Consider the following 122,463-nt stretch of genomic DNA (forward strand, 5'->3'; position numbering starts at 1 on the left):
ACGTCATATTTTTTGCACCAATTTTTTTTTTATTTTAGGGGGGGGGGAGGTTTAAATTTTTTGGGGTGGTTTGGGTTGTCCCACCTCCCCAAGAAACTAGTTATAAACCTTCCCGGGACCTATGAGAAGCTACCCTGTAAAGGAGAACCCGATCGGTTCAGCTCTTAGCGAGATCCTTCGCTACAAACAAACAGACAGACAAACAGACAGATAGACATCGTTCTACTTTATATTATAGATGATTATATTTCTAATATTTCTAAAATGATATTGATGACTAATATAAAATATCTTTTTTACATTATTACATTATTGCATGTAAACGAAAATGAGAATTTTTGTCTCAGAACGTTTTAAGAAATGCGTTTTTTGCTACAAAAAATAATACAGAATATGTAATGAAAAATTAAAAATTCTTAAGGAGGGGGGAGAAGGGTTTTTTTAGTAACCCCCTCCATCCTCAAGAAGTTGCTTAAAGTGTCTACAAAAAATGACGTCATAGAATACTAATGACCAATGATAGGCCAGTATAATTCTACCATCAATCAATAAAATGTGTTTAATGGGATAAATAATTTATCTATAATTGTCCTTTCCCTTTCTTTTAGACTACAGGGATCTAAAGGGATAAGACAATGGTTTTTTATGTTCATCCCCTATGATGATACACAAACTTACTCCTTGTGTACAATTAGTGGTTGAAACGTTTGGACACTCAACCCAATGAACTATTCAATCAAAATACAATAAAAGTTCCCAAAGTTGTTAGGCCAACGAATAAGAAAAAGTTATTGTAAAACTTTGGGGACTAATGTAATAAACAGCCCAATATCCCCTCCCTCCATGGTTGTATAGACTGAGATAATTAAGATGATCTCTTAATCTTGTTTCATGATAGAAAAACTAATAGACCAGCTTAGACACAGATTATCAGATAACAAAACAACAGGCAAGCAGTACATTACTTACATTCAGGGAGAGGGGACATAGTCTGTTCATTACAATAGTCCCCAAAATTTTATAGTAAAGTTTTATTATTTATCGGCTGGACAACTCTGGGGACTTTTATTGAATTTGTTGGTTTACTTGTTCATTCAGTTGAGTGTCCAAACGTTTCAACCACTAATTGTAATCTACAGAACGGGTAGTTTTGTACATCATCATTGGGGATGTACTTCAATTTATTGGCCTTTGTCTTATCTCTTTAGATCCTGACTTACATTCGGTGTAGTTACTATTCAAAGTACTTGGATGATTGTCCGTCTGGTTGTCTTTCATTAAAAATGCAAATTGTCTTAGCAGTGCTACTATGATTCTCAGTGATCTAAAGGGATAAGACAATGGCTGATAAATTAATGTATATCCCCAATAATAAAAATTACAATTATCCCATCTGTAGATTACAATTAGCGGTTGAAACGTTTGGACACTCAACTTAATCAACAAACCAATCAAAATTCAATAAAAAATTACTAAGTTGTTAAGCCAACAATAAGAAAACGTTCTTATAAAACATTGGGGACTAGTGTAACAAACTGCCTAATGTCTCCTCTTTCTCTGCTTACATCGGTATAGTTACTATATAAGTACTAGGATGATTGTCCGTCTGTCTTTCCTTAAAGATGCAAAATGTCTTAGCTCTGCTGTTTTGATCTGAGAGAGAGGGGGTAATGGACTGTTTATCACATTAGTCCCCAAAGTTCTGTAGTAAAGTTTTCTTATTTATCGGCTGAACAACTTTGGGAACTTTTATTGAGTTTTTTGGTTGGTTCATCATAAAGTTGAGTGTCCAAACGATTCAACGACTAATTCTATTCCACAGAAGTGGTAATTTTGTGTATCATAATTCGGGATTCACCATTATTAATGTTGTCATCTTTGCTTAAATAACATTGAAAGTTGTTATTTAAAGATCGCATTTTTACTTATTTTTCGAAAAAATCATTTTGACATTAACCTCCACGAATAAATTGTTTATTAGATAAGAATACATCTGTGGTGAACTAGGGATCTAAAGGGAGATAAGACAATGGCGGATTAATTAATGCACATTCCAAATGCTGTCAGTTACAATTAGTGGCTGATACGTTTGGACACTCAACTTAATTAACCAACCAATCAAAATTCAATGAAAATTCTCAAAGTTGTTAAACCAAAAAATAAGAAAATGTTATTATAAAACTCTGGGTACTAATAAACAGCCCAATGTCCCCTCCCTCCCTGGTAGTGAACTAAAAATCAAGATCCTAACCGGTTACTTTCCCATTGTCTAATTTACAAGAAAATCAACAAAAAAAACTAATTTATAATTTATTAAAGACATACCATACAATTTCAAATTTATAAAGATTTCTTGATAAACTTCTTTATAATTCATTATTTCAATAATTAATTTAATTTAATGCCAACGTCATAATGTAGGAAAGAAACAGCAGCTTAAAGTGCCGTATAAAAATGACGTCATACAAAACAAATGACCAATAACAGGCCAGTATACATTGTAATTGACCTATGGTAAAATGTAAACTTGCCTACAATTGGTAATTTAAATTGTATGACGTAATTTTTTAATAGGCATCATAAGCTGATTCTGTAGAATCTAATTTAATGGGATTTTTGAAAATTTATGTGAATGATATTTATTATCTGGTAAAAACTCCTGATACAGGTCATATCTATTTCTAGTTTATTTACAATTTTGTATTTTGGTTGCTTATACTAAATAAAAAATATCATTAACACAACTAGAATTATGTCCATTTTAATGGTATAGTTCCTTTCGTGGCAATGCCTCTTAGGGGCGTTTCGTCGTAATTTCACATTAGCTTTTATAGGTTAGGTTAGGTTAAGTTGGGTTAGGTGATTGCCCAGCAGGGGTATAGCCCCACGCAAGGGCTAGAAATAGGGGAAAACCTACTGTGAAAATAGGACGAAACGCCCCTTAAAAGGCGTTGCCACGAATGGGACTATACCCCATTTTAATATTGAGGAATTATGTTTATAGTTTAAAAATATTTGATATATTTACACTGTACAAGATGTAGTTTTCTTACTATTGTTTTTTTACATGAATCATAGTAAAATATAGGAAATTTAAAATTACCTATTTTTATGTTTATAAAATGGTTAAAAGAGCTTTGATGGCTTTTGAAAGCTTAAATTGACGTTTAATACCTATATTCTTAGAAAATTTTAAATATGTTTAGGAAAAAATATATACTTAATCTTAGATAAATAAAACCAGTGTTGGCGATTTGGATTTTTAAAAATGCATCAAAAACCATCAAAACATTATGTAATATTTCTATATGGTTGCTATTATGAATGAATATGGAAGGAGGGATTAACATTATTTAATATATAATATTATAATATATTTAGATTATAAAAAAATAATATATGTATAAAAAATTGTAAGTTAATAATTTCAAACAATAAAATGAAAGAACTTAGAATTATGTTTTAAAGCAAATGAAAGATTGGGTTAAATAGAATAATTATATATTTTTTTATTAAAACTTTTCACTAAATTACATAGAATAAATATAAATTAGGAAAGTTAATTTTTTTATCAAAAAATGTCATTTTAAAATTTTTACTTTACTTAAAATTTTTTTGAAGATTTTTTTAAAGCTTGCACAAAAAATTAGGTCATAATATATAAATTTTAACTTTAATACTGTATGAGTCAGGTATTGAGAACATTAGGTATACACATTTTGTAGAAAATATATTATAAGAACACATTTCATAGACATCCTTGTCCTGTGGAACACTAAATGCAGACATTTCTGGTCAGACATTTTAATTTGGAACATATAATGCAGACATTTCTGGTCAACCATTTTAATTTGGAACATATAATACAGACATTTGCACTGTTATTTTGAAATAGTTCAATTTCAGTTGTCCATTTTTGAGCACATTGTCTTCTTTCTTGTACATATTCATATTAAACACACTAAAACCTGAAAAAAAGAATGAATTAATAAAATAAATATCTAAATTATTTATTTGTTAGAAATTAGGAAAATATTAACAATAAACAATTAAATATTAAGTAGGAAAATCAAAACATTTTCATGACGTTTGACCCAGGGAGGGAGGGGCAATGGGGTATTTATTACGCTAGTCTCCAAAGTTTTATAATATCGTTTTCGAATTCGTTGACTTAACAACTTTAGGGAATTTTAGGAAATTTTGATTGTTTGGTACATACAGTTGAGTGTCCAAACGTTTCAACCACTAATTATAATTTTGTGTATCATCATTGGGGATGTACATCAATTTATCGGCCATTGTCTTATCCTTTTAGATCCTGCACTTGATCCTTCTCTTTTTTTTCTCATAAAAAAAGATTAAGAATTTATGTTGACCTTAAGTAGAGTTTATGAAACCCAGGGATCTACAGGGATAAGACAATGGCCGTTTAAATGATATACATCCCCAATAATGAGACACAAAATTACCGCTTAAGTAGATTACATTTAGTAGTTAAAACGTTTGGACACGTAACTTTTTGAACCAATCAATAAGAAATAAATCCAGTTCCCAAAAAATATTAAGAAACCGTTATCATAAAATTTTTGGGACTAGTGTAATAAACAGCCAAATGTCCCCTCCCTCCATGACCATATTTAGAAATTTAGATGCACTTAGTTTGATGAGTTGGGACTTTATCTAAAATTGCATTTTTTTAAAGAAAGAACGAAAAAATGCTAAGTATCATGGCAAAAAAAAAATTTAAAAGAGCGTCATTTTTTAAGGTATTTCATAAAGCTTCCAGTCAAATGCACTTATTAGGTCAAACTGCTCTTAATTATACTATGCGTTTGGTCCAAATTAGGTACAGTTTGACCTTAAAAGCGCATTTGACTGGAGGCTTGCATCCAATATTACGGAAAAATGCTAAAAGATTACGCTCTTTTTTTTTTACAACTGTTTCAATTTAAACATGGGCTATAAAAAAGTATAAATAGGAATAGATTTGTATAGTGAGGTTAAAACAAGGGAAGCAAACACCTTTAGAAAAGCATCGACCAAAAAAAGTGAAAACTCTAAATTTCTCATATATCTGAAAGTTAGTAGGAAAAGTGCATCAAAATTAAATTGCTAGACTTACTTTTTCAACTTAATAAACTTTTTTTACAAATTAAAAATGCTTTTATCTTAAAATACATATTTGAAAATATATTATGTAAAAAAAAAGGAAGCAGCTTATAGTGCCTTATAAAAAAGGACGTCATACAATAAAAATGACCAATAATGAGACTGTATACATTGTTATTGACTACTGGTAAAATGTATACTGGCCCATCATTGGTTATTTTTGTTATGACGTCATCTTTTATTTGGCACTATAAGCTGCTTGAAAATAAGAAAATATTTACCTTTTCATGATTTGTTGAAAACTCCTGGTTTAATCTTGTCTTTCCTTTTTGAAGTTTCATATTAAAGCTGCTTTAACAATCTTGTTTTATTCACAGTTGATAATTTTCTTTCACTGATTTATTAAAATTAGTGATCACTGTAGATTATTGGCGTTTTTGTACACAACTTGGAAATAAACTATTTGCTATCTGTGCCCCGGCAGCCCATCTTCTCTCTGTGGACAGCCTGCTAGATCTGTTTATTGTCCAAGTGTCCGTTTTCTCCTCGTAATATTCCACTGTGCTCAGAGCTTTGCGCCCGTCCCAGCCACCAACAACTAAAATAGATGGTTTTAAAAATCAATTTTCAAGGATCGCTAGAATTTTGGCAAGTGTCATATGTGACGTCATAAAAATATGTCTAACAAAAGAGGGATGAGAGGAGAAGTGGGAGATGAAACACCTTACAAAGTGATGGATAATAGACGTATTTTTATGACGTCACATATAACACTTTCCGCTCCCCCCTTGACACATTTTTAAGTGATTTTAACTAAAAAGTTGAAAATTGTCCTTAACAGATTTTGAAACTACATTTAAAACTAATCTAATTATCCCTAATTACAGATGAATAGATTTCCAGGGAGGGGCGGGACATTGGGCTGTATATCAAATTAGTCCCCAAAGTATTATAATAACGTTTTCTTATTCGTTGCCTTAACAACTTTGGGGACTTTATTGAAATTTTATTGGTTAGTTCATTAGGTTGAGTGTTCAAACATTTCAACAACTAATTTTAAATAATTTACAAAAGGAGTAATTTTGTACATCGTCATAGAGGATTACATCAATTTATAGGCCATTGTCCTATCCCTTTAGATCCCTGATAGATTTCTCTTTTAATTAAAAATCTTCTTATTAATGATAATCAATAACTCTGATGTACCAATTAAGCTAATTAATGCCATTCATGGTTTACAATATTTTAAATACTAAAATCAAGTTTAGATAATTTCGGCTTATTTAATTCTCTAGGTTGCTATTTAAGATAGAGGAATAAACAAATTGTTAGTTCCTAAAGTTTTAAGTTGGCTTAACAGCTTTGGGGACTTTAGTGAATTTTGATTGGTTAGTTAATTAAGATGAGTATTCATCAAATGTTTCAACCACTAATTTTTATCTACAGAAGGCGTTATTTTGTGTATAATCATTGGGGATGTACATCAATTTGTCGGTCATTGTCTTATCCCTTTAGATTCCTGGATTCTACTAAATCTGGTTTAGAAAATATAATTTTGTAATTCAAGTTATTGTTTACAAATCCAATTTAAACTGATAATTGTGAATACAGGTATTGTTCTATTGTAAACAGATCAGGTCTTTGTTATCAATTATTTAAAATTAGCAGTTAATCCCCATAGAGGCCTCTAGAGAAATTTGAGGAGGGGGAAGTTGATTCCGATAACTAAATTTTTTTATTTAGATTTAAAAAGAAAAGGGAAAAAAATTAGGTTGTAAGGTAATTTTTCTAGGGGCGATTTCTCTTGGGAGGGTGGTATTACCTTCCCCCAAAAGAGTTCTTTTAAAGGTCTATGAGAAGCTACCCTGTTAAGGAGAACTATATCGGTTTAACGATTAGATAGATCCTTTAGTATAAACAGACTGACAAACAGACTGACAAACAGACTGACAAACAGACTGACAAACAGACTGACAAACAGACTGACAAACAGACTGACAAACAGACTGACAAACAGACTGACAAACAGACTGATAAACAGACTGACAAACAGACTGACAAACAGACTGACAAACAGACTGTCAAACAAACTGACAAACAGACTGACAAACAGACTGACAAACAGACTGACAAACAAACTGACAAACAGACTGACAAACAGACTGACAAACAGACTAACAAACAGACTGACAATCAGACTAAAAAACAGACTGACAAACAGACTGACAAACAGACTGACAAACAGACAGACAGATATCCTGTTATTATGATGATTATTGACCGCAAGCCTAGAAAGAGGTAAAGGGGTATGTGAAGTTGTCAACCAACCACCTTTATGTTTTAAAAATAAAAAGTATAAAAAATTAATATGAGAGGATCTTTAATAGTGCGATAGTAATAAAATGACGTAATAAAAATGAGAGATTATCCTTATCTTTTTTAGGGGTTTTCTTTCCCAGTTCTCCCCTCATCTACCTCATTTTTATGATGTCACAGGCAGATTTTTTAGACACTTTGAAAAGTTACTTTAAGAAAAAATATTTACTGCATTATTAAGGTTCATTTAAGTTAGATTTAACAAAGGATTTAATATCCTTGCTTCTAAAATCTTGGGTTACAATAAATTTTATAGGCGAATGAACTAATTGTTTTTAATTATTTCAAATATTAGATAAATTGAATAAACATCCAATAAAAGAGGTCAGGGTGAGTGAAAAAAGACCGATTTAGCTCTCCTTTCTAATAGTCCCCAGAAAGTTTCTTTTTTATCGCCCCTAGAAACATTTTATTAATTTATGTAAGCTTGATTGCAAAAAATCGTTTGACACAATTTGCTATTATATAAATCCTATCTCAAGGAGCTAAAATTCAATTGTTCTTTGTGTTTTTAACATAAAAAATATTAGCAAAATGCATTTTGGACGTAACACAAAATCCGCCTGTGAAAGGTTAATTTTTCTGTCGATTATCTTCAATGCTAACCAATATTTATCATATTCATCAAAAACATTTTAAGGTTTACTACTTTAGTATCATTACTCGATAAATTCACTTTATGTAGCTGTCCCTTCAGCGTTAATTTGTGTAATTTTGATTTAAACAAAGCAATTGATGAGCGTTTAAATAATTATTGATTTATATAAACTTTATTTTTATTATTTAGCTCAAAATATTTCATGTGAATTAATAGGTTATTTAACAATTATCGATAGATGACGGTAGTATGACAAAAGAACTCGTGATACCTCTTTAAGGCAGTTTATAGTGCTTGAAGTGTATATAAAAAAATGACGTCATGCAATACAAATGACCAATGATAGGCCAGTATACATTTTACCATTGATCAATTATAATGTATATTGGCCTCTCATTGGTCATTTGTATTGTATGAAGTTTTTTTGCTCCTGTAGTTAGCTATAAATAAACAATTAGATTCCTAATATGTTTCCTTTATACCTTATTACGATATTTTAACAGCTATCCACCCTCCTTTTATTAGACTACAAAAGAAAATAGTTAATAGGACAAGTAGACAATTATGACGAAGAGAGAGGGGACAATAGGCTGTTTATTATACTTGTCCCCAAAGTTTTATAAAAACATTTTTGTATTCGTTGGCTGAACAACTTTGGAGCCATTTACCGAATTATGACTGGTTGGTATATTAAGTACTTTAACATACAGAAGGGGTAATTTTGTATAACATCATTGGGAAGTTATCGGCTATTGTCGTATCCCTATAGACCCCTGCAATTCTGCTCTTTCCAACACTTGAATTAAACCAACCTGTAATTTTTCCACCAATGATACCAACACTGGGGCGGCCCCATCTGGCTGTATTGAGATCTGCTATCTTTAACCATTCAGCTGAAGGACCAAGTCCGAGGAACCTGAAAAAATAGATGATTAGCGAAAGAACATTATAGTTATTTATCGCATCGTATTATAGACAGTTTCCCACATATATTGAAATGAAAAATTATGTAAAAAATATAATATTGAATTTTATTATTTTTATTTTAATAAACGTGGGATATTGTCTGTAATACAATGCTAGAAATAATTGTTCAGTATGGATGAGAACCGGCTCTAATGAAGCGTATACTAACTGGATTCGAAGTCATACTGGAAATTATTTTCTCGTATTCATTCGAAACCGGTGGATTAGAACCGGTTCTTATCCATACGAAAAAGTATGTCTAGCATCGTATTATGTCGTATATTGTAGTTTTCTACGAATATAGAAATGTACAATAATAAGATTAAAACCAGTTTTTTAGTCCGTGCCTTCGGCGTCTCGGTTCTCAAAAATTCTTTTTATTATATTTTGAATATTTTCTTGGTGGGTGGGACAACCTTAACCCCCCCCCCCCAAAAAAAAAATCCCCCCTTAATTTAAAAAAAAGAATTTGTACGAATTTTGCGAATTTGCCATTTATTCCCTAAATAGGGGCGAAACCGTTAGTAAGAACTATAAAATAGATTAATACATATTCATTCAGTCTTGTTATTTTTGTTTTTGTTTTTGATTTGTTTTTTTCTTTTTTGATATTAGTATTCTTACAAGTTTTAAGAAAATTAATATAAAAAATTACATAGTCATGTTTTTATTAGCAGAATAACCTAATAATATTTATTAAGAGATTATAATTTTTTATTTTGCTTTTAAGGTTCTGCATTCACATGAATAAAAATTATCTAAAAGTCCCCAAAGTCTTACTATGACGATTTCTTATTCGTTTGTTTAACAAATTTGGGGACTTTTATTTAAATTTGGATTGGTTGGTTCATTTATTTGAGTATCCACCGTTTCGACCACTAATTGTAATCTATAGAAGGTTTAATTTTATATATCATCTTTGGGGATGTACATCAATTTATCGGCCATTGTCTTATCCCTTTAGACCCCTGATATTCCTACCTGACATCATTAAGCCTGGTTCCTCCTGAGTCTCCGCCCACAACCAGGACTCCTTGTTGACCCTTCAGCTCTACAAGCGCGCACCCGTGCTGCGCCCGCAGCGGGTTCAGTTTAGGCAGGTCAGTCCATATACCTGGAAACATAGAATCGTTATCATATAATTTGTTTGCATGGATGAAGCTATACAAATGACCAATGATAGGCCAATATATATTGTAATTGACCAATGGTAAAATGTATACTGGCCTATCACTGGTCATTTGTTGTTTGATAAAAAGATGTTTGATAATAAATTGGTAGATGTACAGTAATACTGAATATCTACAGTGTGTTTTTTTATGAGAACTTTTTTGAAAGCAATTTTACCCCACTTATAGTTATCAGAATTTAATGATTAATGGCTTATTTTCTTTGTTTTTTAAGGCAATTAATAGAACAAAAAGTACAGTAAAATCTAAATTTCAAAACTTAGGTGTTAACATATAAAAATGGTTTTAGCGCATTTTTCTTATGCTCAAATAATCAACCTTTTGCAAGAATGGCTGCTAAACACTTCAAAGTTGAGATATAGAGCTATGTATACAGATACTATTAGGGACATGTACTAGAACATATCAAAGTTTGAAGGTCATATATCAACCAGGGAGGGAGTACTGGCCCCCCAAAGTTGACTACAGAAAATCCATTTTTTTAAGAAAAATGCGCTAAAACCATTTTTATATGTTAACACCTAAGTTTTGAAATTTAGATTTTACTGTACTTTTTGTTCTATTAATTGCCTTAAAAAACAAAGAAAATAAGCCATTAATCATTAAATTCTGATAACTATAAGTGGGGTAAAGTTGCTTTCAAAAAAGTTCTCATAAAAAAAACACACTGTATTTGCATATTCTGCCATTTGAAACTGACAAACATTGATAAAATGAAAGGATTTTAGATTAACGAATTCTTCTTAATTCCAAAATTTTAATTTTCAAAATTTAATTTAAAAGATGATTAATTAAACATCAACATAAATAGACGGTTATAAAACTTTAAAACAAATAGAAAAAATTATAAAAATCAAAATATGTTTGAAGGAAAAAAACCTATATTGGAAAATATATATTGGACTGACAAGCAGACAAATTAGGTTAAGAAAATCTGGAAAATTTTAAGTACTAGAATTTTTACATTGAATACTAATTAGGGATTGTATAAGGGATAAGTTTTCAAACTTTGGACAAAATAATCCTTTTAAAAATTTTAAAATTATAACCTTTTATAGATTTTACGATTCTAACCATTGTAAAAACTCCAGGGCTTTCTACCTTTTAATCAAACCGTGTTACAGCAATCAAATAGAAGTAAATAATAGAGGGGGCAGTGGTTAAATAACTTTTGCCGTACCTCCTGTCTGAAGCATCTCATGAAAATGAAGTTCTTAGCTTAGTAAGTTGTGTATTTGTTACATCAATTTTGAAAATAAAAACATGTTGTAATAGTTGTTTATCGCATCGTATTATAGACAGATTTCCGTGGATATTAAAATGAGAAAAAAAATTAAGATTGACACAAGTTTTGTTAGCTCCGAGGGTCTAACAAAACTGGTATTAATCTTATGATTGTACATTTTTATATCAGTAGAAAACTGGATATGATACCATACGATACATGATTTTTCAGTATGGCTTAGAACCTGTTCTAGTCAAGCGGATAATAATCGGATTAGAAGCCATGCTGGAGACATAATTACCTGTGTCTATGTCAAATCTTTGTACATTGGAGAGGGCTCCATACCCTCCAGTTACTACTATAGATCCATTTCCAAGTCCCACGGCACAATGGGAGGATCTATCAGATGGCAGCGGATTGGCAACTGACCAACTAAAAAAAAATATTATGAAATATATTTTTATTTCTATTTCTTAAATAATGAAAACTATTGGGAAGGAATAAAGCATTTTTTTACCCAATATCAAACGGAAAATATTCTAGTATTTGTAAATAGTTAAGGGTCTTAGGGGTCTTAACCTCTACTGGCCATTGTAATATCTTTAGGGGTAGAAAATAGTATAAATATTCATGTTCTACTGATTTTTGGTAAAAAAGGTTTTTCAAAAAGTTATGTGAATTGATTTATGTGACAATCCTAAACATTCATCAACTAAACTTCCTTTATTTTTCATGTTAAATAAGGAGATACTTGTAAACCTGTCAAAGATGTTTAGAGTAACCATAAAAATGACGTCATAACTACCATTGATAGGACAAAACACAGACTAAATTACCAATGGCAGGCCAATATACATTTTAATGGTTGGCCAGTATGACGTCATTTTTATAGACACTATAAAAAGTGTCATACCTGTCAGAAACCGGATCATAGACCTCCATACTGGCCGTGTATCCAGACAAAGGTCCTAGGGAGCCGCCCATCACAAACAACTTCCCGCTTTCCGCGGCCCAGGCGGCCGCATCCCTGGGGACGGCCAGGCTTGCTATCCGCTCCCAGGTGGGGGAGGAGTTGGATTCAGGTTCTGGGAACACAAGCTTCCAACAGTCCGTCTTGGGGTCACCTTAACATAGAGATTGTTAATAATTTAGTCATAGGGTTAAAAAAATCAATAAAGAGTTAATAACATAGAAAAGTATTTATAATTACTAAAGAAACATAGCTGTTTTGTGTCTTTTTAGTGCCTATAAGAAATGACGTCACACAATACAAATTACAAATGATAGGCCAATACATAGACTAATTTACCAATGCAGGCCAGGCAATATTAAAAGCTTCATTTTTCATTACAAAAATACATCTTTTTTGTTGGTCTTAAATTATTTTGCTTTTGGATCATATTCTTGAGAGTGGACATATAAGGCAGGGATCATAAGGGATCAATGGTCGATAAATTGATGTACATCCCCAATGATAATACACATAATTACCCCTTCTGCGGATTAAAATAAGTGGTTGAAACGTTTAAACGCTCAATCATTAAATTCATTAAAAGTCACTAAAGTTGTTAAGCCAACAAATAAGAAGATGTTACTATTAAACTTTGTGGACTAGTTTAATAAACAGAACATTGTCTCCACTCCCCCTGCATATAAGGATATTCGCATACCTAGGAAGTTAATTCCACCGCAGACGACAACAGTATCTGTGTCCAGGGATGCGGCAACACTTTTCCATCTCATTCCAGGTAGAGCGGGCACTGCATTTCTACACAGTCCACCTAAATCAATCATTTGTTAGTTTAAATATTACAAGAGTCTTCTTGACGTGCTTTATATTTTATTTTAGTTTAAAAATAAAAAATAAAAAAATGGAGGTGGTCATTTCTTTTTGGGGGCGATTTCTTTTGATGGGGGGGAGCCATATCAGTTCAGCGGATAGCGAGATCCTTAGGTACACACAAATCGAGATCCTGTTACTTGAATATAAGGATGCATATCTTTTGTGAGGGAGGTATTTTTTTCATACGAGAGGGGTAGTTACCCTTCCCAAAACTAGTTCCATATCTTCCCCGAACATTTACTGCAAAGGAGAACCATATCTGTTTAACTTAGTTTTAGTGATATCTTAAGGTACAAACTCAAATCCTCCTACAGTTAATAAAACTGAAATGAACAAAACTAACCTGAAGTAATAAGTTCCACAGAGCTAAGAACCCCGTAGGTATCCGATCTTCCTCCCACAACGAGCATAGCGCCAGGCTTCACACAGATCAGCTTCTTTGACCACAGCCCGTTGGCGCACACGGTCTCCCGCGAGTCCAGTGACACGAATCCCTCGTTGCATTCTGAAATAATTTAAAATTTATATAACGGTCAGGGATCTAAAGGTATAAGACAACGGCCGATAAATGGATGTACATTCCATATGATGATACACAAAATTACTTCTTTACATTAAAAGTCCCCAAAGTTGTTAAGCCAACGAATAAGAAAATGTTACTATAAAACTGTGGAGACTGAGCCTATTGTCCACTCTCTCTCTGTATAACGGAAGTGTTGCCCTATCTGCTAAAGCAACAGGATGATTGACTGTTTGTCTCGCTGTAACAATAGATGCGACAAACGATAAAAGCTTCAACATAAATATCTTATTTTTAAGTAAAACAGGTCTTAAATCACTTTTTCTTTTAAGATTACACTTATTTAACAGACTGATGTGTACAACTGGTTAGATTGTTGAAATACTCTTTAAACCCTTAAAAAAAAATCTAAGATTAAAATCCATGACCTAAATTTTTCATATTGTGCATTTCTTAATGTTGTAAAGTTTATACATAAGCTAAGATGTTTTTTGAAAAGACAAAGATCAAAGTGTGTTAAAAATCACCCATGTGACGTCATAAAAATGAGGGAGATGAGAGAAGAAGTGGGAAAGGAAACCCCTAAAAAAGAAATGGATAATTCCTCATTTTTATGACGTCACATGGGTGATTTTTAACACATTTTGGTGTTTGTCTTTGAAAACACTAATAGTCATTTGACAAAACGATCAAAGATTATCTTTTTCATCCTCCTGACTGTAAAAAAGATTTATTATATTGAAAGGTTTTTTAAACAGGGAAAATGTTTATTAAAATAGTTTCTAAAGAATTCAAGCTTGAGATATATGTATCCTTATAATAAAATAACATGATGTCTGTCTGTCTGTTTGTACCAAACGATCTCGCTAATCGCTGAATCAAAGTGGTTCTCTTTTTACAGGGTAGCTTCTCAAAAGTCCTGGAAAGGTTTATAACTATTCTCAAGTGCCCCTAGAGGCCTCTAGAGGGCATAGCCACTGGTTTATAATAAAGGAGTCTAAGGAAATACTCACACCCCCCTCCAAATTTTAACCAGGAGTAAAATTTACACGATTTCTAAAATCTAAGAGCTTTAAAATATGTAAAAATATAAAATTCAATTCAAATATTCTTTCTAATCAATATACCTTTTCAGAGTTCTTTCCTTGTATATATATATATATATTTTATAGGTAAATGTCTGTAAGAAAAATCATGCATAAAGGGTTCAGGCTTTTCGGTTATGTTTAGATAATTCTTTTTAAAGTTAATGAAAACATAAAGGAATGTTTTTTTTTTTATATAACTAATTGAACTAATTGGGCGTTATCCAATTTAAAATATTGATCTCCTATGACGAGGGAGAGAGGGGAAATTGTCCCTAAAGTTTTATAATAACGTTTTCTTATTCGTTGGCTTATCAACTTTGGGGACTTTTGTGAATTTGATTGGTAGCTTCATTAAGTTGAGTGTTCAAACGTTTTAACCCCTCATTTTAACCTACAGAAGTGGTAATTTGATATTTAAATAAAAGAAAACATATTTTATTTATTACTTATCCTTAAACCTGAAAAAAAGTAAATTGCTCTAAAATTTCCTTCCTTCCTTCTCTTTCTATTATCAGAATACAATTTATTTCCAAGAGAAATCACATTCAAATGCTTTCATAGAATAAGAAACAAACATAAAAACATGATGACAGACAGAAAAATAAATGATCTGATTAAACGTTTTATCCTATGATTTTGTTTATAAGTTGATAAAGGGATAACCCAATCACCGATAAATTGATGTGAATTCCCAATGATAATACACAAAATTACCCCTGCTGATTGTAATATTTTGTTGAAACGTTGTAACTCAATCAACTAAATGAACCAACTAATCAAAATTCAATATTAGTCCTTAAAGTTGATAAGCAAACGAGTAAGAAAATGTTATTATAAAACTTTAGGGACTAGTGTAATAAACAGCCCAATGTACCCTCCCTCCCTGTCTCATAATAGATTCTAGGTATTACAGAAACCACTCTTAATAATTACTTTGTCTATATTTAGTTTAAATTTATTTTATGTTAAAACTTTATTTTTTATAGATTCAGAGTATCTTCTAATTTTTATATTTTTCCCAGACTATCAAAAGAATTTTGATAAATATGATATTAGCTTGCTTCCAATTTTCCAATAAACATTATACATTCTTTTAAATTTGAAATTTACTAAATGATTTTAAAAGATAAAGTCTACATTAAAAAGAACTAACAACAATAATCTATAAATTAAAACAATCTTAGACTTAATTTTATTTGCTTGAAATGCTTTATTCAAATTTCTAGTTTAATTCTTAAACATAAATTGTAAAGTAGAAATTTTTTTTTCATGGTACTTTTATCATAAAAGGGTCTACATAAATCCCCAAAAATGGATAAAAACTGTCCAAGATACAAGAGTAGGATTAAAATGAAATTTTTAACAACTATATTATTTTCTAATGACTAAATGAAGGATATGGATTTCCCAGGGAGGGAGGGGGCATTGGGCTTTTTATTACACTAGTTGAATGATAACGTTTTTTATTTGTTAGCTCAACAATTTTGGGAACTTTTATCAAATTTTGATTGGTTCGTTAATTAAGAGGAGTGCCCTAACGTTAATACCACTCATTGTAATGTAAAGAAGGAGTCATTTTATGTATTATCATTGGGGATGTACATCAAGTTATCGGCCATTGTCTTATCCCTTTAGATCCCTGGGACTACCAATAAATGTAATGCACTGAAAATCAAGGAAGTTGTGTTTTTGACACATTTATTAAGATAAATGGAGAGGCAAATATATTTATTTATACTCAGAAATCTAAAGGGCAATGGCCGATAAATTGATGCACGTCCCCAATGATGATACACAAATTACCTCATCTATATATTAAAAATGGTGGTTGAAACGTTTAAATACTCAACTTAATGAATCTTCCAATCAAAATTCACTAAAGTTCCCTAAAGTTGTTAAGCCAACGAATAAGATTATAAAACTTTGGGGACTAGTGTAATAAACAGCACATTTTCCTCTTTCTCTCTGATTTATACTAAAGTATGTATAAGAATTAATAAATGTAAGTTTATTAAGATCTTGCAAATGGATGGACAGATCATCGGTCAACCAATACATGAAAGCTTATTTAAGTAAAAGATATTTGGCTTGGGGTAGGTCATCATTCACCCCAAAAAGTAAAAACAAAAGAGAAACAAAAAGTTTTTACTAATTCTTTTAGAATTAGAAAATTTAAATACTTTTTATATTTTTTTTAAAGAGATTATAATACAGGCATATTTTTTGTAATAGTTAATAGCTATTTATCTCATCGTATTTAAGGCAGCTTTACGTGAATATTGAAGTAAAAAATTATAAGTTTAAGACCAGTTTTGCTATTGTTTTGGGCTAACAAAACTTAGGATTTTTATTTTAATATTCTTGGAAATAGTCTGTAATATAATGCTAAACATAATTTTTCAGTATGGCTGAGAACCAGTTCTAATCCATCAGATATTAATCGGCTTTGTAGCCAAACTGGAAGATAATATTATTCTTTTATTTCTGGACAAATGTATGTCTGTATGATAAAGTTAATTATGAAAAATAAATATTAATGTAAATGGGATAAAACTATTTTTTTCTCTTTACAATATACTTATTTCAGTTAAGATTATTTTCTCTTTAGATAAGTAAGGGGTTTTTATTAACTATTTCATATTTTGTACATCAAACTACAATAATTTGAACTACAAATCGTCATATTAAATCAAATATACTCTACTCTACTCAAATACCTTGCTAATATACTTGTATAGATCTGAAACTTAACAATACTCTACTCTTCACATATACCTCACTAATATACTTGTATAAGTATAATACTTAACAATACTCTACTCTACTCAAAAACCTCACTAATATACTTGTATAGATCTAACACTTAACAATACTCTACTCTACTTAAATACCTCACAAATAAACTTGTATAGATCTAACACTTAACAATAATTTACTCTACTCAAATATTTACTAATATACTTGTATAGATCTAACTCTTAACAATACTCTACTCTACTCAAATACCTCACTAATATACTTGTATAAATATAACACTTAACAATACTCTACTCTGCTCAAATACCTCACCAATATACTTGTACAGATCTAACACTTAACAAAACACTACTCTACTCAAATGACACACTAATATACTTGTATAGATCTAACACTTAACAATACTTTACTCTACTCAAATACCTTACTAATATACTTGTATAAATATAACACTTAACAATACTCTACTCTACTCAAACAACTCACTAATATACTTGTATAGATCTAACACTTAACAATAATTTACCCTACTCAAATATTTACTAATATACTTGTATAGATCTAACACTTAACAATACTCTACTCTACTCAAGTACCTGTATGTATGTATATTTAAATTCAATTATTATACATATGACAACGTTTATGTAAGTGGATTATAGAAGAAAAAACAATTACAATTAATCATAATGCAAAAAAGAACATAAAGTCAGTCATAAGTAAATAATTGCGACTTGACACCTCATTTATGACCATTAGTCAAGTTTGAGGGTTTACCCAAGCCGCGGTTTGTGTTTTCAGATAAGGGAGTAAAAAAACCCTTGGAGATATGATTAAATTAAATGTGACTTAACTGGTGTTTATTATGTGTTTCTATTGGAATTTGTTTGTATATAGAAATAATGAATGTCATTTAGAAGTTCAAAAATGTAAAAATATGCTGATTTGTATGTTTAGAAGAAAACTATGCTGATTGTATCATAAGAAAATAATTTTTAGTATGATATTTAGGAGGAAGCTACTCTTTTATTAGATGTCTACATTGTTTGCAGCTGTGATTTATTAGGATGGGGTGTTGTGGCCGTTTAGGATACAGTATTTGATTTGCAGAAGATGACATTGCTGACATTTGCTGTTAGAACAACTTACACACAACCACCTCTGAAAGTTTAAATTATTATATATAGTCTTAGGATACATTAGTTTAGGTTTGTAGTTGATATAGGTGACATTTGCTGTTAAATCAACTAAAAATAAACACCTGAAAGTTTAAATTATTATATGTAGTCTAATAGATACATGCCCCTCCCATTAAGCATAAATCAAAGGACTAATTTTTGGGAGACCTACATAATAGAAAAATGCTAACCCTCTGGACTTAGCTAGCAAAATTCTGATGATAGGCCAATTTTGATATTATGTTACACAAGTAAATATTGTAAGTATGATTTTATAACTAATGTCTGGCCGATTAAGTTGTATTAGACGATTAGATTGAAGATTATTTTTTGAAGATTAAGTTGTATAAATTAAAGGACTAATTTTTGGGAGACCTACATAATAGAAAAATCTAACCCCCATCATTAGCTAGCAAAATTCTGATGCTAGGCCAAAATTGTTATGTATGTTGCAGAAGTGAATATATATAAGTATAATTCTATAACTAATGTCTGGCAGATTAACTATTGACTATGAAATATTACTTATTTTCTTGGGAAGAAGTGGCCGTTTTAGGTAAAATATTTTAAATTTGAAGAATTTTGTTTTTATAAATGAAGGCAGAGATGACATAGTAGCGATTTGAATTTATGGCGATTATAAAACTTGAAGATGAAGGGTTGTAATTGGCTTTGAAACGTGGTTGACATTGAATTTGGGTTTGTAGATATCATCACTTAAATCCATTTTAGATGTAGATTCTAGAAGTTTTGTCTTGGAATAAATATTTTTATTTAACTAAAGTTGATGTTTATATGTTGGATTTTTGTGTGAGGTTACTCACTTAAGTCACAAGTGAGTTTACTGCAGCTTTCACATTGTGCATGCAACTGTATGCTCTGAGAGCTTACACTAAACTGACCTACCTACTGACCTAAATACCTTGCTAATATACTTGTATAGATCTAAAACTTAACAATACTCTACTCTTCACATATACCTCACTAATATACTTGTATAGATCTGAAACTTAACAATACTCTACTCTACACACATACCTCACTAATATACTTGTATAGATCTAACACTTAACAATAATTTACTCTACTCAAATATTTACTAATATACTTGTATAGATCTAACACTTAACAATACTCTACTCTACTTAAATACCTCACTAATATACTTGTATAGATCTAACACTTAACAATACTCTACTCTACTCAAATATTTACTAGTATACTTGTATAGATCTAACACTTAACAATACTCTACTCTACTCAAATACCTCACAAATAAACTTGTATAGATCTAACACTTAACAATAATTTACTCTACTCAAATATTTACTAATATACTTGTATAGATCTAACACTTAACAATACTCTACTCTACTCAAATACCTCACTAATATACTTGTATAGATCTAACACTTAACAATACTCTACTCTACTCAAATACCTCACTAATATACTTGTATAAAACTAACACTTAATAATACTCTACTCTACTCAAATACCTCACTAATATACTTGTATAGATCTAACACTTAACAATACTCTATTTTACTCAAATACCTCACTAATATACTTGTATAGATCTAACACTTAACAGGAGGAGAATCTAACACTTAACAATACTCTACTATACTCAAATACCTCACTAATATACTTGTATAAATATAACACTTAACAATACTCTACTCTACTCAAATACCTCACTAATATACTTGTATAGTGTATTGACACATCTATTATTTAACAATTCTCTTGATAATATTATTTAGAAAATAAATAATATTTTTTCCAAGACCGTTTTTCTTTTTGTTGTGAAGCATCATACAAATCAAATGATAGTAAACATTGTAATTGACCAATAGTAAAATGTATACTGGTCTTTCATTGATCATTTGTACAATATGGCGTCATTTTTAATAGGAACTATAAGATGTTTTTTTCTTTATATGTCTTTTATTATCAAAGTCTTTAAGATATAACCCTAAATATTGCTTTGTTTGAACGCAACATAGACATGTTACGTAGATGCTTGAACGCAACATAGACATTTAAAAAAAAACATTTAAGTGCCACTAGAGGCCTCTAGGAGCGTAGCCGCTAGTAACTAATATTATAAGCAAAGATTATTTTTTTTCTGTTGTCAAATTTCATAGTTTTATCTTTTTTTTTGGTACAAAATAGAAACGGAAATTTACAATTTTATGATATACGAAAAACAGGGATGGAAATATACATTTTGAATTAGTAATTCAAAGCAAATTATATTTGATATCGTTTTGATTCATCTATTTACTAAGTAATATTCTATGTTAATATACTAAAATATTACGTTAATAAACTGTCTTTTCCCCTGTTTCATTGCTAGTTACTAAGGGATCAGCCGCCAATATTTTATAAATGAAAAACGGACCCGTCCTTAGCTTCTTTAGGAAGTACGGGCATATAATGGCATAAAACCGTCTCATGTCTTAGATCTACAAAAAACCTTACTCTGTCCCTCTAAAATCAAGAACAAAATCTGAGTAGATCTTAATGGACAGACAAAAAAATACTGAACTATAGATAAATATCCATTCATAAAATAGCTATAAATACAAAAAAAAAGACGAATTGCTTGAGAACATCAGGGAAGAGACATTGGGATGTTTGTTTAATACACTAGTCCCCAAAGTTTTATAATAACAATTTCTAAATCGTTGGCTCAATAACTTTATTGCTTTTTGATTGGTCGGTTCATTAAATTGAATGTCTATACGTTTCAACCGCTAATTGTAATCTACAAATGGGGTAATTTTGGTGATGTACATCAATTTATGGGCCAGTGTCTTATCCCTTTAGATCCCTGGCTTTAAAATGAAAAAAAACTGTGTATAAAAAGAAAGTTGAATTGTCGAGAGGAAATTACATCTTTTGTACGACAATTCAACAGAATCCAACAGGATGACAGATATCTTTTTTTTGGAGTGTAGCTACTCAATATTCTAATCCAACAAGATCCAACAGGATGACAGATATCTTTTTTTCGGAGTGTAGCTACTCAATATTCTAATCCAACAGAATCCAACAGGATGACAGATATCTTTTTTTCGGAGTGTAGCTACTCAATATTCTAATCCAACAGAATCCAACAGGATGACAGATATCTTTTTTTCGGAGTGTAGCTACTCAATATTCTAATCCAACAGAATCCAACAGGATGACAGATATCTTTTTTTCGGAGTGTAGCTACTCAATATTCTAATCCAACAAGATCCAACAGGATGACAGATATCTTTTTTTCGTAGTGTAGCTACTCAATATTCTAATCCAACAGAATCCAACAGGATGACAGATATCTTTTTTTCGGAGTGTAGCTACTCAATATTCTAATCCAACAGAATCCAACAGGATGACAATATCTTTTTTTTCGGAGTGTAGCTACTCAATATTCTAATCCAACAGAATCCAACAGGATGACAGATATCTTTTTTTTTTTGGAGTTTAGCTACTTAATACTTACTATGTTTAGCTAACAGTAATTTATGAGCCATGGTAATTCATATTCGATTGTATATGATCGTGTCGTATGGGTGATTTGCCTCTGGACTGAACAATAACAGTCAACTTGTCAACTTGACTCTTGGGCCTTCACCTCATACCCGTAGTACAGTTAACATAAAGTGTTTTTTTTTTGTCTAAAGCTGAAGAAATCGAAAAAACTATTACAATTGATTAGTACTTTTCAGAGAAGCTTTATAATTGTCTATTGGTATTTTTAAGCTACTTTTCTGTAAAGGCTACGGGAGAAGTAATTAGTTAAGTAGAAAGTCAAAGCAGTAATATCTTTACCTTTTAATGGTTATCTAAGCATTTGAAATGTTTGAGGTTACGAATAAGATTTTTTGGGCCTCTATTTGCTAGCCTTTTAAACTATGTAGATCTTTTTAGTGAATGGCATAGTTAATTTTGAATTCTATAAACACATCTATTCTTGCTTACTAGGTATGTAGAAAAACAAGTTTTAGAATGTTATATATAGTGTGTATAAAAACGTATCTTTTACAGAAAAATAAATTAAAAATATTCAAAGGAAGCATCATGATTCCTATAACAGTAGGGTACAATTTAGAAACGTAGCTACTCTGTACTCGTTACCAGGAAGTCCGTACGTTCATTAAAAACATATCCTAAATCGTAATTAGCTGTTATTGGAATCAACATACAAAGATTGAAATCATTAGAACAATGCTAATTTATGTTACGGACGGACGTACAGACAGACCGAACCAAATTATATAAATGTTTCGCTTTAATATAGATTTTTAATTGAAAAAAAATTAAAGATTTACCTAAAAGGCATTTATCACCAGTCTTGACTATGAAGTTTCCTCTGGCTTTGACACCCGTAGGACAATCTATCTTTCCATCTGAGGGCCAGGGGTTCATCACACAATCTAAAGATTAAGGAAAAAATTGTAAATGTGCATTTTATTACAAGAATTACAAGAATAATAAAAGTTTAAGTTACAGTATATAAATTTAAAGTCACATTAGAAGTATGGAATATTGAAATATGACGTCATTCGGAATACTTCGGACAAAAAAAATAGTTTATCCCCATATAACATAGGCACTATAAAGAGCTTATAAAAACTTAAAATCATTTTTAAAATATTGAAACTACAAACAAAATTCTTGACGGGTTAAATTAATTAATGGGTCAATCAATTATATTTTGTTACAGATTTTTTTTACTACTTTTGATTTAGTAATTAAAAAATTCTCAAAACAATAAAGAAATATTTTTTTCTTCTTCAAATTTTGCCAAAATAAGAACAATAGAGATATTTGTAATTTTGTTATTAATAAATAAAAATGTTTATATTGTATTGTATTATTTATGCGTCAAAAGATTGAAAATTTAATAACACATATGCAAAATTTTGCATTAAAATAAGAAAATAATATAAATATTCAAATTATGGATGGTGCATTTATCATTTTTTAAACATAATATTATTTCTGTATTCAAAAAATAAAAGTAACATTTGTTGTTTGGGTATCCATATGTATGTATGTCTTACAAAAAAGATGGAACGATTGTTCAGCAATCTTCAAGGTTTTACGATTAAAAGCTATGCTAAAATCAAAGTGCATTAAATTGACGTGAATGAGATAATACTTTAGATTACGATTCCTGCCACTAGTTAGTTTCATAACACTGATTTGTTCATTAAAAGTAATTGTGTACAAACTTTTCTACCAACAATCTAATCTACGTAAGGGCTAAATTTGCATTACATTAATTTATTGTCTATTGACCTATCTTGAGATTTTGAAAAAATAAATCTTACTTCTTAATTCCGCCTTAGGCTTGGGTGAGGTTGTAGTGATGAGCTTGTTTGTGTTTGATAAATGCTCCTGAACATTGCAAGTCATATTATTTTCACATTTTGAAATACTAATATAATATTATTTAAATAATTTAGTTTTATACTTCTTACCTTTTTTTTTTAATTACTGAACCTAAAAAATCAATAATCCAAGATTTTTAATAAATACAGTGGCGTGCACAGCGATTAAAAAGGGGTGTGTTGAAATAAGGGGAGGGTTATAAGTTATTAACTACCTTCCTGCAAACTTTTAATCTTGCTTATAATAAAAAAGTGTATACACATATAACTTATTTATCGCATCGTATTATAGACAGCTTTAAGTGGATATTAAAACGAAAAATTATAAGATTAAAGCCAGTTTTGTAAGCGCCGAGTTGCCGATGCACGGGCTAAAAAAGCTGGTTTCGATATGATGATTGAAAATTTTTAAATTCGTATAGAACTGAATATAAAACGATACGATACATGATTTTTCAGTATGGCTAAGAACTGGTTCTCATCCAGCGGATATCAATCGGTTTGGACGCCATACTGGAAATTACTTGCCTGTCTCTGTTTCTCAAGTTGCTCCTGTTGAATTCTAAGTTCCTCTTGCTGTCTGGCAAGCTTTTCTTTCTCTCTTTCTATCTTCTCTCTTTCAGCCTAGATAGATAGAAAGTTAGATATATAGTCTAGCCAGCTTTTCTTTCTCTCTTTCTATCTTCTCTCTTTCAGCCTAGATAGATAGATAGTTAGATATATAGTATCTCTTGATGTTTTTGCTTTATATAGTTTTTTTCTATTTTCGGTTATATAGATAGATATGTAGTTAGATATAAGGGAGTGGATACAAAACCGCGACAAACAAAACCGCGACAGTTACAAAACCGCCCCATAACAAAACCGCGACAGTTACAAAACCGCCCCATAACAAAACCACGACAGTAACAAAACCGCGACATTATAAAAAAATCAATAATACTAAAAATCTGTAATAAAAACATCTTAATGCTAGAAGGTCAGGGCCGCAGAGCTCGGCCCCCTGGCCTGCCTAGCCGCGGGCGCTCGGCCCCCTTGCCTATAACCTAACCTAACCTATATGTTTGAATGTTTAATGTACATTAACTTATTTATAGTTTAGAATTTCGTTGAATTTTACAAAAAGTGGTTGGTAGATTTTTTTTTTTACAATATTTAGGTTAGGTTAGGTTATGGGCAAGGGGGCCGAGCGCCCGCGGCTAGGCAGGCCAGGGGGCCGAGCGCTGCGGCCATGTATTCCTACAAAAATTCCTACATATTTATATTTCTGTTATTGTCGCGGTTTTGTTAGCTCACAAACAAAATATGAATATTACATATTTATTCAGACATAACAAATTGTTGACACAACCCAATCTTTCCCGATTTTGTATAATTTTTGAGGAACACGATTCCAGTGACGTCATATTTTTATTTCCCGAAAAAGGGAAGGGGGGAAGAAAAAAAGAGATGGGAGAAAAGGGGGTTTTCCCCATCTCTTTTGAAGATATTTTCTTCCCCCCTTCCCTTTTTCGGGAAAGAAAAATATGACGTCACGGGAATCGTGTTCGTCAAAAATTATACAAAATCGGAAAAGATTGGGTTGTGTCCAAATTGTTTCGTTCATGTTTGCACTCTTCAGATGTCAATGTAAAACTAAAGTTTGGAAGGTTTTTGTGTACATAATAATTTTTAAAATAATTTTGTTGTAATAAATTTCTGACATATGTATCCTATCTTTCTATATATATACTAGCGGCTACGCCCCTAGAGGCCTCTAGTGGCACTTTAAATGTTGTTGTTTGTTAAAGTTAATTATTTATGTACGATACCACCTTATTTGACGTTGAAGTCTCCTCTAAATTTGAAATTTTTTTGATTTTTTTTGTCATTTCTCTTGGGAGGGTGGTGGTACCCTCCCCCAAAATAGTTATAAGCCTTCCCGGGACTTATGAGAAGCTACCCTGTTAAGGAGAACCCGATCGGTTCAGCGGTTAGCGAGATCCTTCGGTACAGACACACACACAGACACAGACATCCTGTTACTTTAGCATGAGGATTACTATCTAGATACTAAATAAACAAACAGATAGATAGATAGATAGATAGATTGTTTGTTAGTTATAATTTATTCCATTAAAGTCTAGCCATCTTCTTATCTATTCCAGCAATGAACAAAGGAGGTAGATCAGGGATCAAAAGGGATAAGACAATGGCCGATAAATTGATGCACATCCCCAATAGTGATACAAAAAACTATCACATATGTAGATTAGATACAATTAGTGGTTGAAACGTTTGGACACTCAACTTCATGAACCAACCCATCAAAATTTGATAAAAGTCCTCAAAGTTATTAAGCCAACGAATAAGAAAACGTTATAATAAATCTTAGGGGACTAATGTGATAATCAGCCCAATGTCCTCTCCCTCCCTGACAAAAGATCCTTAAAATTAGAGAGATTTAATACCTCTAAAACTTTGAAATAAAAATTGTAATCTTAAAACTTGGTTTCATTAAACTTTATTGAAAATATTATTTATTGTTAAATTTAATTAATTTATCCTTTTTATAAAAGGTAGAATGTTTAAATAAGACAAAGTATAAAAATTAATTCGGCGATTTTTCTTTGGAGGCTTACCCTCCCAAAAATTAAAGGACCTAGGGAGATATTCTCTGTAAAGTAGAACTATATCGGTTCAGCGGTTAGTGAGATCCCTGTTACTTTTATATAATGATAAATTCCTTTTTTTCTCTCGTTTTAATCTATGGTGTTAATATTTGCACATAGTGCTATGAGTTGCATAAGAAATATAAATATAAAATAAGGTTTAATTCTCAGGTTAAGATGTAAAGAATAATATTTGAATTATATTTTACAATTAAGAGAATACTGAATAAATAATTTTTTTTTCAAATATTATTAAAATTTGTTGTTAAACATCACTTAAACGTTTTTTTTTGTGAGCAATTTTCTAAAGATTCCAAAAACTACTGAACTGACTGGTTATCATTTTTAGGCTATTTTTCTAGCCCATGTCTCATCGAATACAGAGCCCCAAGCCGCCGTAGAAATTTATGTTTGAGATTTATTATATAAAATCTACATAAAAACAAACATCAATTTAACGCTTTATTTGTAAGCAATTGTCATCGGTTTATAAAATATCTTTTACCTTGAGCCTAATCTCTCTCTGTCTCTGTTGTTCTTTTAGCTTTTCAATTTCTTTCCTGCGCTGGTCAATCTCCTCCTTCCTCTTCAGCTCCTCCTCCTTTTCTTTCTGTCCTGTCTCCGCCTCTCTCTCCGCCTGCATATATAGATAGATAGATAGATAGATAGACAAATAGATAGATAGATAGATAGATAGATAAATAGATGAAATAATTGCAATAATTAGATAAAAAAAAACAAGGATGAAAGCATTAATTAGGTGCTAAGCAAGATGTGAAGAAACCAAACAACAAACCTGCAGCAGGCGGCGCTGTAAAATTTCTTCCTCTTCCTTCTCCTTTTGGCGTCGGTCCTACGTTTTTTTTGATGATTCTCGAATTGTTTTCAAACAAAACACATAAAAGTAAGGTTTTCTAGTTTTACTAATAACCCTTTCTACAAAAAGGCAAATGCCGTTAATTACAAATAATTCAGACCCAAATCTCTGCAAAGACAAACTCAACAAAACAAAATTGACTTCTAAGTATTCTACTATGACTAATTCAAAAAGATCAAATGGTAATATTTTCTAAACTTTTCATAAGAGAAAAAAATATTTTTATTTTATTTTTAAGGTGAAATTAAATCTGCTACTCCTGTGAAAACTTAAAAGTGTCACGTGTGGGTTTTGAAGACGCTTTTATAGGGCCAATAAAAAATGACGTCATACTGGCCTACCATTGGTCAATAAAAATGTATACTAGCCTGCCATTGGTTTTGTTGTCTGTGTATTGGTTTATCATTGGTCATTTGTATTGCATAACGTCATTTTTTATAGGCACTATAAAATAAAGAGCTTTCTAAGTAGAAAACAAAGAATGCTTAAGAGCAATTCAGATATTCAAATTACAGTGACTAAGACTTTAATATGGAAGATATTATGAAAAATTCAATTTAAAGAATCATTCCTGTTCAGCTTGCAAGAGTTTATTCCTCTGTTCTTGCAACAACCGATCCCTCTCTTCCTGAAGAGCTCGTAGCTCCTCCAACTCTCTTCTCCGCTGTTCTTCCCGCGCTTTTATCATTTCCAACTCTTCTTCCTCCTTTCTCTTTTGTAGCTCTATCTCTTCCCGCAATTTTTCCCTTTCTTCCTTGAGTCTTTTGTCTCTTTCAGCTTGCAGGGCTTTGAGGCGTTCTATTTCCTCTCTTCTTCTCTCTTCCCTTTCTCTGATTAATCTTAGTTCCTCTTCGGCTTTTGCTCTTTCCTTCTCAAGTTCTTTTTCAAGTTCTAATCTTCTTGCATCCTCTCTTTCTTTTTCCTGCTGTTGTCTTATCAGCTGTTGCCTCTCTTCCTCTCTCTTCTTTTTCTCTTCCTCTTCCTTCCTTTTCTTTTCTTCCTCAATTTTGCGTTTCCTCTCTTCTTCTAGCTGCCTCAATTTTTCCTCCTCAATTTTCTTTTGTCTTTCCAGTTCTCTTTGTCTTTGTTGTCTTTCCTCTTCGATTTTCTTCTGTCTTTCCTCTTCTAACTGTTTTCTTCTTTCTTCTTCAATTCTTTTTTGTCTTTCTTCCTCCAATTGTTTTCTTCTTTCTTCCTCAATTCTCTTTTGTCTTTCTTCTTCAATTTGTTTTCTCCTTTCTTCCTCAATTCTCTTTTGTCTTTCTTCTTCTAATTGCTTCCTTCTTTCCTCTTCAATTTTCTTCTGTCTCTCTTCTTCTAAGTGTTTTCTTCTTTCTTCCTCGATTCTCTTTTGTCTTTCTTCCTCAATCTTTTTTCTCCTTTCTTCTTCCAAAGCTTTTCTTTTTGCCTCCTCTTCTAGTTTAGCTTTTCTTTCTTGCTCCTCTTTAATTCTTCTTTCCTCTTCTATCTTTCTTTGTTCTTCTATCCTCTGTTTTCTCTCTTCCTCAATCTTTTTCTTTCTTTCCTCCTCAATTCTCTTTAGCCTCGCTTCTTCTTGAATCTTGAGTGTTCTTTCTCTCTCCTCCTGTCTTTTCTTTTCAAGCTCTTCTAATTCTAGCTTTTTCTTTTCCTCTGCCTCTTTCTTTTCTTTCTCCTCCAGCTCCTGTCTAATTCTTTCTCTCTCCTGTGCCAATCTATCCTCCCTCTCTTCCTCAATTTGTTTTTGTCTCATTGCTTCTAATTGTTGTCTCAGTCTTTCAGCCTCTTCTTTCAGTTGTCTCAACTTCTCCTCCTCCCTCTCCCTCTGCTTTCTCTCCTCCTCGATTGCTTTTTGTTCCAGAATTTTCTGAATTGCAAGTTCCTCCTCTCTTCTCCTATCTTCATCTGTGCCAGGAGTGGTTTCAGAGATGTCAGAGGAATCTGTACGGACCCGGGTTCGAACCCTGACTCTGTCATTATTATTATTATTGCTATTGTTATTATTATTACTGTCTTTTCTGAATGAATTTTCATTATCATTTGCATTAATATCAATACTACGGGGCTGCTCACTTGGATCTGAGTTGAATAATTCACTTGTCACCTTTTCAGAGTCACTAAAAATATCACTGGAAGTGTCTGTATTCTCATTTCTGTCACTAACTTCTTTCCATCTAGTGATGGGTCTTTGTTGTTGTATACTTCTATCCTCGTTATTGTTATTTCTCTTGGCCTCTAATTCAATCTTACGCCGGGATTCAGCTTGTTCCCGCCTTCTGGCCAACATTTCTTGTTCAATTTTCATTTGTTGCAACCTTCTGTCAGCAATACTGATGGCAACACTAGGATCTTCAGTTGTGGGCGCAGCAGAAGGATTATTTCTTCCTGAGTTGTTATTAATATTGTTGTTGTTTGAGTTCCCGCCAAAATTTGATGCTCCTACAAAACCGGTTCTGATAGAAATGGCGGGAGAATCGTCGGTAGAGCTGCTGCCAGAGCCGCCACGTGCAAGGCTTGTACGAAGGGTTGTGGTGGTGGATGTGTCTGTTGAAACACTTGAAAATCTTCGGGATCCTTCTGTTGTTGATGATCCTAAAATAAACAAAATGGAATTTAGATATATTAACTTGTACGACCCTAGAAGCTACTATGAGCATTCAAGGTTAGGGGGGGGGGGTGAGAGAAAATCGAGCCCCTCAAATTTAAGTTTAAAAATGAAAAGTAAAAAAATGGGAGGGTAATTTTGTCCTACATGCTATGTCTCTTGGGAGGGTAAAGGGAACCCACCCCCAAAATAGTTATAAACCTATAAACCTTCCCCGGACCTATAAGAAGATTTACTTTAAAATCCTTCGCTACAGACAAAAAAGCTTTGTATTTTTTATAATAGATTAATTAATCAATTAATAAGAAGTACAGATAAAAAAATCTATTTCAAAATTTAATCTAAATGGACTTGAATAGGATGGTTAAAAGAAAAATATTAATTAAAAGAATTATTGAAATAAATGTACTTAAGGTATTGTTGTATTGTGTCAATTAGTATATAAAATTATATTTAAGAAGAATTAGGGATCTACAGGGATAAGACAATGGCCTAATTAGTAATTGAAACTTTTGCACACTCAACTAAATAAACTAACCAGTCAAAAGTCCCCGAAGAAGTTAAGCCTTCGAATAAGAAAACGTTATTATAAAACTTTGGGGACTAGTAAAATAAACATCTCAATGTTCCCTCCCTCCCTGAATATCCATAGCTATTGTAGTTATGTACTAATTCTATTTTTTCTCTCTACATTTTTATGAAAAAATTTCAATAGAAATATTAAAAGTGAATAATAATATCTGGTAAAAACTAACCACCTAAATAGAAAATAAATGAGTACTTTAACAATGAAAAAAAGATCCTTTTTCGATGGATAAATTTCAAGAATCTATAAAATTTTAAATTCATAAAAAATAATAAAATCCATGAATCATTTTTTAGTAGAAATTTAGAGAGATAGTTTTATTGAAATAAAAAAACACTAACCTTCATTTTTATCCTGGATTTTCAAATCAACATTACCAAATTGAAACCTAAAAAGAAAAAAATAATATTCATTTGTTTTAAATAATTAATAACCAAGCATAATGCAATTCTCCTTCATAATTGTTAGCAACATAAAAAACAATATCAAACAAATTCTTTAATCTGGAATGAAAAGTTTGGGGTTTAAAGTATTTCCTCCCGCGTTTAAAAATCTAATTGTTAAGTAACTATGTTTCCAGTATGGCTTCAAAACCGAATAATATCCGTTGGATTAGAACCGCTTCTCAGCCATACTGAAAAATTATGTATAACATTAAATTACAGATATTTTTCCAAGAATATTAAAATGAGAATCATAAAATTAATATATATTTTGTTCGCCAGATCCTTCGGCCCCTCGGTGCTAACAAATCTGGTTTTTATCTAATTAAATTTCTTTTTGATACCTGCGGAAAGCTGTCTACAATACGATTCGATAAATAACTATTAATAGCTGACCTGTTACCACTGGTAGAACCATGCCTGGCTCCAAACCCATTCTCCTCCGTCTCATTCTCATACCTGAACATTTGAGTAAAACAATAGAGGGGTAAGGGGATAAATAACTGCATGTCCCCACCCCGAGGACCCTTTGCCGATTTTCTATTGTGTCCTTGAATATCAACAAATAGCGTCGGGAATATTAACACAGCCAAGTCGCTACAAAAGAGCAGAAAGCAATTTGCTGGCAGACGAAAAGGTCCCTAACAGGAGGATCCAGGTACTTGTCTGGTAATATATCTATATTATAGATTAGTGGCTACGCCCCTAGAGTCCTCTAGTGGCAAGTCAAATGTTTTCTTTTTGTAATTTAAAATCAGTTGTTTACCAAAAATGATTTTTTTGGATTAGTTATATTTTGTTTTGTTTTTTTTTCTGTTACCTCTTGGGAGGGTGGTCGTACCCTCCCCCCCAAAAGCTATAAACCTTCCTAGGACATATAAGAAGCTACGCTAAAAGGTTCAGCGGTTAGCGAGATCCTTCGGTACAAACAAACTAACCATCAAACATCCTGTTATTTTATGATGATTTCTTACCTGAATGGTCTGTTGTCAACCCTGGAGCCGGACAGGAGGGCCAAGAAGTCCAGCTCTGACGGGTCCAGGCTCTGGGCCACTGTGCTCGTCTCTATGCCAGGTCTGTGGTCTTGATTGGTCCTGCTGGAGTCCTGCTGCCCGCCAAGATTGAATACTTGGGATGGCAACCCAGAACTTTCTAAAAATACAAGCAGCTTATAGTGCATCTAAATAAATGACGTCATACCATACAAATGACCAGAATGTATTTTACCATTAGTCAATCAAAATGTATACTGGCCTAACGTTGGTCATTACGCCCCGAAATGAAACTGGTAACAATTTTATTATTCTTCTTTAATATTCTTGGAAATTGTTTATAATTCGAAGCTATACATGATTCTTCAGTATGACTAAGAACCGGTTGTAGTACACCAGATATTCATCAGTTTCGAAGCCATAATGGAAATACAATTTTCAGTTGATGTCTACCTGTGGAAGGTATAAAAGGAGGTAGAGGTGTAGAACTTCTGACAGCGTCAACTCTGTCAATTCTGACGGTCCCAAATCTGCCAATCCGCTGGATATCGCGGATAAATCCGTCTGTTTCTTCAATAGTTCTGAAAGGTTAAAAGTTAGATTTAACTAATTTTGATTTTTTGGATCTAAAGGGATAAGACAATTGCCGATAAATCGATGTACTTACCAATGATGATACGCAAAATTATCTCTTTCATATATTACAATTATTGGTTGCAACGTTTGGACATACGAATTAATAAACCAACCATTCAAATTCAATTAAAGTCCCCAAAGTTGTTGAGCCAACTAATAAAAAAACGTTATTATAAAACTTTAGGGACTAGTATTTTGGTAATAAGAGGTAACTCTGTAGTAGTTACTCTGGTAGTTAATAATAATAATTACCTAGTAATAACTGGGGTAGTAGAAATACTACTCCTGGTAGTAGTAGTAATAAGAGGTAACTCTGTAGAAGTTACTCTGGTAGTTAATGGCACGGCAGGTATTGCAGGAGATACAAGAATATGGTCGGCTACATCTGTAGGAACCTGAAACAAAATTTGAATATTTACAAAATTATAATCAGGAGGGCCTGACAATTTTTATGCATTAACAAGATAAAAATCATAATTTTTATACCAGTTTTGTTAGACCTTAATCTTATAATTATGCATTTTACTATCCGTCGAAAGCTGTATGTGATAAGATGCGATAAATAACTATAACCTGTATTTCAATTCTACCAAAGTCCCCATCAACATAATCAAAAGCATCATATTGGTTGAAATCAGTTGTTGTTGAGGTGGAAGTGGAAGCTGTTGTCTGCTGTGGCTTGTTGTTCACCTGAATACAATATTCATTTTTCATCCAGTATGGCTTCCAAACCGATAAATATCCGCAGGATTAGAACCAGTTCTAAGCCATGCTAACAAATCATGTATCGTATGGTATTATATCCAGTTTGCTGGGAATATAAAATGTACAATTATAATATCAATACCAGTTTTGTTAGCCCGTGCCTTTGGTATTTCGGGGCTTATAAAACTAAGTATTAATCTTAAAATTGTAAAAGCTGTTTGTAATACGATGCGATAAAATACTACTTTAAACTTTATAAGGGATAAGGCAATGGCCGATAAATTATTGTACAACCCCAATTATAATACACAAAATTACCCCTTTTGTCTATTACAATTAGTGGTTTAAGCGTTTGAACACTTAACTAAATGAAAAAACAATCAAAATTCAATAAAAGTCCCCAAGAATGAAGACAACGAATTAGAAAACGTTATTATAAAACTTTGTGGACTATTGTAGTAAACAGCCCCCCCTTTTTCTGATTTTTATACCTGTGGGGAAGGTCTCTGAGGTACGGGGTCAGGTAGCTCATCATAGCTGAGCAGGGGGTAATCCAGGGGGTAGTTGTCCACTCCCACATTACCCTCCAGTCGTCGGGGCACCTTCTCAAACTGGGTTGGCTCTGCAAAATAAAATAAAAAATTAATAGTTTCTTTAATAGTGCTTTAATAGTATTTTAATAAAAATCATTGCTGCTCTATGTTTATTATTAACATTTTGAATATTAAGCTTTTAAAAATATTTTTTATGTGATAAAACATTTATATTAACTTGAATTTTTCATAATATCTAAACATGTTTTTTCTTTCATTTATAAATCTCAGTATTTAAATATCTGAGTTGCTTTTAAGCATTCTTTAGTTGTTTTCTACCTAGGAAGCTCTTTATAGTGCCTTTAAAAAATGACGTCATACTATACAAATAACCAATGATAGGCATATACACAAATAAATTTACCAATTGCAGGCCAGTAAACATTTTAATTGACCTATGGTAGGCCAGTATGACGTTATTTTGTATAGGCACTGCAAAAAATGATATTCTATATTTTTTACGGGTATCTTAATTTGATCCTGGTCTGGTTCCTGGCCAATTTTTGAGGGAGAAAGTATTCTCTTGATTTATAACTTTTTTTGTAAGAATCTAGTCGCTAGTTTTAACCAAACTGAAATAATAATTTTAAGGTGTTAACTTACCCACAAACAATCTTACAATATCTGCAGACACCTGAGTTTTGCCAGCCACTGTGGCAGTGACCCTGCAGGTCCACCCGCCATTGTCCCTAGGGCTCACACCCTGCCAGCAAAATAACTTTATAATCTCCTCAAATCGCATCAAAAAATTCTTATTAAAAATGACAGTTAAGTCACTATAAAAGTATAAATCAACAAGGATGACAACATCCATAAATAGCGATTAACAAAAACTCGATCATGGACCAAAGGAAAAGATATAGCAGATGTTCAGTTCTTATGAAGAAGAAAATCATATTTCCCACATTATAGCTATAGCGTTACAGACGGACGGAGGAACAGGCAAAGTATATCACAGAGTAGATTCGAAGCTCTTTAGAGCGCTTTTAAAAAGGGGATAGATCTAAAAACTTTTGGCCGAATGACGTTATATTTGATGATGGATTTTTATAAAATGACGTAATTAGGGATACTTTGGCCAAATGTTTTAAAATTTATCCTCTTTCTTTTATAGGCACTTTAAAATGCACCAGTCTAAAAAACATGCTTATAATATGATTGACTTTTTTCCAAGAGATTGAAAAAGAATTTATACAAACTATAACTTTATGGGTTATCCAATTTACTCAGCTTATACCAACAAAGAAAATAATTCGAAATAAATCACGAAACCTTTACGTGATTTTCAGCTGTCGTTGTGAGGGGGGGGGGGCAACACTAGACTAAATTGTCGACCTTTTTATCTATATTTTATTTTATCTCCCTTGTTAGCTATGCCTTATTCCTACAATTTACTATAGTCTAAATCAGGAAAAACACAAGTTTTATAACAATTATAAGTTATTGTACATCCATCATAGTTTTCAAAAACTTTTCTTGTATCCTACAAATCAATATAATAAGATAAGTTAACTTAGTTTATAAATCCAGGGCCCGGCAGTTGCGCGTCAGCCGCAATTAAGCCTCATATTTAAACCAGATTGGATGCATACATTTTTTTAAAGATAGATTACCATACTTGGATCAGGTTTAGACTTCTAGCTGATTTTTTAATATTGTGAGGGGTTGATTTCTCTGAGGCTTACAGGCGGCTGCCGAGCCCTGTTAAAAAAGCTGACCACATCAATGTTCTATAAGTATATAATAAGTCTCGCTTAACCAATTAAGAAAGAATATTTTCCTTATAGTATTACAAACAGATGGACAAACCAACGTTCATGAAACTTTTGATAATTTTGTAATTACTCTTAAAAAAATCTTTATATTGCCTATAAAAAAAATGACGTCATACAGTACATTTGACCAATGATAGGCCAATACACAGACTAAATTACCAATGACAGGCCAATATACATTTCAATTGACCAAGGGTAGGCCAGTATGACGTATAGGCACTATAAAATGCTTCGGGAATCTTGAAAATAAATTTAAAAGGTATCTCTCACAAGGTAATTCCATTTTCCCTATAAACAGACGAACGGACAGACAGAGGTACAAAAAGAAATTGTTAAAAGTTATTCCTGAATGACAATACCGCAATCCATATTGGAGAATCCAAAATACTTGAGCCGGCCATTCTCGTGGGAGGATCTATCGGTGAAACTAAAAAAATAAATGTATTTAATCACAAACTAGTGATATAAATGGATAAGGCAATGGCCGATAAATTGATGTAAATCTCCAATGATTATACAAAAAATAACCCCTTCTGTAGTTTAAAACTAGTGGTTGAAACGTTCGGACACTCAATCTTACGACCAACTAATTAAAATTTAATATCAGTACCCAAAGTTGTTAAACCAACAAATAAGAAAACGTGAATATAAAACTTTGAGGACTAGTGTAATAAACAGCCCAATGTCCCTTTTCTCCCTGATAAAACCACACTAGAAAAAATTACAATTTTTTTTTATGAATATATTCATGTATTTATATACTGATATCTAGAAAAAATAAAATATCAGGAAAACTATTACATTATTAATATTATGTGTAATATAATATTCAGTTCTAAACCAACATGAAGGAAGGTATTAGTAGGTAATATAGAACACAAAGGAATGTATGTTATTGATAACAAAACTGATAACCAATGATTGCAATTTCTTCCTCAGAGGGATGGGACAATAGGCTGTTTATTATACTAGTACTTAAAGTTTAATAATAATGTTTTCTTATTCGATGGCTCAACAACTTTGGAAACTTAATGAATTTCGATTGGTTGGTTTTTTATGTTGAGTGTCCAAACTATTTGTAATATACAGAAGGGGGAATTTTGTGTATCATCATTTATCGATCTTTGACGTATCCCTTTAGATCCCTGATTTTCTTCACCTATTAAATATTTTACTCCTTTTCGAAAATTAAATATAAATATCAATTTCTCCCCTACAATGTTTAATGCTTTACTCTCTAATTTACATAAATCTTTTTACAACCCCCAAAGATGATCCTTCCATACATTAAGATAAATGGTCGAAAAGTTTAGACACTTTCGATTTTGAACCAATCAAACAAAATTAAATAAAAGTGCCCAATGCTGTTTAATAAAACGGATAAAACATTGTGTACTTGCTTTTAGGACAAAATTTTAGTACCTAACAGTGCTCTGATAGGGTGTTTCCCAGTCACAGGTCTCGAACTCTTTGTTTGCATGGCAGACCAGGGTGGCCTTTTCATCCGCCTGCTGCAGGATACTCGTCGGTGCTGACAGCTTCAGGGGAACTAAAAATAAAATAAAATAATTTGATAATCTGCAGGGATCTAAAGGGATAAGACAATGGTCGATAAATTGTTGTACATACCCAATGATGATACACAAAATTACCCATTTCTGTAAATCACAATTAGTGGTTGAAACGTTTAAACAATCAACTTCATAAAATACCAATAAAAGTTCACTAAAGTTTTGTTACCCCAAGGGGCTGAAGGCCCGTGCTAACAAAACTGACTTTAATTTTGTGTTTTTTATTTTATTATTTGTGATTAACTATGTGAATTAACTATGTAAAAGTTTTTGTTATTCAATTGTGATCAATTTTCAAACAGCAAACCTTTAGTATGTTGTTGCTCAAAATGCCAAAAAAAATAAAAAGTGAATAAGGAATGTACAAGAGTGATATTATACCTTAGGGATAGATATTTTAACAAGGATGACAACATCCATAAGTAGCGAAGCACAAAATTTCGTGGATGGGACTGACGGTCATTGTTGTTTTCTAAAAACGACGGGAAATTGATTTTGATATCTTTAACTGAAAAAATTTTGAAAATCGATTAATAAACACCAAAGATATGGGGGAAAATGTAAAAAATTTAAAAATAGCCAAAAACCTGCAAAAAGGCAGTCTGACCGTCATTGTTGATTTCTTCAATTGAGCGGAAATTTAATTTTGATATCTTTAACTGAAAAAATTTTGAAAATCGGTCCATAAACACCAAAGATATAGGGGGAAATGTAAAAAAATATAAAAATAGCCAAAAAACTGCAAAAAGGCAGTCTGACCGTCATTGTTGTTTTCTTCAAACGAAGGGAAATTTAATTTTGATATCTTTAACTGAAAAAAGTTTGAAAATCGGACCATAAACACCAAAGATATGGGGGAAAATGTAAAAAATATAAAAATAGCCAAAAACCTGCAAAAAGGCAGTCTGACCGTCATTGTTGTTTTCTTCAAACGACGGAAAATTTAATTTTGATATATCTAACTGAAAGAATTTTGAAAATCGGACCATAAACACCAAAGATATGAGGAAAAATGTTTAATAGTTAATTGTGCTCCTTAATGATGGGAATGTTGTCAAAAAGTTTCAGCTTTTTATCTTTTATAGGAGCTGAGTAAATCCCATTTCCCCCATAGCGTTACGGACGGACTGACGGACGGACAAAGTGAATTATAGAGTAGCTTCGCTACTAATAAGAAGATTTATAATGTACATATTGTACAATATTCACAATACCTTAGACTGACATGTTTCACTACAAGACAATTTTTAAAAATGTAGTAGGCATTTTATGAAAAAGGCGTTTTTTGAGATAGGCGTTTTCTGAGATAGGCGTTTTTTGAGATAGGCGTTTTCTGAGATGGGCGTTTTTTGAGATAGGCGTTTTCTGAGATAGGCGTTTTTTGAGTAGAGCCGATAAATTGTCTGTAATACGATGCTATACATGATTCTTCATAGTGGCTGAGAACTGGTTCTAATCCATCGGATATTAATCGCTTTTCAAGGCATCATGGAATAGTTATTTCTCGTATCGTATTATAAACGGCTTTCCGCGGATATAGAATGTACAATTATAAGATTAAAACTAGTTTTTTTAGCCCCGTGGTGCCGAAGGCACCGGCTAAAAAAAACTAGTTTTAATCTTATGATTGTACATTTCTATATTCGTAGAAAACTGGATATAATACGATGCTAGACATAGTTTTTTCGTATGGATGAGAACCGGTTCCTATCCAACGGATTCGAATGAATACGAGAAATAATATTAATGTTTTAAAATCAGAAAAGTTATTAGGAACAAATATATCGTAGAAAATATATTTAGTTTCTTGTAACATGATATTTGGATGCAATAGTTACCAAATTAGTTTAGTTTCAAGAGAGATAGAAAATAGTTATTTATATAGTATTATTAACTTTTCGCGGATAGTAGAGTGAAAAAAATATAAGATTAAAACTGACCGAAGGCACGGCTTAACAAAACTGGTCTAAAATTTATGATTTTTATTTTATTATTTGTTTTAAATTATCTGTAATACGATAATATACAGGTTCTATCAGTATGGCTGAGAACAGGATCTAATCAAGCGGATATTAATCGTTTTCGAAGCCATACTGGAAAAAAATAATGAAGAAATCCATGAGAAGGGCGACTAACAAAAATATCAAAGAATAGTTATTTCTCGTATCGTATTATAAACGGCTTTCCGCGGATATAGAATGTACAATTATAAGATTAAAACTAGTTTTTTTAGCCCCGAGGTGCCGGAGGCACCGGCTAAAAAAACTGGTTTTAATCTTATGATTGTACATTTCTATATTCGTAGAAAACTGGATATAATACGATGCTAGATATAGTTTTTTCGTATGGATGAGAACCGGTTCCTATCCACCGGATTCGAATTAATACGAGAAATTATATTATATGTTATATACATTTTTGTTCTGTTATTTATATAAACATATAACCATAGTCATAATGTCATTAGAATATTGGGGAATAGTCCCTTTTAGTGGCTTTTTATTGGTTATTTTAGGTTAGGTTATAATGGGTTAGGTGATTGCCCCACAGGATTAGGCAAAGGGCTCTGCAGGGTTAGAGCCCCCCGCAGGGGCTAGAAATAGGAGAAAAGCTACTGTCAAAAAATACGAAGAAGGTGCGTTGTCACGAAAGGAACTATACCCGAATATTGATATGTTTGACCGCCATAACAATTTTAGTAAAATCATTGGTAAAATTATTTGACAATTGGTAAAACATGATTAATTTTCTTTGCAGAAAATTTGGAGCAAATAAGTTTTCTTTGGAAGACATATACCTTTCTGACACACATAGAAGAAAAGAAAAAAAGTTGTGTCAGATGCTAGGTTCAACAGCCTTGCCTCACCGCAAATTAAAACCCGTTAGTTTTTTTTACAGAAGGTACGGCTTCCCATTCTAGGAATAGGCTTGACATTGAAGCAGCTTATATTTAGTGACGTCATACAATAAAATACAAATGACCAATGATAGGTCAGTATATATTTTACCATTGGTAAAATAAAATGTAATCTGGAAAATCTGTTAATTTGTATTGTATGACGTAATTTTTTATAGACACTATAAGCTGATCTTTGATTTAATTTTAATAGTTACAAAATAGCGGCGGGGGCTGTGTGCGGCTGCCGAGCCCTGGTGAAAAGTGCCAGTTTGTTACATGTGTACTTACTTGAAGTTTGCTGTAAAAAATCTCAAAGTAAATAAACTTTCACAATTATTGCAGAAAAAAAGTTGCAGTTAAACAAGTCCTGTGTAATGATCTAGTCATTAGTGACATATAGAAACAAAAATAAGTTTTAAAAAATAAAATTAAACATTTTTAAAACAAAAAAAAGCAAAACAAGGACACCATCAATAAAGATAAAATAAAAATAAATAGAATGTATAAAAAAGGGATAAATTAAAGAGTAGCTCTGTTGCTGAAATATTTTATATAAAAGTGTACAAAATTCTGTAAACCTCTTTTTTTAGTAAAGCAATTTATTAATTATCATTTTATTGGATAGAAAAGTGAATCTATAACGTTTTAGCTAACTTATCTCAATACAAAGGGTACTATTAGGTACGATTTAGAAAAGCGAATCTACTCTATAATCGTTACCAGAAAGTCCAGTTAAAACATGTCGAATTTAAACTTCTTTAGCAACAAATTTTTGTATCCTATTAATCTGATTTTTGGAACACGAATTCCTAAGACAACAAGTTGCAGTATTTTAGGCATGGCATTTCCAAGTCATAAAAATGTATTCAAACAGGATAATTTATTTACGCAGTATTTTGTTTTTCCAGTTTTGACACTCACTCGACTTTTTAATTCAGGCTTAGCTTTGATTGATGTTGTCAATTGTCATTCTTGTTTTTTTTTTATGAATACTTACTCAAAATTACTGTGACTAAACCAAAACATTGGCATCCATAACTCCACATTAACAAGGATGACAACAGGAATAAAAGCGAAGCTCTTAAATCAAACGGCAGAACAAACGAACATGAACGAAGCAGAATATTAGAGTTGGGCCAGATAGTTTTTTGGCCGGATACCGGATATCCGGCTTATTTCAAATGCCGGATATCCGGTATCCGGCCGGATATCCGGCCAACGCCGTATATCTGGCAAATATCCGGTTATCCGGCCAAATTACCTGATATCCGGCCGGATAACCGGCCAAATTACTACATATTAAAGTATCAAAAAAGGATATAGTCCCTTTCGTAGCAACGCACCTTAAGGGGCGATTCGTTGTATTTTTAAAATTGCTTTTAATAGGTTATTTTAGGTTAGGTTAACAAGGTATTGTTAAAAGGAGAACAATATCGAACCATATCGGTTCATCAGTTAGCGAGATCCTTCGCTACAGACAAAAAAAGCTTACTACTTTATATAATAGGATAAAATTAAGGTTAAAACTTAAAATTTAAGTAACTATTAAATCTCCATAGCAAATAAATCTAATTAACTATTACTACCCTCAATATGTAATATCAACCCCTAACGGTTGTAGGATGGGCGGGGAGGTGGCGTTAAATGCCTGCCCCCCCCCCCTCTGTTTTTTTCTATCCCATTTTCTGTGTATAAAAGGTAGAGGGCTACAACTGAGTGACTTTCGAAATATGGGTATGAAACATAACTAAGAGTTGAAAATTTTTAATACCTCCTTACTGGCGGGCACAGGATGCCAGCAAATCTGGTAAGGTCATTCAGGTAAAAAGTAAAAATATTTTTTTACTTAAACAAAGCATTTCATGTTATCTAATATTAAAATATCCCATAGTCGTACATCCTCATATGTAATATAGATGTTCAAGTCGATTTCAGGTTCCAGGTATAATTCTGCAAGTTCTGAACCTCCAGGTCTCCAGAAATCTTTAAACGGTTTCTGTGACCGCAACTTTTTACTTGAAGATTTTAAATTTTAAACTTAAGCTTTTTTATATATCTTCATGACTTATTACAATTTCATAAAATCCGTTGCCGTTTACCTGCCAACCGTCGGTTTGCGGCTGGCAGCTGCCAAGTACTGCTGCCACCGCCAAAATTTATGTTTTGAGATTTCTAATATAAAATTTACATAAAGATAAACATAATCAGAAAAAAAATTTCTTCTTGCTTCAATAATAAGAAAATTACAGCCATTTAAGATTTAAAAAAACCAGAGATTTTTGTTGTAAAATATAAAAGATTATATTGCCGGATATCCGGCCGGATAGTATCAGTATCCGGTATCCGGCCGGATATCCGGCCCAACCCTACAGAATATTAATATAAAAGTATAAACAAAATTGTTTATAAACATGTTGCAAATATACGTAAATACGTACATTTTGGAAATTGATGCTTAGAAATGCTTCCCTTATGATATTGTATCTTATTGTCGCAGGAATCATTATTAAAAATAATAAATAGAATAATTACAGGGTGCGTCACATAAATCGGGACATTTTGTAATTTTTAAAGAAATGAACATAAAATCGTCAATTTTAAAGATTTTATTGAATTTTAAAAACTGAGAAGCAAAATAGGTATATGACTAGTAGATTATTCAATAAAATCGCCGCCAGCCTCAATCACCGTCTCTACCCGCCTCCTCAACCGCCGGCAGGTCCAGGTTAAAATGTACCTGTCCAAGCTGGCGTATTTCTCCTTGATAGTGGCAATGAGGGAGGTCTTTGTGGTATGGGCACGTCTATTGGTGCATGCTTCAAAGTAGCCCTAGGCCCAAAAGTCAATTGAATTAAGATCGGGCTACTGGGAGGCCACATTTCCTTAGGATCATGAGTAACCGCCAAATTGACAAAATCCATGTTTTTGCTCTCATTTGGGCTAGGATTTAGCTACAGTGGACTTTAAGTACTCAAAATGCGTGTCTCGATGAGCTTAAGACACACAAAAAATTTTGGGTCAAATTTTCAACTCCTTCCCTGTCGGGCCCCACTGTTTGTGATTTCTTAAGGCTCAAAATCTTGAAAAATCGACTTCATTTTGGCTAGGATTGAGCTAAAATGGATTTAAACACGGCAAAATGTGTGTCTCAATGAGCCTAAGACACCCACAAAATTAGGGGTCAAGATTCCAACTTCTTCCCTGTCGGACCCTACGTTTTGTGATTTTGCGCACTTAACCACCGGCGCATTTGGAATCTGCCTTGTTGAACATATACGCGTCCAGCTCGGTGTACACGTCTATCTTCGTCCAAAGATTTTTTTGTGCTAAAAGGTCATAACCTAAGCTTTCTATAGTGGGGTCAAACGTCCTGATTGGTCAAGTAGTTTTCGCGCTATGGCCGTTTAAAAAATGTCCCGATTTATGTGACGCACCCTGTATATCATACAAAAAGTTTTTTTTTTAAATTGTCATGTTATATCATCTGGTAACGATTACAGAGTTTCTAAATCGTACCTAATTGTGTTACAGGAATCATCAAACAAAGTTTGAAATCGGTAGGATAATTCTAACATGTCTAAATGACTGTATCGTACGTACGAAAGGAAAAATAGGCCTTAATTATAGAAAAACTTCGCTTTAATAATAAATACAAAATAGATTATAGAGCAATACTTTTTTTAACTTCAGACAATACTAGTTAATTAATCTTATAATAAAAGACTTTTTTATTTAAATGCTATTCGATTTAAATTGATGAATTTTCAATTAGCTAGGAGCTTTGGCCATAGCCTCTAGGAACCTTAGAGGGAGAGGGAAGGGGAGTTGTAAGTTAAGAAAACTTCCCTTAAAAGAAGAAGCAATTCTTAAGTTCTATTTTAAACAAAATCCAAAATTACTTTTATCTAAATACTAAAGAAGTTTCAATAATTCTTGCCAAAACAATATTCAGAGAAGCTTTATATTCGTCCCAGTGATATGTTAGTCTGTCATTGAAAGGATGGTTTTATAAGTTTTAAGAAAGCAATTTTTTTCAGCTTTTTGAGTCTATTTTTGAAATTTAAATATGAAAATCAGTAGGTAAGCTAGATATATATATGAACATTTTGAAAATATGCATAATCTAAAGTGATAAGACAATGGCCGATAAATTGAGTTACATCCCCAATGATAATACTTACAATTACCCTTTCTGTAGATTACAATTAGTTGTTGAAATGTTTGGACACTCAACTAAATGAACCAACGAATCAAAATTCAAGTTACCCAAAGTTGTTAAGTCAGCGAATAAGAAAACGTTATTATGAAACTTAGGGGACGAGTGTAATAAACAGCTCAATGTCCTCTCCCTCCTTGCATACTCAAGAAATTTTGGATCTACTGCAGTTCACGGTAAAATATTGCTGGTAACGAATATTGCCAAAAATCTATGAATTTTAAAGGGTGCTAGCTGCCAAACGGCTGAACGTACAGATCATACCCGCACACCATTTTAAGCGGTAAAAGAAGGCCTACAAATAATCTGGAATAGCCAAGATCCAATGATGCACATGGAAAGCTTCACTGAAGAAAAAACGCGTAAAATAGGCACTTTTCGCGCATTTCTCTGCACTGCGAGGTAATTATGCATTATTGATTTATGGCTATTCCAGATTTTTTGTAGGCCTTCTTATGCCGCTTAAAACAGTGTGCGAGCAGCTAGCAGCCTTTAAAATTCATAGATTTTTGGCAATATTCGTTACCAGCAATATTTTACCGTGAACTGCAGTAGATCCGAAATTTTTTCTACACCAAACTGGCTCTAAGCAACACAGAAGTTTATTTTTTAATTGTAAACAGTTAGATTTATTTTTGTGTATTCACAGGATTCTAGGAGTGGTTACAACAAGTGATACAACAAGTGGATGCCATTCACCACAGTCAAATTATTTGAGCAGAAAAATAGCAAGACTAGTTGATATTTGGTTCAATCCCCCCCCCCTTCCTCAAGAGCATAGAGAGAAAGGGATAATGGACTGTTTATTACACTTGACCCAATTTTTTTAATAACATTTACTTATTCGTTGGCTTACCAACTTTGGGACTTTTGTTAAATTTTGATTGGTTGATTCATTAAGTTGGTTGTTCTAACGTTTCAACTACTAATTTTAATCTACATAAGGGGTAATTTTTTTTATCATCATTAAAATTTTTCAACCATTGTCTTATCCCTTTAGATCCCTGCTTTAAATTACAATATGAATCCTCTGATATGTGTGTTAATATCAGGAATCTAAAGGGATAAGACAACGGCCGATAAATTGATGTGTATCACCAATACATACACATAATAGCCCATTCTGTACTAGATGAAAATTAGAAACTAAACCAACCAATCAAATTTTAATAAAAGTCCCTAAAGTCATTAAGCCAATGAATAAGAAAACTTTATATAAACTTTGGGGACTCTCTCTGGATAATCCTTCCTTTATTATATAAAGTAGTAAGCTTTTTTTGTCAGTAGCGAAGGATCTCGCTAACCGATAAATCGATAGGGTTCTCCTTAACAGGGTAGCTTCTCATAGGTCCCGGGAAGGTTATAACTATTTTGGGGGAGGGTACCACGACACTCCTAGGAGAAATCGCCCCTATAAAAAAATCCCCCCCCCCCAAAAAAAAAGTCTAAAATAAGAAATTGGGTTATCAAATTCGATTCCCCTCTACTCAAGTGCCCCTAGAGGCCTCTAGGGGCGTAGCCGCTAGTATAATATATTTTTTTTGTAGTAAAAAAATATATTTTTTTATCTCCTTAAATATTTAGCTGTATTTTTGGTAACCATTTATTCAAGAGGTTGATAAAAATACAAAGAAGACAAGTAGAGAATATGAGAGAGAGAGAGAGAGAGAGAGAGAGAGAGAGAGAGAGAGAGAAGAAAGAAGAGGAGAGAGGGGGAGAAAAGGAGAGTGCCTTTTCACATTTTTTCTCTCATCTTTTTTTTTCTGGGATAAAGGATTTTTTCATTCTGAATGTATAATGATGTCTTTCCCTCTGTCCGTCCCTTAAGATCTCGGTAACCACCAAACCGATTGGATTCTACTCTTCAGGGAATATACCTACTGGTCCTGTGGTGGTTTTAGGCTGTTAACCACCAAACCGATTGGATTCTACTTTTCAGGGAATATACCTAGTGGTCGATCCTGTGGTGGTTTTAGGCTGTTTTCTTGGGGGATGGGATACCCCCAACCCCCCAAAAAACATAAAAATCCCCCCAATTAGTTTTTATATTTTTTCGCATATATTTTGTGAATTCGCTATTAACTCGCAATTTTTTCGGCTGGGTAGGAAATAGAAGATGTAATGATTCTCATACTCACATCATTTTTTAGACACGTACCTAATGTTTTTTAAAAGCGAAGCTTTTCTATAATTAGGGTCAGTCCGTCCGTCCGTCCGTACGTCCGTCCGTCTGTCACAGAGAGTTAGCTCTTTTCGTTAATTTAAACAGGTTAGAATTGTCCTATCGATTCCAAACTTTGCATGATGATTCCTATAGTAGTTAGGTACAATTTAGAAGTGTAGCAACTCTATAAAAAATACCAGAATGTCCGTACGTCCATTTAAAACATGTCGATTTTTAACTTTTTTGACAACAAATTTTTGTATGTTAAAATTATCCGATTCTTCTGATTTTTTGAAAACTGATTCCTATAACAACAAGGTACAATGTTATAATCGAAGCATCTTTATAAAAAAGTCCCAAAAGTGTAAGTGTGTCCTTATACAGAATCATCTATTTATGCAGTTTTGCAACACATTTTCTGAAAATATTGTTTGTACTGATGCATTAATATTCTGCTAATTCAGTTCTGACAATCTACAAGTGTTAATGTTCGTTTGTCCTTCCATTTCAGAGCTTCGCTTTTATGGATGTTGTCATCCTTGTTTTTTAATAATCTCTTAGGACGTAGCCGCTAGTATACAATATTTCTTTGTCATTTTAAAAATAATCTATTTTTATACAACTCTCCCTTTATCCGTGCTCTCTTCTTCAAATTTGAAACATGCAACTGAATGCTCTTGGAGTAAAAACACATGTATTGTATGCAGGGATCTAAAGGGATAAGACAATGGCCGATAAATCTATGTACATCCTAATGATGATACACAAAATTACACCTTCTGTAGATTGGTTTTAATGGTTGAAACGTTTGGATACTTAAATGAAAGAAATAATAAATCAAAGTCAAATGAAAGTCCCCAAAGTTGTTAAGCCAACGAATAAGAATTACTTTGGCGACTAGTTTAATAAGCAGCCCAATGTCCCCTCTCTTCCTGCATGTATTGTATGTGTAAGCAAAACATTCTCCATATTTTTAATTGGAAACGAGAACAATACATATTTTTAAGCGAAGCTTTTGATTTCTGATCCAAACATTTTAGTTTTTCATAGTTTTCTATGATAAATTTTAACCTCAAATCAAAAGCCTTTACAGATTGACTTAGTGTTTTATCCTATCATATAAAGTAGTAGGTGTTTTTTTTGTCTGAAGTTTAAGATCTCAGTAACTCATGAACTTATTGGGTTCTCTATTATGTGTAAGCTTCACATAGGGCAGGGTATGGTCTTAGGCTATTTAATTTTCAGATCTAAGTCTTCGGGTGGTTCTAAGCTAATTTTCACCCCCTTTTGAATACATAGCCTTAGATGCTAGGAGCGCACCCGCAATTTTTAAATACTGTAGTAGAAGTTACCAATTGCAGTGTAGCTTAAAAACTGACAAAGTCAATATAATCAATTAGATTAAAAGGCGTAAATAGGTACCCCCCAAAAAGCAATTAATGTATGGAGTTCTCCTTAATCTTGTTCATCTATATTCACTCACTTATTAACCACATTTCCTTTGTCATATTAAAGCTGGTTCCAAACAGTAAAGGTAATGTATTGTGACAATTTGATTTCAGCCTATTATGCTTACAGCTCTACTGGAATATTCCAGTTGAAAAAAGTACCTCTATTATTTATTTCAAATTCGTGGAAATCTAATTGTAAGGTTCAATTAAGATTATATTAAGGAGTAATAATAAAATTACTTTTGTTAATATATATAGAAACTAGTGACTACGCCCCTAGAGGCCTCTAGGGACGCTTGAGGAGGTTCGAGTTGAATTCGAGAACTCAATTTTTTATTTTAGATTTAAAAAGAAAAAGTAAAAAGAAACTAGGGGAGGAGTTTTTAAATTTTGGTATTTTAAAAAAATTAATTGAGGGAGATGGGTATTTTTTTCGAGGGGCGATTATTCTTGGGAAAATATCTTTTCATGACCTAGGAAAAGCTACCCTGTAAAGGAGACCCATATATGTTTAGAGATTAGCGAGATACTTTTGTACAGACAAACAAACAAACAAGCATACAGACATCCTGTTACTTTATTTTCTGGATAGATATTGTAAAAGGTCTCCAAAATCATTACAGAAGGACTTCTCCTAGCCAGGGAGGGAGGGGACATTGGGCTGCATATTAAAATAGTCCCCAAGGATTTATAATAACGTTTTCTTATTCATTGGCTCCACAACTTTGGGGACTTTTATCTATCCGTTTACAACAAATTGTCACGATTTTTAAAATAAAACGTTAGCATCAGAAATTCCCTAAGCAGATTCCACTAATTTAAAAAACATTCCATTTGGTTTGCTATTCTTGTTCATTATTTATTTCTCTACTTAATGCAGCTAATGGATGTTTCCATACTTGTTTTATATTATACTTTAGCTGAAAAGGTTTTTAGCAATTTTGTCATTCCTTTCAGACCAGTTTCCCAGAATTTAAATACACTAGATAGTAGAAAAATTCGAATAAAAGGATAAGTTAGATACCATCTTTTTTTTTTATCCTATTATATAAAGTAGTAAGCTTTTTTTGGTCTGTAGCGAAGGAACTATTTTGGGGGAGGGTATCTCCCACACTTATTGCTCTTATAGGCTTTTTTTTATTTTATATGAATCCTCATAATAATCGAGAGAGAATTTTACATATAGTTTCAGAAAGATACAAATAGGCAACTACATCATGGAAACTCGAACTTTTTAAAACCTGACGAAAAAAAGCTAAGCAAAGCTAAATTTTAGTAGTGTTTTGATTCTCGGCCAAATCCTATAATATTTCTTAGGCTAGACTATAAGTTAGTTTTGCATATATTCATTTTTAACTAACTGAAGCAGCTTAGAGTGAATATAAAAATGACGCCATACAATAAAAATGACCAATGATAGGACTGTATATATTTTCCCATAGTAAATTAAAATGTATACTGGCCTATTATTGGTCATTTGTATTCTATGACGTCTTTTTATTATAAACCTAATCTATAAGCTGCTTCTTTGTATAGCTAAAAAAGAATTAACTTCTAGGCTAACCTAAGAAATTTATTTGGATTTGGCCATCTATCTTTAAGAGCAAAGTTACTTTTTCCACTTTCTCATTTTTGAAAGCATCATATAATATACCAAAAATATTCCTATAACATGAAAAGAATATGAATTTTCAAAATTCCAATTTTTACTTGGAAATAACTTTACTTAAAAGTTTAATGATGTTTTTTTTGAACATAATCTTTTTTAATAAGATGAGTAGCTTTTTGATTATAGATTTATATATACAGTACTGGCGGATACGCACCCAGAGGACTCTAGGGGGCCTTTGAGGCTGGGAAAAACTCCCCATAAATAGTAATAAACCTTCCCAGGATCTATGAGAAGCTACTTTATAAAGAAGAACCATATAAGTTCAGTGGTTAGCGAGATCCTTCCTATAACCACAAACAGACACACACAGATCGTGTGACTTTATTATAAAGAAGGATAAATATTTCAAAAGCAATTCTATATGTCTTTAGTTTTGGACTGTATGTTGGTCTATCTAAAATGCATTATTATGGGTTAACCAGAAGCCATATACCAAACGTTTAGCTGTTTATTACAGTCGTCTCTAAAGTTTTTTAATAGCAATTTCTTATTCGTTGGTTTAACAACGTTGGAGACTTATATTTTATTTGTTTATTAATCAAGTTGAGTGTTCAAACGTTTCAACCACTATTTGTAGTCTAAGGGTAATTTTGTGCATCATCATTTGGGATGTACATCAATTTATAGGCCATTGTTTTATCCCTATAGATACCTGTGGTCATGTTTTAATCAGACAAATCGGCATAATAAAAATGAGCATTTATAAAAAAAATACTTACTTTCAATTTCTAGCTTTGTAGAAACTGAGCCATGCTCCCCATGGTCGCCACGATTACACTTCCACACTCCCTCATCCCTTCTCTGTAAGTTGGCCACCCTGAAATATATATAATTGTATAGAAACAGAGCCATGCTCCCCATGGTCGCCACGATTACACTTCCACACTCCCTCATCCCTTCTCTGTAAGTTGGCCACCCTGAAATATATATAATTGTATAGAAACAGGCCATGCTACCCATGGTTGCCACGAATACACTTTCGCACTCCCTCATCCCTTCTCTGTGAGTTGGCCACCCTAAAATAAAAATATTGTTTACTGTCCATTGTCTCTCCCTTCTCCTGTTTAGTTTTTTTTTATCGAATCATATTATAGACAACTTTCCACTGATAGCAAAATAAAAGAAGAAAAGATTAAATCCAATTTTGTTGGCTCAGAGGAATTGAGGCCATGAGCAAAAACTGGTACTGGTTAGATCATTTTTATTTTATTATTCTTAGAAAATTGTCTTTATATTACGGGGAAATATATGATTTTTAAGCATGGCTAAGAACTGGTTCTAATCCAGCGGATATTAAACGGATTTACTAACCTGATTGTGCAACTGCTTAAAGCTTGAATTCTTCCCCTCTCAGCATACTCTCCTGATCAAACCGTCAAACATCAAAACATGAAAATACTTTCATCTATATTTGATCCTGAGATTAAAGTAAAAGGATGTCTGTCCGTGTGTATGTCTGTTCGTAATATATCACAAACCGCTTAATTTATCCCACTTACCATTGACAGAATTTAAGCATTATATTTATCTTTTTTTTCTGTCAATAGTAAGTGGGTTAAATTCAGCAATAATTTTGTACCAGTAAAAACTTACACTGTATTATATCAGTATATTAATCTTAGTTATGTAAATTATTGATTAAATATCCATCTGATTTTATCTTTTGCAATTAAATAAATTTACATCAAAGATTTGTCTGATATTATAACCTATAAAATCATGGATAAAGGGACATAAGAAGCAAACATTTTGTTTCTTTATAATAAAAATAAAGCAGCTTATAGTGCCTTTACCAATGATAGACTAGTATACATTTACCATTGGTCAATTACCATAATACTGGCCTATCGTTGGTCATTTGTATTGTATGACATCATTTCTTAATAGGCACTATGAACTGCTTCATAAAAAAAATTTTTAGAAGAAAATTTTAAAGTTTTTAAATCAATAGCTTTAGAGGTCTGAAGTACCTAACAGCAAGAGATAAATAAATATGGAAAAACTTGTTCCTATTCATCCTGTGAGAGACGGAATTTGTCATGTGTGACGTCATAAAAATACGTCTAAATCCATCTCTTTTTTAGGGGTTTCCTTTCCCACTTCTCCTCTCATCCTTTCTTTTTAGACGTATTTTTATAACGTCACACATGACACTTTCCATATCTTCTCATTACTGACTTAATTAAATTAACCTAATATTGATAATCATATTTAATATAAATCATAATGACAAATTTGATTAATATGATTTATTTTTCATACTATTTGAAATAATATCCAGAGAGGGAGGAGACATTGGAATGTTTAATACAGTTTAATAATGTTTAATGTTTTTCTCAGCAAATTGAGGACTTTTAATGAATTTTGATTGAATGGTTTGTTAAGTTAAATGCTCAGTTCAAACGTTTCAACACTAATTTTGATCTACATAGGGGTCATTTTAAGTATCATTATTGGGGATGTACAGAAATTTATCAGCCATTGTCTTACTCTTATCGCTTTAGATAACTGAATAAAAATCTTTACAAAAAATTTAAGGATAAATAAAATTGAATAAATAAGATGAAAATTTACTGAAAATCCACCAAATCTTGAACCTTAAAATTTAAAAATTAATTCCAACAATTAAAATATTTAAAATTAATTGGAAAATTTTTGATAAATCTACACAATAGGACCAGGTCTTGCATTGGGGTGTAAAACATACATTTTAGTAGTGATTTAGTAAAATACAAATCTATATTAAAACAATATTACGTTTCACGAAAACTTAAACTTTCAATAATTTTGTAAAAAATATAGTATTTTTATAGAGTTTAACAGACAGATACACACTCTATTGCTTCACTATTCACTACTAGTGGCTTCGCACCTATTTAGCTGCTAGGGGCTTTTCAACAACATTTTAAATCTTTTTTTCTAATTTTAGATATATATTTTTTTAAATTTACCTTTTTTATGTTTTAAAAATTATCTTTTTAAAAAATCAAAAGAAGAAAAAAAAACGAATAGAATGACTTGAAATTAAATTCTTCAGTACCCTACAAAATCATAAGATTTTGGGAAGAGCATGTATCAAAATGACGTCATACAATACAAATTACCAATGTTAGGTCAGTATACATTTTACGATTGGTCTATATACAATTTATACTGGCTTATCATTGGTCATTTGCATTGTATGCCGTCATTTTTTAAGCTGCTTCGATTTTGGTGGTTATATTGGAATATGTCAGAACAATACCCATTTTAAAGAGGTATATTAATTAAAAGAATAATTTATAAATGTTTTGTTGTGTTTTCCTGGAAGTAGAGTGTAGCTCCTGATAATAAAATGTATTTCAGCATTTCAATTTTTGACAAAAAATATTTTCGGATATCCTTTACCTGTAGAATTTTTTAAAATTTCTAACCTTCAGTGTCCAAACTTTTTTAACAATTATTTAATCTAATTTTTTAGTGGGGGTAAATTAATTAATCATAATTGGGCGTTTACCTGAAATTATCGTCTATGCAACGTAAAAAGGTCTAAACTCCTAATTGAATATCAGGTGATAAAAAATATAAAAATGTTGAACTTTAAAGTGATAACCTTTCTAAGAAGATGATTACATTTTTCTTACAAAATATGTTTTTTCTAACTTTAATTTCTTTTTATAGCGAAGATATTCTCTAATTTCACTGCGTCCTTTCGTTCAATTGGTAGCGGGACAAAGTGTCTCAAAAAATAAGCCATGTGACGTCATAAAAATGAGGGAGATGAGTGGAGAAGTCGGAAAGAAAACCACTAAAAAAGATATGGATAATCCCTTATTTTTATGACGTCACATGGCTGATTTTTGAGAAACTTTGTCCCACTACTTTATTTATTAATATTTGATTATTTTCTTTATCAATTCCATTACTTCTTTATCAGGACATTTATTTTTTATATCAAAAATAAAATTTCACGCTATGTAACTATTTAAAACCAATAAAAAGTGCCACATTTTATATCTCGGTTGTGAACAAAAACTTTCAATTATTATTATCCTTTAAATTGATTTTAGAACATTGATTAATTTTGTGGTTATAATAAAATTTGTCTAATAATCAGGGAGGGAGGGGACATTGGACTGTTTATTACACTAGTCCCCAAAGTTTTATACTAATGTTTTCTTAATCGTTGGCTTAACAACCTTGGAGGACTTTCATTGAATTTTGGTTGGTTGGTTCATTACGTTGAGTGTCCAAATATTTCAACCACTAATTTTTGTATCATCATTAGGGATGTACATCAATTTATTGGCCATTGTCTTATCTCTTTAGATTCTTGCTAAAAATGAACTCAGCCATAACAAGGATGACAACATGATTAAAAGAGAAGCAAAAACTCGAATGAAGAAAAAGGTGAAAAAGGCGAACAGGACAACATTAAAAGAAGAAAAAATAATAGGAACTCTGAAGGCTATTAAAGATAAGAGCACCTTAAACTTGGTTAAATCTATTTCTATCTAAAAAATTAATAATTCTCAAAATTAAAGCTTTGTATAGGTATTTAGGTTGAACTTTATATGAAACAACTAGGGTAAAGCGGGGCGAACTCGGTCTTTTTTTCGGTTTTTTGAACCTGCAAATCGTAAAAATTTTTTTTTTTTAAATGGGACCAAGACCAGTAGAAAGATCTCGGAAAAGTCGATCAGGTCCTAAAGGGACGTAAACCTAGGACATTGGGAAGTTTGTCAAAATTGATCTCTAAAACGGCACCGACTTCGCCCCGCCTTGAGGCGAAGTCGGTAGGGCATTTTCAAGCTTCAAAAAATCTATGACGTATTGATTTTATTACAGCATGCCCAAAAGGTAAAAGTTGCTAAATGTAATAAAGAGAATGCACAAAAAATTTTATTAAGATAGGTCAATTTTTTCTACCAAAAAAAATAATTTTTCCGAAGTACGCGAAATTTGACTTTTTTTTTCGAAAATTTTTTTGATAAAAAACATAAAAATACTACTAGAAAAAATAACTTTTTATGACTTTAAAGGCCTGATCCTTAAAATTCAGGCAATTTTGAATAGATTTGGCCAAAAAAAAATTAGTTCTATTAGCAAAATTTCCTAAAAAAATCAAGTTGAAAAAAAGAGAAAAGTTTGGCAAAATCTGTGGTCGATTTTCCAGCTTCAAAAAACCTATGACATAGTGATTTAATTACAGCATGCCCTAAAGGTTAAAGTTGCTAAATGTAATAAAGAGCATTCACAAAAAAAATTATGAAGATCGGACAATTTTTTCTACAAAAAAAAATAAATTTTTTCTAAGTACGAGAAATTTGACTTTTTTTCTCGAAAATTTCACTTTTTTATATAAAATTGAAAAAGTTAGTATAAAAAGTGAAAAAACCGAATTCGCCCCGCTTCACTTTTAGTCGATTTAAGAAAAAACTATACAAGCTTTTTTAAAGTTTTAAACGGAAATGGATAGCCTATTAGATTCTTAATAAGTCCCCTGAAGACGTCTAAGCTCTAGCTCTTACCAGTTTTTGTCCAACTTACCGTTTTTCCGACCGAAGCAAAAAAATCGAAAAAAAAATTTTTTGTCGTCCGACTTTAAGACCCAATAAGTACCCTAAAAATTCATCTCACAAAAATTTCATTTGATACTTTTTTGTAGGCAATTTAATAAGGAACAAATTTGATTTTATGTTTTTTTCTGTCAGTCGATTAGAACATGGAGAAAAATGTCATTTAATGAAGGTGGTCAAAAAAATACCGACTTCACCTCAAAACCGAGATCGCCCCGCTTTACCCTACGCAATTTGGCTAGAGACGCTGAATATGTATTATTAATATTACAATAAGATAGAGACATAATGACAATGTGAAGTACTTATTAATACAAAAATATATAAATATTGGATATTTTTTTACAGGAAAATGACGCACATCAATGTTAATATGTTTTAAAGCGTAGCTAGTATATAACTATAGGGCATGGGTTACTCAACTTTTATTTTGATTAAGTGTTCAAACTTTTCAACCACAAATTTTAATCTACTAAAGGGGTAATTTTGTGTATCATCATTATTTATGTACATTAATTTGTCGCCCATTGTCTTATCCCTTTAGATTCTCCCCCAAAATAGTTATAACCTTCTCATGACCTGATATCATATTATATTCTTTGCAGACAAACAGACAGACATCCTGTTACTTTTATATATAGATATATTTAGCTCAAAATCATCCTTGTTATTAATAAATATTCTGGTAAAAGCTTTATCATGTTATACTAAAGAAATAATTATTACATTATATACGTTGATGTGTGTAATGATTACTATCATGCCTTAAAAAAATCTATTCCGGTCAAAAAATATTTTTTTTCTTAGTCTGTTTATTTTCTTGAGGTTGGTAAAAGGTTTAACACCCAGAGAGAGAGAGGGAAAAATTGGCTGTTTATTACACTAGTCCCCAAAGTTTTATGAAAACGTTTTCTTATTCGTTGACTAAACAACTTTGGGGACATTTATTGGATTTTGATTTGTTGGTTTATTAGATTGAATGTCCAAATGTTTAAACCACTTATTGTAATCTGCAGAAGGGGTAATTTTGTGTACAATTATCCCTTAAATACCTGGGTAAAAGGTTTGACACCTGCCATTATGTTACAAAATTTAAGGTGCAAAAATGGTTTATGGTGGATGGCCACACCCCCTTGAAAATTTTCCGTAATACGATGCTATACATTATTTTTCAGCATGGCTAAGAACCTGTTATAATCCCGTGGATATTAAACATTTACATTACAAGGAAAACTACGTGAAATTAAATAAATTATTATAACAATCAAAACCAGAATGCATAACCAAGATATCAATATGTAATAAATTCCTATTATCGTCGTTGATTAAATTTGAGACAAAACAGTCTTTATTAAAGTGGAATTTCGCCCAGGTAGGAGGGGACATTGGGCAGTTTATTACACTAGTACCAAAAATTTTATAATTAAGCTTTCTTATTCGTTAGCTTAACAACTATGGGGGCTTGATTAATGATCCACCCAATCAAAATTCAACAGTATCTAATCGTTTCAACCACAAAATGAATTCTATATAAGGGGTAATTTTGTGTATCATCATTGGGGATGTACATCAATTTATCGGACATTGTCTTATGAATTTCATAATTAACAATAGTAAATCATATTACAGTTAAATGATTAACTAAATGGGCATGCTTACATTTTTAGGACTTGATTACAGAGATGCTTCGCTTATAATATAAACCAGATGAATAGGATAATTATAATATACTAATATATCATACAATAATAAAAAGATTACTGTCAAAAAGTTAAAAAATCATGTTTTTAATGGACCCAAGGACTTTCTGGTAATGATTATACAATTGCTACGCTCTCTAACTTGTACTTATTACCAAAATCACCTTGCGCAGTTTGAAATTGATAGGACAATTCTAACGATAAGATCTATCCGTTATTGATGTACAGACCGACTCTAATTATAGAAAAGCTTCGCACAAGGAAGACTAATTCAGTTAAAGGGTTAAAGGTGGCTGATACGTTTTTATTTCTTTTTGGCTAATTAATTTTCTTCATTCAAAATAACGGTTAGGTGGTATAGATACATATTAGTTGGATACACTTTAGAGTATTTTTAAACTAAACTTTTTAGCATTTTAGTAGCAAAGCTACTCTAAAATCTACAAAACAATTACAATATTTTCCAGCACGGCTTCGAAAACTATTAATATCCGCTGGATTAGAACCGGTTCTCAGCCATACTGAAAAATCATGTGTAACACCGTATTACAGACAATAATCCATGAACATTAAAATATAATTTAATATCCGCGGAAAGCTGCCTATAAAACTATTATGTTATATCTACTAAAAAAGGTGAGACATACTGTTATTTTATCGACATGAAGTTATTCTAAAGATATTAAAACTATAGAACGTTACTAATTTATTGACAGCTTTCCGTGGATATTAAAATGAAAATTTACAAGATTGAAACCAGTTTGTAGGTCCAAGAGGCCGAAGGCCTGGGATAATAAAACTGGTATTAATCTTATTGTTTTTAATATTCGAAGGAAATTGAGATTTCAGTATGGCTGAGTACCAGTTCTGATTCAGCAGATATTAATCGGTTTCTATGCCATACTGGAATATGTATTACTCTAGAACTGCTTACATCTAATGTATTTAATTTATAAATTATAAAACGCTTACTAATTCATCTTCTTATTCATCAGAGGTCCAAAAGTTGTTGGATTAGCATTTAGAATCATGGAGAAAGGTTACAGGGGTTGTAGATTTTACAGGGATCTAAAGGGATAAGACAATGGGCGATAAATTGATGTACATCCCAAATGATGATACACAAAATTAACCCTTCCGTAGATTGCAACCTTTGGACACCCAACTTGATGAATAAACCAATCAAAATTCATTAAAAGACCCCAATGTTGTTGAATAGCGAATAAGAAATCGTTATTACATATCTTTGGGGAATAGTGTAATAAACAGGTCAATGTCCCCTCCCTCCCTGGGATTTTAGAAGTAAAGCCGTTCTATAACTGATTAAATCAAGAATAAGGCAAAAATACGTTATTATCATGTTATTCATATAAAAATAGATACATATACATATATTACTTGTTTAATTGTTCTTTGTAAAATAATGTTAATTACCGACATGCATACATAATTATTAAGTTATAGAATAGCTTCGAAAGGGCTTGGACTAATTTTTAAAGAGAAATATAAGACAGAAAAACTCACAAAAGTTATAACATAGATTGTTTATCATTAAAAAAAATGGCGTCATGTTCACGTATAAATCGATAAAGTTAAGAAAATAAAAGATTTGAACACCTAAAGGATGCATAAATTTTGTTATGTGTTTTGGAATATAAGCAATCATCTAATCACCTCCCCAGTTGTTTAATCTTTATCAGAGAGAGAGGGGACATTGGGCTGTTTATTACACTAGTCCCCATAGTTGAAAACAGTAAAAGTGTCTGACTATGACGTCAGAAAATTAACAATTAACCAATAAGAAGCCAGTATTCACTGTGGTAAAATATATAGCGGCCTCTCATTGGTTAATTGTTAATTTTTTCTGACGTCATAGTCAGACACTTAAGTTGAGTATCCAAACGTTTTAACCACTAATTTTATGAACAGTAGGGTTAATTTTATGTATCATAATTTGGGATGTACATACATTTATCGGCCATTGTCTTATCCCTTTAAATCCCTGAATCCCCCCCCCCCCGGGTCAAGAGTTTCAAGCTATCTACGTAACTCTGCAAGCTAAGTAGAATCTAAGCTCTAGACAGTTTCATGAGATTAAAAATTTGATTATTCAAATAAAAATTTAGAAGGGTCAGACAAAAGGGTGGAGTCTTATAATACCGGATAGTCACAGTAATACTTCACCCCAGACAGCCTTATAATTTGCTGTGATTATTAAGAATATTAACTTCAGGGCCAACTATAAAGGGGGGTGTCTACAATTTTTTTTGCAAATATTTCACAAATTTCATTGTTTTTGTGTAAATTTCTCAAAATATTTTTGAAAATCTACTATTTATTTTTCCATGTCTTGTAAATTGTACCAGGGAGAGAGGAGACATTGGGCTGTTTATTACACTAGTTCCCAAAGTCTTTATATTTTTATTTGTTGTTATTTATCTGCCATTGTCTTATCCCTTTAGATCCCTGACCCTATTGTGTTTGTAATATTCCTAGTACCGTAATTTAATATTATTTTATACAATTGTATAATAATCAATTCTGTGTATTGCCAATAAATCATTTTAAAGATTGGAAAAAAGAAAGAAAATATCAAATTATGTTTTGTGATATGTTTTGATAAATTGGTATCAGTTCAGAGAGTTATTAAAAATTACCAGGGATTTAAAGGGATAAGATAATGGCCGATAAATTGGCATACATCCCCTGTGATGATACACATAAGATTACTCCTTCAGTAGATTACAATTGGCGGATGAAACATTTGAACACTAAACATAACAAACCAACCAATCAAAATTCACCAGGTATCTAAAGGGATAAGACATTGGCTGATAAATTGATAAACATAAACAAAATTACCCGTTCTGTAGATTACAATTAGTGGTTGAAACGTTTGGTCACTCAACTTAATTAACAAACCAATCAAAATTCAATAAAAGTCCCCAAGGTTGTAAAACCTAAGTTATTTTAAGACTTTGGATACTAGTATAATAAACAACCCAATGTTCCCTCTCTTTCTGTAAAAATCTGACTTTTCTTTGTTGAAATCAATTAAGATATTTCTTAATAATGCAAGTGCACAGGATTTTGCCAGTTGTTGGTTAGTGCATAGGGGAGGGGGGGGGGGGGTAGCTATAGTAATTAAACTGGAATCATTCTGAACTCGTTAGCTCAGGAGACAGAATAGGGTTTCACGTATTCATTCGAATCCATACGCAAAAAACTATGTCTAACATCGTATTATATCTAGTTTTCTACGAATAAAAAATGTACAATCATAAGATTAAAACCAATTTTTTAGCCTTCGGCACCTCGGGGCTAAAAAAGCTTGCTTTAATCTTAAAATTGTACATTTTATATCCGCGGAAAGCTGTTTATAATACGATGCGAAAAATCTTAATCTTTATATTAAAGTGTCAGGATGAATGTGTGTCTATTGTGAAGAATCTAGGTAACAGTTAAACCGGTTCTCATTTACTCATTTACTCATTTAAAGCAAATTTTAAATTGTAAACAATCATAATATCAAAATTTTTAATTTTTAAAATCCAATTCTATGAAAGTTCTGGGCTAAGATCAGGTAAAAAAAGCAACAAAATTTGCAATATGTAATAAGAAAATGTGTTTCTTTTTCCTACCCTATTATACGGTTGTAATTGTTAATATGATACTAAATTGCATGCACTTATGTACATTATACTCTAAAAAATGAAATGAAAGGCATTTTAATATAATTTTTTTATTTCAGAAATGGGTTGTATACAACGCCGTACTAAATTGAGGGGGGGGGGGGGAGGGTACTCCCATCTATGGGTCAACCAACCAACAAAAACAGCCCTCTACAACCCCCTTCTTTACAGGGATATATACTCCCGTACTACATCCCCTTCGATTTTGATTTAAAAAAGGGTGTAAAAATTTTTGTGCTAAACCCTGTGTACACCACTGCACTGGTATATTTAAAGCAAGGTTCCAGGACAACCGCAGGAGTGACAAACGTCGGAGCGGACAAGCGAGTGTCTAAAATCTCATTCAAGTATATCTTTACAGTTTAGGTTAGGTTAAGTGTCCAATCCGTTTGTCCACTCTGACGTTCTACGACCTTTTTAGAAACTTAATTGATGTTTTTTGGTAACAATTTACCAAGAAACATACAGATAGACATAATAGACAGCTTTCCGCGGATATTAAAATGAAAAAAAAGTTTAAAGTCAGATTTGTTAGCCCCAAGAGGGTGAAGGCGCAGGCTAACATAAGTGGTATTTTTTTAAATATTCGTGGAAAGAGAGCTGTCATACTATGCTATACATGATTTTTCAGTATGACTAAGAACCGGTTCTAATCCAGCAGTTATTAATCGGTTTCGAAGGCATACTTGAATATTTTTTTTAGAGTATTAAGAAGTTAGTAGGGCATGTAAGTTGCATTAGCACTTTTCCTCTTAAACAAATATATTTAGGATGTTATAGACAATTTTCAACATTTATACATTATAGTAATGAATAATTTCCCAGAGATCTAAAGTGATAAGACAATATCTAGTAAATTGATGTTCATTGTTTATCCCCAATGATGATACACAAAATGACCCCTTCTGTAGATTAAAATTAGGGGTTGAAATGTTTGAACACCTAACTTAATGAATCATCTAATCAAAATTCACTAAAGTCCCAAAATTTGTTAATAAGAAAACGTTATTATAAAACTTTGGGGGCTAGTGTAATAAACAACCGAAAAATCATTTTGTCCTTTAAAATGTATATGTTGTACAAATCTTTCAAAATAGTCTTAGCAATCAAAATGTGAAAAGAAGCATTCTATGAAGTCAGTTGAATTTGAGTTGCCGATTGTGTACACAGTTTCCTCGGTGTTTCTTCATCCTATCTCAATATTTACTACTAGCTAAAAAAGTTTCAAACTATCAAAAGAAATCAAATTGAATTTTTAATGCCTAATGTATAAATCGTTTGTACATTATATCGCTTTTCCCTTTGACCGTAGTAGCTGAAAATAGGTTTTGCAATATATATCTGCTGTACAACATCGGAAATTATGGAAGAAATATGCAATCAATTTCAGTTGATCGAAAAGAAGCATTTTATGAGACTTTTTTCGAAGAGCATATATAAAAGGTGAATTACAAGGTCATAACTTATTAACCCAAATTATATTCAAATTTATTTTAATACAGTTTTTAGATATTTATTTGTTGTAAATTTAAAATGTTTGACATCCTTATAATAAAGTAGAACGATGTCTGTCTGTCCGTTCTGTCTATCCGTCCGTCCCTTAAGATCTCGGTAATCACTGAACCGATCAGATTCTACTCTTCAGGGAATATACCAACTGGTCCGTAGGTGGTTTTAGGCTATTTTCTTGAGGGGGTGGGACACCCCCCCCCCCCAAAAAAAAACAGTTTTTAAAAAAATATGTTCGAAAATAGTGGTTGCATCTCCAATTTTTTTACAATTACCTCTTAGGGCAAAGCCCCTAGAGGCTAGGGGTGAAGCTGCTAGTATTCTAATAATAAATTATAAAATTGTGAAAATATTTTCATGGTATTAAACCTTTTTTGTCATTATTCTTTGAGGTTAGGTTAATGAGGGATTTGGAAAGAATGTACAGGGTTTAGTCAGAAACAAGATGAATACCTATTTGATTATCTCGTTGGGGGGGGGGGGGGTAGATACTCTAATGTAAACAGTAAGATATAAGTTACAGAAAAAAACGACCCTTTAATTGCAAAACCGTTGTTGGGAAGATAAAATATGTGCTTGGTAATGAGATGCATTTGTTTAAGGGCTAAGGCATTCCCCTGTAAAAGCTGCAGTGGGTATAATTTTTAACGTCTCTAACATGTTCGAAAACATAAATCTGACAACTCCCAGACAGTAAGAATAAGAAGGCACGCTATGGTTTATGCTAATGCTGCGAATTTTTAAAGATTTTAGTAAAAATGTGTAACATTTTTTGGTTGAAAAAGCTTGTCAACGAAAAAATAATCGGTATTTTTTTATTATTCAAAATCCTCTTTTTTGTTTCGCTTGTTAATAATGTCTTACTTAGTGTTTATATCAATAATGTTTAACAATTTAAACTAAAAATTACAAAACGTTGCTTTTTAATTGCCATAAATAATTTTATTTATACATTGAAAAGCTTAATTATAACGATAATTTTAATTTAGTCCTAATAAGCATAATTATGTACAAAACACAATAAAAAGGCAATAATTTTACAGCCGTAGAAACAAGGATGGCAACATCCAAAAAGGCGGTGATGACATTTGCAATTTTTATTCTGTTAATAATATCAAAAGAGTATTTTCCAGTATGGCTTTGAAACCGATTAATTCGCTGAATTAGAACTAGTTCTCAATCATACTGAAAAATCATGTATAGCATCGTATTATGCTCAATTTTCCACGTATATCAAAATATAAATCTTATAATTTTTCTTATTAATATGGATACACTGTCGACGTTATTATCAGCCTAACAGAATGACAAGAAAATACGTAGTTATGGGTCTCTTTTTTTCTATCAAGTTTTAAATTGATAGAACAATTGTTTCATTAACAAAAAAACAACGAAAAATGACTATTACAAAAAGCTTCGCTATATATATACAATTGTAAAACATAAATTTAAAGTTTTATATTATTTCGTTTTGATAGTCGGTGGTCATGCTTTATAAACATCTAATTGAATACAAGTCTAGATACAAAAACAAAGCAAAAAGAAGATTGCGAATTGATAGAAACAGACAATAATTTTCAAAAAGATGTTAAATCCAAGGATCTAAAGGGATAAGGCAATGCCGATATATTGATATACATCCCCAATGACGATACACAAAATTGTCCCTGCTGTAGATTAAAATTTGTGGTTGAAACGTTTCAACACTCAACTTAATTAACCAATCAAAATTAATAAAAGACCCCAAAGTTGTTATGCCTACGAATAAGAAAACTTTAGGGACTAGTGTAATAAACAGCCCATTGTACCGTCCCTCTCTAGAAGACTTGTGTTGACATTACAAGAGCTAAATTATGTCGACATTAAACAAAAAATAAAAATAGCCTTTAATCGACAGATATATCTTTTTACATACTTACATTACTTTTCGACTAAAATAGAGCAAGTTATTTTTCCTAGGCACGAAACAATTATGCGATCTTTTTTTTATATTTCTACACAATCATCCTTGTTAACAATATATGCTAATTTATTAAATCTAATATTTACTTATATTGATATCTAAGTTAGCTCAAATGCCAGAATATTTATCTGTTTACATGTTACATGATCTGTTATGTGTACTATAATAATTAAGTTTTATCAATTATTTATTGCTATGCTGTTACCTATCCTTGCTGTATTATAGACTTGTAAAAAGTTGGTCCAGTTACTCATATCCATCTCCTCAGGGATGGAAAGGACATTGGGCTTTTTATTACACTAGTCCCCAAAGTTTTATAATAACGTTTTCTTATACGTTGGCTCAAAAACTTTTGGGACTTTTATTCTGTTTTATTTGGTAGGTTCAGTTTGAGTGTCCAAACGTTTCAACCACTAATTGTAATGTACAGAAGGTTGCTGCTTTTGTCTATCATCATTGGGGATGAAAATCAATTTCTCGGCCATCGTCTTATCCCTTTAGATCATTGTACACATATCCATCTCCATGTTCCTTGTAATTAAAATACAAGAGGCGATGGAATAAAAAAATACTTATTTTTATCAAAATAGGACATTTCAATGTTTATATTTTTTAAATTTTAAACCCTAATTTTATTATTGGCAAAAATCTATTCTTTGCTTCTTAAGGGTTGTTAGTAAGTTTTGTGCTACTAACGAATAAAATTATCCTTGTTTAAATTGTTAAACAATAGAACTATTCTTTTAATCTGTTATAAAAGTATGATTTGAATCATATAATCTTTTTATAAATATAGGACTATCCTTTTAATCTGTTATGAAAGGATGATTTAAATCATATAATCTTTATATAAATATAGGACTATCCTTTTTATCTGTTATAAAAGGATGATTTAAATTATATAATCTTTATATAAATATAGGACTATCCTTTTAATCTGTTATAAAAGGATGATTTAAATCATATAATCTTTATATAAATATAGGACTATCCTTTTAATCTGTTATAAAAGGATGATTTAAATCATATAATCTTTATATAAATATAGGACTATCCTTTTAATCTGTTATAAAAGTATGATTTGAATCATATAATCTTTATATAAATATAGGACTATCCTTTTAATCTGTTATAAAAGGATGATTTAAATCATATAATCTTTATAGGACTATCCTTTTAATCTGTTTCAAAGGATGATTTGAATCATATAATCTGTCTATAACTATAGGACTATCCTTTTAATCTGTTATAAAAGGATGATTTAAATCATATAATCTTTATATAAATATAGGACTATCCTTTTAATCTGTTATAAAAGGATGATTTAAATCATATAATCTTTATATAAATATAGGACTATCCTTTTAATCTGTTATAAAAGGATGATTTAAATCATATAATCTTTATAAAAATATAGGACTATCCTTTTAATCTGTTATAAAAGGATGATTTGAATCATATAATCTTTCAACTTGAACGATGGATTGATTTACGACCAGACAAATATATAATAGAATAAGGCTGGCACATTCAGACCATTTCGGATAATAAATTTATAGTATAGATGTATAACCAGACAACTACTTGGGTCCTCCTGTCTGCTAGCAAATTGCTTTCTGCTCTTTTGTAGCAACTTGGATGTGTTAATATTCCCAACGCTATTCGTTGATTTTCAAAGACCCAATTGAAAGTCGGCACAGTGTCCTTGGGAAGGGGAAATAACCCCTACCCCTCTAATGTTTTACTATAATTTTCGAATGCTGAAAAAAATGGGATAAGGAACAATTAGACAGACGGAAAAATAGCCATGTTTTTGGTAGATAATTTGATAGATCACAAAAAATTACATTCTTAAAGAAAAGTTAAACACTTTGAACTGCAGGGATCAAAAAGGATAAGACCATGACCTATACATTGTTGTACATCTTTAATGATGATGCACAAAATTATACTTTCTGGAGATTACCATTAGTTATTAAAACTTTAGGACACTTAACTAAATAAACCAAACATTTAAAATTCACTGAAAGTCCATTAGGTTGTTAAGCCAACGAATAAAAAAACGATATTTCAAAAAGGTTGGTATCTAGTGTAATAAACAGCCCAGTGTCCCCTCCCTCCCTGACTGAACTGTCCTAAATGATCATCATCTGAAAAGTAAGATAGATTATGAAATAATAACACATCTTCTTTAGCAGTTAAAACACTGTAAATGATAGCAGCGTAGCCGCTTTGTAATAAGGGCATGTTCATCCGTCCGTCTGACCTTCCTTCTGTAATGTGACTCTAAAAGTCAAAAGCGAGAAATTACAGATTCCTTTTTTGTGTATATTTATCAAGTGCTTTATTGACATTACCTACCATTATGTATCCCTTTGTATTATAGACAGCTTTTCGCGGATATGAAAATTTAAGATTATGAAATTAATACCAGTTTTGCTGGCCCCTTAATAACAAAACTGGTATTAATTTCTATTTCAATATTCGTGGAAAATTGTCTGTAATACGATGCTATACATTTACCGGTTCTAATCCAGATTATATTAATCAGTTTCAAAGCATTACTGGAAAAGATTATTACTATTTTTATGCTTTTTTGACATAATAGTCCATGTTTTAAATTTAAACTATATGATAGATAAAGATAAATGATTTGGTAATAGATTATTAATCTACTTTTGATTAGTTACGAATATTTAGATAATCAAATTAATCATTTACAAATAGGAAATACAAATTTTGCATAACTTCATTATAACACTCAGCTGTCTTTTTAGTTCATCTATTTTAAAGTTATATAGATTTACATGATAATAGCGGCTACGCCCCTAGAGGCCTCTAGTAGCACTTTAGATGTTTTTTTTTGGTTCAAGTCTCTACGATACCTATTTATGTTGCGATCAAGTATTCACGATACCTCAATATGTAGCGTTGAAGTCTCTAGGCGAAAATTATTTCTTTCTCGATTTTTTTGTTATTTCTCTTCGGAGGGTGGTGGTATCCTCCCCCAAATAGTTATAAACCTTCCCAGGACCTACCCTGAGAAGCTACCTACCCTGTTAAGGAGAACCCTATCGGTTCAGCGGTTAGTGAGATCCTTTGGTACACACAGAAAAACAGACATCCTGTTACTTTATTATAAGGATTTAAGATGTATTTATCTAAAAACGTTTTTTATACGATTTTTTTCAAGTCATAAAAAAGTGTTCTCGAAGATTTGAAGCTCTTTACAGTGCCTATATATACGGGGATAAATTTAAAGAACGTGTCCTAACTTTTGTGATTTTTAAAACCAATTCGTGACGAGCTTCTAAAGTTCAAAGTTTTGATTAACCGGGGTTCAAGAAAATAGATTTTTTCAATAATTACTCAACATTAAAAGTAAGGTGTCAAATTAAAAATCTTACCATTTTGGTTCATAATGGCAATTTTTTTTGTTGCCTTAAAACCAACTTATTGTGTGTCACTGAATTTATTGTAACAAAACTATCTATCTCTTTAAACATTTAAACATCTACCTATACATACATTTATGTATTCATTTTAACAAAGAATAAACTATTTATTGTTCAATCTATCTAGCTGTTCTAGGAAAAATATTACTTCTGAAAATTTATTGGGGTGTACCATATCCCCCACAAAACAAAAATGCTGAAATATGCCTTGAATAGGGTGTGTCCCAGGAACAACGTTGGGTCCAGCCCCCACACTCCAGAACAATATCCTCCCCTTCCAGGCCCTTCTTCGAATCTCCACCCCCACCTGAAATAAAAAAAATATCATATTACCAATCTTATGATGTTATATTTAGAAGCTTTTTATAGTGCCTATAAAAAAAGAGGGCATACTGACCTGCCATTGGTAATTTAGTACTTGTATTGGCCTATCATTGGTCATTTGTAATGTATGGCGTTATCTTTTTACAGGCACTGTAAACAGCTTCTTATATTTATATTTATAAATTCATGCAGATATATAAATTCTAGACAAAGTTTGCAAAATCAAATGGTTGATGTTTCTTTTCCTAATACCCTGAATTAGTTGACACGTCTGGAATTTTAAGCCAGGTATTTAACAAGCTATAAACATGTTCAGGATTTTCTTGTAATTCTTTATGTAAACAGTCCTATTCATATTTTTTTAGTACATAATCCTAGGACAACAAATTACAATGTTATTAGGAGAGCATCTCTATAATGAAGCCCTAAAATGTAAGTATGTTCTTAAGTATCCTGTTTGTATTGAGTTTTGCAACAAATTTACGAACAATTTTGATTAGACAATGACATATATTCTGTTTATTCAGTTTTGACAATCTACAGGTGTTAATTTTCGTTTTTGTCCTTTGTTTTTATGGATGTTGTCAGACTTGTTTTTCATTATAATAAAAATATTATTATATGAAGTATTTAAGTATGAACCAAAATAAGTTAAGTAACATGTTTATGTTAAAAACTTAATAATAAATATTAATATCCTTTCAATAATTAGTTTTTTTTTACACTTATATAAATAAACTTATTATTGATTTGTTAGAATAAAAAGAATATTATAATATAAAGATATGGGGTGGGGAAAAGGGGGGGGGGAGTTGGGGATATAATATTTTTCTTTTTTAACCCTGTTAAATTTTCTATTTGAAATTAAAAATTTAACTAACCATATATCTCAGAATTTTTGTTCAATTTATACTCTAAACTTTGATGGATTAAGACAAACCGAGAAGAATTATATTTCAAGTAGTGCAGCTATCACAAATATTAAAAAAGTGCTAAGTTAGTCTTTTATTCGGATACTGTAGACTTTTATTTGCTTACAGACAGATGTATATGGTCATAGGAAGCAATTTCGTAGGGACAGATTTTCGTTGGAATAGATATTTCGTCAAAATCAATTCATATTAGTTCCAATAATATTCTAGGCAACCTAATCAAAGATCTTAAATAATTATCACACAATTTGCAATTTTTATTAAAAAGTTAATAAGATGGTTAGAGAGTATCTTCCAATAACAGCATAACCACAAAAAATGTAAATACATCAAAATATAATAAGGAGGAAAACATTTCTAAGAACTATGTAAATATGATTCACAAACAAGCATGATTTGGTCAAATATAGGGTGTTTCATAAAATTTTCCTTTTTTTACTTCCTTATCTTATACTAGCAGCTATGCCTCTAAAGGCCTCTAGTTGCAATTTAAATTTTTTTTTTTTATTTCAAACATATAACTTGAGAAATAATGTTGCTTTCAAGTCTCTAGGCGCAAATTTTTTCTCGATTTTTTGGTGATTTATCTTGGGAGGGTGGTCATACCCTCCCCCAAAATAATAATAAACCTTCCCATGACCTATGAGAAGCTACCCTGTTAAGGAGAACCTAATCAGTTCAGGGGTTAGCAAGATCCCTCAGTACAAACATACAAACACACAAACAGATAGACATCCTGTTACTTTTTTATTTCTTAGCTTTCTTAACTAAACAAATAGTAATTAACAACACCTTATTACTGATCATTAATATTGTAACTTTGAAAAATCTACAAAGCAAAGCTTAAGGTTCACTGAATAGTTTATAAAAATTATGGGATAAGTTTTGGTCATTCGCTCCCTTTGGATAAACAAAAAAAGGAAATTCTAAAATGTTTCATTTTCTATATGTAAAAATACAAATGATATATAATTTAAACTATGATATACTATGATGATTTTTAGGAGCTAGAATCATATAGATCCAAAATAAAATAATGATTCTCACAACCGTTTCTGGTTTAAAACCAAATTCTATTACTAAATACAATTGAAAAAAATCCAATAATTTTAAGCAAAACTAATTATTAAATTCCATTAAATTTTTTGTTATTCTTATTCATCAATTTTAATAGAAATTTAGTAAAATATGTAATCCTCTTTGACATCATAATATTAATACTGAAGCTTTTATGCATTAAGTTTGTATGTTTTTCAATTTATAATAATTCACTATCTAAAATTAGTTTAATGTATATTCTTTGGTTATAATGTATTTGATTTTTTATTTGTTTTTGTGTCCAAATCACATAATAAAAGCAGAATGCAATTAATAGGTCATAACACCCTTGTTATATCATTTTCAAATCCTATTGGAAATGCATATTTTGATAATAATAAATTGAAAATTCATGATCTTTATTAGATGTAGTAGTGTATGAAAAATCATGAAAATATTTTGCATTTAAATAGATTTTATTAAATTTTTTATTTTTATGTAAAAAAACAATAATTAGAATCATTATTTGTTAATCATATTAACTGCTTTGTTAATATCATGAAAATCATAAGTTAGGATCATATATCCTATTATATAGAGTAGTAAGTTTTTATGTCTAAATCTTAAGATCTAAAATACTACTAAACCGAATTATGTCTTTTTTAGGAAAGCTTCACAAATTCATATAGTTCCTGTTAAAGTTTTATGCCATTCTGTTTTCAGTTTTAAGCTATTTTTCTATCCCATTTTTGCCTTTTCGAATGCAGAGTCTCTAGAGGCTAGGGGCGTATCCGCTAGAAGGTTTATATTATATCATGCAAATATCTCTAAACCTCCGGTTATAGTGTGAACAATAATCAGTTAGGAATGCTTTACAAGATATAAATTTATAATTATCAAACTATATATCTATCTCTATATTCCTGGTTATAGTGTGAACAATAATCAGTTAGGAATGTTTTACAAGATATAAATTTAAATATTTGATAGATTATCCTACAAAGACTTTAATAATAACTACTGTACAAAACTTTTAAAATTATCTATAATACAAAGTAGAACAATGTCTCTCTGTCTGTCTGTTTGTTTGTTTGTACCGAAGGATCTCGCTAACCACTGAACCGATCGGTTTCTCCTTTTCATGGTAGCTTCTCATAGGTCCTAGGAAGGTTTTAAACTATTCTTTTGAGGGGTGTTACACCCCCAACCCCAAAAAAAATCAAAAATCCCCCCCAAATAATTTTTTAAATACTAAAATTAAAATAGTTGGGTCGACTACCCCCCCCCCAAAAAAAAAAAAAAAATCTCCCCCCACAAAATTTTTAAAATTTTTTCTTTTTCTTTTAAATCTAAAATACGAAAAATTAGGTTGATCAAACCTCTTGTGGCAAAGCCCCTAGAGGCTATTGGCGAAGCCGCTAGTATAATGAAAAAGTAACAACCATGGACGTCCAAAGAGTTGTGAGGGTAATTTACTAACGGGGAAAAATAATTTTAACCCCAAACATTTTTACCCTGGGTTGGATGATATCTTCCCCTACGAGCCGAAGTAAGTTTGTTTCAAAAAAGAATCTATTCCAATTCCTTTTCGAGCTCTTTATATTTCCGCTAATGATTTTAATTTTGTAAAAGTAATAGCCATGTCAGGAATCTCAAAGCTTTTCATTTTGAAGTGGTCTAAATTGGAAGTACTCTTCCTTTAGGGTAGCTTTATAAATACCTTGGGGTGGTTTTAGACTATTTTCCTAACATCCGCCGTTATCCCCTAGAAGCTAAATTCGTAGCTTATTATATAGGATGAATTTATCTTCCTATTTTCATTGTGTCCAGGAATTAAGGGGACAATGGGCTATTTATTACACTAGTCCCCAAAGTTTTTTAATAACGTTTTCTTATTCGTTGCCTTAACAACTTTGGAGACTTTTAATGAATTGTGATTGGTCAATTCATTAAGTTGAGTGTCCAAACATTTCAACTATTAATTGTAATCCACAGAAGAGGGAATTTTGTGTATTAACATTGGAATTGTTTATTAATTTATCGGCCATTGTCTTATCCCTTTACATCCCTGTAATGTGTCTCTTTATAGCATCAACGGATGTTTGTTTTCCTCCTTTGTTAATTAATTTCCTTGTCCTTGAAGGACTAAAACACAGGGATAAGACAATTGGCCGATAAATTGATGTGCATAACCAATGATGATACATTAAAATTAGCCCTTCTGTAGATTAAAATTTGTGGTTGAAACGTTTGAACACTCAACTTAATGAATCAATCATTCAAAATTCAATAAAGTCCCTAAAGTTGTCAAGCCAACGAATAAGAAAACGTTGTTATAAAACTTTGGGGACTAGTGTAATAAACAGCTACATAAACTACATCTTCAAGTCGTGGAAAAAGATCAGAGAATACTTAAAAATAGAATTGGAGTTTGTAGTTATGAAATATCTAGCGGCTACGCCTCTAGGGTCTTCTTGAGGAAAGGATAGGTGGAGAGTCAAAATTCCAATTTCAATTTTAATTTCTAAAACAAAATGTGTTTGTGGGGGCGGGGGAGTCGCATTTTTTTCCAGAAGAAGTTTCTCTTGACACTTTAGAAGACAGCCTTTTTAAGATATTTTTTATATTTTCTTGGTAAAGGCTAGGTTAATAATGTCTTACTTTAGATAAACCAACAAAAAATTACATAAAATTATTTACATTAATAAAAAAAATATATTAAAGTATCTTAAATAACCTTATTCTAAAATTGAAACATAAATAATTGTTGAAAACAAGACCCTCTACTTCTTTTTCTTTCCATGATCCCCATTTTCTTGTAGAAATACAATGTGTTTTTTATGAGAACTTTTTTGAAAGCAATTTTACCCCACTTATAGTTATCAGAATTTTATGATTAATGTCTTATTTTCTTCGTTTTTTAATGCAATTAATAGAACAACAACAAAATATTTCAGTTTTTACTCAAAAAGTACAGTAAAATCTAAAATTCAAAACTAAGGTGTAAACATCTAAAAATGATTTTGATATGTACTTTGATATGTTCTAGAACATGTCCCTAATAGTATCTGTAAACATTTTTAGCTCTATATCTTAACTTTGAAGTGTTAAGCAGCCATTCTTGCAAAAGTTTGAATATTTGAGCATTGCAAAAATGCGCTAAAACCATTTTTAGATGTTCACACCTAAGTTTTGATTTTGATTCTAGATTTTACTGTACTTTTAAATAAAAACTGAAATACTTTTTGTTTTTCTATTAATTGCGAAAGAAAATAAGCCATTAATCATTAAATTCTGATAACTATAAGTGGGGTAAAATTGCTTTCAAAAAAGTTCTCATAAAAAAAACACACTGTGTATATGTAGAGCAATAAATACAAGTTTTAATTACTTTTCTGGCAAACAACAAAATACAATGTATTACATTCTTATATATATCTTTCTTTTTATGAATTTCATACTTTTTTCATATTTTTTACAATCAATGTTTGAGTAAATTGTCTTACATTTTCAAGCATATTTTCATTCAAAGTATATTATTGAACTTCAGAAAGAGGATTCTTTGATTTAGCATACTTTGTCTAAATGTTTTATCTTGGCATGTTTTGGTATTGACTTTTTTAGAAAACTTTTCAATACAACTTCATATTATAGACAGCTTTCCACGGATATTAAAGTTAAGATTTATAAGATTAAAACCAGTTTTATTAGCCTCGAGGGGTCCAATGACACGGGCTAACAAAATTGGTATTAATTTTATGATCAATATTTTACTATTCGTGTAAAATTGTTTGTATTACGATACAATATATGATTTTTCAGTATGGCTGACAACCGGTTCTGATCCAGCGGATATTAATCGGTTTCGGAGCAATACTGGAAAAATGCTTACTTGACTTATGATGAACGGTTATCTCCGTGTGGTCAGTCTGTGTGCTGAAGTCTGCGCCCTCGACCGCTCCGATCTCGCACTCCCAACTCCCGGCGTCCGACTCCTCAACCCGGGTGATCTACAACACACGGTTCAATACTTAAATAATTTTTGTATCCAAAGGGATAAGACAATGGCCGATTAATTGAAATTGATGTACATTCCCAATGAGCTTACACAAAATTACCCCTTCTTTAGATTACAATTAATGGTTGGATCGTTTGGACACTCAACTTAATGAACCAGCCAATAAAAAAATCTTCCCAAAAGTTGCTAGGCCAACGAATAATAAAACTTTATTTGAAAACTTTGGGGACTAGTGTAATATATATGACCAATTATTTTCAAGTATTATTCCTGTATGCCGCAGTCTTGTTCGCCAGCGTCCGGGTTGGCAGCCAACCTTCCATTCTCCCACGTCTGTCCATCTCTAATTGTGTAGATGGACCCGTATGGCGTCCGCCATAAACATATGCTAGGCCTAAACATTAAAAAAAATACAGTTACGAAACTTAAGATGTATTGAACTTACATTGCATTGCATCTGTTTTGGATAAATTTTGATATATTTACGCCAGGTCTGTTTGTTGGAATGTATGTAAGTCTGTATGTTTGTCTGTCCATCTTTCTCTTCATTTGTCTATCTTTCTTCTTTCTGTCTGTCTGTCTGCTTGTATGACTATTTGTAGTTTGTTTGTATGTCTATCTGTCTGTTTCTATGTCTGTTTGTCTGTCTTTCTATCAATCTTTCTGTATGTTTGTCTGATTTCCTGTCTGTCTGTCTATGTTTCTGTCTGTCTATCTATGTACCTGTGTGTGTGTCTGTTAGTCTGTCCGTCTGTCTGTCTATCTATCTATCTATGTATGTAACTTTGTGTAAATATACAAAAAAGATTAAGAGTTTGTCCTGAAGTGACAGATACTTTGCCAGTCTGTCTGTCTGTCTGTCTACCTATCTATCTATGTATGTACCTTTGTGTAGATATACAGAGAAGATTAAGAGATTGTCCAGAAGTGACAGATACTTTGTCTGTCTGTCTATCCGACTGTCTACCTATCTATCTATCTATGTACCTTTGTGTAGATATACAGAGAAGATTAGGAGTTTGTCCGGAATGACAGATACTTTGTCAGTCTGTCTTTCTGTCTATTCATCTGTCTGTCTGTCTGTATACCTATCTATCTATGTATGTACCTTTGTGTAGATATACAGAGAAGATTAAGAGTTTGTCCCGAAGTGACAGAAACTTTGCCAGGTACTGAGTTCACTGAGAAACCAGATGATGTCTGAAATAAACAAAAGTTGTTTTGATATGCGGTTTTTTTAAATATGCGTTGAGGTAGGTATTTTTTATATAGGAGATTTTTGAGTATAGCCAAAATTTTATTGCACTGTGTATCATGTATAGCATCGGATTATATCCAGTTTTCTACGAATATAAAAATGTACAATAATAACATTAATTCCTAGTTAATTAGCCTAGGCCTTTGACCTCTCGGGGATAAAAAACTAGTGTTAATCTTATTATTGTACATTTTTATATGCGCGGAAAGCTCTCTATAATACGATGCGATAAATAACTATTACTGCAGAAAGGCTGGGTTAGAATTTCATTTAAATACACATTCTTAAATATATTTAGTTACTCGCTTCATAATAATTTTGCCAATGATTAATTAAACAAGGCGACTTTGGCTTAACTACTTTATGGATTTTGATTGGTTGGTTTATTAAGTTGAGTTTTCAAACGTTTTAACCACTAATTTCAATCTACAGAAGGGGTAATTTTGTGTATCATCATTTGGGATGTACATCAATTTATCGGCCATTTTCTTATCCATTTAGATCCATGAGTCTTTTGCATATTTAGGGTGTGAAAATGTTTTTTTGGACTATAACAAAGAAAAATAGAAATTATTCTAAATTTGACCTTTTACTTACTTTTTAAGCGCAATTAGTGCCAAAAGTTTTATCTTAAAATTTTTAAAAAATTCTTAAGAATAAAAGGAAAAGATGTTTAAAACATTCTCTTTTACTTCCAACTTTTTGTTGTTAATAATTTAAGCTTTATTTTGTCAATTGACAGGCAGACGGACAGACATTGTTCTGCTTAATTGTATAGATATCAATTCTTTAGTTTAATCTTAAGTAATTTAAAAAATAAAAGCGGCTACGCCCCTAGAGGCCTCTAGCAGCCCTTAAGGGTAGGGGGTGGGGGAGTCGATCCCCCCACTTTCAATTGTAGTTTTAAAAAGAAAAAGTGATCATTTCTTTTTTTTTGGGGGGGGGTCATCTAGGAGCTATTTCTCTCGGGAGGGTGATAATACCTTTCCCCAAAATAGTTATAATCTTTTCACAGTTTTCAGGACATATGAGAAGCTACCCTGTAAAGGAGAACCATATCAGTTCAGTACACACACAGAGAGACAGAGATTCTCTTACTGAATTGTACTTTGTCACTATACAGTATACATAATTCAAATTTAAATTTTTTATCCTTAGTTTTTTTTCATATTCAAATTTATTGTTTGTCCATGAATATTTCATATCTACTATATATATATATACCAGCGGCTACGCCCCTAGAGGCCTCTAGGGACACTTGAGGTGGTGGGAAGGGAAGTTCCCCCAATTTTTATTTAAGTTTTAAAAAGAATAAGTAAATAAAAAAGGGGATGGGTAATTTTTCTGCGGTTGATATTTCTTAATAGGGTGGTAGTCCCCCCTTTAAATTTTATTTAACAACCATTAATCAATTCCTTAAATTTGGGACTCCTGCGTTTGTCATAGGACCATAAACTGTTCCAGGACAAACGCAAGAGTCCCAACGCAAGAGTGTTCAAACGCAGGAGTAATAAAATATTAATTTTTAAATTAAGTATTTCAACAGATTAGGTTAGGTTAAGTGTCCACTCCTGCGTTTGGGACTTCTGCGTTTGTCATAAGACCCTATAAACCACCTACATATTGTACTGAGAGAGGAGATAATGGCTTTTTATTACACAAGTTCCCAGAGTTGTAATAACATTTTCTTTTTCGTTGGCTTTATAACTTTGGGGACTTTAACGAATTTTAATTGGTTGAATCTTTAAGTTGAATGTTCCAACGTTTCAACCACTAATTAAAACTTACAGCAGTAGTTTTGTGTATAATCATTGTGGATGTACATCAATTTATCGGCCATTGTCTTATCCTTTTAGATCCCTGCATGAAATGAATGTAAAATTAAATTTCCAGCATTTAAGCTGTCGAAATAAAAATTAAATTAGAAATACCAACATTGCCCTTTAACCTTTACATGTCAGGGTTAAAGGATAATGTACTAAGGATGGTTTTAGTCTATTTAACAACATTGTGCTAAGATCAGAAATGTATGATCATTCAGCTTAAATACTACAGAGAACCAATTCTTTGATTATATATTTTTAGTTCAGTTTTGGGCTAATCCAATACATTTAATGTAGTACAATTTTAACGTCTTTAGTTATGATACGGTGTAGGTCTAGCATTGGTCAATCAAAATGTATTCTGGCCTGCCATTGGTAATTTAGTCTGTGTATTGGCCTTTCAATGGTCATTTGTATTGTATTGCGTCATTTTTTATAGGCACTAAAAAAAGCTTCTTATTTTATATTACTGAAGAAACATTTGAACAAAATAAAACAATATGATAATACCAGATTAAGTTTTTAAGTATTTGCTAGTCTGTATGTGCGTGCGTGGTAACACATTAGAATGACCTTTTTATAGGTTTTGCGTGCGCATAAGTATATGTTTACTGTACGATTTATTTGGTGTCCATACAATCATCTGTAATACAAAGTAGCTTGATGTCTCTCCGTCTCTTAAGATCTCGGTAACCAATGTTCGGATTCTACTCTTCAGGGAATATACCTATGGTCTTGTGGTGGTTTTAGGCTATTTTCATGGGGCGTGGGACACCCCCAACCCCCCCAAAATAAAAATCCCCCCAATTTTTGGTGGCAGTACCAGAGGTACTTATTTTTTTTAATTACCTCTTGGGGTAAAGCCTCTAGAGGCTAGGGGCAAAGCCGCTAGTACAAAATATATATTCTTTAGGTTTAGATTCAAGCATTCTTTATTGAGAAGCTGTTTATAGTGCATTCTAAATAGAATTTACCCCATGAACAATATTAATATTCTGTAGATGTAAGTACTTTCAAATTTAAAAACCCCACTCGCCCGCCAACCCTGGACTAAACATACCTAAACTACCATGGCCCTAAAAGTTTCACAATTTTGCTGATTCAAAAATTTCTACAATATTGTATAAACTACCAACCTAAGAAAAGAAAGAAATGGCGAAAACTGAAAAGAAAATTGCCATTCAAATGTTTCAAATTATATGTGATGGAAATATTAACATTTTTCGTTGTTTTTGCATATTTTAAAGGTTAAACAGAAAAAAATCCACATAGAAAGGTAAATAAAAGTAAACTATTAGCAAGAATTATGTACATATTTTTAAAAGTAATTATAAACTAATTCTTTATGAATTTGAAAATTGGACCACAACTCCAAAGATATGTGGAAATCAAATATAAAATCTTAGTATAATTATTCATATTAAGAAATTTGAAAATCTTTAGCGTACTTAAAACATACATACTATCAAACAGTCAAACTTTCAAAACAATGTCATAGGAATCTTCACTAGAATGTTTAACTTTATTTCATTAAAAGAAGCCAACATAAAAATATAAAAACTGAAAACAAGCAAAATATACTAAAATTAGCTTTTTATCTTAATTAGGAGCCAAGAAAATCGCGTTTTTTTCTGATTTTTCTACAAACCCTATCTTTCTTAACATGTCTATTATTTAGCTAATTCAGTTTGAAAAATTTAAAATCAGTTAATAAGAAAAGAAAGTAAAGATATTAAATACTTGTGCTACTAAAATTGACAAATTACTATTTTTTTAAACAAAAAAATAAAGCGAATGCTATTTCATAACACAAAGTTAAGCCTCAGCAGGATTTAATCAATTATCATCAGAATTAAAATTATTATTTTCCCCACTTAAAGAGCCAATTTCAGGGATAAAGTAAGGATTGCTTTTACAATTACGAATATGATCATGATAATAATCACTTTAATTGTCTCTGTAAGAAAAATTATTTTAAAAATTAAAGAAGAAAAAAGATTAAAACTGGTATTAATTTTATAATTTTTATTTTAATATTCGTGGAAAATTGTCTGTAATTCGATGCTATACAAGATTTTTTAGTATGGCCAAGAACTGGTAACAATAAAGAGGATATCAATCGGATACAAAGCCATACTGAGCTGGATCTTTAAATCATTTCAATGGTGCGCCAAATCGGGGTGCGCCGAATTTCAGCCAATCACAGCGCGGCATTTCGTAAAAAGCTGTGCTCTCATTGGTGGAAAGTTGGCTCGCCCCGATTTGGCGTACCATTGAAATGATTTAAAGATCCAGCTCTTGACAAATATTTTACTAGGTTGAAATCATCTCAACGAAAGTTATATCTAATAATGTTTCTTAGATTATTGTTTAAAAAGAAGAAAGGCAATTTTAGTTTCTTTTGGTTAATGCTAGAAAAATTGATATATAAACTTTTAATGTCAATTTTTGTACCCCAACTTTTTCATACCATTTCCCTCCATCCCTGAGTGTAGAGACACCAAGAGAAACAAAGAAAAAATTTCAACAAGATGAGCTAAAAAGCCATTCCTTAGGTCTTTAAATATAGCAACATTACAACATATTTAATGTCAACTTTGGCTGATATATTTACAGAATTCTTTATAATAAAAGACTATTGAAACCACTTTAGTTTGAAGGCTTTAATAATACCAAATAATACCCACAAATTATAGTTAATGCTCTATGAAAGTGGATGTATTTAAAATAGAGGAATACTAGAGTTCATTTTTCTTTTTTTGACTCAGTGGTTAAGCTATTATTTAAAGGGGTAAGACAATGGCCGATAATTTTATGTACATCCCCAATGATGATGTACAAAATTATCTCTTTTGTAGGTTACAATTATTGGTTGACCGTTTGGACACTTGTGACTTAATTAAATGAAACAATCAATAGAAATGCAACAAAAGTCCCCAAGAATAAGAAAACGTTATTATACGACTTTGTGGACTAGTGTAATAACGAGCCTAATGTCCCCTCCCACCCTGATGAGTATACCTCTATGAAATTATAATTTTGCCACCTCTATTGTTATTCTGATAAAGAAAACCACAGATCTCGCAGTTTTCTGTAGACGACAGGGGTTTCAGGGATATATCAATTAAAACAATCCTCATCTTTGGTTTTGTTGTATAATTCGAAGAGAGAGCGGGGATATTTGGCTGTTTATTACACTTGTCCCCAAAGTTTTATGATAACGTTTTCTTTTTTATTAGCTTAACAACTTTGGAGACTTTTGAATTTTAATTTTTGGGTCATTAAGTCGAGTGTTCAACTGTTTCAACCCCTAACTTTAGTCTGCAGAAGGGGTAATTTTGTGTATCATCATTGGGGATGTACATCAATTTAATTGCCATTGTATTATCCCCTTACATCTCTGGCTTCTTAAATTTTAGAAATGTCAAAACTTTTTGTCTTTAAAATTAACAATCAAAAATATTTATTGTTTCCCCTATCCCTTTATGTATCTAATTTAAAGATGGTAATTTATATGGTGGTCTGGATAATCAAAATATTATTAATATAAACAAGAAACTTGGTTTTTCTTATGAAATGTCTGTTTTAATGTTGCTATTGCGTTGTTAATGTTAAAGTATGGCAACTTCTCTATAAATTTAACCTTATGTATTAATTATACTAATTTAATTGATTTGTTTCAGTTCTTCATTTTAAAAAGCAAGGTAGTATCTATCCTATTATATAAAGTAGTAAGGTTTTTTTGTCTAAAGCTTAAGAATTTATTAAATGTAATAACTGATTGAGTTCTACCTTTAAGGTTTTAGGCTATTTTTCTGTCCGATTCTTATCTCTTTAAAGACAGGGTCCCTAGCTACAGTATAACATATATGATCAGCTCAGCTGCGATATAATAAGGTTATTAAAATTTCGCAAGAAGTTTCTTTAGAACAGCAAAGCATCTCAACTATATCTCACTTTGTTCGTCAGTCTGTCTATCCGTTCTTTAAAAACATTGTGGAAATTGTGAATTTGATTACAGAAAGAGGGGAAAATTAGCTGTTTATTACACTAGTCCCACAAAATTTTTTAAATAACGTTTTCTTATTTGTTGGCTTAACAACTTTGGGGTCTTTCTATGGATTATGATCGGTTCTTTTATTAAGTTTAAACCCATAATTGTATTCTAAAGAAATGGCAATTTTGTGTATTAACATTGGGGATGTACATCAATTTATCAGTCATTGTCTTATCCTTTAGATCCCTGATTTATTTAAGAAAGGTCTTTGTAACATCTTGTAAAGATTGTTGTCCTCGTACATTAATTACAGTTTAACATACTTTTTTGTGTCTATTTGACTTATATTTCGAAATTTTGTTTTTATTTGTTTCATTTTTTATTGGTGTTGTCATCAGAGAACTAAAGGGATAAGACAATGGTCGATAAATTGATGTTCAACCGAAATGATGATACACAAAATTACTACTTCTGAAAATTAAAATTAGTGGTTGAAACCTTTCAAAATCAACTAAATGAGTCAACAAATCAAAGTTTACTAAAGAAGGTGTATCAACTTTTTCACTTTTTATTTAAGATAGCTAGCCGGTTCTTTTAGTAAGTAGTAGATGTAAAATTTTTCATAGAATTCAGATATGCAATCGGTATTTTTTGTAGACCTCTTATTTTTTAAGTAATTTAGGTTTAAAAAAAAATTAAGTCGATTTTAAGGTACTAAAATGCAACAAAAAAAAGAAAGAAAATGGCCATTATGAACAAAAATAGTAAGATCTTTAATTTGACACCTTACTTTTTCAATTCTGTCAAGTAATTATTGAAAAAAAAACGATTTTTTAAAACCCACGTGAATAAAAACTTTGAACTAAATTTCATCATTACCAAGGCATAAGAAATAGGCATTATATATACTGTTAGAATGAGAAAAATATTACAAATCCATTCTAAGCAAAATTGAGATAAAAAGTTTACAATATAGTTTATAAACTACAATAAAAGGAATTATATGAAAATATTATATTATATTATACAGGCAACCACCTTATTTTTTGAATTGAGAATAGAAATGGGAAGGGGGTAAAGAGGGGGTAACTAAGGGATGACGAAAGTGTTGCCTGTACAACAAAATACAATAGGCCATTTTTTCATTTTGTATTTTTTTACTTTTTTCAATTTTGCTTACAATGGATTCTTAATATTTTTCTGATTCTAAAGGTATATATGAACCCATATTTTTTTTACCTGTGAAATGATAAAATTAAGTTCAAAGTTTTTATTCTCGTGGGTTTAAAAAAAATAATTTTTTCAATAATTACCTGACAAAATTCAAAAAGTAAGGTTTCAAATAAAGATCTTACTATTTTTGTACATAATGGCCATTTTTTTCCTTTTTTTGTTGCGTTTTAGTACCTTAAAATCGACTTAATTTAAAAAAAAACAAACTTAAATTACTTAAAAAATAAGAGGTCTACAAAAAAACCGATTGCATATCTGAATTCTATGAAAAATTTTACATCTACTACTTACTAAAAGAACCGCTTAGCTATCTTTAATAAAAAGTGAAAAAGTTGATACACCTTCTTTCCAAAGTTGGTAAGAAAACGAATAAGAAAGCGTTATTGTAAAACTTTGGGGACTAGCGTAATAAAAAGCCCCTCTCTCTCTCTGTGTGTTGTCATCCTTGTAAATTAAATTATTTTGTCTTAATTATGAGTTGAGTTGGTGTTGATAATTTGAGGTAGTTGAGCGTAAAATTAAGATCTTGTTAATTTGATAATTATCTTCCTTTTATAGTAACTCACTAAAAAATTAATATAAAAAATTATTGCTTTCTCAATATGATCAGCGTAGCTACTGTAAAACAGAGAGAGAAGGGACAATGGGCTGTTTATTACACTAGTCCCCAAAGTCCTATTATAAGGTTTTCTTATTCGTCGTCTTAACAACTTTGGGGACTTGAGTGATTTTTTATTTGGTTGGTTAATTAAGTTGAGTGTTAAAACGTTTCAACCACTAATTTTAATCTACAGAAAGTATATTTTGTTTATCATCATGGGGATGTACATAAATTTATCGACCATTGTCATATCCCTTTAGATCCCTGACTGTAAAACAATTTTGATTGTTTATCAATCTTCTTCCCCATTTAAAAATTGTGTATTAATATTAGTTTAAAATCTCGGCAGTTTCCCTAAAAGTGCATAGTCGAGTAAAGTATCCCTATCCTTATTTTGAAATATATCGAAGTAAGGGTTCTTTTTCGTTTGTTTCCTTTTACTTTTACCATAGGGTTAGACCCCCCGCAAGGTTTAGGCAAAGGCAAAAAAAAGCATAAGATGATACAAAAAAAAATTTTGGTGCGAGAAGCGCCAAAACCCTCTGCACGCCACTGCTTAAAAATGCTGTTATCGTTGGTTTTTTTTTCATTTTAAACAATTAATATAGAAAATCTTAAATTTATTATTCTCTTGTAATTTATATTTTTTCTTTGTTTAATTTCTCCTTTTGAAATTTTTGAAAAAAGTTAGTCTGCTTTAAATCATTTCTTATCATAAATCTTTAGATTTTAACAGGAACAATTGCATTCTTTTGCAGCGAAGTTTTGTGTGAAAAAAAAGATAAAAGCTTTCCAGAATGGCTTCGAAACCGATTAATATCCTCTGGATTAGAACCGGTTCTCAGCAATACTGAAAACTCATGTATAACATCGTTTTACAGACAATTTCCAACGAATATTAAAATAAAAATCTTAAAATCTATACCTATTTTGTTAGACAGGGCCTTTGGACGGGGCTAACAAATCTGGCTTTAAACTTATCATTTTTCATTTTAATATCCGCGGAAAGTTGTAATACGATAAAATTGAGGGACTTTTAGAGCATTTTTGCTAGTAAAAAGAATGATTTTTGTGTACTTGATAAATGAGAGAATAGCTTGGATAAACATTAATAAAGAAATTTTTTTTATGAGAGACGAAATTAAGACAAGCCCCTTTTTATTATTTTTAAAATCAAAGCTTTTATAAAATTAGGAACGGTCTGTCCGTCCGATAATATCTGATAAAGTCCTAAAATGTAAATATATCCCTTGAATAGCATTCTTTAATTAAGCAGTTTTGTAAAGAAATTACTTAAAATTTTGTTTAGTCTTATACATTTATCTGTTAATTCAGTTTTGATACTCTACAAGTATTAATTTTCGTTTGACCTACCGTTTTAGAGCTTCGCTTTTATGGATGTTGTCATCCTTGTTTTTATTCTCTTACATAAAAGTATTATTTTGTTATTTATATTTTTTTTTCATTTTATTCAATGAATGGTTTTTGAATATTTATAACTGAAATAAGCTGTTTTTTAAGATTTAACTTTTCTTTCGAAACAATTTAATCAATTTTAATTACATCATATTTTTCTGTTTACATCTAAATATAAAATTGATTGAATTTTCATGACGATGTTATTTTCTCAGCTGCTAAACAAGATAGACAACTGAAATTTTTTGTGAAGGTTTCCCATAATAATAAGTATCTAGTATATAATTTACTTTGTCCGTCGGTCTGTTGATCTTCGAAAGATATAAATACTTAATTTAAAGGGAGGGAGGGGACATTGGGCTGTTTATTACACTAGTCCCCAAAGTCTAGTAATCACGTTTTCTTATTCATGGGCTTGACAATCTAGAGGACTTTTATTGAATTTTGATTGGTTGGTTCATTTAGTTGAGTGTCCAAGCGTTTCAACCACTAACTGTAATCTACAGAAGGGGTAATTTTGTGTATCACTATTGGGTATGTACATCAATTTATCGGCCATTGTCTTATAACTTTAGATCCCAGAGTAATTCCGCCTGGGAACATTGATGAATTAGTGACTTTGGGCAGAGAAGACACCCCCCCCCCCCCAATTCAAGAGAGTTGTTTCTGTAGCACTAGCTAGCCAGGACAAAGTAGTTCAAAAGATCATCACAAATATTTAGTTCAACTCTGATCTCCAGGGATAAATAGAGAGATAAATAGATTTAAATATTAATTACTATCCAATTTTGTATTAATATTAGAATTTGTATTAGAATTGTCTTACCATTTTAAAACATTGCATGGTGATTCTTATAACAGTTTGGCACGATTAAGAGAGTGTAGAAATCAGATGAAAATCGGCTAAAAGGTTTGACAGACTTTAGGATCATACAATTATTAAGGAATTATTTTTTTTAATTATGAAATTATGAAAAGCAAGACAATAGATTAAAGCTAAATGTGTTTCAATGATTCTATCAAATGACATTCTTTAGAAGCAGCTTATAATGCCTAATAAAAAATGACGTTATGCAATACAAATGACCAATGATAGGCCAATATACAGACTAAATTACCAATAACTGGCCAATATACAATTTAATTGATCAATGGTAGGCCAGTATGACGTCATTTTCTTCAGGCACTGTAAAGAGCTTCAATACCCTCAATTGATCCCTCAACTTTACTTTGACAGATATACTATTCAGGGATAAAGGATTGTAAAGTATTAGGAATTTTGGGAGGGTGTTAGTACCTTCTTCTAAAATAGTTATAAACCTTCTCAAGACCTATGAGACCTATGCTATTAGAGCAGCTTTCCCTAAGTCCCTGTGATAAAGAAGGGCAGATGAGAATTAGCTTCTGTGTCAAGCATAATATGTTGCTTGAAAAAAACAATATATATTTTCACATCTTTTTTTTAAATAACATTTTTAAGACTTTTCTAATACTAAAAACAGATTAACAGATTTTTTATTACACAAAATTGTGACTATCTACTATTAGGACTTTTTTGAATTGCATCTTCTATGTAAGTATATCTAAATTTTAATATGAAAGTCAACACTTTCCAATTTCCTAAAAACTTTTTTGTAGATATTTAAATAGGAAAAGGGTAAAAAAGAGGCATTGTTAGAGGCTCATTGATATTTCTAGGAAAATTATAATGTAAGATTAGGAACATATTCCAAAAAATCTTGATGTTAAATGTACGCATTGTTGGTTACAATAAAAAATAATGAAGACAAAACAAACAGTTTATATTTATAAAAGTATTGCTGAATTGCGCCTTCCTGTTCTATTGTTTATATATTCATAAAACTTATAATAAAACAGACTCTAGCAATTCAAAAGAATCTAGAAATAGACTGTCATTGTTTGTATTCTAAATCAGTTTAGTCTTTATTTTAAAACTCTGGTATACGTATAAAATTTTAGACAAAAGTGATTATCTAAATTTGATTTGTGCAATTAAATTATTTAAATTAAGATTATATTAATAGTCTTGTTTTTTAATTTTCATAAATACAAGTTGTTTTGGAATATCTAAAATTCCTATTATATTTTTAATAAAGATTTTTTTATTCAGAACAAATCCAAATACACAAGGCATTAATAACGGTGATTTGTTCCATAAAAAAATGAAATGAAAAACAAATAAAACAGTTAGGGAGTTGAATCCATTTTTATAGAAGCAGAAATATAATCTATGATTATGGTTTGGACCCTCTAAAACTGTAATCTACCTTTCCACTTTCCCCTCTCTTGGTGAAGATATCTTCAACGCCGATACGATTTTTGAAATATAAGATTCTACTTTCCCTTCTCTTGGTGAAGATATCTTCAACGCCGATACGATTTTTGAAATGTAAGATTCCACTTTCCCCTCTCTTGTTGAAGAATAGATGTGGACGGAACTCTTTTAAATTGGGATGCATTAATAAGATTTTACAGTTAGGGAGTTGAATCCATTTTTATAGAAGCAGAAATATAATCTATGATTATGGTTTGGACCCTCTAAAACTGTAATCTACCCTTCCACTTTCCCCTCTCTTGGTGAAGATATCTTCAACGCCGATACGATTTTTGAAATATAAGATTTTAAGATTCTACTTTTGTCTCTCTTGTTGAAGATATCTTCAACAAGAGAGGCAAAAGTGAAATCTTAAATTTCAAAAATCGTATCGGCGTTGAAGATATCTTCACCAAGAGAGGGGAAAGTGGAATCTTACATTTCAAAAATCGTATCGGCGTTGAAGATATCTTCACCAAGAGAAGGGAAAGTAGAATCTTATATTTCAAAAATCGTATCGGCGTTGAAGATATCTTCACCAAGAGAGGGGAAAGTGGAAGGGTAGATTACAGTTTTAGAGGGTCCAAACCATAATCATAGATTTATTTCTGCTTCTATAAAAATGGATTCAACTCCCTAACTGTAAAATCTTATTAATGCATCCCAATTTAAAAGAGTTCCATCCACATCTATTAATATTATCATAAATTAGTTTTAATTTCTGTGACATCAAGTAATTATCCAAGGACCTTTATTTTAACTGAACATGAAATACCAATTGAGGGCCTTCTAGTAGCATCTAGGGGCGTAACAGCTAGTACTTATATATTTCATATTAGTTGGCAATGTTTTAGCTTTTACTTAGATCTTGCTTAAATTAAGCCACACCAATACTACTGTACTTAAATAACAAATTGAAGAAGTCGATCAAATTGTAAATTGATTGTTACAGCACATTTTTTATTGCTTTAACATTGAAAAAAAAATATAAAAAAAGGAGCAACCTTTGGATAACCTTACAATTAGCACAATTTACGATATCCTGTATAATTAAATTAGAGGAAAATTTTTAGGCAGAAATGATGATTCCTGTTACAGTTGGGTACAATTCATCAAGCGTTTAGTTTTTGATTATTACCAGAAATTTCATAGTCCTTTTTAAACATCCTATCATATTATCCTATTATAAAAAGAAGTAAGCGTTTTTTGTCTGTCCCGAAGGATCTTCTTTACAATGAAGCTTCTGATAGGTCCTGAGAAGGTTTTAAACTATTTTTGGAGAGGCTGTCTTCACCCCCCTCCCCCCATAAAAATATTTTTTAACTCTTTTGAAACTCAAATTTAAAATGGAATGAGGTCGACTTTTCCCTCTCCTACCTGTGCCCCTAGAGGCTTCTAGGGGGCGTATCCGCTAGTGTTTTAAATAATGCTTATTCTATTTAAACTTATCATTTATTGCTAAGTATTTTTTTTGTAAATCTAAGTTTTATTTTGGTTGAAACTTCATTTATTTATATACCTGAAAAAAAAATAACCACTTTTAATGCGTTTTATTTAAAGCATACAATTAAAAAGTTCTTTTTTAAAATTGTATTTGACTTGTATAGCGGTTTTCTATTTTTGGGGACTGTTAGAGAGTAAGATATCCAAAGCTATTTATAACACAGTATGCATGTTAAAAATGAGCCTATAAAATTTGTGTACATGGCATAACCATTTGTAAAAATATTATGCATAACTACATAACATACCACGCCATGCCTTTGTTAAATTAAAACATTTTGCATTGTAGCCAATATGGTTATCTTAGCTTCTGTGACACTTTACTGCCTAAAAAGTAAAAGGCATGAAGCTCTTTATAGTGCCTAATTTAATTTAATAATATTTGGCGAATGACGTCATAATAGAATACTCCATTGTTCAAATGTGACGTCATTCGGGTCACTTCCAAAATTTTAAAAAATTATCCCCTTTTATAGGCACCATAAAGAGCTTCCAAAGGGATTCTACAAAATTTACTCTTAAATTAAATGACGAGGTTTAGTTTTATATATTCTGATAAATATCTACTGTTTTGATTTAAGTAAGGCATAGTGTGAAAAGTATTATATTTATTTGTATGAGTTTTTTTTTAAATAATATGCATACAATCATGATAGACCATGTTTATTTATATTAGGTGTTTTTTTATCTTGGGGTAAATAGATAAGTTTTTGTTCTAATTTTCTACATTTTTATATAGATAACAAAAAAATGTGATTAATTATAACTGTGCATTTCAATACCCTATTCTATAGCCAAGGCATTCCAAAAACTTTATTTTTCATCTTGTATTGAGCCCTTCCTGTAACCCTGTATCTTTAACTAAATTTATATTTTATTTTTATCCTATTTTCTCGATGTACAAATAATAAGATACCATTTGCAATGATACTTTTTTTGTCTTTCATTATCATATCCCTGTATACCGATATGGTGTGGTGTCCATGTAGATCAACTAAAAATTGATTATCTATTTCTTCCCTAATTTCCGAAGTTGTACAGGAGATAACCCAACTATTGTAAAACCAATTTCAGCTACTCCGGTTAAAGGGAAAAGCGATATGATGTATAAAAGATTTATTTATACATTAATTCAAAATCTTAATTTTTCAAATTTGAAGCTTTTTTAGCTAGTAGAAAATATTGAGATAGGATAAGGGTGATAGGTACACAATCGGAAATTCAAACTCACCTGACCTCCATGTATTTATTATGAGGTACTATTTACAATGGTCCAACAAGCTAAAACTGTATATTTTCTCAGGGATCTAGAGGTATAAGACATTGGCCTATAAATTGATGTATATCCCCAATGATGATTCACAAAATTATCCTTTTAGCAAATTACAATTAGTGGTTGAAACGTTTGAACACTCAACGTTATTATAAAACTTTGAGGACTAGTGTAATAAACACCCCAATGTCCCCTCCCTCCCTGATATTTTCTTGCGGGACTTTCTGCATTTATTTACATACAACATTATTTAAATTGACATGTTACAAGAATTTTAAACCTTTTAAAAAATTATAATCTTTATCCTATTATATAAAGTAGTTAGCTTTTTTTTGTCTGTGGCGAGCGGTCTCCTTATCCGTTGAACCGATATGGTTCATCTTTACAGGGAAGCTTCTTATAGGTCCAGGGAAGGTTTTTTTACTATTTTGTGGGAGGTTATCTCCATCCTCTCACTAAAAATTTACCACCAATCCGATAAAAAAAATCTTTTTCTAATTTTGAAATGAAAATGAGTTTGGGGTCGATTCATCTTAAGTGCCTCTAGAATCTTCTAGGATCGTAACCGCTAGCAGATATATATAAGATGTATGATGCATGTCTGTCTCTCTGTCTAATAAGATCTTGCCAACGACTGAAACTCTTGCAGGAATTCAACCCACTGAAATGAACACTCGAAAAAAAAGAGTTTAAGAGGCAAACCCATCAATGTAATTGTACAGAATTATAATGAGTACAAAATTTTAAATTCAAAATCAGAACCTACCATGTAATGGAAGTAGTTATCCTTTTTTCAAAGGAAAAATATAAAATAATTTTGGTACAGAAGAACAATTTACATGCTGCGATTCTTTTAGAAATAGTTGCTATTCTTATTTTTCTTATCATTTTTAGATTTATGTAAAAGCACGTTATATTTCTGTCTGTCTGTACCGAAAGATCCACTAACCGCTAAAATGACAATGAAGCTCTATAGGTACCGAAAAGGTTTTAAACTATTTTGGGGGAAGGTACCTTTACACTCCCAAAAATAATACATCCTTGCCAAAAAAAAAGTTATCCTTGTTAAATAAACATTAAATTTTTATTAATTTGTTTTTTCTGTGTTACTTATGGCCATAGCAGTACTTGTTATTTGAAAGATAGATTAGGATACGAATAGAGCAAGAAATCTTGTGACAAGGGCCATTTGTTGACACAAGGCAAAAGTGCCTCATTTGTCAATGTAGACACCTTTGACAAAATAGGACAAAAAATACAACTTTTTTGCAAAGCAAAGATATAACATCCAAAAACGCTGAGGTTACGTAACACCAATCATAAAACAATCGTTTTGATTGTATTTTCATTAGCTGAAAGATCTAACTCAGTATATAAGGCAGGGATCTAAAGGGATAAGACAATGGTCGATAAATTCATTTACATCCCAAACGTACTCAACTCAATCAATCAAACAATCAAAATTCACCAAAGTCCCCAAAGTTGTTAAGTCAACGAAAAAAAACGTTATAATAAAACTTTGGGGACTAATATAATAAACAGACAAATTTTCCCTCCCTCCCTGATATAACTGAGACAAAGCTTAACTTTTTTCTGTAGACTATTAAAAAATATTAATACATTTAAACCATAATTATACACATAAATTACCCATATTAATTCATGTTTTCATAATAATAATCATTTTAACATACAAGGAAAAATAAAGTAAATTGTTTTTATAATTTGTCTAAACAAAAACCAAATTATGACGTAAATAAAGGATTATTATAAGATTGAATATGTCTGCAGGCAATAAAATAAACACATATCAAAGATCTAAATAATACAGTGATCTAAAGGGATAAGACAATGGCCGATTAATTAATGTACATTCTCTATAATGATACTCAAAATTAACACTTTTATGGATTACAATTAGTGGTTGAAACGTTTGGACGCTCAAAATTAAATAAAAGCCCTCAAAGTTGTTAGGATAAGGAATAAGAAAACGTTATTATAAAACTTTGGGGACTAATATAATAAATAGCCCAATGTCTCCTCCCTCCCTGCAAATTATAGGCCTTGTTCATATGTAAAAAGCTTCGCTTTTAAAAATTATTTTGTAAACATTATATGAAAACAATTGAACATTGAACTGTAGGTTTTACCAGTACCCATTGTTTTTAGTCAATTTCTCTCAGTCGTTGGCATAAAAAAAAACTGTGGGTACTTTATACTAGCAGTTTCCAACATTTTACCAATAATATTAATCTAAAAAAGGAGTAACTTTGTTTGTTATATACATTGGTTTATTGTCCTATCTCTTGAGATCCCTTCAAAAAATTCTAAAGTGTTGATTGTCCTTATAAATTGTATTCTAGAACATGTGTAATTGATCAGGGAGGGAGGGAACAATGGGCTGTTTATTACACCAGTCCCCAAAGTTTTATAATAACGTTTTTATATGAGTTGGCCTAATAACTTTAGGGACTTTTACTTATTTATGATTGGTTGGTTTATTGAGTTAACACTTCAACCACTAATTGTAATCTACAGAAGGGGGAATTTTGTGTATGTAAATCAATCAATCGGCCATTGTCTTATCCCTTTAGATCCCTGGTAATTGATTGATGATATGTAAACATGCCAACATTAAATCAAACTTTAGACACAGTGATCTAAAATTTTAATATTGGTCAAAAGAAAAAGTTGTTTAGAGCCTTAAACGTCAGGATACAAAGTTTTTATTATAATTTTGAAAATAGAAACATAAACAATAAAAAGTCAGAAATTTTTATAAAAAAAAATTTAAAAGAGGATAAGATACATTTGTACAATAAAAGTACATAGTAAGGTTTAAATATCCTCTAATCTATATGAAGACTTGTGGATAAATGATAGGTCAAGCTGAATAAGGCAGAGAGTGGGAACAATGGCCTGTTTATTACAATAGTCCCCAAAGTTTTTAAATAACGTTTTCTTATTCGTTGGATTAACAGCCATAGGGTCTTTTTATTGAATTTTGATTGGTTGCTTCATTTAGTTGAGTGTCCAAATGTTTAATTCACTAATTGCAAAAGGGGTACTCATTTGGGATGTACATTAATTAATCGGTTATTGTCTTATCCCTTTAGATCCCTGAAAAATCCATCCCTATTCCCTGAAATATGTAGACATTGGGTCAAGGTGGTTTCTTCTGGCTGTAGCTAGTAGATTGATATGATTACATGCCACGATGATATAAATAACTCTAACACACAAACTGTATAATAATGCAAGGTAACTTATACAGGAGGCGTTAATATCATTTTCCAGTATAGCCTCGAATCCGATCAATATCCGCTAGATTAGACCCGGTTCTAAGTAATACTTAAAATTCATGTATAGCAGCGTTTTCCAATTTTTCACGAATACTAAAAAAATCATAATATCAATAACAGTTGTGTTAAGCCCATGGCCTTCGGCCCCTCAGGGCTAACAAATCTGGTTTGAATCTTATAATTTTTAATTTTAATATCCGCGGAAAGCTGTCTATAATACGATGCGATAAATAAGGTCATCTAAGAAAAACTATTATGAACTGTGATCTTTATTGATAAAATTACAGCACAACATTGTTCTCTTTCAAGCAAAATAATACAATATAATAATACAAATTGTTGATTGGCAGAAAAATCAGAGGCAAGACATAAATAGCTTAAATATCATAAAATGATAAAAAGTTTAAAATTTAACAAAATGCATTATCAAAAGGCAGAAAGTGTTCTTTTAGGGGTTAGGCTGAATTAGAGCTTGATGCTAAATTTACTAAACCCCGAACAAACATATTATGCAAATCTGAACTTTCAAAATAGCATCTTTATTATTCATTTAGGATGATTTTACAATAAATATGAAATTTAGATGCCTCTTTTGGTTACAAAATTCCACTGTTATTTTTTAATTTATCAGCACCAATAAAGCACAAGATCTCAAAAACAGCATTTGGGGGTAATACTGGTGAACAAACATATTATGCAAATCCAAAACAAAGCAAAAAAAAGGTTTTTTGGCACTTTTCTCCTCTTTTAAAGATTGATTATGATAAAATAATAATTTTTTAAGGGATTTATGCATTAATTATTATGAAATGTAGTATAAGGTAGAAATTAATGATTTTTCTAAATAAGAAATGTTTGAAAAAAATAAATTCGATCCCTATCACTTTAGAGGACAGCTGCTGACCCCCAGTCTTATGGATGAACCTAAATACATGTTAAAGATAAAAATTACCCTGAAAAGTATACAAAAATGTTTTTTGGTGTGTTGAAAAAATCTATTTTAAAATCTTGATTTTGAGGATGATGACCTTTAAGATGCCCCTATTGGTGGTGATGGTGAGCAAAATGTTATCAAAGTGCATGTCCATGATGACAACTTATATATTAAACTATGATCCAATTTTTGTAGTTATAGCATCCTCCGGCCCAGCATTATTTAAAAAGAAAAGAATTGCAATTTTATTTACTTCAATTCATAAGGTGAATACTGTAGTTTTTAGAAGATGGTTATATTTCTTGTCGGAAGGCTCCATTGGAGGCTGCTATGACTACAAAAAATGGTACATAGGTTAATAGACAAGTTGTTGTAATGGGCATGTACTTAGATAACATTTGGCTCACCATTACCACCAACAGGAGCATCTGAAAGGTCATCATCCTCAAAATCAAGATTTTAAAATGAATTTTTTTAACACATAAAAAAAAAAATTTTTGTATACTTTTCAGAGTAATTTTTATCTTTAACATGTATTTAGGTTCATCCATAAGACTGGGGGTCAGCAGCTGTCCTCTAAAGTGATAGGGATCGAATTTATTTTTTTCAATCATTTCTTATTTAGAAAAATCATTAATTTCTACCTTATACTATATTTCATAATAATTAATGCATAAATCCCTTAAAAAATATTATTTTATCATAATCAATCTTTAAAAGAGGAGAAAAGTGCCAAGAAACCTTTTTTTTGTTGCTTTGTTTTGGATTTGCATAATATGTTTGTTCACCGGTATTACCCCCAAATGCTGTTTTTGAGATCTTGTGCTTTATTGGTGCTGATTAATTAAAAAATAACAGGTGAATTTTGTAACCAAAAGAGGCATCTACATTTCATATTTTTTGTAAAATCATCCTAAATGAATAATAAAGCTGCTATTTTGAAAATTCAGATTTGCATAATATGTTTGTTCGGGGTTTAGTTAGACAACCTGAATATACAACATGTACCCTTTGATTTGTTGGCTGTGGCTATGTGATCTGTATACATGTCTAGGTGTCATTTTTGACGAATAGGTAATACTTTAACAGTGGGCAAAAATCCAAAAAACGAGACAGCGTAAAGCCGCCAAAAAAATGACGTAATACAAAAATAAGACCAGAGAGAGGCCAGTATAAATTTACTATTGGTCAATTACAATGTATACTGGCCTATCATTGGTCATTTTATTGTATGATGCCATTTTTTGGTTCGCAATTTACGCTGTTTCCTAAAAAAACAAAAAAAAATATATAAAAAAAAGTATGGGAAAATTATTTTTAAATTATCCTTATATAAAGTAACAGGATGTTTGTGAGTCTGTCTGTGTCTCGCTAAACGCTTAACCGATATAGTTCTCCTTTACAGTGTAGCTTCTCATAGGTCCTGTAAAGATTTATGACTATTTTGTTGGGAAGATACCATCACCCTCTCAAGAGAAGTCCCCTGTAGAAATTTTTCCATCTATTTATAAAAAAGTAATTGTTTTAATGTCTTTTTTTAGTAAATTAGTAAACTGAAAGCTCCAATATTTTTCAATAGTGTATGATAAGTCTAATAGTTTTTTGTGTTTCACATTTGAACTTCCTGTAGTCAAATAGTAAATTAAATTTAGATTACATATAAGTTTCAATATAGCATATATGCTTGATGTTATATTTAATAATAGCGGCTACGCCCCCTAGAGGCCTCTAGGGGCACTTGAGGGTGGGAGGAAGTGCCCCCCCCCCCTCCATCACTTTCAATTTTAGTCTTAGAAAGTAAAAGAAAATAGTTAGGAGCGAATTTTTTCCTAGGCGCGATTTTTCTTGGGAGGTTGGTGGTACCTTTTCCTAAAATAGTTAAGAACCTTCCCAGGACCTATTGGAAGCTAAACTGAAAAAAAGAAAAAGCATATCAGATCAGCGGCTACTTTGATACAGACAGACATATCCTTTTAGTTGTAGTATTTCTTTAATTAAATTTATTTATTCCTATGTCATAAATAGAGTTTTATTCCCAATTCCTTCAAAAAAAATCTTTGAATAATGAAGCTATACCTAATGAATTGAATATAAAATTTAGGATAATATCTACAGACTTTAATTTACTTTGCTTATAACCAGCGTCTTATCAATACGAAGTAAACTAAAAGCAACTTAAAAAATAAATAATAGTAGCATTCAACTTAAAGTCGTGACGCACTTGCAAATTTTATGACTTTATGACAATAGTATAAAGACTTGATGACACATGATAAAAATTATTTATAATGCATATTTGTCATAACTATATATGCAAAAGTGTTTTTATATTTTAGTAAATCTCTATTGGGTTAGGGGAGCAAAACCACCCGATACAGTTTGGTTTAGGTTTCTTTTTCCAGTGATAATTATATAAATCATTATATGAGCAGAAATGATTGCGCCGTTTTTAATTTATTACAAAAGAAAGCACAAATAGCCAACTAGGATTTAAAAAGTTCACTATCAAAAATAAAAACAAATGACAATACAAATGACCAATGATAGGCTAACCCACAGACTAAATTACCAATTGCAGGACAGAATACTTAATTGACCAATGGTAGGCCAGTATGACGCTATTTTGTATAGGCACTGTAAAGGCTTCAATACTTTTTATTTTTATTTAGTGATCAATTTATTTGATAACATTGAAGAAACATAAATTTTGAACAAGTAAGGTATGCAAACAGAAGCAAAAATAAAATGTTTCTATGTCCGACAATTAATAGATGTTCAGATGTAGACAAAGGGGGGAAGTAGGCTGTGCTAAAATTACGTAAAGGTGTGAGTTTAAAGGCTTAAAAACGGCAGTAGAACGATAAAATTTATGTTAACTTTACAAAAAAAATTGTCTATAGTTCTTTTTAATAAGGAATACATATATCTAGTGAATATTATCGTTCTACTGCTGTTTTTAAGTCTTAAAACTCACACCTTCACGGAATTTTTGCACAACCTACCTCCCTTTATAACTCAATTAGGAGTACCTTTTGTAGGATTTGGTAATTCAAAAAGGATGTCCTTATATTTTATTTCCTCATTTTAATGTTATCAACTACATAGTTAATTAAAGAATTGATTGAATTTAGCATTGTTGTTCACGTATTTTTTTAAATTATTGTATTGCAAATAATTACAAAAATACAGAAAGAAAAAGTAAAATAAAAGCGTTCCTGAAAAGAGTAGTCATTATGTTATTTTTATTTTTATATAAACTAGCAGCTATGCACTTAGAGGCTTCTAGGGGCACGTAAAATGTGTTGTTCTTCCTTGTTGTTTACAAAAAATATCATTTTTATTTTTTTGTGATTTCTCTTGGGAGGGTGGTGCTGCCCTCCCCAAAATAGATATAAACCTTCTCAGGACCTATAGAAAGCTTCACTGTAAAGCAGAACCATAGCATTTCATTGGTTAGCGAGATACTTCGGTACACACACAAACACAGATAGATAGACATCCTGTTACTTTATTATAAGGACTAGCGGATACGCCACTAAAAGCCTCTAGGGACACTTAAGATGGGATGGGGAAAAGTAAGTTTCAAAAAATATTTTATTTGGGAGGGGGTCATTTTTATTAAGTTGATGGACGTGCCCTCCTCCAAAATAGATAAAAACCTTCCCTGGACCTATATAAAGCTTCACTGTAAAGGAAAACCATTACTTACCCGAATATGAAGATTGCAAAGGCCAACAAGAATGTAGAAGAGAGCCTTCAGTCTTGACATCCTGGTATCCACCCCATAGGTGGGCCTCTATGATTCTCTTATTCCATCAAGATAAAAGTTTCTCTCCATTCTGAAATATAAAGATTAATTAGTATTTTTAAAAGAAAATTTAAGATTAAATTGGATGATTATATCCATGAAAGTTAAGCTCAAGTATGTCCCCTTCCTGAGGACCATGCGCCGATTTTCAATTGGGTCCTTGAAAATAAACCAATGGCGTCGGGAACATTAGTACAGCAAATTCATTATAAAAGAGCAGAAAACAATCTGCTAGCAGACGAAAAAGGTCCCAAGCAGGGGGATGCAGGAAGTTGTCTGGTTATACATCTATACTACAGATTTATTAGCTCAACATTGTAAACTATCTGACAAACGAACATTTTAAATTTTAGAGTGAAAACGCTTTTAATGTTTAGGAACCAGAATAATTTTTTTGTGGATAATCTTTACATATGTATTTATACTATATATTTTAACGTGCGGTAATCTGATTAGAATTATAGAAATTATACACATTTTAGATTATAACTATTTCAGAAATCTTGATGCAAAGTTTCAAATTAATAGAACGTTTCTAACATGTCTAATCTAACTGTCAAATTATCCCTTTCGGACGTATATATGGACCATCTCTTTATGTATAAAAAATTTGCTTAAATTAAATTATTTTCTATTTTCTTATTAAGTTTACATAAAAGAATTAAATCTGTATTGAATATCAATATTTTACAGTTTGGCTACTACATATTTTTACAGCGGCTACGCCCCTAGAGGCATCTAAGGGCACATGAGTAAAAAGGGAAGGGAATAAGTCAAACCTCCATTTTATATTTTATTATAAAAAGGTTGGGGGTGGTATTTTTATTTAGGGGCGATTAAAAGGATGGAGTTACCTTCCCACTAAAACATTATAAATCATCCCTGGAAATATAAAAAGCTTAAATGTAAAGAAGAACCATACCAGTTTAGCCGTTAACGAGATCTTCGCTACACAAACACCTGCTACTTTTATCAAAGGATTATTATGAAGAAATGTTTGTCCTCGTTTTAATCATATTGCAAATTCAGCAAAAGATATTTTACTGGTAAACTTTTAGTAGCGCAAGCTACTCTGTAAATTTTGAAATGAAAGAGGTCTGATTTTTATAGATTTTAATTATATGAAGGACAGAAAAAAAGCCTGAAACCATACCCAGAAGTTTTATAAAAGATAAACCTATAAGGAGCTTTATGAAGGAGACCCATATCGGTTCAGCGGTTAGTGAGATCCGAGATCCTTCGCTACAGACAAAACAGCTTACTACTTTATATAAAAGAATTGAGAATTTTTAACGCTGTGCTGACACTACTTAGGATATAACTGTCCTTGTTCTTAATTTTCCACTGAAATTTCATCAGAATTTCTTTCTATAAACTTCTAGTGTATTAAAATTTTAAAATTGTTTTTTCTTTAAATTAAAAAGAAATAAAACTATAACAATTTATAGAAAGTTGTAAATCAAAAGAATTATTCAATAGCTAATTTAGAATACGTGAAAGTTTTAAGTATGTTTTTGATCACGTAAATGATTTTTTAGAAAGAAAGAAGAATCTTTAAGAATCGACATAGTATTTTATAGGTTAATTAATTTAAATTATTGAAGTAAAACTCAGTGAAAAAATTATAAACTAAGTAATCACCAAAAAAATGCGCTAAAAATCGAGATAAAAAATCTACCAATATAAAGCGTCACACGCACCTTTGTTTAGCTTTAAAGTGCTCTGTTGTTTTAATAGATATTAAATTGTTATTAAATTGATGCATATTTTTACAGAGACTATGGACCTAAATTATTTTTTTATACTCATTCTAGTTGTTTTTCCCTAAATTAAGAAAACTAAGTCTTTTAAAGGAAGTTCAAAGAAACTACAGAATAGTTATTTATCGCATCTTATTATAGACAGCTTTCCGCAAGTATTAAAATGAAAGATTATAAGATCCAAACCAGGCTAAGGCCTGAAGGCCCAGGCTAACAAAACTGGTATTAATTCTAGCATTTTTATTTTAATATTCCTGGGAAATTGTTTGTAATACAATGCTACATATGATTTTTTAAGTATTGGTGAGAACAGGTTCTATTCTATTCCCATTATTTGTTTGACCAAAATTTTGCCAGGGATCCAAAGGGATGAGGGGATGAGACAATGGCTGATTAATTAATGTACATCCCCAATGATAATACAAAAATTAGCCATATCCCTTATGTAGATTACAATGAGTGGTTTAAACGCGAGGACATTCTACTTAATAAATCAACCAATCAAAATTGTTAAGCACGAATAAGAAAACGTTATTATTAAACTTTGGGTACTAGTGTAATAAACAGCCCATTGTCCACTCTCTCCCTCTCTATCTGGTGACCAAGTTATTGTTCTGATATAAGCTGTAAATATAATTGCACTTATAGAAAGGATAGGCTTCTTATAATACAAAGGGAGTTTGGATCCGTATTTAAAAAAAAACAGATTTTTAGACTAATATTTCACAAATAGAATGTCTTTACAGCCAAGAAGCAAAAGAAAATTTTGGCAATTTCTTACGATTTTTTACACCCCCCTTTAAATTCTTTGCCGACAAAAAGAGGGGTAAATTTGTAGTGCCTATATTCCCGAAAAAGGGGCTAGGCAGTTTATACTGACCAATTTTTAATCAAAAGAAACAAGGGTTGGTAGAAAAAAACTGTTCTAGATTTAATTTTAAAACTAACGTAATCTTATTTTATTACTTTTGATAAGAACAAAAATGATTATTTTAGTAAAAGCACAGCAAAGGACCAGAGAGGGAACAAGAACTTTTTTTTACACTAGTCCCCAAAAGTTGTATAATAACCTTTTCTTATTCGTTGGTTTTACAAATTTGGGGACTTAAGAATTTGTTTGGTTCGTACATAAAGTTAAGTGTTCAAACGTTTCAACCACTAATTTTAATCAAAAGGGGTAATTTTGTGTATCATCATCGGGGATGTACATGTTTTGGCGAATGTCTTATCCCTTTAGATCCCTGGAAACGAACCCTATGTTATTTCTAAGAAATTATAATAACGCCACATTATGAAAAAATATGAAAAAAGAATAGAAAAGATTTCTACAATTTAAAGTTATTTAAGAGGAGCTCAGATTTTCACGACCTTTAGTCAGGGATCTAAAGGGATAAAACAATGGCCGTTAAATGCATGTACATCCTCATAGATGAAACACAAAATTACTTTTCTGTATATTAAAAATTCATGGTCTAACGTTTGAACACTCAACTAAATTAATCAACGCATTAAAATACAAAGAAAACGTTACAAAACATTGGGGACTAGTGTAATAAACAGCCCATTGCCCCCTTTCTCTCTCTCTTTCTCTGACCTATAGTACAGACAAACAGGTGGATTTACAGATATACAAACTCATAGAGTAGCCTCGAATCTAAAAAGTACTTAACCTGCGAATAGTAAATTTTCTTTACAAAGGGTAATATAAATGCAGCCCGCCTGTTCAACAAAGTTTTTTCAAAATTTTTAGGTTAAAGAAACCCGAATGAGAAAAGAAAAATTTGCATTCGTTAAAAGAAAATGTTGTTCTGAAAGGTACACTCTGAAGTTTAATTCAAAAGACAGAATTTAGCTAATCAATTTATGCATATACTAGCAGCTACGCCCCTAGAGGCCTCTAGAGGTACTTGAGGCGGAGAGTATTGAATTTGATAACCATTTTTTTTATTTTAGTTTTAAAAATTTTTTTTTTTGTGGGGGAGATGTTTTTTTTCTAGGGGTTATTTCTCTTGGGAAGGTGGTGGTACCCTCCCCAAAAATAGTTATAAACCTTCCCAGGACCTCTGAGAAGCTACCCTGTAAAGGAGAACCCGATCGGTTCAGCGGTTAGCGAGATCCTTCGGTACACACACACAAACAAACACACATCCTGTTACTTTATTAGAAGGTTAATGTTATAATTTAAAAACTCATTAACATAGTTTTATCAAAGTGCTTTGTTTATTACAATTACAGCAGTAAAGTTTACATTATAATGGCCGGGTTTTTTTTTAAATGATTCCTATGAACATTGGGTATAATTTGTAAAAGCCAAGTTTCCATTGCAGCAATAACAATTTTATTTTTAAACCTCGACCCTTGGTCAAGGGTATAATGGTGCATACGGGATGGATAGACAAATTTTCTAAATTAATTTTCAATAATAAAATATGTTGTTTTTTGGTCCATGTTAAACTAAGACCCTAAAGCGTTGAGGTAATTAATATAGGGAGGGAGGGGACATTAGGGTGTTTATTACACTAGTCCTAAAAGTCTTATAATTTTGATTGGTAGGGGTGTCCAAACGTTTCAACCATTAATTGTAATCTACAAAAGGAGTAATTTTGAGTATCATCATAAGGGATGTACATCGAGTTATCGTTCATTATCTTATCCCTGCAAATCAAGAATCTCACCCAACAAAGGCTAGGCTTGTACATGAAATTATTTTTTAGAAAACTCATTCTAAATCCCCTTGGATATACTTAGTGTGGGGTAAATAAAGAACCTGAATGAAAATATACATTTTTAATCATGGATATAGAGTTAGGCAAATATAAATAAAAACTACACAATATAGAAGCAGCTTATGACGTCATACAATAAAAATGACCAATGACAGGCCAGTGTAAATTTTAACATTGGTCAATTAAAATGTATTCTGGCCTATTATTGGTCATTTCTTTATAGGCTCTGACATGCTTTTTATCTCTAAGTCTCAAGAAATCTTTATTTGATTACACCTGTTTTATGTTCTCTTTTTAAGATATATGGATAAAACTTTGGGCAAAGCTAGAATAAGGTATTTTTTCTCAAATACAGAAATCTGCCACCCTTATTTTGAAAAAGAAAAAAGGGGGGGGGGATAGTGGTTTATTTTCCTATTCCTTACCCTAACCCTACGGGGCGTAACATACGGTATCCTAACCCTGCGGGGCATCCTTGGACCCAAAATAGCCAAACCTAAATATGAATTTTAAAAAATTTTAAAATTTTAAATCTCTTTCAAAATAAGGGGATAACTGAAAAAAAAACTTTACTTTAACTATACCTTTATCCCTTTCCATCTAGTATCTATATGTTAACAGATTTTACATATTTTGCATAATGCAACGACTCTCACCAGTGCAGTGCAAAGATGCAGGGATGGAGGAGACATCAGGCTGTTTATTACACTATCCCCAAAGTCTTATAATAACTTTTCTTATTTATTGGCTTAACAACCTTGGGGACTTTAATTTAATTTTGATTAGATGCTTCATTTAGTTGAGTGTCCAAACGATTCAACAACTAATTGTAGTGTATAAAGTGGTTATTATGTGTATCATCATTGGTCAATTAAATTAATTTATCGCCCATTGCCTTACCCTTTAGATTCCTGGTAAAGAAAAGAAAAAATCATCTTTCCAGTATAACAAGAATGATTATGTTCAGAATACACAGGCTATTTACAAGTGCATAAAAGCAGGTCAATGGGGTTTTATTACACTAGTCCCCAAAGTCTTATATTAACGTTTTCTCCTTCGTTGGCTTAACACCCTTGGGGACTTTTACTGAACTATGATTGGTTGGTTAAATATGTTGAGTGTTCAAACGTTTTAACCACTAATTGTAATCTATAGAGGGGTAGTTTTGGGTATCGTCATTAGGAATGTACATCTATATATTGGCCGTTGTTTTATCCCTTTAGATCCCAGATTAATACTCCTTGAGAAGATGGTAGGCAACTAGAAATAGTTGCACGTATTTAAAAGCATCAATAAAAAGAAAACCTATTTGTCTTAACATAAAGTCTTAACATAAAAACATTTCTTAGTGCTTTTTCTTATAGTGATAAGCGAGCACATAAATCCGCATACATTTTTGAAAATAAGAAGGGTTGCTTTATGTCTTTCAGCTCAACCCCTGCAGATTTTCTAACACTGCGGGGCCTATACCTACGTTGCCCCAACCCTGCGGGGCTGCCATGTTCAAATTTAACCTATTCTTAAAGCAGAGCAGTTCGATGCTAGGGGCGCCGGAGATAGTAAAGTCTAATTTCATTATAATAATTTCTTTTGTCCGTGCAAATGGTTTAGTGAAATGTTGCAACAAATATAAGCTTTAAAAGTTTCACTGCTGTGCGCATTATTCAATCAGGGTTCTAAAGGGATAAGACAATGGTCAATAAATGATGTACATCCCCAATGATGATACACAAAATTACCCCGTCTGTAGAATATGATTACTAGTTGAAACGTTTGATGAATCAACCAATCAAAATTCTATAAAAGTCATTAAAGTTGCTAAGCTAACGAATAAGAAAACGTTAAAATAAAACTTTGGGGACTAGTATAATAAACAGCCCATTGTCCACTTCCTCCCTGTTATTGAATGCACGCTAATTTTAGTGCGTTAGGGGATCAACCCATTCCAGTAGAAAGATGGGTAAATTAAGATTGCTATGTATGCAAAGTAGCGTAACTAAAATGTTTAGCTATCTCCATATAAAAGTTATAGGAAGTTTATCTGTCATGTTTGTCTGTGTGTACAGAATGAGCTCTATATTCACTGAACCGATATGATTCTTCTTTACAGTGTAACTTTTCATAGGTCCTAGTTTATAACTATTTTTTGGGATGGTACCACCACTCTCCCAAGAGAAATCTCCCTTAGAAAAAATATTAGTTGATTTTAAAAGGCCCAATTGAGAGTTGGCACAAGGTCTTTTGGATGGGGACATACAGTTATTTAACCCCTCTTCCCTTTAGTGTTTTAAAACGACCTCCAGATCCTTTTTTTCAGTTAATAGTATATCAAGAAGTAGCTGCAAACAAAGAAAACAACAATAACCAAGTTTATGCCAATCCCTCGCAGAAAAAAATTAAAAGAATTTTTATTTCAGCTACGGATCCAGGGATAGATAAACAAAAAATAAACTCAACTCAATTAATATTTTCAAGCTAAATAAAAACAACGATCTAAAGGGATAAGACAATGGCTGATAAATCAATGTACAATTTCATTCCTAATGATGATACACAAAATTACCCCTTATGTAGATAACAAATAGAGGTTTTAAACGTTTGTACGCTCATCTTAAAGAACAAACAAATTAAAGTTTTTAAGCCAAAAAAATAAACGTTATAATAAAACTTTGGGTTATTGTTCTTGGGTGAAAAAAGGAGTTTATAGCTAATCCATCTTACATTTACTTATCCCTTTCTCCCTGAGTGCAATACAAACAAACAAATTAAATTGAGATGATTCTTTAGGCTTGATTCTTGTTCTTCAGGGGTTGAGTGGATTATGATTAAAGTAAAACAATAGAGGGGGAAGGGGTTTAAATAATTGTATGGCCCTAACTCTATTGACCCTGTGCCAACTTTCAATGGGGTATTGGAAATATTAACACAGCCAATTCGCTACAAAAGAGAAGAATGCAATTTTCTGGGATCCAGGTAGTTGTCTGGTTATACATCTATAATTATAGATTTATTGAAGAATGCTTTTTAAATGCTATCTTGAAGATCTTAATCTGAAAATAAGGTATAAAAGATGTCAATTTACTAATTTAAGATGCAGCTTATATTGCCTAATAATAATTGATGTCATACAATACAAATGACCAACGATAGGCCAGTATATATTTTACCATTGGTCAATAACAATGTATACTGGCCTATCATTGGTCATTTGTATTGTATGACGGCCTTTTTTTAGGCACTATAAGCTGCTTCCTAAAAAAAACTTATCATCTGAAAAACAGCCTAGAGTAGAAATACTTTTTTTCTAGGGACTATATTTCATTGGGGTAGGACATACCCTCCTAAAAATTAAAAGTGAAGGAAAATGTGTAAAAATCTTCCCAAGACTTAAATGATGCTTCTTTGTAAAAGAGAACCCAATTGATTACCTAGATACAATCATACAGATAGACATATACATGATACCCAGGGAGGGAGAGGACATTGGGCTGTTTATTACATTAGTCACAAAGGTTCTATAATAACGTTTTCTTATTTGTTGGCTCATCAACTTTGGGAACTTTTATTGAATTTTGATTGATTAGTTGATTGTCCAAACGTTTCAACCACTAATGTGATATAGAAGGGGTAATCTTGTGTACTATCTTTAGGGATGTACATCAATTTATCATCCATTGTCTTATCCCTTTAGATCAATGCATCTTGTATCTAAATTTTTTCAAGAATAAAAACCCTTTTCATCCCATTTTTATGACGATTACGTTATTAGAAACCGGCTCTTTTATTAACACACCTTTAAAACTATTGAATCTTTAAACAACAAGGATGGTAACATTCATAAAAGCATAGCTCACAATAAGCTACGATCTGTAAACTTAGATGTGAATTCTATAGTAAAATATCCTAAACAGGACATGCTAAATTTTGCCTAATCAACCTATGAATTACCCATATAACTCAGGAATCTAATGAGATAAGATAATGGTCGTTACATTGATATACATCCCAAATGATGATTCACAAATTTACCCCTTCTGCAGATTACAGTTAGTGGTTGAAACGTTTGGACACTTAACTTATTGAACCAACCAATTCAGATTTAATAAGGTCCTCAAAGTTGTTAAGCCAACGAATAAGAAACATTATTGTAAAACTTTGGCGACTTGTGAAATAAACAGCCCAATGTCCCCTTTCTCCCTGTATATAACTGCACTCAAGTTTGCTTTTTAAAAATGTTTGAAAACATTTCAATGAAACAAAAGACCTATTTTTTATTTAATATATGAAGTAATATTAGGATTATAAATGGTTTTCTATTTCTGATTGATATCCATAAATAAAGGGGCGAAATTTTAATTCGATATACAATATAGATAGAAAAAAGCTAATAAGAAAATAAAAAACAAAACAAGTATCTATGATTACAAAGAAGTATAGGTCACATTTTGAAATCGCATCGTATTATAAACAGCTTTCCGTGTATTTTAGAAATGTAAAATCAGTTTTGTTAGCCCCGAGATGTCGAAGGGCTAACAACTTAGTACAACCAAAACAAGATTTGATATAGCGAATCGTAGAACGAGTTTATAAATTTTTGGGGTCAGTGTAATTTACATTTCAGTGTCCCCTTCTTCCCTGGTATTGTTGTTTAATTATAATCTTTAATACATATTCTATAAAATTTCCCTTCTGTAAATTACAATTAGTGGTTAAAACGTTTAGACACTCACTCAAATAAACCAATCGATAAAAATTCAATAAAAGTCACCAATTTTAGTAAGCCATCGAATAAGAAACGTTATTATAGGACTAGGGGACTAGTTTAATAAACAGCCCAATGTCCCCTCCCTCCCTAAAATACATAACTTCTAAATATGATATGGAAAATTTCATTGAGTAGCTTTGAGCTTTAAAGAAAAACCTAATAGATAGATAGAAAAATTGATGATTGATATATTTTGGTTTGGAAAGGGCATGAAAATCTTCTTTCATATGTCAAATAAATCATTTAGGTCGTGCCAAAAATCAAGGCTGCAGCGAAATCAGAGAGAGAGGGCTTTGGTAACCAAAGATATAGAACTTTTTCAGTATTGCTTCGAAACCGAGTAATATTCAATGGGTTTTAACCGGTTTTCAGCCATACTGAAAAATCATTCTAATTACAACAAATTTCCCAAATATATTGAAATAAAAATCATGAAATTAATTCGGCCTTCGGCCCCTCGAGACTAACAAAACTGGTTTTAATCTTATAATTTTTTATTTCAAAATCTGCGGAATTATTAAAGTAATCATTTTAGAGAAATTATTCTGTACATTATTGTAGAATAGCCTATAAAATATATAATTATTTTTATAAAAAATTAAGATAACTGTTCTTTTTGTTGACGAAAGAAGTCTTCTTCAAATGTTATATCAGTATCAGTATCCATGGAAATGAAATCCAGATATAATAAGTGTCAAAGGTATGATTTAAGAAGCGTAGCAACTCTATTATCCAGAAAGTCCGTACGTCTATTTAAAACTTATTGATTTTTAACCTTTTTATCAACAATTTTTTTATGTGTTATGATTATCCTTTTTTTTTAATAATGATTCCTATTACATCAAGGTATAATGTTGTTAGCAAAGCATCTCTATAATATAAGTATCCTAAAATACCCTAAAAATATAAATATGTCCTTAAACAATAATTTTTGCTTATTCAGTTCTTACACTCTACAAGTGTTAATGATCGTTTTTCTACTGTTCTGGAGCTTCGCTTTTATGGATGTTGTCATCCTTGTTATCTAAAGAATAAAATGGCTTACGTCATCACTAATCTCATAATATACATATCATACTTTGTAAATCGGGGCTTAAAAGATTTTCTTGACTTTAACATATTATTTAAAGACTTATAAATAGTTTTTTTCTTTTAATATTTGATAGTTATCAGGGCTCGGCTGCCTCGCATCATATGAAACTTAAAATAACTTTAAACTTCATCTAAACCTGTTCCTAAACAGACAATCCATCTTATCGAGAAAATATTTTGGTCACACCAACAAATTTAATTTTGAGGGTTATGCGCGGCTGCCGAGCTCTGATGATTATATCTAGGGGTAGTATAACTGAGAGTATAATGTCGAATAGAGGATGAAAGTATTAGAACTTAACAGAAAAGGTACACCGACGAAATAACGTAATTAGTGGACTTACTAGGAGACATATCTTACTAAAGAGGACATTTCTTAAATCATCTAAAAGTTAAATTCATCATCAAGGGTTCAAAATAAAAATATTAGTGTTTTTTTCTAATTAGAGAAGTTATAACGTGTTTTTTATTATTTTTTTTTTACAAGATCCATCACAGTTATATGTCATTAAAAAAGTTAACAGTGTAAACTTGTAACCAAAAGTTATAACGTGTTTTTTTTTAAATTTTTTTTTACAAGATCCATCACAGTTATATGTAAATTCAGTCATTTAGAGATGCTACGCATATATACTGCAGGGACCAAAAGGGATAAGACAATAGCAGATAAATTGATGTACATCCTTAATGATGATACACCCAAGTACCCCTCTGTAGATTACAATTTGTGGTTAAAACGGCTGGACACTCAACTTAATAAATTAACCAATCAAAATAAAATAAAAGTCACCAAAGTTGTTCAGCTAACGAATAAGAAAATTCTATTCTAAAACTTTGGGGACTTGTGTAATAAACAGCCGTCGTTCCCTCCCTCCCTGCATTAAATTAACTGAAACCTATATATACCTTAACTTTTATAGACATACATATCATGGATGATATCTAGTTAATCATAATTTAATTAATATGTTAAAAGATTAAGGTTATAATTTGTCTCTGAAGTATAAATTAAATTAATAAGATATCTCAGCCATAAAAAAATGAAAAGGATAGTTAGGTAGCGCAGCAATAGAGGAATAAAAATAAAAGATAGAATTAAGTTTAAGCTCATTTTGTGATTTAATTGATTTTTTTTTAGAAACCCTTTTCTCGTATTCATTCGAATCCGGTGGATAGGAACCGGTTCTTATCCATACGAAAAAACTATGTCTAGCATCGTATTATATCCAGCTTTCTACGAATATAAAAATGTACACCTTCGGCACCTCGAGGCTAAAAAAACTAGTTTTAATCTCATACTTATACATTCTTTATCCGCGGAAAGTCGTTTATAATACGATGCGAGAAATAACTATTCTACAGTAATAAGTAAAGAAGGTGAAACAGCTTATAGTGCCTAATAAGAAATGAGGGCAAACAATACAAATGACAATGATAGGCCAGTATATACTTTACCGTTGGCCAATTACAATGTATACTGGCCTCTCATTGGTCATTTGTATTGGATGACGTCTTTTTTATTAGGCACTCTAAGCTGCTCCAAGGAGGTTACATAAAAGGGAATAAGCGAAGATTACATTCAGTAGGACGTGCAGATTATTACATACAATTATAGAGTAGCTGCGCTACTAAGTCTTATAATTCTTTGTATAGAAATGCCACGTCTAAAAAAACAGTTATCGTAAAAAGTCCAATCCTTATAATAACCTTGGGATTTTTTAATAATTAGAATGTTATGTAATTGGTTGGGTTTTGTGAGATGTATTTTTATGTATTAGACTTATGACAAGCAAAATCGGAGTGTTTTTCACCAAATTGGGTTTTAAAGTGAAGATTTTCTGTAATAAGGATCAGTCAGTCCGTAGCGGATAGCCTTTATCGTTAATTTATGCATGTTAGAATTGTCCTATCGATTCTAAACTTAGCATGGTGTTTCCTGTAGTATTTACAATTTGGGTACGATTTAGAAAGCAACTCTGTTATCGTTACCATAATGTCCGCACGTCCATTTAAATCATGTTGATTTTAATTTTTTGACAAAATTTTTTTATTTTACATAATTATCCTCTTCATCTGATTTTTTTAGGTAAACAAAGCACAATGTTATAAGCGACGCATATCTTCAAAAAATGTAAGATTGTCCTTAAGCAGTATCTTATATTTAAGCAACACATTTATAGACAATTTTGTTTAGACTTATACATTTCTGCATATTCTGACACTCTACAAGTGTTGATATTCGTTGGTCCTTCTGTTCCGCTGTGAAACTTTCACAGCTTTGCTTTTATGGATGTTTTTACCCTTGTTAATAGACACTTTTGCATTATAGAAATAATTTAAACACTAGAAAATGGATAAAACGGTAATCATATTACATATAAGATTTAATAGGTCATATTACTTTGCCTCCTATTTTTTAACCAGTCAAAAAAAGTTCATTATTAAGACAAAATTATTTGTTTTTGATTCGTCTTGGGGAATAGTTATTAGTATCATTATTTGTAGTAACTTTTGGCATGTCTTTATCTTATTTTTTTTTTAAAACATCATACTGAAAAAATTTTACAGAGAGAGGAGACAATGGCTGTTTATTACACTAGTCCCCAAAGTTTTACAATAACGTTTTCTTATTCGTTGGCTTAACAACTTTGGTGACTTTAACTGAATTTTGTTTATTTTGTTTATTAAATTCAGTGTTCAAACGTTTCAACCACTAATTTTATTTTTAATCTACAGAAGGAGTAATTTTGTGTGTCATCATTGGGGATGTACATAAATTTATTGTCAATTGCCAAATCCTATTATCAAAAAAGCCACAAACTACGCAACTGGAGGAGAAAAAAAACTAAAAGAAGACAAAGACAATTTTAGATGATTGCGTCTACTATATGTGTATATGAGATATAACTGGCCACATGTACGTAATCATAGCTTAATGGGCAAAAAAATCACCACGCATTAGTCAAAACTATTTCCAACAAACATATTAGACAAACCGTTACTAAACTTTGGGATTGGGAGAGGGGGGGGGATAATATATTCAGGCATTGGGGATTTAAGGGGCGTGGTTTGGTTGGGGCTGATTTCATATTTTTGTGGGGGGTGAGGATGGTGGAGGCGAAAGTTAAAAATTATTGAGATATAATTGGGGGGGAGAGGGGATGGAGTAAGGGAGTTGCCTTTTTATCTATTTTTCATAATTGGTTAAAAACATAGAAGAAATAAGAAACTATTCTTAATAAATAAAAAATATTAAAATAGCCTTTTAGTTGAGAAGCTACTCTAGAATTCATATTAGTCTGAATGCCATTCCAATACACTGCAAAGTAATGGCGAGAATTAGAATTTCCCGGCTGTTATTTTAAATAAATGACAGAATCCTTCTTACTTAAAGGGAGTGTGAACGTAAAAATTTATCATCTGATTATCAAATCTTAACATTTTCTAAGCACATTTCACTACACTGATCAACCAAAACCGTCCTATTAACAAAAATATCCAGGAATAATGCCTTGATTTTATGGTATTTTGGGAGGGAAAAAGGAAAAAACAGGGAAAATCTGAACGTTTTTGTTTCTTATAATGTTTTGTAGGGATATTTACTTACTGTTAAGGATTTATTTTATGATATAAAATTGGCAATTAGTTTTTTTATAACGTAGTAATTAGGTAATAAAGACCTATTTTAAATTCATATTATTGACAAAAAAATACCTTACTGTCTACAAAGGGTTGAATCTCATAGGTTATTTAAAATAATAATATCCTTTTTTATTGTGTTGGACAATAAATAACCCACTTTCGAGAATTAGTTTACACTTTTATCAGACTGTTTATACAGAAATATTGCGTCTTTATTATTTACAAATTTGTAATTAAAGGTGGGCGAGAGATGGGCCATCTAAAGTTAATTCGATACTAATAAAAAAACCTGTTTCTAGGTTTGTTATTGTATTTGGTTTTCAATAAAAAATATTGCTTATTTTATCAATTTCTAAGTAACTATACATTGGATTAAAGCAAGGATTATGTTAAAAGTCAGCTTAACTGTTAGGAAAAATCAAGAACTATGTGAAAAAGTTTAATTTTAGCTATAATGGGAGAAAAAAGCAATTTAATGCACATTTTATATAATACGGAAAATTCCTTCCTTTCCCTGTACCTTATAAAAATCGTCGAAAAAAGCCGTTTTTTAAGCAAACAAAAGCGCGTTTTGCTCTATCTGTGAGATATTATGAATGAGATAATGTTAAGATTTAATATTAAGATGAGAAAAATTTACGTTCACAGTCCCTTTAAGTGGCTAGCTGTTAAAAATTAATAAAAAAGAGTATACTTAACTGTCAAAAGCCAGGTCAAAAGGTAAACCTTTAACCTTAATATTTATAAATAAACCTTACTTAAATGAGGTCATGAATTTGAAATTTTAAAAGCTTCTTTTCTTACCTAAAACAGAAATTGTTATGATAATTAATTATTAAAAAATATATATATTTATTATCAAGATTTTAATTGTCAGAAATGAAGAATAACTTTTCCAGTATGAAAAATCATGTATAGCATCGCATTACAGCCAAATTTCCACGAATATTAAAATAAAAATCACAAAATTAATACCAGTTTTGTCTAATGGGGCAATTTATATGAAAAACCTGAAGTTAAAGTTCAGATAATCGTTCAAAATTAAAACCTAACTTATTTTAAAATTTAACTTTAGAATGCATATCCCTGTGTCTCTTTTCATTATTTAATATTATCTTTAGAATACATATCACTGTGTCTCATTGTTTTCTTTGTGGTTAAAATTATTGGCTTTGAACTATGTTATACTTATACTCATATGTGAACATTTTAAAAGGGCACTCATTGGATTTAGTTAGATTTATTGTCAATAGAAAGCCAGAGAGAGAGAGAGTGAGGGGACAATGGGCAGTTTATTACACTAGTTCCCAAAGTTTTACAATCACGTATTATTATTCGTTAGCTTAACAACTTTGGAGTCTTATATTGAATTTTGATTAACCACAATTTAATTCAACCACTAATTATAATCTACAGAAGGGGTAAATATGTGTATCATTATTGGGGATGTACATCAATTTATTGGGCATTGTCTTATCCCTTTAAATCCATGACAATAAAGAGAGGAGCTTAATATGGCAGGTACAAAATTTGGAGGGAAAGAGTTTATCTAAAATATGAGAGTTATCTTTTGAATCCCACACATCTCATTAACCATCTATTTTTATGTATGGGCCAATACACAAATACATATATCCATTTAAAGCAAATCAATTTCACATTTTAGCAATACAAAGAAAATAAAATATATATATAAAATTATGTTGAAACTATATATTTTCCATCAGAGTAAAGTAGTAAGTAAGTTCTCTATGTGTATTTTCAGTGAAGTCTTGCAAACGGCTGGAGCAATCTTTCCCAAATTTTCAGGTACGTTTGGTACTGCCTCAGTGTAGTAGAAATACCCAAAGAAAAAAATTAGCCCCCACTCCATAAGTAGAAGAAAAAAACTATTATTTATACATTCCATTATTAAGCATCTTACTTGGATGTTAAACAAAAAAGAATTTGAGAACTTTGATGTTAAAGCCATAAGATTCTCTTTTAACTCTCCATCTCTCACTCCATCGAGTTACAATGTGCCTGATTGTGTGCTAAGGCATTACCCTTACTCTTAAATATCATGTCACTCGACAGATGTATCAAATTTACCTTTTAAAATATGGATTTAGGGAAAAATTGAATCATTGTATTTGCTGTTTATTTTCAAAAATTGGTAGATTTGTGTAGTACACAGTGACAAACAGGGAGCGAGGGGACAATGGGTTGTTTATTACACTAGTCCCCAAAGTTTATAATAAAGTTTTTTATTAGTTAGCATAACAACTTTGTGAATTTTGATTGATTCATTCATTTAGTTGTGTGTCGAACCGTTTCAACTACCTAATTTTATCTACAAAAGGTGTAATTCTGTGTTTCACTATTGGGGATGTACATCAATTTACAGGCCATTGTCTTATCCCTTTATATTCCTGCGGTGAGACAAGACAAAGAAGAATGTATTTTTGGTATTCATAAATGTCATAAATTTCAGTCGATGTAAAATTGGGCTCAATCTCTTTGGCTAAACATTAAGTTAAGAAAAAGGGAAGGGTAAATTTTCAGTGGAGTTTTGTTTTGGTCATACACCTGTAAAATGTGTAGGAGGAAAACAGTTTTACAATATGAATTTCTTTAGCCCGTGACGACGTATTTGATTTTATTCAAATGGCAACATCTTTAAATTTCTATTTTAAAACCAGAGTAATAAATTTAATTGCTTTTAGTTAGAAGAATCTTAAATAACATCTAATGAAAATGTAAAAACTTAAAAAATAAATATACAATACAAATGATTTCATCCATCGAAGTCTTTGAATTGTTATATATTATCAAATTTAATATCCAAAAATTATTATTTCTGAAAATCAATTTTAGGAGCCTTTTAAAAATCCATTTTTCTGCAAGTTAAAGCGAAACCGATACATACAGTTAAAGGTTAAGGCGAAATCAATGATAATTGATGAGTGCGTAGGTGGGTGGGTGGCTGTGCATCCCCCCCCCCCTCTTCTCCTCACCCCAGAATAATTTAAGTTTTCTTTAAGGCTCTGTTAGAAAATTGATTTTTAATATTTTTCAACGCCATATTGGTATGAAAATTTATCTCTGTAAAAATTCTATTTGAATATTTAGAATCAGTGAAACAAAGGTCCTTGGGTAAATTTATTAGTTTTTAAAATACTAGTGACTACGCCCCTAGAGGCTTAAAGTATGTATATTTAGAAAAAAATAAATATTAGAACTTTAGAAATATATCTTATATATCTATAGGATAATAAGAATGACAACATACATAAAAGCGAAACTCTAAAAGCAGAAGGAAAGACAAACGAACAATAACTCTTGTAGACTGTCAGAACTTAACAAGTAGAACATTAATTTGTAAGTATCATCAATATTGTACTTGAATTAGTTGCAAAAATGTAAATAGAACACAGTAAAAGTGTCTGACTGATTATGACGTAACAAAAAAAAATAGCCAATGAGAGGCCACTATAAATTTTACCATTGGTCAATAATAGCCTCTCATTGGCTAATTTTTTTGATGCTGTACGTATTGGTGCAAAAAATGATTTGACGGGGCTGTTTATTTACGTCACAAGTGAGGGGAAAGAAAAGGGAAGGAGGAAAGAAACCCCCTAGAAAAGAGATGGGGGTATGACGTCACACGCCAAAACAATTTGAAATTTGTCCCCATTTTTTGCACCAATACGTACAGCATCAGAGATGCCATGCTTGTAATATTGTTCCTTGTTGTCCTAGGAATCATTAATACAAAAATCAGATGTATATGATAATTATATTATACAAAATTTTTCTGTCAAAAAAGTAACTTAAGCAAGTTTTAAATGGACATACGGACTTTCTGGTAACGATTACAGAGTTGCTACGCTTCCTACGTCATACCTAATTGTTAAAGGAATCGGAATAATTCAATCGGACGGACGGACTGACAGACCCTAAATATAGAAAAGCTTCGCGTTTAAAAATAGGATTAAAATATTGTGTAAAAGATTAGTATATTTTTCATGTACATATGCAACATTTTTTGGCAAATATGAAACACAAGTAGCTTTAAAAATACATCATTGTATCTTTTTTATGTAAATGTGACGTTTTTACATTCATATGCTAAATTTAAAATGGTAAAAATAAAATTTTGTAAAAAAATCGACAAAAGTCAACTGAAACAGTTATCCTCACACCCATTCTACTCAGGCATATAAGGATTAGTTTTTTTATTTTTAATACAAAAAATATACTTTTATCTTATTATATAAAGCAGTAAGTTTTTTGTCTGTAGAGAAGGATCTCGCTAACCGCTGAACCAATAAGGTTTTCCATTACAGCAAAGCTTGTTAAAGGTCCTTAGATGGTTTTAGGCTATTTCATTTTTATATAAGTCTGGGCTATTTTTCTGCCCATCCATAAGAGCCACTAGATGCTCGGGAGACAGTAATAAATATAAAATAAGGTTTTGTTTACCCATAAAGATCTCACTAACACTGAACTAATTGAGTTGTCCATTTAAGGAAGGTTTCACATGAATCCCAGGCTGGTTTTAGGCTATTTTATAATTGAATTCAAGTTTTAGTTTTATTTGTAAAATTTGTATAATAATTTCAGTATTAACCAAATATTTAGTGGGTTGGTGAATTTTTTAGATAGCCAAACAGAACCCAATTGGTCCAGTGGTTGAAGAGATCTAATAAAAGTATATTGTAATAATAATAACTTTTGGAAATTATTCATCCATTTGATTATTATCTGTCCAAATATATCTTACTAATTTCATTCAATCTTGGACTCTCAACTTAACGAACCAACTAATCAAAATTCAATAAAAGTCCCCAAAGTTGTTGAGCAAACGAATAAGAATTATAAACTAGTGTAATAAACAGCCCAATAAAACTGGCTTTAATCTTATAATAGTGTATATTTATATCTGCGGAAAAGTGGTTTATAATACGATGCGATAAATAACTATTCAAATATTTTTATTTCTTTCCTTTTCCCCGTCAATTCTGGCCAATAATTGGGGTAATATTGGAAACCCCAATGAATATTTTTATACAGGAAGGATAGGGAATCCCCAAAGTCGAATACTAACGTTTTTTATTTATTGGCTTAACAATCTTGGGGACTTTTATTGAATTTTGTTTGGTTAGTTCATTTCAACATCTAATTAATTTTGTGTATTATCATTGGGGATGTACATCAATTAATCGAACCTTGTCTTATCCCTTTAGATCCCTGATTTTTGTAGGTTTTAGCGTCAGTTTTTGGCAGGTATGGCAAGAAACTTTTTCAACCATAATTTGATCCGGTTGGAATACATTTTTTTCTGCCAAAGTGCAAGAGAATTGGTGATTGTTGAAAACTGCAAATGTTTTTAAGGAAAAAAAATATTATTTAAGAGTCGAGATTTCTGATCAAAATTGAATCAACGCTCTTAAACAAAAAGGATTTCCTTTAACCACCACCCCGAGGAAGAATTTACCCGCACACCCTGACCAACTCTCATCTCTCATTTAGGAATCTAAAGGGATAAGACAATGACTGATAAACTAATGTACAACCCTTAATAATAATACACACTAGCGGTTGCGCCCCTAGCATCTAGGGGATCTATATTCGAAGGAATATGGTCATATTTAGGAGGACCATTTCGGTTCAGCGGTTAGTGATATCATTCGCTACAGACAAAAAAAGCTTACTACTTTATATAGTAGGATAATTGCCCATTTTTTAGATTTAGATTAGTGGTTGAACGTTTGAACACTCAACTTTATCAATCCACAAATCAAAATTCACTAAGTCCTCAAAGTTGTTAAGTCAGCGAATAAGAAAACTTTATTCTAAAGAAACATCAAAAGAAAATATGGTGATGCTATCAATAGATAGATATTTTTAATTATTATGGACAAAATAAATCCTCCAATAAAATTTTAAAAATCCTTTAAATTAAAATAAAATGTCTAACTTTAGTTTTACATTAACATCTGAAAAATTTGTGATGTCTAAATAAGTATGTAAAACTCATATTATGTTTGTGAGTTAGCCTATTTTGTAAAAAACTTGTATGTAAGATATTAAAATAATCGGATGAATGTTTGTGGCAAAAAAAGTTATTTAAAATCTAAAATCTTAAAAAGTATTTCGTTGTTGTATTGGTTGCACAATCCTTGTGGTATGCATAAGCTAAAATATTTGGATCTATTAAAAATAGGCAGAGCTAGTAGAATACAATAGGTGTAAATTAACAGTTATTCAAGTTTTTAAAATAGATTTGATTCTGGATTTTTAGTACAAAATACGGTTTTGTTTTGTAAAGGGGGGGGCCGGGGGGGGGGGTCCATGTTTCACTCTCTATGTTGAGGAATTAGGCAAAATCCTTATAACAAAGTAACATTATGTTGGTTTGTTTGTCTGACTGTCTGACCCTAAGGATCTCGCTAACCACTAACCGACATGGTTCTCCTTTATAGGGTAGCTTCTTATAGGTCCTGGGAAGGTTAATAACTATAACCCCCTCCCACAAAAGAATATAAAAATACCCACCTATATTTTTTTACTTTTTCTTTTTAAATCTAAAATAAAAATTCGGTTATAAAATTCAACTCCTCACTTCTCTAGTGCCCCTAGAGAGTAATTAATATAATGGTTTTTAAACATTTGTATTGAATTATAAGACTAAAATATAATTTTATCCCACGTATGACTAATTCTAACACAATGGGTAAAATATCAATTCACTGCACAGATAAAAGGACAAGCTAAACCTTATATAAAAGTAACAACAGGGTGAATATCTGTAGCTCAAGATCTCGTTAATCACCTAAACAATATGGAAGCAGTGAAGCTTTTCAGAACTTTTTTCAGATAAGAATTAAGCAATAACCAACATATTCATGTCAATCCATCTATCTATCTCAGAGAGAAAGAGAGGACAATGGGCTGTTTATTACACTAGTCCCCGAAGTTTCATAATAACGTTTTATTATTTGTTGGCTTTAAAACTTTGGGAACTTTTTGGTTGATTGGTTGATTTATCAAGTTGAGTGTTAAAACGTTTCAACCACTAATTTTAATCTACAGAGGTGTAATTTTAAATATCATCATTGGAGATATACATCGACTTATCAGCCATTGTCTTATCCCTTTAGATCCATGATCTATCTTCTATTACTTATCCATTTATCCCTATATTAAATGACTACAATGGGATGAATTGAAATATCAATTAGTATGAATAGAATCTGGTGGGTTTTGAAGTTGTTTAAATTATAAGCATTACTATAGGATTAATACTTGACCCAAGAAATATTTGTATTGTGACACTACAAAATTAACTATTCAGAGAACCCAAAATTTTAATTGAATAATAAATAAACTATTGACTAACATCATCTTTTACACTCTTATAAATAGATAAGAATTGGTATAAAGTGATAGTTAAATAGGCAAAAATAACGATGTCTACTTTTAAACATTAAACAAGGATGAAAACATCTTTAAAATCAAACGAAAAAACACTTGTAAAGTGTCAGAAATTATTAACAGAGTATTAATTCACAATGCTTAATACGATTCTGTGTAAGGACATACTTTTATTTGTTAGGACTTGTTTATAGAGATACATCGTTGATGACATTGTACCTTGTTGTCCAAGGAATTATTATTTCAAAAAACAAATGAATATCCTTTATTTCTAAAAAATAATTACAACATCCTAAATAAACTAAACTTTGTTTTATTAGTACAAATATTTTATTTTACTGGTATTTTTTTTCCTACAGCCCTATAAATACAGGGATCTAAAGGGATAAGACAATGGCCAATAAATTCCCAATAATGATACACAAAATTAATATCTTCTGTGGATTAAAACGTTTGAACACTCAACTAACCGAACCAACCAATCATAATTCACTCAAGTCCCCAAAGCCAACAAATACGAAAACTTTTTTTATAAAACTTTGGGAACAAGTGTAATAAACAGCCCAATGTCCCATCCCTCCCTCCCTATAGATATAGTTAATATCATTAGTTACATCTATTATAATATAGTCAGGAAGTAAATTTTATAAGGACTCTTTAAAAGTATTCATACATTTCCGCGAAAATTTCATGATATGCATTAGGTGATTGTGTTAATTAAGGAAAATATATTGCTAAAAAGTCTGATATAAACCAATTTTAATTTGTTGAAAATGGCTTAAACTTGAGTATATCCAAGATCTTACAATTACAACAATAACATTGACATCATTGTAACAAAATAATCTATTTTCTTTGGCTTTAATTTTATGTTCTTTTGCAGCTTTTGAAAACCACCCTCAAACATCTTCAAATTTGTTTAAGGACATCCCCATTTATGGCTGTAGAAAAGTTGAGAAAAAGAATTGAACCAACTAATAGGTATCTAAAGGGATAAGACAATGGCCGATATTACATGTACATCTCCAATGATGATACAAACCTTCTGTAGATTACAATTTGTGGTTGAAAAGTTTGAACACTAAACTTTATTAACCACCCACCAAGTTCATTAAAGTCCCAATAAACGTTATTATAAAACTTAGGGGGCTAGTCTAATAAACAGCTTATTGATTTTGATTGGTTGGTTCATTAGTTGAGTGTCCAAATGTTTCAACCACTAATTGTAGGAAGCTAATATTTTTGGCTGATTAAATTAAAGTCAGATTTCTCCACAATAAATTGAACAAGACGAAACACCAAATTTAAATACCTAGATAGAAATCTAAAACAAGCAAGATTACTGCACTATAAAATTGGCTTATTGAACAACAGCTGGACTGAAGTTTAATTCGAGAATACAAAATTAGGGTATAGTCCCTTTCGTAATATCGCTCCTTATGGGGCGATTCTTTGTATTTTTCACAGTAGCTTTTCTCCTATTTCTAGCCCCTGCGGGGGGCTCTAACCCTGCGGGGCCAATTACCTAACCCTGTAGGGCAATCACCTAACCCAATATAACCTAAAATAACCTATAAAAAGCCATTTTAAAAATACGACGATGTTACAAAAGGGACTATTCCCCAAAATTCTTTTAAAAAGTATTATGATGTCCAGAGAAGTTTTATTATTATTTTTTATTGTAGGGAACCTCCCAGCAAAATCGTCCATAGAAAAAAAACTACCATTAATCAGAGAATTTAATTTAATTGTGTAATTTTTATATGAAAATATATCTTTTTAATATGTTAGACACATTTTTACACATGGATTAGTTAAAATGGATGAGATAACAAAAGTAAAAAGAAACGAACTAAAGGCCAAACTAACTAATACCTCCTCTTACTTTCAAAATTATTACAATATGGCATCGAAAACGATTAGTATCCGCTGGATTAGAACCGGTTCCCAGCTATACTGAAAATTCATGTCTAGCATCATATAAAAGACACTTTTCCATGAATAACAAAATAAAAATCATAATATTGATATCTGTTTTGTTAGCCCGGGCCTTCAGTACCTCAGAACTAACAAAACTAGTTTTAATCCTATACCTTTGTATTTTAATTTCAACGGAAAGGTGTTTATAAGACGACGCGATGAATAACTATTACCTTTGTGTTTTTGTAACCCAACCTTTCTGGGAAATAAAGATGGGCTATTTCAGATTCAGACAAGTTCAAATACCATTATTACCAAAGAGGTTTATCTAAGAATTGAACTTTAACATGGACAATTACAACTAATAGTGAAAAATTGAGAGCGCACTGAAAAAATGTTACAGAAGTAAATTATATCAACAAACACTTAATTTTTACTATGATTTTTTAATCCTATGTTTAGCGACTTGGCTCTGTTAATATTTCTGACGCTATTGGCTGATATTCAAAGACATAATTGAAAGTCGGCACAGGGTCTCTACACCCTGTCCCTTCTATTTATTTACTTTTATATTCCAATTTGATTTAGTCAATCTGACCCCCTCTTTCTTATTATTCTATGATTTAGAATTCAGATTAGATTTACTCTTTGTTGTTGTTCTATGATTTCCTGGTAGAAACTAAAGCAAGCAACAACCACCAAATTTCCCGGCAACACTAAATCAGGAAACCAGGTATGGGGCAATTGAATATAAATAAAATTTGGGATAAGTAAATAGAATAGACAAATAAAAAAAATTTTGGGTGATAAATTGATTAGTTCTATGTTTGATACTAGTTGATTCGCCCCTTACCTATAGGAGAGGACGGATATGACAGAAAAATAGCCTAAAACTTGATAACACATATACCCATTCGGACCAGCTATTTCTGAGATATTTAGCTACGAACAAAAAAGTCTAGTATTTTATATCATAGGATTGCTTCAAAAGTTTAATTTTGAGATTTGTGTGAAAGATTTATTCATCTTGATAAATCTATTCCTGTATCCCTGACACATAGTAAACATTTTTAGGGAGGGAGGGGACATTGGGCTGTTTATTATACTAGTTCTCAAAGTTTTATAAAAACGTTTTCTTATTCGTCGCCTTAATATTTTTGGGAACTTTTATTGAATTTTAATTGGTTGGTATATTAAGTTGAGTGTCCAAACGTATCAATCACTAATTTTAGTCTACAAGGGTATGTTTGTGTATTATTATAGGGGTTGTACATTTATTTTTGGCCATTTTCTTATCCCTTTAGATCACTGAAACATTTAAGGCGAATATAAATTATCAGGAAAGGCTTATATAAACCATTTGTTCATGTTAGTATATACAGGGATCTTAAGAATAAAGACAATGACCGATA

At 31.3% G+C, this 122,463-nt stretch overlaps 2 protein-coding genes across 2 annotated transcripts; both read right to left on the reverse strand.

The window, feature by feature from the left end:
• Positions 1-3,058: 3,058 nt before the first annotated feature.
• Positions 3,059-35,049, reverse strand: LOC145312412 (uncharacterized). Its single transcript, XM_080151648.1, has 22 exons — positions 34,911-35,049; positions 34,206-34,336; positions 33,583-33,699; positions 33,262-33,404; positions 32,827-32,954; positions 32,356-32,533; positions 31,778-31,840; positions 31,280-31,326; positions 28,338-30,339; positions 27,688-27,742; positions 27,397-27,528; positions 24,769-24,864; positions 24,181-24,247; positions 23,176-23,280; positions 13,651-13,812; positions 13,135-13,245; positions 12,378-12,588; positions 11,766-11,896; positions 10,031-10,163; positions 8,896-8,999; positions 5,391-5,707; positions 3,059-3,968 (listed from the first exon to the last, which is right to left on the reverse strand). The coding sequence occupies exons 1-21, from the start codon at positions 35,047-35,049 to the stop codon at positions 5,535-5,537; spliced, it is 4,428 nt and encodes a 1,475-aa protein (XP_080007774.1). The 3' UTR covers positions 3,059-3,968; positions 5,391-5,534.
• Positions 35,050-36,409: 1,360 nt separating this feature from the next.
• Positions 36,410-97,688, reverse strand: LOC145312413 (uncharacterized). The gene is made up of 10 exons (XM_080151649.1): positions 97,629-97,688; positions 75,353-75,444; positions 74,542-74,638; positions 74,119-74,236; positions 68,140-68,239; positions 53,357-53,378; positions 51,367-51,416; positions 50,775-50,872; positions 37,505-37,631; positions 36,410-36,509 (listed from the first exon to the last, which is right to left on the reverse strand). Exons 1-10 carry the CDS (start codon positions 97,686-97,688, stop codon positions 36,422-36,424), a joined length of 852 nt encoding a protein of 283 aa, XP_080007775.1. The 3' UTR covers positions 36,410-36,421.
• Positions 97,689-122,463: the final 24,775 nt, after the last annotated feature.

The sequence above is a fragment of the Acartia tonsa genome, chromosome 2 (genome assembly GCF_053477335.1).
Source record: "Acartia tonsa isolate MP-2025a chromosome 2, ASM5347733v1, whole genome shotgun sequence".
In the NCBI taxonomy this organism is placed as follows: domain Eukaryota; kingdom Metazoa; phylum Arthropoda; class Copepoda; order Calanoida; family Acartiidae; genus Acartia; species Acartia tonsa.

Excerpts from the sequence above, each read along its gene's own strand:
- LOC145312413 (XM_080151649.1), bottom strand. The coding sequence starts at position 97,688 with ATGTCAAGACTGAAGGCTCTCTTCTACATTCTTGTTGGCCTTTGCAAT. Across the intron at positions 37,632-50,774 it reads TACAAAGCTAGAAATTGAAA|TTCCCCTGAAGCTGTCAGCA; the intron begins GTAAGTATTTTT and ends TTTTATTTTTAG. Across the intron at positions 36,510-37,504 it reads CCCTATCAGAGCACTGTTAG|TTTCACCGATAGATCCTCCC; the intron begins GTACTAAAATTT and ends TTATTTTTTTAG.
- LOC145312412 (XM_080151648.1), bottom strand. The coding sequence starts at position 35,049 with ATGCGATTTGAGGAGATTATAAAGTTATTTTGCTGGCAGGGTGTGAGC. Across the intron at positions 31,327-31,777 it reads GGTTCTACCAGTGGTAACAG|GTTTCAATTTGGTAATGTTG; the intron begins GTCAGCTATTAA and ends TTTTCTTTTTAG. Across the intron at positions 30,340-31,279 it reads AATCCAGGATAAAAATGAAG|GATCATCAACAACAGAAGGA; the intron begins GTTAGTGTTTTT and ends TGTTTATTTTAG.